We start from the raw sequence: 139,435 nt of genomic DNA on the forward strand, positions 1-139,435 counted from the left end.
CAGGGTCTCTGTGTGAGTAGCCTTGGCTTTCTTAGAACTAGTTCTGTAGACCATGCTGGCCTCGAACTCACAGAGATCCCCCTGCCTCTGTCTTTCAAGCCCTGGGATCAAAGGTGTGCGCCACCACAGTGTGCTCACGCCTGGTTTTAAGGTGGCATTAGCTCCGCAAACAAACATTCCGACAGTCCTTTGTTTTGTTGCTGGGGATTAAAGCTAAAGCCTCCTACATGCTAAACTGTGTGATTAGTTTGTTTTTCTGGTGAGGATACCGAGGCAGGGTGGGACCGTGAGTGTCTTCGGGAGTGGCTGGCTTCAAACTGTCCTTTCAACTTGTGTCCCAGAGCTGTTCCCTGGCTGGGATTAACTGGGTTTGTCTCTTCTCTTATAGACGGAGTCCATAGCTGGCGAGGCCGGTGAGCAGGGCGAGGCCAGGCCCTGCCCGAAAGGACCCCAGAGTCCTTCACCGGCCCCCGAGCTCCAGAGCCCATCAGGCTCTCCTGCTGGCTCCACCATGACATCAGAGTCTACATTACCGCCAGTGGTGCCACCCCTCCACTCCCCCAAATCCCCCGTCTGGCCCACGTTCCCCTTCCACAGGGAGGGCAGTAGGATCTGGGAACGTGGTGGTGGCATTGCTCCTCGGGACCTGCCCAGCCCTCTGCCTACCAAGCGGACCAGGACATACTCAGCGTGAGTCCCTTCCCCTCCCCTAGGTCCCAGCCTGTGCATCCTCCCAGGAAGCTGTGTGGCCTTCCAGTGACATCAGTGGTCACCCACTCAGTCCTTCAACCCACAAAGACTTAGTGTTCAATAGGCACCTTGGCCATTTGTCCCTGGCTTTGAGACTTAACACTTCCTGAGCTCTTGACTGTAGCTGCAATTCACAGGTGTTTTATTTTATTTATTTATTTATTCTTTTTAGATTTATTTATTTTACTTAGATGAGTACAAGTGGCTGTCTTCAGACACACCTGAAGAAGGCATCGGATCTCTGTGAGCCACCATGTGGTCGCTAGGATTTGAACTCAGGACCTTTGGAGGAACAGTCAGTGCTCTTAACGGCTGAGCCATCTCTCCAGCCCTCCCAGGTGTTTTGAATACTAGGGAAGGAAGGACAGCCTGGGGTGCAGTAAATTAGGATATCCTACCTGAGTCTGAAGATGCTCCAGATGAAGGAGCTGGAGAGAGTGGGTGAGAGCACTGACTGCTCTTCCAGAGGTCCTGAGTTCAGTTCCCAGCACCCACATGGTGGCTCACAACCATCTATAATGGCATCCGATGCCCTCTTCTGGTGTATCTGGATAGCTACAGTGTACTCATATAAAATAAATAAATCTTTAAAAAAAGAAGAAGAAGAAGAAGATGCACCAGATGAAGAAGGGACTTGGAGCCCAGAGATACATAGTGAGACCATCTTAAAATAACAAAAAGAGTGTGGGATGTGGAACGAGAGTTAACCTTCAAGGCAGCCTGGTGGACTCTGGCTCCTTGGGCCTCTGGGGAGGTGCCTGAGGTCAGATGGGATGGATTTGTGGGAGCCAAAAGGTCTTACATTTATTATTGACATTATTGATGGTGTGTGTGTGTGTGTGTGTGTGTGTGTGTGTATGTGTGTACATGCCACAGTCTGTGTGTGGAGGTCAGGGAACAACTTCTGAGGAGTGGGTTCTGGGCTTCAAGCTCAGGTGTTCAGGTTTGGCAATAAGTGCATTTTAAGCCTACCCCTAGCCCCTGAGCCAGCTCATCACCTCTGTGTTTTACAGAGCTAGGGTTTTGCTCTGTAGGCCAGGCTGACCTTGAGTTGCAGGTGATTCTGCTGGGGTTTGCAGGCAGGCACAGTCGTGCCCGGCTAAGAGGCTTCTGTTACTACTACGAATCTGGATAGCAAGTGTACAATGACCCCTGTCTGAGAGACAAGGCTGGAGCAGATGCTTAGTAAGCAGTCCCTGGGGACAGTGGCCTGTGGTGCTTGGAGCTGCCATGGGAGATGGCGAGGTGCCTCTTGGTTTTTGTTGAGGTTTTTGGTGCTGAGGATGGAGCCCGAGCCTTACACGTGGCAGGCCAGCCGTCCACCACTGGGCTACACCCCTAGTCCCACTCAGAAGTCTTCCAAGTGGAATCCATTTAAGCTAAACATCTGGATGGAGGGTGCTATTTAGGGGGACACGGACAAGGAACCAGGGGATACCTTTGTACCACGCTGAGAGACACTGGGCAGGATGTCGTCCCTCTTTGGGCCCCACTCTTTGTTATCTATCCAATGGCAGTATTGTTGGGGGCCTGGGAATGGCTTTGGAGGCCCCAGCTCCAATCCGTCCTCCCTATCCCCAGGACAGCTCGAGCCTCGGCCGGCCCCGTGTTCAAGGGCGTCTGTAAGCAGTTCTCCCGCTCCCAGGGCCACGGCTTCATCACGCCTGAGAATGGCTCCGAGGACATCTTCGTGCATGTTTCTGAGTGAGTTCCCTCTACTTCCCTGTTTTGGGCCAGGCCCTGCCCAGTGTTCCGTCTCCCTTGGCCCTCCCCTAACTGCTGAGGTGCTGGTTCCTGCTGACTATCCCTGCGGAGGGATGCTGGGAGCAGTGAGCTGGGGTCAGGCAGGGATCAGCTGATAACCATTATCACAGAACCCTGATGATCACTGCTGTGGCTCTGGGGCTCTAGGCTAAGGCCACAGGAAGTCCTGAAAGAGCCAGCCCTGCTTCTCTGTCCCCTCAGAGGGAAGGACTATCCAGATTCCCCTTTCGTGGCCTAGAAAAACCACAGCTGAGTAGAGAGGTGGTGGAGGGTCTCTGGGCTAGCAAGGCTGGAAGCTACCTGGGGCCTGGTCTGATGTCAAACTGACTCTTCCTGTTCTGTCCACCAGCATCGAGGGGGAGTACGTGCCTGTGGAAGGAGACGAGGTGACCTACAAGATTTGTCCCATCCCCCCCAAGAACCAGAAGTTTCAGGCTGTGGAGGTGGTGCTCACCCAGTTGGCTCCCCACACCCCCCACGAGACATGGTCTGGCCAGGTTGTGGGATCCTAGGCAGGTGGGGGTATCCCCACGAGGAGGCAGGCAGCAGCCAGCCTGTGCCCCCACTGTGCTGCTGACCCAGCCCTTGGGTGTGCTTGTTTGTCCGCCTGTCTGTCTGTGCTTGTGGCTGTGAATGTGTGCTTCCACCTGTGACCCGTGACTTGTATGATCCGGCCTAGGGTTGGACGGAGTGCAGCTACCAAGGCGTGTTTCTCCTTCCTCCCAACTCTGCCACGTACACACACCTTCTCGCCCTCTTGCCCACTATCTATACACTGAGTCTCTGTGGGTCTGTGTCATGTTCTTGAGAACCCAGGGGGACCCCTCTCCTGTGAGCCTGTTCCTTACTGCTGTCTCCGGTACCCAGGCCTGTCTGCTTGTGTTCCTGTCTCCTGTGCTGGACCTGGGTTATGTACCACAGCCTGGGCCCTTCCTCTCACAAGCCAGGCCTCTGAGTACTTTGTAGGGGTCTCCTTTAGGGAGGAAGAGGGCAAAACGTGGAGGTTCCTGGCCAATCCCTGCCATAACCTGCCCAGTTCATCTTCCTGTCCCCGCCTGTTTGGTGCCCTGAGAACATGGCTGCAAGCAGGAGGGAACTTTAGCACTCCTGTTATGTAGGCCAGTCCTCTCTCCTCAGCTGTCAGATGATCTTTGAACCCCACGGAGCTGAGGAAGCCAAGCTCACTCACTCCCTGAGGTGAGGCGGGGATAGGGTTTCCCTCCAGCTTGCTCTTCTACCCGGGATGCTCAAACCTCACGAATGCTCTGGCCCATTGCTGGCCATGACAGCAGCTGAGGATGCAGCGATGGACTGACATGTCACCTCAGGCAAGGCCAGGTCCAGGCACCCAAAGGATCGGTCCTCAGCCAGGGAGACCACTGGCTTTGCCCCTCCCACCCCCCATGAGATCCTCTTCCCAGAGCTATGCAATGGCTCTCATAAGCCCCTGACAGGTCAGCAGCTGAGGTGGCTCTTATCTCTCTTGTCCCCAAGTGTGACTGTCCCTCTTCCCTGGAGTCCCTTTGGAGCTGTGTCCCTTCTAGAGAGCCAGTTACTTAACCAGAGGATAAGTGAGGTCACAGGCTCAGGAAGGGCCTGGCACAATAGTGACCTTTATGAGACCCAGCCCAGAAGTAAAATGTGAGCACAGATAGCCAGGGTGAAGGGGTCAGTGGTTGCGAGGTAGCCTTGTAGGCATTCCAGGACCACAGGGTAGTCATTTGGGGCATTTGCACCCCAACTTGTCCTAGTACCCTTTGCACACGGCCCAGCAGCCTAGAGCTGCTAACAAGTGCTGGCCAGTCCTCCATCCTGGGAAGGACCTGTCTGATACCCCACTGTGAGCTAGGCTTCTCCAGCAAAGCCTATCCCTGGAGACCAGTCCTCAGCAACCTTGAGGACCAGAGTTCAAATCTCCAGCAAGCCTGTAACCCAGAACTGTGTTAATAAAGACACAGGCGGATCCTTTGACAAGGAACCCCAGGGCCATCAGCCCTCTGTTGTGAGCAGGTCCTTAGCAGTCATCACCTTGAGGCTCCCCGAATGATAGGGACAACAGACCTCCTCCCTACTCTTGGGCCCTGCAGCGCCAAGTCAGAAACTTCCCCACTCAGACCCCAGCCACGGATTCCCCATCCCTCCTGACACTGGCAATAAACTCAACTGTGACCCACCCTGCCCCTGAGCTGCCTGTCTTGAGTGTTCTTGTGGAAGGGGCTGAGGAAGGACACAACATATGGTCCATGTCTGGTGGTTCAGTGAATCATAGATGTCCTGGGGCAAGCCTCAAAGCGGGGGCCTTAACATGTGACAGGAACCATCCTGTCTTCAGACAGAGCAAACACCACACCTTGTCTTGGGAACTTTAATATCTGTGACAGAGTCCTTTAAGTAATGCCCCTTCTCTGCCATTCTGTCCCTTGTCAGTCTGTGGCCAGCAGGCTCCATAGCACAACTCCCATGCCACCCTGTGGTGAGACCTGTTCTGTCCCCAAAACCAGCAGCATCAGAGGCCAGGACCATCAGGGTAGAGAGCAGGTATGCGTCTCGTCAGGAGCCACCTGGCTGGGGACAGTTCCCACACAGACGTTGGTCCTGTGTGGGTGACCCTGCAGTGCCCCCACAGGATGCTACGTGTTGGGCCAGTGGGATGGGAACCGTGGCACCCAATGGTTCTATCTTCAGGCCTGGTCAGAGCTCTTTGAAGGTCCCAGTGCTCAGCTGTGGGCCCAGTCACGCCTCGTGGGCTGTCTCTGGGAAGAAGAGCTCACGGCATCGCTGTACAGTGTCCTGAGGGGAGACCACGCTATGGCCGACAGTCCGGGGGTCCGCATAGATCTCAAAGTCATTCCCGCCCTGCACTCAGAGGAAAAAAAGAGAAGATGTGGAAGATCTTAGGTGATGTCTACAAGGCAGGAGCCCAGGCCTGGGGGGCCCAAGAGCCACCCTTTCCATACGGGCTCCTACAAACCCTCTCCTTAGACCTGCCAGGATGACTTGTCAGACCTGTCCTGACTTGCTGTATGATACGGTATAAGTGTCTGGCCTTCTTTGAGCCCCAATCTTCCTAACTGTAGAGTGGGAACGGTGACTGTTTTCTGTTGCCATGTGTCCTGGCCTAGACCTCAGGTGTTGGGTTGAGGGGGACGGGGCAGGGCCACACTCACAGGACTGGTCTCATTTCCAAAGAAGTGGATGATGTCAAAGCTGTCTTCATCCAGGCTGTCCAGGCAGTAGCGCTTATCCCAGCCCTCGGGGAAGACATCGAAGCTTATCATGCCTCCTGTGGAAGGTGAGGGTTGTGACAAAGACCTGGGAGGGACAGGCAAGGCTGGCAGCAGGAAGGCTCACCGGGCTAACCTGGGAAAAGCACTCTCTATTTTTGAGACAGGGTTTCCTGTATCCAGTTTGGCTTTGGACTTCTAATGAAACCAAGGATAGCCCTGAATTCCTGTCCTGCTTCCCCCTAACTGCCTGTCAGCTCTCAAGTGCTGGGATTATAGACGTGGTACCACGGCCATCTCTAAGGTACTCTGTTCATTATACAATCCCGAGAGCCACTGAGGACTGACCTGTACTGTCTCACGCAGGCAGGAAACAGGCAAGAGCAAGCAAAGGTAGAAAGGTAGACATGGCCAGGGAGACCCACAATGACACTGAGGGGGGGACACAAGCCACAGTGGAACTACACAGGGGGCTGTGAGCAGCAGGTGACACACTGTAGGCTCTAAGTGACCATGGCATCTGTCCTCCCCTCTGGCTACTGGGGAACAAGCCGAGATGGCAGCTGGGATACCAGATGCCCCAGGAGCCTCAGAGCCTTTGAGTTTCACCTGGCCAGTTGGACTGGGCTCAGGGAGAGTGGGGACAATTCACCACTAGGGGCCTCACTGAACAAGGTGGGCAAAGCAGGCACGGATAAATCGTGTCCCCTGCCTATGCCTGAGCCCACCGCAGGAAAGGCGTACCTCGGGAGAACCGCAGCCCCTTGCCAGCAAACTCTGTCTTCAAGGCTTCCACAAACTTCTCCCGGATCTTCTCCTTCTGGAAAGGGAAGGGAGCACACTGGATCAGAGGGCCTTCTATTGGTACACCAGGCCCGTAACCCCTCAGCCCCCTGGGCTTCTGGGTAAACATGGCCCCAACGTTTCAGATGAGGAAACAGGAGTTCACCTCGCCTCAGCAGCAGTGCTGAAGCCTAGATCCAGAAATCAGTGACCCTGGTCAGTGGGGTTTGGAGGCAAAGAAAAGGTGGGAGGGCATGGGAGTCAGGTCAGGCAGGACCCGCGCCGAGATAAATCTACAGGCTAACTGGGTTCTAGGCCTGCTGAGGATACTGTTTAACTGTGTGGCCCTAGGCAAGTTACCTGAACTCTCTGAGCCCAGTGTCAAAACTACATGATAGAGAAGTGGTTAGCGGTCACTGTCTGCTTCTCCCTCAAGGAAAAACCGGAGCTGAGAGACGCGAGCTCCTTGCTGGCCTCGATCTTGCCTTCCTAGCAGGTGGGTACCTCGGGGAGAGCACTGTGGGTGCTCAAGAGCCCAGGGCTGGGGGCTGCACCTCTCCCACTATCAGATTCTGGTGACTGGGCAGTGAATGCGTGACGTCCGGCCCTAACATGTCCATCATGTTGACCCTGAGCTGATCAAGACAGGGCCCTCATCTTGTTTGTTTGTTTTGTTTTTTGAGACAGGGTTTCTCTGTGTAGCCCTGGCTGTCCTGGAACTCACTCTATAGACCAGGCTGGCCTCGAACTCAGAAATCTACCTGCCTCTGCCTCCCAAGTGCTGGGATTAAAGGTGTGTGCCACCACTGCCCGGCTAGGGCCCTCATCTTAAGGAGGCGTCCTACCTATCCCCGGAGTCTGAAGGAGTTTAAGCACGCACAGGGTCACAGTTCACTGGTGCACCCACACATCTCAATCCCTGAAGGGGTGAGAGAGAACCAGAGACAAAGGAAGGAGCTGAGGCCAAGGCAAGGGTTAGGGGATGGCAGCCTCAGTTTCCCATCCTCCCTATCTCTGCCTCAGGCCAGCCTCATCTGATCTCCATCTGGTCAGTAAGGCTGCATTTCCGATCCCACTGGCTGAACAGGACGGAGAGCTGGGATCGGGAACCTAGGGACCTGAGAAGGGGACACCTGGCTGGGAGGTTGTCAATGACCAACTTTTTTTGTTTTTTTTTTGAGGCAGGGTTTCTCTGTGTATCCCTGGCTGTCCTGGAACTCACTCTGTAGACCAGGCTGGCCTGGAACTCAGAAATCCTCTTGCCTCTGCCTCCCAAGTGCTGGGATTAAAGGCATGCGCCACCACTGCCCGGCTCCAATGACCAACTTTAACTACAGCAGGAAAAGTCCCTTATTCCTGTGTCCACCGCCTACTACAGGCGTCTCTGTACACTGTGCAGGTGACATTATCATGGCCAGCCCACCTTCAGGGAAACCCCAGAGACCAGGCAGGCAGCCAAATCAAAGCTACATTTTGCAACCAGCCCAGTAAGTGATCCTGGATGAGTCACTTCTCTGAGCCTTGGTTTCCACATCAGTGGCATGAGAATAATACACCTGTTCATTCATCCGAAAGCATTTCATGGCAGGTAGGCACAGCGGGACACACCTATAAGAGCCGCAAACAGGAAGCTGGCACGGCGACACAGTGACGCTGAGGCCAGTCTGGGCTGCACACCAAGAAGACACTGTTTCAAAAAGAAAGGGTTTCTTGGGGTGGGCGGTGTTGTGGGTCGGCAATAAGGTACTTGCTGAGCATAGACAAGGGCACTGGATCCATCCCAGTGCCTTGGATCTCCGCACAGGACATTGAAGCCAGGGTGGAGAAGAGGGCAAGCCTGGTCTAGCGGTATGCTTCAGGCAGAGAGCCCAGTGCTGAAGTGGGAAACTGCCATCTGCAGAATGAGCAGAAGCCGTGGCTGCAATGGGGGGTAAGGAAAGAGCAACCAGCGGAGTCAGGGTGAGAACAGGGATGTACACACAGAAGTGTGGATGGAAGACCTCACCACCCCTGAAAGGGTGACGGTCAGGGGTGTGAGCTAAATGCAGGGCAATGTTCAGGGAGGGGCTGGGTAAGATGGATAAGGTGGCATACACTTGTGACCCCAGCATTTGAACTGCTGAGGGAGATCACAAGTTCAAGGGCAACCTGGGTGAACGCCAACAAGATGCAACAAAAGCCGGCGTTTAAGAGAACTTGGGGTCTGGAGAGATGGCTCAGCGGTTAAGAGCAATGACTGCTCTTCCAGGTCGTGAGTTCAATTCCCAGCAACCACATGGTAGCTCACAACCATCTGTAATGGGATCTGATGCCCTCTTCTGGTGTGTCTGAAGATAGCTTCAATGTACTCATATAAATAAAATAAATAATTCTAAAGAGATAGGAAAAAAAATTTGGTGTAGACAGAAGACTAGAGAGACTGGAGAGAGAATCGAAGAGAGCAGAGAGATGCCTCAGGGCTGATGGAGAGGCTGAGAGGCTCCAGCCAGCACTAGGAGCTGCAGAAGGACTGGATTTAGAAGGCAGATGTGTTTTAAACGTTCTCAAAGGCACACTGGAAGCAGAGGGGACATAGAACAAAGGAAGGGCCTTGGGTCATCTGAAGAAGAAAAGGTGTTCTGTGTAGATGGGCAGATGGGAGCCTAGAGTTGTTGGATCTGGTGTGAATAGCAATGTGCAATCGTAATATGACCATAGCTTGGGTCACCAGGGGCTGGTGGCACAGACACCAGGAAAGCAGATCAGCAGTGACAGAAAGAGAAATGACACACAGTAGGTGTCCAAGTCGGAACCAAAAACTCCTCCTCCAAACCCACTTTACTGACGAGAAAGCAAAGCTCAGAGTGGCCGAGTGACAGGGTCTACAGCTGCCCGGCAAACGGCACCTTGTCCAGTTCCGAGAACTCGATCCTCTCCTCCAGGGTGCAGCTGCGGCCAATGGGCGAGACGTTCAGCATGCCATTCCGGAACTCAATGAAGGTCCCACTACGGGTGACGAAGAAAAGGGGTGAGACAGCAAGAAGGCTCGGGGAGAAGACTTCAAAACCTGTCCTATATAGTCTCCCTAGACCTCACAGGGTATAAGAATCCACCTATTTGCTGGGTGGTGCTGGAACACTCCTTTAACCCCAGCACTCTGGAGGCAAGCAGATCTCCGAGTTCAAGGCCAACCAGGACAGTCAGGGCTACACAGAGAAACCCCATCTTGGGAAAAAAAAAAAAAAAAAAAAACACAAAAAAGAGAATCCACCCAGCCATGAGTTAGGGTCCTGGTGTAGGGGTGTGGCTCAGAGGCAGAAAACTTGCCTAGCATGGGTGAGGTCCTGACTTCTAAGCCCCAGTTGCAAAAATTAAAAATCCAAAACTTGCACTCTCTTCCCTCAAGCCCAGGTCTGGGGGCCTCACCGCTTCTTGGGCAGTCTGAGCAGGGCCATGTAGCTAAGGCAGAAGTTGATCAAGTCCTGCAGGAGCTCCTCCCCCAGGTGGTTCTGGATCGTCTGTTGTACAGAACACAAGGCTCGAACTGTGGCACACACAAGTCGGCAGGACCCCAGTGTGGAAAAGTGGGGCGCCCCAGCCAAGCCTTGGGGGCACTGACCTGTTTGGAGAGTAGCCGTCCGTGTTTATACTGCACTGTCCCATTCTCAGCAAACACGTAGTCAAACTTCTCAATGACTTGGGGCCCAGGAGAGAAAGAAAGAGCATGAGACAAGAAGCCACTGTCACCCCAGCACAAGCACTGCCATCTGTTCCGCTCTAAACCGGCTTTTCTGGCATCCTTTCCCTGTGCGCCTTTGCTTGCTCCCACATCAGCCAGCCATTCCTCTAGGCCATTGCTTAGGTAGACCTGGCTCCGGGGTCCCCTCTGCTCATCCTCCAAGATCCAGCGCCCCCTTCTGGAAGACTTCCCAGGAATGTCCAGAAGAGGGCGCCATTTCCACCCTGCACCCACAGCCCTCCTGCATGGAGACTCCAGGCTCCTTTCTCAGACTCTTTACCCACTGAGAGTGCACAGCAGTCTCTAGCTCTGGGTGCTACAAGAATCAGCTGGGAGTTAGGGAGCACAGTTTGGACGCCCTGCGGAATGTCTGGGTGACAGATGGTATCACTGGGGCTATGGTGTGTAGTAGAAAGGGAGGTGTGGGTAGATGGAAATAGAGAGAGGTAGGACTTGTAGCGACTAAACAAGGAGAGAAGGGAAAACTCAAGGAAGCTTCTAGCTTGAGGGGGCGCCTTCCTGACCCTGAGATGACACTAGGGTTTCCAGATTACTTTGATGTTCCATTTTCACCATTAAAATAAGTACTTGATGTGTCGGTGCATACGTATACCGTCAAGACTCAATAGGCTGAAGCAGGAGGATGGCTGTGAGCTCAAAGTCAGCCTCAGCTTGTAATACAATAATGCACAGCTCTGTCTCAAAACAAAAAGCTGAGCGTGGTGATCATGCCTATACTCGGAAGACAAAGGCAGGAGGAGCGCTGTCCATCCAAAACCAACAGAGTCTACATACGGAGCGCCAGGCCAGCCAAGGCTCCACAGTGGGACTCTGTCTCCAAAACCAATAAACAGAGCTGGTGAGATGGCTCAGAGGATAAAGGCGCTTGCCACCAAGACCGAAAACATGAGTTTGATCCTTGGGGCCCATATGGAAGGAGAAAACTGATTCTTGCAAGCTTTCCTCTGACCTCCAAATGTAGGCACATACACACACATGAGTCAATCATGTCTCCCCTAAAGACCATAGGACTGATACATGGCCATTCTCAACAAGCCACAGACACTGTTAACCATGCGGTCAGTAACGACAAAGAAACTAAAATAACAGATACATAAATGGAGGCCAGTCGAGTCTCAGCAGGGAGATATTAAAATGTGCATCGTCTAATGGCAGGATGCTAACTGCTCCACTTCTAGCTGTTTCTCCAGAATCTAGCAAGGTCCCTGGCTACTGTCAGGGACTCAGTAACTGTTCAGGGTGGAGCCACCCCACCCCAACTCCAACAGGAAAAGACGTTGCCATGCCTACCTTCATCCCCCTCTCCCAGCTGCTCGGCGATCTTAGAGTAGTCAGAGCCACCCACCACGCCGATCTGTACCCTGCTTCGTAGCTTCTGCAGGAAGGCCGATACCTCAGGGTCAATTTTCTGTGGTGAGGCAGGAAGGACAGAAGGGCCCGGTTATCAAAAAGTCGGAGACCTCTATTTGACTTAGTGCTCAGAATTAGGGAGCCCTCCTACCTGAATCTGAGCACCCCCTAATTAAAACATCAGAAATGCAAAATGCACAACTGTTTGAGCACAAAAGTAATGCCCAAGATAGAGAATTCACAGGTGACCTCAAGTGATGTGTCTGTCGTAGAAACCCAGAAATGCGCTAAATAGGGTTGGGCACATGTCTAAAGTGCCTGTGGTCTTGGGTTGGAAACAAAAGGTATGTAAACAACATAAAAAACACATATGAGGTTCAATGAGCGGGCTTGGTGAGTGGAGGAACCTGCCTTGAGGTTTAACAACCTGACTTCAGGGCTGGAGAGATGGCTCAGTGGTTAAGAGCCCTGACTGCTCTTCCAGAGGTCCTGAGTTCAATTCCCAGCAACCACATAGTGATTCACAACCATCTGTAATGGGGTCTGATGCCCTCTTCTGTCTGGTGTGTCTGAAGACAGCAATAGTGTACTTATAATCATAAAATAAATAAATACATCATTTTTTTAAAAAAAGAGATTTAAAACACAAACAGATTTTGTGTGTCCGGGTGGCTCCTGATGCCTAATAACAACTCATTACGCACATGCTCAGTATGTGAAAAACATCCAAACCTGCAAACATCTCTGGTAGCAAATCTTTCAAATAAAAGATTCTTCACTTGCCCAAGGCAAAGAGACCTCAGAAGTTCTACCTGCTTAGCTCTGGCTCATGTATCTGAGCAAGAGGCCTTAAGCAGAGGGCTCTGCCTTTCTGTGCCCCATTTCCCGTTTTACAACATGTCTGCCACACCAGGAGCCACTTTAAGGGGACCACAGTAGCCATTAAATGAAATAACGTGCCCAAAGTATAAAAGGATTCTCCACCAAGGAAATTTGAACAAGTGAATCGGAATTCAAACTTCCATATATTCAGATATCAGAGACTCTAGCTAGCTAGCGACAAGGGGAGAGAAGAAACGGGAACTCTGGCCCCCACAAAAACATAAGTTGGTGCAACTGTTTTGAAAGTATTTGGCAACATCTACTGACACCTCTCATGTCCATCCCCTGTCCACTAGCATTTCAGCTTCTCTGCTCCTTGGGGTATGGTTTGTAATAGTGAAATACTGGCTGCAAGCAACTCTTATGCTTATCTGCCAGACAGTGACACATACTTCCTTGGAAACATTACCAGACCAGGGCACAGATAAAGCCAGATCTGTGCTTCCAACGGGGCAAGGTCTTAAAGCATGCTGTTTATGGTCTAAAGGAACTTGCAGGATACCATAAGCAGGATAATGCCAAGTCAGAAACAGAGCCTCACAAAATCATGTCTAGTATGTGCTGTGGGCAAAGCAATTGAGATAAAGGGGCTCCAGTATACTACCTCGAGGATGGGGGCTGGGCCTGGGATACTGGCGAGGTTCGAAGTGGTCTTTAGCCTTTAAAGTTTTCATTACTTACATGTATAATTAAAAATTAGCTTTGGAAAGCATTAAACTGCAGGGCAGTGGTGGCGGATGCTTTTAATCCCAGCACTTGGGAGGCAGAGGCAGGCAGATTTCTGAGTTCGAGGCCAGCCTGGTCTACAGAGTGAGTTCCAGGGCAGCCAGGGCTATACAGAGAAACCCTGTCTCAAAAAAACCAAAACAAGAAAAAAGAAGAAGAAAAAAAAAAGCATTAAGCTTTTCTAGTAAGCATTAAGTCTGTCTAGTAGTAGACAAATTGACAGGCGGTTCTTGTTCAGGCCTTGCCAAGTCAGTGCAGCACAAGGATCAGGCATGCCTAGGCTAGACCACCTCCTTTCCAATCCTGCATCTTCCTGATCCACCTCTGCTGGATGGAAAGAAAGATGCCCGATTCCTTCTGGAGAGTGGAAGGCCTACCAGGAAGCTAAGACTTAGGTTCACACGGGCTTCTGCCCAGTAGCTCGGCCCCCCACCCCCATTTCTGCTCTGATCATCCCGGTGATCCCAAAGGTAGAAGGATGGGTGAGAACGACCCAGGATGACTCGAAGGGAGAAAAACTAGGTATGGCTAAAGACTGGAGGGTGAACTATAAAGTGCAGACAGGAGAATGCACTCCCATTTTTTACAGTGCTTCTATTGTAAACAGACTAGCCCTGGGGCCTTTCACCTTCACATGGGTGGAACCAAAAGGATACCAATAACAAAAACCAAAACTCATCAGAAAAGCAGCTCTCTTTCCCTCCAACTCCAGGTGGAAGGTAAACAAACATCCTAAGAGGCTTAAGGAGCTAAACCCAGTTTTAGGCCTATGGACGCCAGAGTGCAAAGACTCAGAGATCTTCCTTGCCCTCAGTAGAGGGCGACCGTGGGCTTAGAAGCGCACGGAGCTCTGCCTGGAACGCCGCGTTCTCACGCTAGCTTGAGGACGGACTAGTTGTGCATCCTAGGGCTAAAATGGGGTAAGACCACCCCAGAGCCCAGCCTGGGCCTGTGCAAGCCTGGAACTGGGGATACCCGCCCTATCGCCCATAGACGCTCCTCCCGGAGGCTGGATACAGCATCTGCGCTCCCGGCAGGAACGTGGATGCCAACCCGCGCGGGGAGCGCTGAGGCCTGGAAGGCCGAGAGGGCCTGGGTCCCATCTCCTCGGTGACAGGAGCCGGTACCACTGCACTCCACGTTTCCGACAGGGTCGCGCAGGTGTCTGCGTTGACATGGCAGTGACGGCTTCACGCTGGGTCACGGATGCCGGCGTGACTCTGGGCGGGAGCTTTGGAACCTCGAGGCCCTTACCTGGCGAGCTGGCGTGAGGGTCCCGTCCACGTCAAACAGGCAGAGGATGCGCTCTTTCCTGCGGGCGCCCTCGACGGCGACTGCCATGGCTGTAGCTCCGCGCGCCAAGCGCTGTCGCTGCAGCCACCGCCAGGGTCGCGTGCGACAGAGGCCGGGCGGGGCCGGGGCGGGGCCAGCTGCGCAGCACGGGGAGGAGCAGTGGCCATCGGCCCTCCCGCGAGGGGGCGGGGCCTGCGGCGCCGAAAGAAGAGTACAGGCACCTAGGATTGAGGGGCGTGGCAGTAGGCGGGGTCAGAGTCCTCGTACCCGACGGAGATAGGAACCGGCGGGAAAAGGGGTTGAACCGGAAGACAGTGTCGGGCCAGCGGGTTGAGGTTGATCTCAGGGCGCTCCCTACGGTGGGGGGGGGGGGGGGTTGGGGGGCAAGGGCGGGACTCAGAGCCTTCTGCTTGTGATTCCCAAGGTTAGTAGGACGAAGGTATTGCCTTGTCATCTTGAGCTTGAAGTCTCAGGGAGAACCCGGCGTGCTGGCTCACCTGTGATCCAGCCCTTCTGAGGCAGAGGCCCTTATCTACAAAACAAGTTCCGGGCCAGCCAGGGCTACATACTCTGTTTTGTTTTGTTTTTTCAAAACAAGAGTTTCCCTTTGTAGCCTTGACAGCCTTGGATAAGACCCTATTTTTTAAAACAAAACAAACAACAAAAAAAGGGAGGGGGAGAGAGAGAAGGAAGAAAAGAGAAAAATATCCCATGATGGCTTTTACCTACTGTGAGAAATGTTTGTTGCTTTTTTTTTTTTTCCAATCAAAAGTAACCTACTAAGGGCCAATATGCCATAAATCTCTAACTTGTAAGCTTTTATGCGAGTCTTTTTTGTTGTGTTATTTTGTCGTGTGTGCCTGGGGTGATGTGCACTAAGTACATGCAGGAGCCCACCTAAGTCAGGATGGAAGTGAGTGTCAGATCCTCTGGACCTGGAATTACCCACAGTTGTGAGCTTCCTTGTAGGTGCTGGGTGTCAAATCCCTGATCCTCTGCAGGAGGCCAGAAGAAAGCTTCAGATTCCTAGTTCTGGAGGTACAAGCAGTTGTAAGCTGCCCAGTATGGGTGCTGAGAATTGAACTCAGGTCCTCAGTAAGAGTAATAAGTGGAGCACGCCTTTAATATCAGCACTCAGGAGGCAGAGGCAGGCGGATTTCTGATTTCGAGGCCAGCCTGGTCTACAAAGTGAGTTCCAGGACAGCCAGGACTACACAGAGAAACCCTGTCTCTAAAAAACCAAAACCAAAAAAAAAAAAAAAAAGACATCATGCCAGGAACAGATCTAGGGCAAGGTTTATTGGGGAAATGGAGTGGGAACATGAGAGGGAGAGAGAAATAAAGACAGACAGACAGACAGAATAAGCAAGTGAGAGAGAATCATGGTGTTCAGAGATGTTCAGAAGTACCTTTTTTAAAAAAGGTTTATTTACTTATATGAGTACACTGTAGCTGTCTTCAGACATACCAGAAATGGTCATCAGATGGTTGTGAGCCACCATGTGGTTGCTGGGATTTGAACTCAGGACCTTCGGAAGAGCAGCAGTGCTCTTAACCGCTGAGCCATCTCTCCAGCCCCTTTCTATATCTTTTTGTCATTTTTAAAAAGATTTATTTATTGATTATATGTAAGTACACTGTAGCTGCCCCCTTTCTGTCATTCTTTCTTTTTTTTTTTTTTTTTTTTTTTTGAGACAGAGACAGAGTTTCTCTGTATAGCCCTGGCTGTCCTAGAACTCACTTTTTAGACCAGGCTGGCCTTGAACTCAAAAATCTGCCTGCCTCTGCCTCCCAAGTGCTGGGATTACAGGCATGTGCCACCACTGTCTGGCATTGACTTTTTAAATTTTTTTTGTTTGTTTGTTTTTGTTTTTTTGAAACAGGGTTTCTCTGTATAGTCCTGGCTGTCCTGGAACTCACTTTGTAGACCAGGCTGGCCTTGAAATCAGAAATCCGCCTGCCTCTGCCTCCTGAGTGCTGAGATCAAAGGCGTGCACCACCACACCCAGGTTCTTTCTGTCATTCTTAATTACATTTTTACTTATTTATGTGTTTCTGTGTGGGCATGTGCATGAAACACCTCATGTGTGTGTGTGTATGTGGGGGGGGTTAGAGGGCAATTTTAAAGAGCCGCTTTTCTCTCTCCACCATGCAGAGACTTGAACTCAGGTTAATAGATTTGCCACTGGCACCCTTTTCCATCTCAGTGGACAATGCACATTAAGTGTTTTTGACCTGGTCTTGAGCATAAGGGGTAAGAAAAAGAGAAGAGGGGCTGGAGAGATTGCTCAGTGGTTAAGAGAGCACTGGATGCTCTTCCAGAGGACCCAGGTTCAAATCCCAGAACCCACATGGCAGCACACAGCTCTCTGTAACCCCAGTTCTAGGGGATTGGATAATCTTGTCTGCTTCACAGTATCTTCCAAGCATGGGGTGGGAGTACAGAGCCTCATACAGCCACACAGCAACACACATACACACACACAGAAAACAAGAGAAAAGAAAAGAAAAGAAAAGAAAAGAAAAGAAAAGAAAAGAAAAGAAAAGAAAAGAAAAGAAAAAAGGAAGCCAGGCAGTGGTGGTACATGCCTTCACACCTTTAATGCCAGCACTTGAGAGGCAGAGGCAGACAGATCTCTTGAGTTTGAGTTCGAAGCCTGGTCTACAGAATGAGTTCCAGGAGAACCAAGGCTAGGCAGAGAAATCAGGTCTCTGAAAACCAACCAACCACAAACAAATAGTGACTCCTTCCCATGTGTGTGTACAGATACTTGTGTTCCTTTGCTTGATTTCCTTATCATGTAATGTAGTACCAATTAAGAGAATATCAGTGGTTATCTTATTTGAGATACCAAAGCCTGTCCCTCGAGGGACATTTCTTACCTGTTTTGAATTTGTAATGTGTAGGCGGTTGTATGAGGGATGGTTGTTATTAGGCCCAAAGGAGACTACAACTCCCCAGACTCCAATAGAACAGTGACTAGAAAAGAAAGGAAATAATTTAGACAGGAGGGACTTAACTTTCTGTTTTTGTTTCAACTTTCCTTAGATCTTTTCTCTCTATAAAAAACAAACTTGGGCTGGTGAGATGGCTCAGTGGGTAAGAGCACCCGACTGCTCTTCCGAAGGTCCAGAGTTCAAATCCCAGCAACCACATGGTGGCTCACAACCATCCGTAATGAGATCTCCCTCTTCTGGAGTGTCTGAAGACAGCTACAATGTACTTACATATAATAAATAAATAAATCTTTAAAAAAAAAAAAAAAAAAAAAAAACAAACTTCAGCAGGGCATGGTGGCACACACTTTTAATCCCAGCACTCACTCGGCAGAGGCAGGCAGATTTCTGAGTTCAAGGCCGGCCTGGTCTACAGAGTGAGTTCCAGGACAGCCAGGGCTATATAAAGAAACCCTGTCTCGAAAAAACAAAAAAACAAAACCAAAAAAAAAAAAAAAAAAAAAAAAAACCAAACTTCTAGCCAGTGATGGGGGGTGGTCATGTCTATAATCCCCAAGAAGGTTCTAGAGCTCAGAGCCATCTTAAGCTACATAGTGGATTCAAGGACATCCAGGCATGCCATGCAATAAGAACCTTGTAGAAGGCAAGGTGGCATGTACCATGTACCTGTGATTGCAGGGGGAAGCTGAAGAAAGCAGATTGCCTGAAGGTCAGTGTGAAGAGCTTTTGCTGCCAGATTCTAGAAATTTGGCAAGAATTTGACATTGGACTAGGAAAGGTTAGTAGGCACAGATAAGAATATTTGCATTAGAGCTAATACAAAGCTCAAGGTAAACTCAGCTCAAGGTAAACTAATGAAAGTGGGACTTTCCTTTTATCTTGGTTATTCTGATAAGCCCCCAGAAATCTTGACCTCGAGCTTTATTTATTGCCTTGTTTGATCTTTTTATTACCTTTTTGATTACTTTGTCTTTGATTTAAGAACTGACCCTGCCAGGCTTGGTGGCCCACGTCTTTAATCCCAGCACTCGGGAGGCAGAGGCAGGTGGATTTCTGAGTTTGAGGCCAGCCCGGTCTACAAAGTGAGTTCCAGGACAGCCGCCAGGGCTATACAGAGAAACCCTGTCTTGAAAAACCGAAACAAACAAACAAACAAACAAACAAACAAAAACCAAAAAGAACTGACCCTATTCTCTGCAAGTACCTAGAATGGTATAAAAGCTGACTGGAACAAAAATAAACCTGGGTCAGCCACAGTGCTGACTGGAGTCATGTTATAATGTTTCTAATTGTTTCTTTCTTTAATCCTCACTCCCTCCCTTGGGACCCTGTTGACTGACTGAGCTGGCTTGGGTCAGGCGGGTGTGACTAATCCTGTAAAGGTGGTGGGACCTGGGAGGATGGGACTGATAAATGAAGCTGACTAAAGTCTCCTGCAATAGCTGACATTACTCAGAGCAACCAGGACCAATCACACTTGGCAAAAACGTTTTTCCATAGAAGCCTAAGAATAACAGCTAAAGTGAGCTCACTCCTATCTGCTCCACCTGGGAGGAGCCAGCTCCAAGAATGACTCTGTGTTTTGGAGAAACTAAGGTCAGGGGGTTGTTGTTACACAGAGAAACCCTGTGTCCGCTGGGATACAGAGTTGGGAACAGGACTGGACTGGATGGGATCAACAGCAAACAAAACCTGTGGGAGGGAAGAAAGGAGGGGGCTGTGGGGAGTGGCGGGGGAGGGTTGGTGAGATGGCTCAGTGGTTAAGCACACTGACTGCTCTTCTGAAGGTCTTGAGTTCAAATCCCAACAACCACATGGTGGCTCACAACCTTGTGTTATGGGATCTGATGCCCTCTTCTGGTGCATCTGAAGGCAGCAACAGTGTACTTATATATAATAATAAATAAATCTTTGGACTGGAGCGGGCAGGGTTGACAGGAGGGTGCAGAAGTCCTAAATTCAATTCCCAACAACCACATCAACCGCATGAAGGCTCACAACCATCTGTACAACTACAGTGTACCCATATACATAAATAAATCTTAAAAAAAAAAAAAGAAAAAAGAAACAAAACCTGCGGTTGTAAGAGCCCCTGTCTGGCTTTCCTTGGTGTTCTGACAGACTACAGTATTGAATTTGTATCCCAGGACAACCCAGGATACAAAGCAAGATCCTGTCTTAAACAAACAAACAAACAGAAAACCCAAACCACCAAAAACCTAAAACCAAACCAAATCTCAACTTCCTGCTTGGCTCAGGGAAAACTTAGCTCTGTTTTATGGAATGAAATGTTGTCCAGTTCTATCTAGAATCAAACAGCCAACGATGCTCACCTTTGATCCCAGCACTCGGGAGGCAGAGGCAGGTGGATCTCTGTGAGTTTGAGTCCAGCCTGGTCTACAGAGCAAGTTCCACAACAGCCAGGGCTACACAGAGAAACCCTCTGTGTCTCAAAAGATCAAGCCCAGAAAAAAATAAAGAAAAAAGTGATCCAACCTCAAGGACTCTCAGCCGCTGTTGACAGTTTCTCAGCTTTCTCAGATCTGACTAAAGAAGTTTCCAGGTTCTGAGTCAGGCCTTCCGGATCAACTCAGCAACCTCAGAACACAGCACAAGAAAGACTCCAGGGGCTGCAGCTGCCCCCTCCCCCCCCCCCCCCCGCCCCACTGCCTCTCACTCCCACCAGCTCTTTAAGTGTACTCCTTGGGGACAGCCACACGATGTGACCTGCTGTACCAGTCAGCCCTTTATGTCTTGCCAATCAGCCACTTTCTCTCATCTCTTCTCTGTCGGAGGGAATGTCCTCACGCCCCCCCCCCCCCCAGACTTCTCCCTGCATTGCATAATCTGTTGACTGACTTTTCTACACCTTGTGATCACGTGCCTTGGAGCAGTTCGTGGTCATCTGCCCACCATGCTCACCCAACAGGAGCACCGTGTGCACAGCTCCGGTGGAACTCAATTCCCAGGTCCTGCCCGCCCCTCCCCACCAACACACTGAATAAGCACCTGGGAAGGAAAGGACCTCTGACGCTGACCTATCTTGCTTGTTCTGGCTCTTCTACAGCCTCTCTCTAACTGAGGAGTAAACACAACTTAGCCCAAGGCAGCGGACACGGGGCAAGCTTGCCTCCTTTGTAAGAACCCAAGTGCCCAGGCTGTGTGTGCAAACAGTGTCTTTCCTGATCTCAGCTGGCTTGAGTGTGAGGGTCCTGAGGCTTTTCCCCCCACAAAAATCAGAGAAGCAGTAAGGCAGCCATGGGGCTGCTGACTAGCTATTGTCTGTGGCCATATTTGCGGCCATTTTCCTGCTCTTAGTGGACATAATGCAACGGTGCCAGTGCTGGGCTACCTGCTACCTGCTGCTGCTGGACTTCCAGAATATGCCATACAGCTTGTACAAGGTGAGGGGGAATGACAGTGGAGAGGGACAGAGGCATGGCGCTCCTAGTGGCACATGGAGAGAGGACACTGCAGGCCTGATGGAGAGAGGACACTGCAGGCCTGCGGATGCTCAACTTTTCAAAGGCAAAGACATGGGAGCGCAGTGGCCAGGGTGTGGGGTCAAGATGTGACAGCACGTTTGGGCTTAGTTGGATAGAGCAGAAGTCACAGCGGCCCCAAGTCCCTGTGACCCTCAGTGAATGAAGAGTCGCGGTGTGGGGGAGAGATCAGGGTCTAGTGGAGCTTGTCAGCCAAGAGACCAAGTGGAGAGGGGTGCTGTGGACATGTATGGCCTCAGGTCTCACTGCTGAGGAATTTGACACTCCTCTTGTAGGTGGGATGCTATGGGGCCCAGTGGCAGTTTTCTGGCTCTGGTAAGGTCACAGCAGGGTGATCTCTTAGGTGCTATGAGTACTTTGCTGCTAGATGGGACACTCTAGTCACAAAGGGCCAAATCTCTCTCTCTCTCTCTCTCTCTCTCTCTCTCTCTCTCTCTCTCTCTCACACACACACACACACACACACACACACACACACACACACACAGAGGAGACTGTCTGGGAGAAGCCCCTCCGCTTCCATCCTGAACTCTTCCTGGATGCCCAGGGCCACTTTGTGAAGCCTGAGGCCTTCATGCCATTCTCAGCTGTAGCCTCCCTCAGCCTTGAAGCAGGCTGATTCAGACTTTGCTGCCACTGAATATGAGATCACCTGAGGTGTAGCCTTCTGTCTTAGACGGCTATATTGTTATGTCAACTACCGCTGTTCTTCTCCAAGACTCTGCTACCTGTTGAGATACCCATGAGACATTCCAGAGACACATCCTATCCTGCACGTCGCCTACTGGCTGGCTCCAAGCACCAAGAATGGACTGGTGTGTGTGTGGGGGAGGTATGGGGGGGAGGGGAGGGAAGGATTGGGCCTTCCCCCTTATAAGCACAGTCTCTTAGTAAATTCACAGGCCTTGATCAGAGAAAATTTGCCTTGGCCTCATTATTTCTCCTGCCGTCTAGTCTCTCTTTCAGCCCCAACCTGCTTTCCAGGAGTACCTGATTCATGTAGGCCGGGCTGGCCTACAGCAACACTCAGCAGGTGCCTGGGGGGGGGGGGGATGCCTGGCTGCCTGTCTCTCCCAAGGGTGCCTTACAGGGTGGAGCACCAATGAGGTCCCAGATTAACTGAGCCCTCTTCCACACACAGGCCACAGATCATGCCTGGGGGAGCCCCTGGCCTGCATGAAGCTCTTCCTCTTCTTCACCTGCCTCCTGCAGCGCTTTAGCTTCTCAGTGCCTGATGGACAGCCCCAGCCCAGCAACTGTGGTGTCTTTCCTTTTCTGGTTGCCCCCTCCCTCTACCAGCTCTGTGCTGTGCTGCTCAAGCAAGGACACTACATTATTGTGCTGAGCCACACACAATAAACCAGTCTTGTGGCTGCTGCTGTTTCCTGCTTCAACCCCATCCCTGTCTCTGCTGTGTCCTCTGAGGAAGGGGTGTCTGGGAGTGGCAAAAAAAAAAAAACCTAGAAGTCAAATCGTGGGCCCAAGCTGAGATGGCTTTGCTCTGCTGAGATGGCTTTCCAGATTGCTCTCTCTCTCTCTCTCTCTCTCTGTGTGTGTGTGTGTGTGTGTGTGTTCTGCTCTGCTCTAGACAGCGTTTTCTTGCTATTCTAAAAACTGGTTGAGACTGCTCTCTCTGCTACTAAAAATCATAAAAACTATCTGAAAAGCTCATGGATTTTTCTGACCAAAGTCAGAAAAGCTGCTATAAAAATTCTTGGATCTTCCAACCAAGTCAGAAGCCATGTTAGAAAAAGATCCTTGAAGAGCTGTTTTTGTTCTCCAGAGATCTCCAAACAGCTCAGCTCTCACTAGAGAAAAATTCTAAAGAACGGCTATCATGTTCTGCTAGCTCATCTCCTACAGACCTAAAGAGTTGCAGCCAGCCAGCGGCTCACACGTCTGGGTTCTAGTCTGGAAAGGCATCTTGGAATCTGGAAGAGAAGACCGGGCTAGGCGGCATGATAGAGATGGAACCAAGACAATGGTCTGATCAAGGTTCGATTGATTTTACTATTCCCGACACTGGGTTATGAAGCAGGGGAAGGGACCTGTTCCCGCCAAATCATCCTGGGAGTCCAGTTGCAGGTGACCATGTGTTTGGCTTCTGAACAGTAAGGCGGCCGGCTCCAGCAGTGGGTGTGGCAGAATGATAGGGTGGCAAGCTCCACCCCAATGCTCTCTTCTTACTAACAGTGAAACCTGAGCTGAGTGGGGGAAGGTTACATCTCCTCCCTGTGGTTAATATAAAAAAGAAAAGGCTGGGCCGAGGCATAAAATTTATTCATGCCCTATAGTTCTGCCTGAATTCTTAGAGCCTAATGAAGAAACCCGTCTCAGTAGGATTTCCTAACTTTTCTATGGTAAACCTATCTGGATAAGACTATCCTTTCTGTCCTAGTAAACATCTAGCAGACTAGCCCTGAGCTGTTGGCTCCATCTTTTATAATGCTAATTAGTACTGAATAGGTAACTTCCTTGTTGAAATTTTTATTGAATACCAAGTAGTCAGCTGAAAGGTCTTTCTAGGGCGTTGGGACACTGGAGAGGACTGACTGTTCGAATATGAAAGGCATTTTATTATGATAACACTGAAGGAGAGTACGTGGATTTTCCTCCGCAGCCTTGGATGACAGGCAGGGAACAGGGAGGAGGGGGTGATGACCGGCTCCATAGTACAAGGCCAATTAGCTTGTTAGGGTGGGAGGCTGTGAAGGGCTTGCCCTTCTAACAGTACTGTCTCTAACCTCTCTTCCCCCTATGAATTAAGCTTAATAAGGCCACGCTTAACTGAGGTGATTGAATGATTTTCTCATCCAAGGATGAGTGGGTATTAACCATGGCTGGGGGGATATTGACCCGATTCCTCCCGTGGGTGCTGTCACGACCCACAATCATGGCTCTTGGTATCTTTTGGGTTGGGGAGGCAGAGCCTTAGAAAGATATTCTTGGTTGTAACTGGAAATAGATACCAACCTCCATCCAAACCGGATGTATCTCACAGGGAACTCAGAAATGGTCAAGCTGGACCTTCCCCTGCAGTAAATTTCTGCACCCAAGCTGATGCCCATACTGTATTCGTATGATTACAAATCAGTATGCACAGTTCTGAGTACTGTGCAGCTCCTAAAGGAGAACTGTCAACCTCAGATTCAGCAAGGCCTCAACAAAAATTATGTCACTAGTAACACCACAATCTGTGGCTCTAGGTTATATTAGGAGCTGGAGGTCACCGTCCTCATTTCTGTTATTTCCACAGGGGACCTTGCAATAATAGCAAGGGTGGAAAACCAGAGACCAGCTAAGGGACTAAGCCCGTCTATAAGAATAAAAACCAGTTTCTTCTAATATTTGAAATTTCCGCCTTTCTAGCCCTAGTAGCAAACCTAAATCTCAAATCAGACCGAAAGCCACAATATGTGCTGGAAAATAGTAGCTGCCACCTGCACAGTCTTGGGAGCGGGATGCAAGCATGTGGCAGTCAGCCTGAAGGTGTTGATTGACCTGCTTGAAAACAAGATCCAGACAATGAGAAAGTAACAATGCAAAGCTTCTTTTGAGGAAGTCCAGATACTTTATTCAGTTGCAAATTAGCAAGGCTCAAGCTCAGTCTCCTTGTGGGGGAGCTGGTTTTTAGAATTAGTAAAAAGGCCAGAAATTCTCTGGAAGTGGGGGCTGTGCTCAGAATTAACTTTGCTAGGTAATTAAGAATCTTAGTTTTCTACAATAGGAATCTCTAACATTGGACTAAATATTAGACCAGTCTAAGATTGAGTTAGAATAACTGGTCACATTGAAGAAAAGAGAAAAATCGTTATGACTCTATTAAATGACTAATATTATTAAGTCAGAATATACAGTCTCTGATGTTCTTTTGCCATAAAGTTAAAAGGCTTGAAGCTAGTCCAAACTGGAAAAATTGGCGAGCAAGGATGGATCTAAAACATGTAACCAATTTAGTTTCCTAGTCACTTTAATCAGGGCACTGAGTCAACTCACCTGCCAGCTTGTAACACGATTTAACCATCATGCTTCTGCAGCATTCTGTGGAGAGAACCTGTTTTTCCCTTTCCTAATAAGGTAGCTGTTTAGGATCAATCTATAAGCCAATAAGTAGATCCTTTTAAGATACTATAAAGCATTTATTAAATTCTTTGACATCTAATTTTCAAAATTTGAAAATAAAAGTATGATTTAAATAGTGTGCACGGGAATGCACTAATTAGTATGCATGAGGATATAATTTCCCCCTTCTTTATCTTTAAGAAGTTAAAGTATTAGAGTTTTACAATATCTAATCCTTAGAATTAATAACTAGTTGACAAAACATTTGAAATACTTGACTGTAAAGGGGCAATGAGTAATTGCACTTTCAATCGTTTCTCTTAAGGAGCAGTTGTAACTAGAAAGCTTGAAAAGTTATTAATAGTCACATGTGTATAATTTATTTATTTATTAACTAGAAATAAGAGCATTTATTTGTAGCAAATTATTAAGTAAAAGTCCTCAAGAATTAACACTATTATGTGGAAACAAGTAGTAACTGGGGACACTAAAAGGAAAGAATTATACATGCACAATTTTCAAGAATACTAAAATATTATCTTAAACTATAACTGTTATGAATATACAAAGAATGAGGTTATATATCCATTCTATCTTATATGTACGACCTATAGACTGCCTGAGATATAAACCTAGCCTGGCATTGTTTTAAGATGTCCAGGCAATTTAGAACAATTTAATAAATGTCTAAAGACTGCCTTCTTAAGAGGACAGCATTTTTTCTATGAGTTGTATACACATAAGCAATTGCAAATTTGAGAATTAATAGCATCGGAAGGACGAACAATCTTAAGCAATTGTGAGCTTTGAGATATAACATTGACTATTAGTATACAAATTAAGGTTTGATTGTTTAGCATATTAAAACACCATCTACAGCACACAACTAGATTATTTGTGTTGAAACAGGGGGAAATTTAAGAGAATAAGCATGTGATCTAATTCACATGTACTAATGTCTCATATAGGGGTTGTTATTAAACACAATAATCGGGATGTATGCGTGCATGAAATTATAGAAGATATAAAAGCATGCATAAAAACAATTTTTAACTCATCTTTGGGATATTGTCAATCTATTTAAAATGGTGCTATGGGAGACGACAATCAGAAATGGCGCCTCGCAAGGGGAAGGAAAAGAAGGAAGAGCAGGTCATCAGCCTGGGACCTCAGGTGGCTGAGGGAGAGAATGTGTTTGGTGTCTGCCACATCTTTGCATCCTTCAATGACACCTTTGTCCATGTTACCGATCTTTCTGGCAAGAAAACCATCTGCCGAGTGACTGGCAGAATGAAGGTAAAGGCTGACAGAGATGAGTCCTCTCTGTATGCAGCCATGTTGGCTGCCCAGGATGTGGCCCAGAGGTGCAAGGAGCTGGGCATCACCGCCGTGCACATCAAACTCCGGGCCACAGGAGGAAACAGGACCAAGACCCCTGGACCTGGAGCCCAGTCAGCCCTCAGAGCTCTTGCTTGCTCTGGGATGAAGATTGGGCGGATTGAGGATGTCACCCCCATTCCCTCTGATAGCACTCGAAGAAAGGGGGGTCGTCGTGGTCGCCGTCTGTGAACAGGACTTCTCATTATTTTCTGTTAATAAATTGCTTTGTGTAAGCTAAAAATAAAAAATAAAAAATAAATAAAATGATGGTATGTAATAGGTCAATTATCAATATTTGGTAATAACCAAATAAATTGCTGTATTGAACAAGGAACATACACTTAGTCAGGTTTTTAAGACACAATTTTTGTTATAGGTTTTCTAAAAATATACGAATATATTTTACAATTCTTTATTAATACCACAGTGGTTCTAATAGGACATTGAAACTGTGTTTTGAGGTGAAAGCCACCTCAACCTTGGCCGTCTACCCTCGGCTTTTCTCTCAGGTAGAAGAGGCTGAAGGCAGCCCAATTTATTGTAGGCCAGAAAACCTACTCCGGGTCTTAGTGAGAACAATATGGCTACTCTGGTCGGGACATGTGGAGGCTCATGGGGCAAAGGTGAACGCGGCCCTCTCCTGAGTTTGCTGTAAAGCTGCCCGCCTTTTGGTGGCTTCTTGTACCACTATAGCTCAGGGAAACTGTGTGTCTCAAGGCCCCGCCCCACAGCAGCCAGCAGCTAGCTGGGTCCATGTGGGCCAATGATCGGCTGGGAGGATGAGAAAAATGACTTTACAATAATGTTTTTTCTTGCCAAAGAATTGTTTTGGGCACAGCTAATATTTAATTACCAATGATTATAATTAATAACAATTGTAAAAGCTTTCTTTATTTTCTGCAAAACCTTCTGTAGTAAACTAAAACCCTAAGTAATAAAAAGATATTGTCTCTGAATCTTTTAGGTGAGAGCAAGGATTTAAAGTAAACTTCCCTTGAGAAGCATTAGCTAATAAAATATTTTCCACTTAGGAAACAATATACACCGAAAGATTAAAACGCTTGGCTTCTTGTACATAATGTAGATCAATATTTAGCCATATTAGAGGCAAAATATTCTAGTTATTACAAACTCACTAGAAGCAAAACCTTTACAATCATCAAGATGCAAAGGAGAGAGAAAAAGAAACAAACTTTCGGATCTATGATAACTATATAAAAGGTAGGTAAACTAGATTGTAATGCCTTGATAAATTTTACAGTCTGATTGACTTTTTATAAACTATGAATTTGAACTTCATTAAAACAGCATCTGGCTACATCTGTAAAGAATTAGTAAGTTTCTTTGCAACATTAACTTTGGGAAAGTAAAACCCAATTTTAAAACAATTATTACTTATAGAATTAATATTAGAAGCATTACTATCATATTATGAAGTTTGGCTGCCAATTAATACCTATGAATACATGTAAGCTTTAATGTTTTATTAAAGAGACATTGTTTTAAATCTTATCTTTAATTTTACTTTCTAGGATAGGACCACATTAATTATTATCTCAACTAGAAATATCCTTATAGACCCAGCCTCTTGGCTTGCCTTATGCCACGTGTTGGAAGGACTTTAAACTTGAGTTATCAATTTTAAGGCTAACCATCTGTTACCAATGTAACAATTATTACTTTTAACTAATAACTTATGAGCTGATTGTGAAAACATGCAGAGCATATTACCAATAAAAAAACCAAATGAAGCAGTTACATTTAGACCAATCAGAGAATATTAATTTTTCTAGCTACAATCATAGAATAAAAAGCAGTTTATCATTTGCCAAACACATTAATCATGATTGTAGAGACCCCTCCAGGAAAAAACCATTTATCAGCTTTTTTACCCCGAAACTAAGAGGCTGTAGATGCTCCTTTTTTCTTATAACGATCAGTTTTTCCAGCAGGGGGCCTCTGCTGTGTGCCTGTTTCCTAGTTGAAGCGTGTAGCAGCTCTCGGCTTTGATGAAGTACCAGATAAAGTTTTTGATTTTTTTTGTCATCTTTATTATCCAACATAAAACATAGAGCATTCATTCATACAGACTGGACATGAACATACATGAATTGAACACGTGAACGGATTGGTGGTGCACCAGACTTTAGACAAAGACACAAAAAGGGCAGAGCACTTCTGCTGTAAAGCCCAGAAAGAACAAAGCATGGCACCCCTGAAATTTTTCTCCGCCTTTTGGGACATTTTCCTCCCGCATGATGCAGTTTTTAACTGCAGCCATCTGCCTGATTATTAATTTCCTTTTAATAAACCCTTTCTTTTCTCATGCCTAAAAATGTAGCTTCTGGGAGCTACAGCTAACTGCCTGTTATGTTCCTAGTCCCTGATAAACCTTACTGCTGAACCTAAGTGAATTAGCACGCAGGTTTAACGCTGTTTCAACTTAGCCCATACCGACCTTCTCTGGATGAATTTCCTTTAATTATTTTCTTTTTCCATGGAGCTCCAAACTGTGAGCACCTGACTCGCCAGCAAGAAAGACGCCACAACAGGATCCTTCTGCACACGTTTATTGAGAGAGCTTGATTGCAGAGGTGAAAAGACCCCGAGCCCCAGAACTGGCACTGCTTATATAGACCTAGGAGAGGCGTGTGTACACCCGATTGGTTATGCTTTCAGTACCTCATTTACATACCTGGGCCAGGCAGTGACTCAGCAAAAAACTCTACTACACATGCAGACATTGGTTGTTTACCCAAACTTATGGGTGGTGGCCAGCAGTAGCCAACCCTACCTTGTAATGGCATATGTGGCTTTTCACACCAAACCAGCAGTGTTTCTTCCAAATGTCCTCTGCTGTTTCTCAGTCCCGAGTTGGGTCGCCAGATCTGTTGTGGCCAGCGGCTCACATGTCTGGGTTCTAGTTTGGAAAGGCATCTTGGAATCTGAAAGAGAAGAGGGGGCTAGGCAGGTGGCTCGATAGAGATGGAACCAAGACAACGGTCTGATCAAGGTTCGATTTTACTATTCCCGACACTGGGTTATGAAGCAGGGGAAGGGACCCATTCCCGCCAAATCATCCTGGGAGTCCAGTTGCAGGTGACCACGTGTTTGGCTCCGGAACAGGAAGGTGGCAGGCTCTAGCAATGAGAGTGGCAGAACGATAGGGCGGCAAGCTCCACCCCAATGCTCTCTTCTTGCTAACAGTGAAACCTGAGCTGAGTGGGGGAAGGTTACACCAAAGCCCAGTTTTTTACTTTACATATTAATCCTGGTATCCTATGAATCACCATCCTGTGCAGCCCCTTAATTTTTAGGAAATAGCAAGTACACATTTTTCTTTTAACTTTGTAAAAGAATTTAGAGAACTGCCTAGACTGGCTGTGTTTTGGCTGACCTTGGATTTAGGAATCTCCCTGCCTTTGTATCTTTTTGAGAAGCTGGCTCGGAGTGGGACTGCCTCTGTTCCTTTAGCTTCATGAAGCACCTATACAATTCATATTGCATCTTTAGGTTTTCAGGGGGGGGGTTGTTTGGTTGTTTGGTTTTTGGTTTTTCAAGACAGGGTCTCTTTGTGTAGCCCTGGCTGTCCTGAAACTCACTTTGTAGACCAGGCTGGCCTCGAACTCAGAAAACCACCTGTCTCTGCCTCCCGAGTGCTGGGATTAAAGGTGTGCGCCACCACTGCCAGGTGCATCCTTAGTTTTTGCATAGTTGGGAAATTATATATTTTTAAGCTCATGTTTTTAGAGGTCTTTTCCACAGTCTTTTTTTTTTAATGTTTTTTTATCTTTTTATTTACTTATTATATGTAAGTACACTAGCTGTCTTCAGGCACTCCAGAAGAGGGCATCAGATCTCATTACGGATGGTTGTAAGCCACCATGTGGTTGCTGGGATTTGAACTCAGGACCTTCAGAAGAGTACTCAGAGTTCCCAACCACTGAGCCATCTCTCCAGCCCCCCTTTTCCACAGTCTTAAGGGCTGTCCTGAAGGTACCAGCATTTACTATTTTGTCACACGTTTGCCTCCTCGACTTGTGTGGTCTGATTACTTGTGGAGTCATTAACATTAACAGGAGGACAGTCCTTAAAGGAGAAATATAAAATTTGTACATTATTGTTTAAATATTCTTTATGGCCAGGAGAGCCATGACACTCTCCACCTGTCCCCACCAAGCCATGCTGGACTCAGGAAGCCTTCCTTTTCCCCTGCCTCATCTCTCCCCAGGAGACAACTTGACTTCTGCGATTAAAGGATGTGCTGGCACAGGGCTACAGTTTCAGCACTTGGGAGACTGAAAAAAGAGGATTGCAAGAGTAAGGCTACCCTGCCCCTACCCAGCTAGGTCAACCTGGACTACAAAATGATAACTTGTACCATGAACTGAAGAGAAGAGAGGGGAGAGTTGTGTTGGCCTTTAGGAGTGACTGTAAAAGTAATTTTTATTATTTATTTATATGAGTACACTGTGGCTGTCTTCAGACACACTGGAAGAGGACATCAGATCCCATTACAGAAGATTGTGAGCCACCATGTGGTTGCTGGGAATTGAACTCATGACCTCTGGAAGAGCAGTTAGTGCTTTTAACTGCTGAGACATCTAAAAGGCCATCAGCCTAAAAGTAGTTTTTATTCTCCTGTAGTAATTGTTGTTTCAAAGGCTTACTGCCTCCATCTGCTAATCTAGGCCTAGTCCTGGAAGCTTCTAGTCTCCACACAATCTTTTTTTTTTTTTTTTAAGATTTATTTATTATACATAAGTACACTGTAGCTGACTTCAGACGCACCAGAAGAGGGCATCAGATCTCATTACAGGTGGTTGTGAACCAACATGTGGTTGCTGGGATTTGAACTCAGGACCTATGGAAGAGCAATCAGTGCTCTTACCCGCTGAGCCGTCTCCCCAGCCCCATCTGCACACAACCTTATCTAAGCCTACAATGTTTTCAGCCTGCTGATTAAGCTCATCCTTCTCTGTTCCTTCTGATCTCCTGCTGGCTCAACTCTGGTATTCTGGCTCAAAGTCCTCTCCAAGCTGACTGATTCAATCTGGCCTCTCCCTGCTTCCAACTTTTTGCTCTGATTGGCCTCGGACTTATCTGTTTTATTCTTCTGGCTCCTTTTCGTTCTGCCTTTACCTGTATCTAGCTTGTTCTCTCTTCAACCTGTCTCTGTAAAACCCTCTCAGTAAAACTGTCTCCTCTCCTTTTTCTGTCTGTGATACTCTTTTTTTTTTTTCTTTTTTTGTGTCTTTGTTTTGTTTTGTTTTGTTTTTCGAGACAGGATTTCTCTGTATAGCCTTGGCTGTTCTGTATCTCACTTAATAGACCAGGCTGGCCTCGAACTCAGAAATCCGCCTGCCTCTGCCTCCGGAGTGCTGGGATTAAAGGCGTGCACCACCATGCCCGGCTCTGTGATGCTGTCTTAAGTAGCTTCCCCTTCCTCTCTCTTCTCGTTGACAGTTGGGCGTATCCTATTCTGTCAAATCTTTCTCTGATTCATCACTTGGCCTGCAACCCAATTAGACATCACTTTCAATTATGGGGTGCTTCCTTCTACAAACTAACTTCATTGTTTTGGATTAAAGGTATGTACTAAGGGCTGAGCCACACAATAACTAGAAACTTTTTTTTTCAATAAATAATATAATCTCAGGGTTCACCATGTGATCAAATATCCTGCAACAAGCAAGAGATGACCCCTATATCATCCATAAAGGGCTATCAATGGTGACTAAGTTTGTGACGACAAACTGTAGGTAGATGTCAGGACTCCATGGGTCTCAGGGACAGATGTAATTAGATTTCTGCTAAGAGTCAGCACTTCTCCTGTTTGGGTGACAGAAGATAGCACTGGTCAGGACTTCCATCTACCAAGTGTGACTCAGGTTGAGGACATTCCTCACAGAGAAGCTCAAGTAGCCTCATTGACAAGGGACTTGGTGGGTGCCAGAGAGATGGAGCACCCACATGACTGACAGGTCTCCACACACTCCAAGTCACACTCAGGTAACCAGGGACCACTTGCCTAAATCCCTGTTGCTGGTGTCAGTGATGCCACATGGCCCTCAGCCCCAGCTGTAAGGAGACACTGCTGTCAGCATGTCCCAGGTTCTCAGTCAAGGTCTCACAGCCTGACAGGACTCAAGCACCATGTCCTGGACTGTACAGGCCAGAACTCCCCAAGCTGAGGTTGCTTCTCAGCCCTGGCCACACTCCTTGCCATACCAGACAGATTGATGAGTTTGTCTGAGCATCGTTTTTGTTTTATTTTGGTCAGCATCACTAATATTCACCAGCATTACATTTGATTTCTCCTGGTGTTGGGGATCCCTAGGCCTATGCTCAGGCAACGAGCTCCAGTGAGCCACTCCCAGGTCATCCTCTCTTACAGCTTGGGGCTGCAAGTCATTCCCAGTGTGCAGCCACTACCGAAACCCCTCCCCAGGTCACTTCACCTAGTAAATGGAGCTCTGTACCCCAGGACAGTAACCCCAGCACACATCATTCTGTCTTCTGCTTCTGTGACTTGACAAAGCACAATCACACACCATCTTTCTGTGAGTAATCACTCAATCACCTCAAGGCTCCTTCACATTCAGGCCTCGCACCAGCTCTTTATAGTCGAAATGTAGGAATGAACGCTGCTCATCCCGAAGTCACTGGTTTTTCTGTGGTTTCAATTACAGTAGATAATCATGGTCCAGAAACTTTACATGGGAAAATTCCAGACATGAGTAATTTGTAGCTTTTGAACTCTTCCATTCGGAAGAGTCTCACTAAATCTCTTGTATTCTTCCCCATCCAGCTCATGTTGGGGACAATAGGGGGTTCTATGTCCCAAATGTTTGTTATTAGAGACATTTTAAGAGTCTATGATGGGACTGGAGAGAGGGCTCAGTGGTTAAGAGCACTGACTGCTCTTCCAGAGGTCCTGAGTTCAATTCCCAACAGCCACATGGTGGCTTGCAACCATCTGTAATAGAATCTGATTCCCTAGTCTGGTATGCATAAAAACAGAGCACCTGTATATATTAAATAAATAAATCTCTTTTTCCCCCCTTGGGTTTTTTCCCCCCTTCTTCTTGCTCCGTTTCCTCTCCCCACCCCCTTCGGCCCTACTTGCTCTGGCCCAAATATTTATTTATTTTATATATGTTAGTACCCTATAGCTGTCTTCAGACACCCCAGAAGAGGGCATCAGATCTCATTACAGATGGTTGTGAGCCACCATGTGTTTGTTGGGAATTGAACTCAGGACCTCTGGAATAGCAGTCAGAGTCAGTGCTCTTAACCGCTGAGCCATCTCTCCAGCCTCCCCCCCCCCCACCTTTTTTAAATAAAAGATTTATTTATTTAGGGACTCTATAGTATCACAGTCCCTGTGTCCAAGGAGGAAGATGGTGGTGCCCCATGTCCCAGTGCCCACATTTTCCTCAGTCCAGCTCCTCTTCAGACCTGCATCATCCCGCGGCATCACGTGTAGCATTATGTGGTACAGTGAGAATCCGAGAGGATTCCACATTCCAAGAATTTTCAAGGAAGCGTTGTTACAATCGTTATGAGTTATTACTAATTATTACTGTGCTTGATTTATAAAATAAACATTGTAGGTGCTGGAGAGATGGCTCAGAGGTTAAGCACTCTTATTATAGCTCTTCCAGAGGACCCGACTTCCATCTCTTACATCTCTGCTGGTTGACTGTCAGCATTAGGTGTGTCATCTAATGCTCCCATAATCTCGGAGGATGTCAGTGCTCTGTAGATATCAGTTAAGGGAAGCTATTCTCCACACACCACCGAAATACATGCCCCGCCCCCAGAAACGGAAGTTGCGTCAGGCCATCCGTTATCTTCTCCTCCGGCCCCCGCCTATCCAACCCCCACTACTGCAGCTGTCATGGCGGCCTGGCGGTTAAGTTTGTGCGCTCGCAGCCTTTCCGCAATTCGACGGCTCCAGGCTGCCCCACTTTGCTGGAAATCCAGCTCCTCCAGGGCTGTGGTCGCCCGGTCCGCTGCGGCCCGAAAGGAGCAGGAAGAACCGACCGTGCAGTGGATGGAGGACCCAGATCCCGAGGACGAAAACGTGTACTTGAAGAACCCACACTTCCATGGTTACGACGACGACCCGAAGGTGGATGCCTTGAATATGCACGCCGTCTTCTTCTTTGGTTTTTCCATCGCCCTGGTCCTTGGCACTACCTTTGTGGCTTATGTGCCAAACTATAAGATGATCGAGTGGGCCCGCCGGGAAGCTGCGATGCTGGTGAAACACCGAGAGGCCAGTGGCCTCCCCATCATGGAGTCCAACTATTTTGACCCCACCAAGATCAACCTGCTGGAGGACGACTGAGTGGGGCTTAAGCAGCGCTACCCTGCTCACTCCCCAGAGAATCTACCCAAGGGATTGAAAGAAGAAAAGAGTGTTACTCCAGCTAGGCCTGTCAATTTTTTTGGCCAAGGGCCCACACCTCAGTAACACTGATTGACCTAAATATGCTAAAGAGATGGGAGGAACAATTATCTCCTTAATGAGAGAATGTATTTTCCTTGGCCGAAACTCTGTGGGCTCTAGTCACCTGTGGGGCCTTCACCTTGTGGTCTGCTTACTTCCTGGAGTTCTAAGTTCCAAAACGCATCTGTTTCTTTTCCCCATCTTTTGAATACTTGCCAATGTCTGGGCTCCCTCCCCCCACCATTGATGTACTGGGCTCTCTTGCTTTATTTGTATCCCCCTCTTCTGCTTCTGCCATGGGGCTGCTTGGGAGCCTCCATTACTAAACTTCATATGTAACCCAAGAAGGCGTGGCTTTCTCCGTATTTCTTCTGGAATCGGCCTGGATTTTCAGATTGCCTGCCCCGCTATGTTTCTTTTAAACTATAATAAAATGGTTCTTAAGCCTCCCTCTGAGTGCATTCTTAAATTATCTTAAATTATTTTTGTTTGGTTTACTATAAGTTATGTATATACTTGTGTCTGTGTGTGGGTATATGTGAGTGCAGATGGGGGTGGGGAGAGGGGCAGAGGCCTCAGATCCTCTGCAGCCGAGTTGAAAATAGAACTTGGGTCTTCTACAAGAGAGCTGTATGCTCTTGCATTGAGCCATCTATCCAGCCATGCTCTTTTTTTTTTTTTTTTTTTTTTTTTAGTAAGATTTATTTTATATGAGTACACTGTAGACACACCAGAAGAGGGCATAGGATCCCATCACAGATGGTTTTGAGCCACCATGTGGTTGCTGGGAATTGAACTCTGGACCTCTGGAAGGGCAGTTAGTACTCTTTTTTTTTTTTTTTTTAAAGATTTATTTATTATATGTAAGCACACTGTAGCTGTCTTCAGACACTCCAGAAGAGGGTGTCAGATCTCACTACAGATGGCTGTGAGCCACCATGTGGTTGCTGGGAATTGAACTCAGGACCTCTGGGAGAGCAGTCAGTGCTCCTAACCGCTGAGCCATCTCTCCAGCCCACAGTTAGTACTCTTAACCATTGAACCATCTCTCTAGCTTTGTTTTGTTTTGTTTGCTTTTTAAATTTATTTTGCTTTTTGTGACATGGAGATTATTCTTTCTGTTTTTCCAACCTAGGAAACAGGTTGAAACAATTAGGTCCTGATAACAGAGCTGGGAGATGAGTTTTGCCTTCCTTGAACTAGAAATGGATAACTGTAAGATCCAAAGTTAACCTGTAAGGCCGGCCTACCCAAAGAATTCCTGGAATGCTGGGAGTTGTAGTTTTTGAAAAAATAGGGCCACATGGGAAAGTAGAGTGTGAGGATCACTCTCTGGAATTTTCAGCTGAGTGGCAACAAAGCATGGGTTGTAGGGGCTTTTAAGGACAAAACCACATGGACACTCCATCCTGGTCAGTATTTAATTAAAGCTTGTTTCAAATTTGGCTCAAAATTTTTTATTTTCTAATCTCAAGATTAATATTTGGAGGCCCCAGTGAGATCAGAAAGACCATTCCACACTCAAATTCTGGAGGCCTGCTTTTTGGTGAGTCATTGAATCCTTTTTTTTTTCCTTTCTCTGCCACTTTGTCTGCTTTCTGGATTCTGGTTATGGAGTACTTTCCTGGGGAGTGGTAAGGACCTGATGAGGTTTATGGACCGCTGCTCAGGACAATATCCCTTGGCCCACAGGTTCACTGGTTACTCCTGGGGAGTTCAGCCAGAGTCACAACTTTTTTTTCTTCTGATTTGCCCAAGACTGCTCTAGTGACACCAGGGGCCAATAAATAAATACACTCAGCATATCAAAGAGGCACTCCACATTCACCTTCTTCAGCAGTGTTCTAACGCCTAACCTGCACGACAGAGCTAATGAACCCTAGGAGCATTTCATTTTTTTTAGAGATTTATTTATGTATACAAGTACACTGTAGCTGTACAGATGGCTATGAGCCTTCATCTGGTTGTTGGGAATTTAGGACTTCTGCTTGCTCTAGTCAACCCTGCTTTGCTCCAGTCGGCCCTGCTTGCTCTGGCCCATTATATATTATAATAAGTACACTGTAGATGTCTTCAGACACTAGTGGTGGGCATCAGATCTCATTACAGGTGGTTGTGAGCCACCATGTGGTTGCTAGGATTTGAACTCAGGACCTTTGGAAGAGCAGTCAGTGCTCTTAATCGCTGAGTCATCTCTCCAGCCCAAAAGTAAACCTGTGACAAGAGCTGGGTTTTGTTTGTTTGTTTTGGTTGGTTTGGTTTTTTGGCTTTTTCAAGATAGGGTTTCTGTGTATAGCACTGGCTGTCCTGGAATTCACTCTGTAGACCAGGCTGGCCTTGAACTCAGAAATTGAAAGAACCTAGTGGGGAAACCCCCACTCAATTCCCGATTCGGCGTGCACACAAAGAATCACAAAAAGACCGTTGTCTTGATGTAAATACAAGAGGTAGTATAATGGCGGAGCTCTGGGTGGAAACATATCTCACGCAGGAGACAGTGGATTCGATCACGAGGCTTGAAAGCTAGGGTTTTTAGAAAAGGGTCTGGGGCTGGGGGAGGAATTGGAGCAGTTTCACATGATTTGTTCATGTAAACATCAGCAGACTGTACATGCAGATCGAGGTAACAGCAGAGCATCTGGTTAACATTTAACTTAGGTCAGAAGGGTGAGAGATAGGGAGGCACCGGGCCAGTCTGGACATTCTTGTATGTCTTCCCTATCTTTATGGCTAGTTGGTTCCTGGGATGACTTTATAGCCTTTGTTCTTTGCTCTAAGCCCAAAAAGCCCTCCTAACTAGCAAGCCGCATGAATCATGGACCTTGAATAAACTTTCTGGCTAGGGCTTTGAAGTCTTGAATTTAGTTTTCTTTCTTTCAAAATCTGTCTGCCTCTGCTCCCAAGTCCTGAGTTCAATTCCCAGCAACCACATGGTGACTAACAACCATCTGTATTGGGAATCTGATACCCTCTTCTGTGCTCATATACATAAAATAAATAATTTTTTTTTTGTTTTTTTCGAGACAGGGTTTCTCTGTGTAGCCTTGGCTGTCCTGGAACTCACTCTGTAGACCAGGCTGGCCTCAAACTCAGAAATCTGCCTGCCTCTGCCTCCTGAGTACTGGGTTTAAAGGCATGCATCACAACGCCTGCCTTTCATGAAAAGATTTTTATTAAACTGCTAAAGATGATTAAGCTTTAATATATTCAGAACTGCCAGGCATGGTGATGACACATGCCTTTAATCCCAGCACTTGGGAGGCAGAGGCAGGTGAATTTCTGAGTTCGAGGCCAGCCTGGTCTATAGAGTGAGTTCCAGGACATCCAGGGCTAGAGAGAAACCTCATGTATATGATTTCAAGGTATAGTCTAAAGCAAGTAACAACAACAAAAACCCCAAGCTAGTGTTACTTAGCTCAGATATGCTTAATAGTGTCCTCAAACTTAGTGACACTAACCACTGGGCAGAACTGCTGTTACAATGTGGATTTCAATCTAGTGATGTTTTAGTTAGGGTTTCCATTGCTGTGGAAAGACATCACGACCAAAGAAACTTTTATAAAGGACAACATTTAATTGGGGCTGGCTTACAGGTTCAGAGGGTCAGTCCATTATCATCAAGGTGGGAGCATGGCAGCATCCAGGCAGGCATGGTGTGGGAGGAGCTAAGAGTTCTACACCTTGATCTGAAGGTGGCCAGGAGAAGACTGGTGTCTGCAGGCAGCTAGGAGGAAGCTCTCTCAAAGTCCAACCCCCCCCCCCCAACAGTGGCATATTTCCTCAGCTCCTCAGCGAGGCCACACCTACTCCCCAAAAGGCCACACCTATTAATAAGTATTGAAACTACCACAAGTGATAATGCTAATATATCTAGAAACTTTTATCTCTTCTCGTAAACTAAAAATTCACATAAGCTTCAGGGAGTCGTAAGACTTGGCTCTACCTGTCACAGGTCAAATGGACTCCAGATAAGTGTAGCCAAGTTTCCCACCTGTCTAGTTCTGAGGGTGGGATCTCCCCACTTGTCTTGAGACTCCTCCCTTTTGTCAATTACTGGGACTATGGGCCTGAAAGTTCCAAATGTAAGGCTTCCTTTTAAGTTCCTACATTTTAACTTCTGTCCCTAGTCTATACTGTCTCAGTAGATTTCCATTTGGCTGAGACCATTTGGGGATCACTTGTGGACTACAAACTGCTGAGCTCTGAACTTTGCTGAAAGTCTAGGTAAATCAGCCTAGTTTATGTGATTGCTTCCTGCCTCCTCAGCCTGGTTAGCTAACCAGATTCTTCTGATGAATGCCCCATTGTCTGAAACCCTTCTCAGCCTTTGACAGCCTTTCAGCTTTCCCTGGTCCTGACAGCTCTGCCCTAGTTTCAGTGGGAAGTAGTTACAAAGGAGAATAAGTCTTGCCCCACCTCCCTCCTGCAGGCTGAAATGCTAAGTCCAAAGGAAACTCCCTAGCATAGTCAAAAAGCCAACTGACATACCAAGAAAGTGGGCCCCAATATATCAACTGGTAGATTCATTAATTGAAATATTTCTACAATCTGATACAGCACTTGGCCTGGTTTATGTAGAATGAAGTGGTAGTATATAGCTTTAAGGGAAAATAGTTATTACTACTGTACAAGTCTGTAGTAGGTTGTACAGGGTTATCCCTGATTGGATAATAAATATGCCTGCTGTTGTGTTAGAAGCATGGCTCCAGACAGACCATACCAGGCCAAACACGTGAGGTTTACTGTAGGAGAACAGGGCAGAGGTGGCTGCTAAGGAGAAAGGGTGGGGGGAAGAGAGGTTAGAGGGCTCTGGGAGGTGAGCCAAGTGGATTCTGGGAATATGGTGTCAGTTGCCTTGGCAACAGATGTGCAGGTCCCTGTTGCCTAGGTGTGATGTCACTGGTTTCAGAGCCGATCCTGATACTAACACCTGCAGCCTATAACTGGGCAGAATTGAGATAGGCAGGGTCTAGGGTTTTGGGGCTTGGGTTCTGGGGAGAAACACAAGGAGGAGAGAAAGGAAGGTAGAGATAGAAGATACCATGGGTAAGAATATTGAAATTATAGCCACCAAAACTGGCCAGTTGGAGCTAAGAGCAACCCAGATGGAACATGGCCGGTCATATTGTGGAGTTATTGGCAGGGAAATCGACATAATAGCATAGAAGATGGATATCTGCCCAGCTGTGGTGCTCACTGAGGCTTATTATAAATACCAAGGTCGCATGTTGTCTTTTATCTGGGAACTGAATGGCCAAAGGCAGGGTAGAAACTACAGATTGAGATTAAATATTTTCTACAACACAATCCATTTGGGATTGTAATCTGGCATACAAAAAACTATTATAGAAAGGGGTCCTGAGATAAAGTAAATGACTGGTGCCCCATCCATTCCAGGCTCCTTCTGGGTAGTAACTCTGTCGTCAGCCATCATAGAGCCTTTGGCCGTTCTGCTTCTCCTAATTACTGTTGGCTCTTACATCATTGATACAATAACCAAATGATAATTCATGTCTGGGTACCATGAAACTGATGGTTATTAGATCCCAGTATAAATAAGTACCCCTCCTTCAGTCAAGGATTTGACCTAGGGAGGGAGGGCCAGCCTGGTCTACAGAGTGAGTTCCAGGACAGCCAGGGCTACACAGAGAAACCCTGTCTCAAAAGCAAAAACAGAAACACAACACCTTAGGGAGGAGGGAATATAAGACCTAAAGTTAAACTGTGAGTCCCACTTGCCAAAGGACCCAATAATTTCCTGGAATGCTGGGAGTTGCAATTCCTGAAAGATAAAGTCACATGGGAAAATACAAAGGCCATATGATTTTGCCCTTAAAATTCCTTACAACATTGTCTCCACTTAGCTGGGAATTCTAGAGAGTGGTCTTGACCAAAGCCCATCCTAGACATTATTTAATTAAAGCTTGCTTCAAATTTGGTTCAAAATTGTGGTTTTTCTCTTGTGAGTTTCAAGGTTAACATAACTTCCTAAAGACAAAGAATTGGTCTCCTTCTCTAAACAGCATGCATATCCCTCTGGTTTAGATTTTCAGTGAATTGTCCTTTTTAGACTTCAGTAGAGGGCTCTGAAAGGCCTCTGCTTCCCTATGCACTCCCGATTCTTTTTTTTGTTTGTTTGTTTTTTGTTTTTTTGTTTTTTTGTTTTTCGAGACAGGGTTTCTCTGTATAGCCCTGGCTGTCCTAGAACTCATTCTGTAGACCAGGCTGGCCTCTCACCAGAAATCCACCTGCCTCTGCCTCCGGAGTGCTGGGATTAAAGGTGTGCACCACCACTGCCCACTGTACTCCCGAATCTTATGCCTTCTCTGCTAAGAGCTGCAATTACAAACTTGTGCCACCAACCTGGCCTTCTTTCTTTTCTTTCTGGATGGGATCTTGCTACACACTCTTGGCTGACCTAAACTCCCCCTTCCCCTGCTCCTGAAGCAATGAGATTATTAGTCTGTGCCACTGTGGCCATAAGGTCGCTTTTCCCATTGCAGTCCAACCATATATAATCCTTCAGGAATCAAGCAATTGAAACACAGATGTGGTGAAACCCAGATGTACAAGGACTTGCCCTGAGGCACAGACCTGAGCTAGAGCAATCCCTGAGGCTTCCAGTGTGTCCCTTTAAGAGAAAGGTTTGTCCTTGGCAACTGGTACTTAGATAGGGCCCTGGGGAAGCCCTGGGGAAAGAAAGGAACAAGACTGCAGAAGACTGGCCAGTGGGTGACTTTGACAACCAGAGCAAGGCAGGACTATAGGCCAAGGACCTGTAACTTCAGCTTGACAAGATGGGCTCTTCTGGGTCAAGATACAAGACTGAGGGTCCACAGTAAGTGCTGTCCATATTTGGTCTGCGTGGCATGGCTCCTTCGTGGAGGCTTTCTTCCAGTCGTTTCTGTTCCTTTAAATGCCCTGCTTTCTCCTGGCTGCTCGCTGTTATTAAAAGGCAAGAGGCTTGGCATGATTGCATACTCCTTGGGTTCCGGCACTTATGAGACAGAGGCAATTAAATCACTATGAGTTCAAAGCCAGCCTGGTCTACAGAGAGTGTTCCAGGACAGGACAGCCAAAGTTTACATAGTGAGACCCTGTCTCAAAAAAACCCAAAAAGATAAAACTAGTTTAAAATCATTTTTTATATATTTTTTTTTTTTTTTTTTTGCTTGATTGAATGTGTGTCATGTGTGCGCCTGGCGCCTGTGGAAGTCAGGTGGCAGCTTTGGGTCCCCTGGAACTGGAAGTCACTGTAAGCCACCATATGAAAGCTTGATTCTGGGTCCTCTGCAAAAGCAACGAGTGCTCTTAACCCCTGAGCCACCCCTCTAGCCCTAAGATAATTAAAAAAATAATTTAGGGACCACCAGCCTCCTTTTTGAGACCTGGATTGTGACTTTTATTTTTTATTTATTTTTTTCATTTGTTGAGACAGGGTTTCTGTGTAGCTCTGCCTATCTTGGAACTCCCTCTGTAGACCAGGCTGGCCTCGAACTCAGAAATCCACCTGCCTCTGCCTCCCAAGTGCTGGGATTAAAGGTATGTGCCACACCACTGTCCAGCTGAGACTGACATGACAGTTCGTGAGTCTGCTCTTTCTGGTGACCTTGGACAGGTGGATCTTTTCAGTCACTTCCTCTTATTAGGGTTAACAGGGTTAGCCTAGGAAGAGTGGGGAGCAAGGAAGCCATGGACTTGCAAAGGCCTTTGCAAGGCCATCTGCCCATCAGTGGAGTGGGTCTATTGGGTTATTTTTTTCTTTTACAATGTATGGTGTTTCCCACTAGGGCAGTCTACTGAAGTTAAACAAGGGCTAAGTGCGCATGCTCAGGTGCTGTTTGCTGGAGTGGAGGCTGTTGCTGGGTTGTCTCTGATCTCCTTGGGACTTCTTCAGCCAGTGGGGACAGAACAGATCTCTATGGATCAAAGAGCAGCCCCGGAGTACTGGATGGTGCATGAGACCAAGCCACAGCTCAGGCTAGGTGTGGACAACCGTTAGACGGGTCAGATCTTAGAGACCACAGATACATTTGTCTGCCACAGATGAACATGAGGCATAGAGAGGGGAAGGCCTTAACCAAGGGCTCAATGTCAAAGGTTCAAATCCAGAGGAGTTCCAGAGGGTTTGCTTTTGCATTTACTTATGTACTTATTATTGTTGTATACACTACAGAAGGCACTGCATGTGTAGTAACAGGGCCCACGCACGTATGGGGGTCCTAGGACAACTGTGTGGAAATGGAATCATCATTGCAGATGTAAAGAAGGTTCTAGGGTCTCAGGGTTATCAGCAAGAACCCTGTGGCAGGGCCTCTCTCTGGGCACTCAGTGACCCCAGTGGGTGTTTGTCTGTTTACATGACCTACCCGATCGAACCTTAGTCCTTGTTGATACCCAGGGAGGTGCTGGTGGAACTGTAGGAGAAATGCGCCCTCAGCAGGGGGTGGGCTTCCCTGGGGAGAGGAGGAAGGTCTTGGGGAGGCCTCACTGATGCTGGCCTTTACTGCTGGGTGAGGAGCGAGCAAGGGGATCCAGCCTGGAGTAGATGTGAACCGAGAAACGGAGATGGAAAAGGGTCCGAGTAACAGACAGGGTCCAGTGTGATTGGTTAGTGTCCTGGGACAAGTTTCAGTTGGGCCTTTCTAAAATGGGGACAAAGAGCTTGGCTGTTAGCCACTGAGGCCCTTGAAAGTCAAGAGCAGCCTGGCTCACAGGAGTCTGGCAAGCCTTGGGAATTTGGCTGAGGCCTGGGGTATCATGAAGGTCCACAGTGCCCCCTGGCGTTCATACTTCTCACCGCATACAAACATTTCACAAGAAAAAGGGCAACACTGGACACCAGGACGTGTCCCCAGGCTCCTCAGGGCACTCCTTTCAGTGGTGTGACAGGTCCCTGCTGGGTTCTTGGCCTGTTCTATCCAGCACGTTTGTACTTTCTTTTTCTGGGCGTTACTGCCGTTATACCCTATTACAATTTTTTTTTTTAATGCCCTTGTTCTGTAGTTCAGCCAAGTCCATACTTTGTGACAAGTTTTTCTGCCTTAGCCTCCCAAGTGTTGGGATTATGGGCAAGGCATGTGCCTGACAGGACAGATTCCATGTGAAGAGCAACCTGGCACAAATTTTGTTTTGAAAGAAAAAAAACCCTGAGAAGTCAAAGCATACCTCTTAAATCAAACTTGGGTTTCTGGAGGCAGGCTTAGTGGAGCTGGTAAGAGGCAGCATAAAATGGCTCTGTGGTCCCAGAGCTGCTCATTGTCGCTGTGGTCAGACACATCAGAAGAGAGCATCGGATTCCAGTACAGATGGTTGTGAGCCACCATGCAGTTGCTGGGAATTGAACTTGGGACCTCTGGAAGAGCAGTGAGTGCTCTTAACTGCTGAGCCATCTCTCCAGCCTCTGGTCTTTGTTTTATAGAGGCTCTTCTGAGTCCTTGTACTCAGTGTTTCTCTATAGACCGAGGCACGGGACACAGACTTCCTCACCCAAATTCCTGTTACCCTGTGGCGGCGGCATCACCTCCCATCAGTCCCCAGAGCAACTCCTCAGCGCTTATCTCCCTGATTCCCACACCCCTGGGTGGCCCTGCCCCCACACAGCTGTTCAGTCCTCTGCTCAGCCACTGTGCTGTCATCTGGTGTTATCATTTAAGGCTCTCCTGTCGCCTGGGTGTGTCCCACAGTATGATTCCTAACTGGACAAGGCCTTGCCTTCTCTACTGGGTGCTGTCCTTGAGCAGAGTCCAGTTCCGCTCTGCAGTGGCTTTCAGGGAAATGGCTAGGGGGTGAAGGGTCCTGGGTCTGGAGTTCAAAGGGGACACTGAGGTCAAATGAACTTACCCCAGATTTGGCTCGTCATTTGTCTCAAAACCTAAGGGTGTAAACACCTGTTGTTTGTTTTTGTTTATTTGTTTTTTTTTTCGAGACAGGGTTTCTCTGTATAGCCCTGGCTGTTCTGGAACTCACTTTGTAGACCAGGCTGGCTTCGAACTCAGAAATCTGCCTGCCAAGTGCTGGGATCAAAGGCGTGCGACACCACTGCCCGGCAACACATTTTCTGTCATTTTTTTTTTCCCTCCAGAAGCAGGTAGTGCTACACCTCGGCACAGGACTGGCCTGTGCACGGCACTGATTTAAGGAAACCCACAGCCAATGGCTGTGGAGGGCTTACTTTAGTAACCTGAAGTTTACTGAGCATGCAGTCTGTGCCAAGCACTGGCTACAGTGGCAACACCCTGCAAGGCGGGTAGCCTGGGTGGCTGGCTATCAGTAGGGATCTCAAAAATATCCGCCTAGTGTGTTCTTAGGAAGCAGGTATGTCAGGCAAAAACCATCCGTACTCTGCCTTATAGAAACCAGCACACTGGAAAGGCTCCATGCCTCAGTGATGACGTCTGAGACTATGGCCCAGATTCAAAGATGGCGTGGCCACCTGGATGCTTCTCTGCCTTAGTTTCCTCTTGTGTAATGGGTCCAATCCCTACCCTTGAGCTGTTGTTGGGAAAGAATCAACACAGGCTTGGCCTACTGGATTTTGTATACAGCTGGCTAGGCTGCACACCTGGAGATACCAGGGAAGCCTCCAGAAAACTGACTGGCAACCACAGTGCTTACTCAGGACAGGGAGGAAACCAGCACACACAGTTGCTACTTCATGAAATCAGACCCCCCTCATAGGAGGACTATCCCTGGAGATCAGCTGCGGCTTGCTGACTTTATACTCCCTCCTACGAGGGCTGGGGAGGGGCCACTGGACGCTCTCCAGAGTATTCACTTTTCCTAGTTAGCTGCATGGAATTCCGCTCTCGTTGCATGTGACCCTGGAGTCTTGAGAGTCTGCAGTCTGGGAAGGATGAAAAGGGGGCTCCCTGTTTATGCTGTGAGGGGAAAGCATCCTGGGAGGTGTGGCTGCTTAGAGCTATTGCACTCCTTTCTGTAACACTGAAGGCTCTAGGAGCAGCCTAATAATGAACTCAATCTCCAGGGTAACCTTTGGTAGAATGGAATTTTGGTTTGTCATTGGGACCTTATAAGGAGGGGTCTAGACATTGCTTGGTCTCCCTCAGGATGAAAATTCTTGCAGCATCTCCTATTGTTCCTAATGATCCTGGAGGACCATCTTAGAATATGAAGCTATTCTATTACCAGTTGCAAGCCAAAATGGGGCAACACGTACGCATGCCTAATGGTGATCCTCCTGCCTTCTGCCCAGTATAGCAGTATTCCTGCTGGGTCCTCTCTCTATCTTTACAGACCAATGGTGAAAACCACACACCTTTCTTTACCACCCTCACTCATCCACAAGCTTTTCAACTAAGCAAAGGCAGCACGGTTAACCTCAGAGGGAAACAAATGGGGAAGCCAGGGGCTGCGTCCTACCAAGATTCAAGCAACTTACCACAGCAGCAGGCAGACATGAGTTTATTGCATTAGAAAAAACACCAATGAAAAGCAGCAAACACCTCCGTATTAGACATTAGTTTGACTTCAAGGAAGTCATGAAGGAATCTCAAAGAAACCCTTCAGTCTAGGAGCGGACAAGGGTCTCATGCCTCCACCTCCCTTGTCCCTTGACCAACTGACCAATGGACAGGGCTGTCCACTATGTGGCATGAACCACGTGACTCCTTTTCCTCTCAGCTTGCTTGTACATGCCCAGGGGGAGTCACCTGCTCATGAACAGTATGCTCCTGAGGTACTGGGACAGAGAAATGTAAAGGTGGGATGTGGGGTTCCTGGCCTGGGATTCTGGTGACAACGGAACTTGCATAGGGAAAGGAGACCAGAGAGACTGTCCAGTCTTCCCATCTCTCTGCTAGCCATGGCCACAGACGTTGGCATGGATGGCTGCTAGACATGACAGGAGATAATTCAAGCAATTAAGTGACTAAAATCCTCAGGCAAATGTCTCAGAATACCATGGTTACTGCTGAGGAGAAAAACAGAGAATGGCCATGTGAGAGCACCCTAAGGACAGAGCTCTGGGCAGAGATGCTACCAGCTGGGGCCAGGCAAAGGAAAAAGTGATGGCTTCCAGCAACCTCTGCCTTCCCAGATACCAAGCTTTAAACACTGAACCTTCTAAGCCCTATTCTGCCAAAGAGACCAACACTAAACAGTCTCTGTTGGTTTCCACTCTACGTTGTGACAGCCACATACACCTGTACACTGTTGAGTCCTGAGACCTTTCTGACTGTGACCTTCAAGTTCCCAAACACCACTCGACACCCTAGGTGGACATAGCTCTCTCTGGTCAGACAACAGGTCAGCTCTGAGGCAGAGATCTCCATGATGCCACTGCTATGGCTAGTGGCAAAGCCTGCAGGGTAGGGGCAAGGGAGCCAATAGGGGCTTTTCAGGGAGGAAAGGCCTACCCCAAAAGGAACAAGTGGGCTCAAGTTTCAGAAGTGGCAGGAAGCCACGGTGGGGGGCTCCCCATGGGTGTGGAGCTGAGTCTCAGGTGCCTGCTCTGAGCTCCCTTCTCCATATCCAGTTTCCCATATTAGCTAGTAGAAGACTGACACCACAGAAGGGAACCTTAAGGTCCCTCTGGAATCTGGAGTCTAGATCATAGACTTCTAGGCTATTGCTGCCCATGAAATCCTAGCAGCATATCATTAAGAAAACGCCCACTCACACCCCAACCACACCCCATAAGGTCAGAATGACAATGGAGACGTATTAAGGATAATGTGAAAGTCCCTACTGGAGACAACTCCAAATTTTCTTCCCACCATGAATCTACATCATTATGGTATTTTCTACATCAGAGACTTGTTTTGGGAGAACAATCATGTCCCCCTAGTCCCTAGCTGACAAACCCATAAGGGTGTGAGTGGCTGGCTCTATTGACTATAAATAACTAATTCTCAGACAGAAGGCCTGTGTCTCTGCTGCTGCAGCCTAGACCTTTATTAAAGGTGACAGGTCAAGCTACGCTGAGGAAGAGCAGCTTAGGGGTGGGCATCGAGGGTTGGCACTCAGATAGGAGGAGGAGGAGGAATGGCTTTCTCCTGTTTTCTCTGGCCTCACACCTGCTGCCAGTCTCCTTTGATCCTGACGCTGCGGCTGCTCCGGCTGGGCTGTGATGAGTGGCCTTGTCTCGGGAGGAGGGTAAACTTGTGGTTAAAGAGGTCACTTAGCTTGAGTGAGGAGCCTCCAGCTGCCCCATGTACTCCAAGTCCTTTGCTTCAGTTACTGCTAGAAGGTGACTGCTCCAGGGGAATGGACAGTATAAAACTCACCTGGGTCCCACAGGGTGGCAACCTGGGTGGAATGTGGGTGTTCTCTGGAAAGAGGGTCCGAGATGGGGTTCTCCCAGACTGTGACTCTTGCTTTCTCTTTAAACAAGCACCCTCTCTCTCCAGTGTGGAGGACGCTTAGGCAACAGCGTCAAAAGTGAACTCACAGACAAGACAGCCTTAATAAATTAGTATAATACTATTAGAAGGGATGGCATTCGATCTTTCTCAGGAGCATTGTCCTACATGCAGCCTGAAGAACTCCTTCCCTGGGAAATTTAAAAAGCCGTCCCTGTTAGCTCTGATGTAAAATTATAAAATAGAAATCTGGTAGGGTTTGTTTTGTTTAAAAAGGAAAAGCCCTGGCGAGGTGGGTGGTCCCGTGCAGTCCTGTTAGCTTTGGCCATTGGGTCTGCCCACAGAGTTCCCTCCTGGAGGCTGGATCTGAATGGAGTCCAGGAAGGGCCGAAGTGCTTGTCCAAAGGGCCTGTGGAGAAACAGACATGAGCTGGGAGGGGTCCACAGAGGAGTGCACCACAGATAGAATGGAGTCACTGATGGTGGTCACAGCAGGACCACCCATACTGGCTTTCTTTTATCTTTTGAGAGTCTACCTTCACACAGTCTTGTTATGTAGACCAGGCTGGACTCAAACTCACAGAAATCTGCCAACCTCTCTGCCTTCCAAGTGCTGGAATTAAAGGCTCGGACCACCACAGTATATATAACAAATATAAGGTCTTTGAGTATTTCATACAATGTGTTTTGATCCTATTAATCCTCTCTCTCAAAGTCTTCAGAGATTCCCCCCACCTCCCTACCTTTGTGTGTCTGCCTTTCCCCTCCATCAAGACCATTCTGTGCTGCCCACACATTCTTTCCACTATTAGGAGGGACAGTCCTGGGGAAGACTGACCTTTCCTCTCCCAGCAGCTCCTTAAGGAGGGGTGGGGTTTCAGGTCCAACTCCTCTGTCCACACTGGGCTTGGGTCTGCACAAGTCCGGTGCATGCAGTCACAACTCCTATGCGTGCCTATGCTCTGTTGCCTTGCTGTACCCAGAAGACACTGCTTCCTTGTAAGCTGTCCACTGCCTCTGGCTCTTCAACTCTTTCTATCCCGTCTTCTGCAATGGCTCCTGTTCCATTTAGGGCTGAGGTCCCCAGTTTCTTACTTGGCCTGTTGTGAGTTTCCTCGTGCTAATCAGCATCTACTACCACAGTTCAGATGGTTTTCGTAAGAGGGTTATGATTTGGTAAGTGTTCCCTAGCCAAGGTCCATGTGTTAAATACTGGTTCTCTGCCTGTGAAACATTTTAAGGGGTGGGGCCTGTTGTGTCACTGACTACATGCCCTTGAAGGAAACAATGGAAACTTAGTCCTTTTTCCTCCTCTTTGCAGCTCTACTCTACCATGTGCTCCCACCATGATGAGTTTCTTTATCACAGGTTCAAAGGTGACAGTGTTAGGTGACCATGGACTGCCAATGTAAAGTCTTCCTCTTTATGAGCTGAGTATCCCAGGTTTGTGCTCCAGGAGCAGAAAGCTCACTAACCATCTTCCAAGTAGCTCGCCCTATGGATTTACTCCCAGGCCCCCTTCTCTGTGTGGCCCTACCATCTTCTTACTGACCCTGCAAGGCCTGCTGAGTTGCCGTTGAACAGGCTGGCCGCCCAGAGGGGACTAGAGCTTTCTGTACAGACTGCTGTATTTGTATCCTTAGATGAAGGGATAGCTTTAAGACACGTCTCATGTAGTCGAGGCTGGCCCTGAATTCCTGATCCTCTGGTCTCTACTTCCCAAGTGCTGGGATTTCAGGCATGTACCAAAACACCCAGCTTCTTTCTAACAATTCTTTTGAAGAAGATACAAGCTGAGGAGAGAGGAGGAAGCTAGGCATAAAGCCGAAGGAATCAGGATGATAAGCTGGGAGTGGGCATATTTCAAAATTAAGATTCTTCCAGTAGCCAGACGTGGTGGCGCACGCCTTTAGTCCCAGCACTTGGGAGGCAGAGGCAGACGGATTTCTGAGTTCGAGGCCAGCCTGGTCTACAGAGTGAGTTCCAGGACAGCCAGGACTACACAGAAAAACCGTGTCTCAAAAAACAAAAACAAAAAAACAAGCAAACAAACAAAGATTCTTCCAGAAAACATACTCTTCTATTCAGAGTAACTGGTCATGCGAAGTTGCCAAGTGTTGATGTCATTTTCTAGAGGGCACGTGGTTTGTCCCTGTAACAATAACCAGCTGAAAATCACTGTAAAGATGGAGTTTGGAGAGTTCAAGATTACTGTGCCTTAGGTCCTAATCCCGGCACTCAGGAGGCTGTGCATGCTGATATCTGTGCGTCTGAGGTCAGGATAGTCTATGAAATGAGCTCTAGGCTAGTCTAGCTACATAGTGAGATCCTGTCTTAAAAAGTAAGTGCCCACAAAAGATAGTGGCTCATGACACACTCTGGGAACAGGCTTTATGCTCAGCGCACCCCAGCACCCCTTTCCTTACTGAATATGTACCCCACCCCCTTTTCCTTACTATGTAGCCTAGCCCCCCTTTCCTTACTGAATATGTAGCCTAGCCTAGCCTCAAACTCACTGTGTAGCTCAGACTGATGCTGTCTCAAGTCACTGTCACGCTGTTTGCCTCGGCCTCACAAGTGCTAGGACTCTACGCGCACACCACTGTGCGAAGCTGGTACTGCCGTATTTAAATCACCCCTAAAATCAAGGAAATAAAATTCCTCGTAAACTGCTCCAAGGGTTAAATCAACTCCCACTCAGACAAGCTCAGAGACTCCACCCACTAACAGGAAAAGCCTTTGGCTACTCCATCGTGCTCAGAGTCTCATGACCTAGATCTGGAGGCAGGGTTTTGAACATCTATTAGGTAGAAGACAGTCTGAGGCCTAGGAGACCCAGCTCTTGAGCAGCCCTGTTTTCTACGTAGTTTTTTTTGTTTTGTTTTGAAATGAGGCGTTTATCTGTCAGGACCCCTGTTGGTCAGGACCCCACCCGATTCAGTTGAAGCCAGAGGTGTTACGAGTGTTACATTTCCTAGAGTGAGCAGAGGCAGCTTGATAGAATCAGAAAAGGGAGTATGTGTCCTTTCTTGAGATGTCATCTGGGAGATGGCCCACAGGCCCTTCCCAAGGTTGGACCCATCAGGGGCAGAGGAAACCTCTGTTGAGGGCTTTCCTTGAACTGTGAATTCAAGGACACGCAGAATCTGGTCTTTTGAGGGCATCAGAGCTCAGGGTGTGGATGACTGAGACAAGTCACAGTTTGGAACTGGGTTGTCCTGTTACTCTGGATTCTGCCACCTCCCCAAGCCTAAACTATAGATAAGCACTTTTGGGAAGTGGCTTTGTGTATTAGATACTGGGGTTTTATGTAAATATCAAAACTAGTGTCAAGTAGGTTTCTAAATTCTGTGGTGGCACTAAAACCCAGCTCCAAGGAGGCCGAAGGTCAGACTAGTGCACACTGGTAGTTGGGAACAATGGTGGCCTTCTGTGGTGGAATCTGCCACCAGACAGGTCCTACTGGATGTGAGGATTCGGTTGCCCTAGGGAAGGGGCACTAAGTTTGAGGGTTTCCTGTCTTTCCTTTTATTTCTGAGACAGGGTCCCACAGAGCCCAGGCTCTTCTCAGGAAGTCCATTAGGGAGCTGAGGCTGGTCTGAATCTCCTGACTGCCTCAGATGGGGATTTTTTTCAGAGTTCGCAGGGGTAGAAACAGAGTAGTCACACTCACGTGGAAAGAACTTCTGAGGGCAGGTCGGTGATGTAAGAAGGGATCTTTCGCCCAGTCAGGAACTGCGCCACTTCATTGCTAAAGGTGTTACAGTTGTGTTCAAAGAGGTTGTAGGCTTCTCCTCTGTACATGGAGAGAGGTTTGAAGAGCAGATGAGAGGGCCAGCAGCATCTATGTGGCGTGACTGTGACTGTTGAGTGGGAAGGTGGGCAGAGTCTAATGTTAGGACTATGACCAGTCCTCTCACACCCTCCAGAAGGACTGCTGTCTGCAGATCTGGACCTCTGAGCAGTGACTTACAAGGGAAAGATGAAGCAGAAACACATGGTTTCTATATAATTCCAGAATCTACACTCACATCGGGACTAGGATCAGAGGTGAACACTTAATAAAGCTATCTAGTTTTTAAAAAAATATTTACTTATTTTATGCAGATGAGCATGTATAAATGTATGTGTACCATGTTTGTGCCTATAGACTGTGAAGGCCAGAAGACTGTAACTCCTGTTACTGGAGTTATAGGCTGTTGTGTGTCTCCATGTGAGTCCAGGGAACTGATCCCCAAGCCTTATCCTCTAAGAATCTCTCAACAAATATCCTTATTCTCTAAGCCATCCCTCAAGCCCCTCCTTGATCTTTTTTTTTTAAAACATTCATTTTGTGTGTATGTGTGTGGGGACAATGTTTGAGAGCAGGTCCTCTCTTTCCATAGTGTGGGCCTTGGGGTTCACACTCAGGCTGGCTGTTGCACCCTATGGCAAATACCTGTGCTGATGAGTCATCTTACCAGGCTTTGACTTTTTTTTTTCTTTTGAGACAGAGTCTCTATAGCGCAGGTAGGCCTTTCATTCCAAATGTAGGCGGGAATGACTTCAAACTTCTAATGTTCCTGCCTCCACTTCTGGAGTGTTGGGATTAAAAGCATGTGCCAACATATCAGTTTAGGTTTCTGTGGTGTGGGGGGATTGAACCCGAAGCTTTGTGTATGATGGGAAAAGTACTCTGCCAAATAAAACTGCATCCTCAGCCTGACTTAAGCATCTCAAGATCTATTAATTCAAGTTGGTATTTCATCTCTCTCCTACCACAAACCCTGTTTTCCAGTAGGAAAAACACTTGCCTGAGGCGGAGGAAGACACACTCACTGATTCTAATCAATCAGCAGGAGTGAGAAGCCTCGCTTCTTTTGAGGCTTCAGCAGAAAGCATGCTGGGATGCAATGCTGGCTGTTGGCGAGACTCAGGCTCTTTCTATAGCATAGTAACTTTCTCTTCATGATGAGAGGAGACCGATCTGGCTGGAGCTGAGGGACAGGGATGGCCAAGTTGGCCCTGCCTTCCAGGGTTCGGCTGCCTAGTGGAGCACACAAGCAGCCACCACCCTGTCCGTACTCACCGGAACAGAGACTCCCCCAGGGAGGACAGGTATTCCAGAAAGATTTCTTCTGTGACTTCTGTGTTTCCCACATCAACCACAGAGTCTGGGGGCCCAAGCAATGTCCCTCCCTGAAAGAGTCAACCCAAGAAAATCACTAAGTCACCATCTTGATCATTTGTTTGTTTGTTTGTTTTGCTTTTTTGCTTTTTCTTGGCTGTCCAGGGGATGAAACCCAGGGCCTTAAGCACGCTAGGCAAGTGCTCTAGTGCTGAGACCCCAACATCTTGTTAACATTTTAACAGTTTGCAGAGGGATCTTGTGAACTGCAGGCTACATTCCCCATCTGTTAAATTATTTTTAGTTAAGTTTTCACTGTGCAGCCCTGGCTGGCCTCGGACTCACAGATCCTAAGTGTTCGGATTAGAGATATGTACCACTGTGACAGGCTTGAAAACAATTATTTTATTGTGACTTCCTTCATAAAACTACACTGTCCCATCAGCTTCATCTTTAACTGCTGGGACACTCCTGTCACAGGTAGAGGCTATCTCCTGTTTGTATCAAGGTAAGAGTGAAAACTTGGGCTTCCAGTTGCTTGTGGGGCCTGGAAGCTGATCCAGTGCAGGTCTCCTGCACTGTGTGTTCACTGTCTTGTTAAAATGACAGAAACCTAGCTGAGTGTGCTGGCGCAGGCCTTTAATCCTAGCACTCGGGAAGCAGAGGCAGGCTGATCTCTGTGAGTTTGAGGCCAGCCTTGTTTACATTGTAAGCTCTATGACAGCCAGGGCTACACAGAGAAACCCTGTCTCGAAAAATACAAACAACAAAAAGAGAGAAATCTGGAACCTTTGGTCTCCCTTTGTCCCCAGTAGATGACCACAAGGGCAGAACATGGCAGCTGGGCTGTGACAGGAGAGCAAAGCAGTGGGAACAGGAGCCAAAGGGCAAGCAATTGGCCATCAAGGAGGGCAGACCTGGGAAAGCCATGGACTGACAGCCCTGAGCACTTTCCTTGAGGCTGACATTGCTCTCAGAATTGGGGAAGGCCTGGTGAGCAGGAGCAGTAATTATGATAACTGTGACAGCCAGAGGAAAATTATCTAATGTTCCAAAGAACAAGAGGGCACTATTGCAACTCCTGTTGTTCACCCACATGACAAATACGTAGAGAACTTATACGCTACGTCTAAGCTGGACAATGGGAGTACAATGTATACAAAACACAAGATTTCTGTCCTCATGAAACTTAAGTTTATTAGGGAAGGTAGGTAAAAATTGTATACTCCTGTGGATCATGACAAGCAGAGATAAGGGCCATGCTGGAAAAAACACAGAATGCCATTTGTTGGTCCCTGTGGCAGGGCAGGGCCAGGCTGAGATCTGTCTGAGAGAACTGACACACACTCAGACCTGAAGGACAGAGAGGCACATTCAGTTGATGGATCAGAGAGCTATCCTGAGGCTGGAGTCTTGGATTAAATGGCCAAGCAGGAAAAGGGCAGAGGTCAGAAGATACAACCTGAAGAGGATGGCTAAAGAGGGATCCAGAGACAAGATCAGAGGGGTCATGGGAGGCCTTTGCTGAACCTTCTGGCTAAGCTGGGGGCACTGTGAAAACTGAAATTCCCTAAAAACAAAACAAAACAAAACAAAACAACAACAAAAAACCAAGCATCTAAAACTCATCATGTAGGGAACAGTGGTACACTAGTCCCAGCACTCAGGAGACAGAGGCTGGTGGATCTTTGTGAGTTCAAGGCCAGCCTGGTCTACTAGAGTTTTAGGATAGCCAGGGCTACATAGTCCCAGCACTATGGTGATGAAGAGGGGACGATCAGAAGTTCACAGTCACCCATGGCTACATGGTGAGTTGAATGTAGTGCGGTGGTGCGGTATCTTTAATTGGGAGTCAGAGGCAAGAGGATCTCAAGAGATTACATCCTAAAAAAAATTCTGTCTTCAACATGGAAGACAGAGGAAGAACAGGCTAGTTTCATAGGTCCGGTCCAGACAGGAAGTGCTCAGGACTGCAGTGAAAGCTCTTGGAAAATGGGAAGAGATGAAGAGAGACAGACTGATTGACTTAAGAACTGACCAGGCTTTTGGGGGTGCAAACACATCTGTGACCCTAGAACCTGGGAGGTAAAGACAATGGGCATCAGGAGGCTCCAGGTTCTCTTCAGCTGCACAGTGGCTTTGAGACCAGCCTCAACCATGAGACCTTTTAATTTCAAAAAGTGGACAAAAAAAGAAGTGACGTGGCTTAATGAAAGACTTTTAGAGTGGTCAGTGAAAAAATTAAGAACGACTTTCTACTTATGATATTAAAATGAACCGACAATCCTGAGGCGGCTCTGAGAGAAATGCTCTGAAAAGGGCACCGATATTAGAATCAGAAAAGTCATGTGGGAAGAGGACGGGCATAAACATGAGCATCAGTCAGAGGAGGAGCTAGTAAGGGAAGGTTCTCTCCTGCTGCTGTCTATGTTCTAGAGAGTGAGCTTGGTAGTCAGGCTCGGTGACAAGTGCCCCGCCCTGCCCGGCCGCCTCTGAGCCATAGCAGTACTCCTTTTTAGAGAGGATCTCAGGTAACTCAGGTTAGCCTTGAACTCAATAAGTAGCCAAGAAAGTTGAACTCCCAATCTTCCTACCTCTTTCCACAACCACTAGGATTATAAAACTACTTAGCTTAAGTCTTTTATTTTTTTCTCTCACTTTCTTTTCCTTTCTTTTCCTTTCTTTTCTTTTCTTTTCTTTTCTTTTCTTTCCTTTCTTCCTTCCTTCCTTTCTTTTTTTTTTTTTTTGAGAAAGTGTCTTTCATTATGTAGCTCTGGCTGTTCTGGAACATTCTGAGTAGATCAGGCTAGCCTTCAACTCACAGATTCATCTGTTGCTTCCCAAGTGCTGGGATTCAAGACATGTGTAGTGTACCAACATACCTGGCTTAAATGCTAACACGAGGAACTGCCACAGGCCAGAGGTACATGCTAGAAGCTGAACTTCTCAGGCAATAGCCCTCCCTCCCACATCTGCAGGTCAGGGGAAGCCACTCACCGGGGTACAGCTGGAAATACCGCTGCTGCCGAAGAAGAACTCATCCTTGTGTACAACTATAGAGGTGTGCCTGCCACAGAGAGGACAGTGAGCCAGGGACTTACAGCCTCTCCAAGAAAAGCAAGTACCATACTGCAGAGAGAGCATCTGCCCCAAGATGGCAGGCATCACGGTAGACAATTTTATATTAGTCAGATGAAGACATGAGCAAGACATTCTCAGTGTGGGCTGGCTGATCTAGGACTGTTCCCACCCTCGTACCAAAGCCACAGATGCACTTGTCTAAAATGGAATTTAGGCCATACATGGAACTCACATAGACCTTTTAAGTATCTTTAAAGATGACATACAATATCTAACATGATGTAAATGCCATTGCGCTCCACCGTTCAGGGAATAGTGATAGGGAATATGTATGCTCAGGACAAGCACTTTTCTAAACATTGTCCTTCCTTCTTTTCTTTTTTCTCTCTTTCTCAGAGTCTGAGAAAGCCCTGGCAGGACCGGAGCTCCCTGTGTAGAAAAGAATGGCCTTGGGGCTAGAGAGATTGTAACTTGAGTATCAGGGGATCTGATATTCTCTTCTGACCTCCTGAGCACTAAGCACATATAGAGTAAAGGCATACATACATACACATAAAAGTAAAACTTGGGGTGCCGATAGTGGCATATACCTTTAATCCCAGCATTCAGAACTCAGTATTTGGGGCTGGAGAGATGGCTCAGCAGTTAAGAGTACTGGCTGCTCTTCTAGAGGTCCTGAGTTCGATTCCCAGCAACCACATAGTGGCTCACAACCATCTGTAATGGGATCTGATTCCCTCTTCTGCTGTGTCTGAAGACAGCTACAGGGTACTCATATAAATAAAAACAAATAAATCTTAAAAAATAAAAACAACAAAAAAAAACCCTTTCTTTAAGAAAAAAAAAAAGAAGAAGAATTCAGTACTCAGGAGGCAGAGGCAAGCAGATCTCTTTAAGTTTGAGGCTAGCCTGGTCTAACAGACTTGAGTTCCAGGATAGTCAGGGCTACACAGAGAAACCCTACTTGAAAACTAACTACCCCACCCCCTCCCAAGAAAAAACCTTAAAAAAAACAGGCTATGGGAAATTGTGAACAAAGAGCCAGGCATTGAGCCTGGAGCTGCAGAGCCAATGAACTGGGGAGTGAGCGGCTTTGCTCCCAGAGCAGTCAATGAGGAGCGCACCACACTTACCAGATGCCTTCCAGTTGTTTCCCTGTGGAGAAAAGAAGAGAGTTAGCCATTCAGGACAAGACCGAGTGCCTTCTCAGGCTGAGTAAATGTAGAACTCACTCACACCAGGAGGCAACTGTGAAAACCTCCTGGAAGACTTTCTAGAATTCAGCTCTCCTCTATGGCAGCCAGGCAGTCAGTCCTCGGGGTGACACTGTGGTCAGGAAGCTCAGAAGCCACTCTGCTTCATCAGAGAGCAACACGAACACACTGTCCTGCTTGTCTGTTCTTGCTTCCCATCGGGGGCTAAGTCAACGCTGCCTTTTCAACCTCTCTGTGTCATCTACAGCAAACCCAGAGTAAATCTGGAAGATGGTCCCCACTTCTTCACTAAGGTGCAATTCTTCAGAAAGAATGGAGCCAAGCTAAATGCTCTGCCTTTTCCAAAGGCAATGCATGCGTATTTGGTGCCAGGGGAATGGATCCGGGTATATAAACATGGCTAACCATGTGCTCCCCCACTGCCTATCTATTCCTTTACCTACCAGCAACGTTAGGTGTCAAAATGCAAACACAGGCTATCCTACCTTCAGAAGCTCAAAGTCAAGTGGAAAGAGACACACATAAATAATTAACTAAAACACTGTGCTGATAAGCACTGGAACAATGGTAAAGACAGGGTGCTATGTTAATAAAGATAAAGAACTACCTTCATGAGCCTGAATTCAACCAATGAAGGAGCGTGCAGGGGCAAAGCTGGGCGTATCTGCCAGAGAGAAGAGTCTGCTCAAAAGCGTGAAGACTGCGGTTCTGCAGGGCAGAGGGCAGGCGTGCTGACGAACAACGAGCAGCCAGCAGGCCTGGGGCAGGCAGGGTGGCCTGGCCTTGGTAGGAGAGTACTCTAGTCAGACCCACTTTTTAAAAACAATAAAATTTTAAAAATTATTTTTTATGTACATTGGTGTTCTACCTGCACATATGCCTGTATGAGGGCATCAGATCCCCTGGAACTGGAATTACAGACAGTTGTGAGCTGCCATGTGGGTGCTGGGAATTGAACTTGGGTACTTTGGAAGAATAATCAGTTCTAAACAATAAACCTCTCTCCAGCCCTTACAAATTGTACAAATATGTACAATTCCACGGTGTACATATGGAGGTCAGAGGACAGTTTGCAGGAGCCAATTCTCTGCTTTCACCATAAGCTCTGGACATCAAATTCAGGTTACCAAGCTTGCCACCAGTTACCTCTACCCACTGAGCTGCCTTTTGGCTCAAACAAATGACTAGCATTCTATTTTACCAGACTGTAATGCTGGAGATCAAGCCTAGGGCCCTGTGCATGCTGGCAAGCAAGCACTCTAGCACGGAGCCACATCATTACATTCTGCGCCCTGTATAGCTCAGGCTGGCCTTAACACAAAGCAATCCTCCTAGCTCAGATTCTCCATGTACCACCTAACCTACACTTCCACATGTGTGTGCATGTGTGGAGGCCAGAGGTTGACATTAGGTATCTTTCTGAATCATCCTCCCTCTTGTTTTTGGCACCACATATCGTACTGAGCCTGGCATCCCTGATTCAGATAGGCTGGCTAGTCAGAAAGCCCCAGGAATCTTTCTGGCTCCACTTCTCCAATGCTGGGGTTATAAGTGTGTACCACACTTGGCACTTGCTGCTCTTCCAGAGGAATTTTGTTTCCCAGCACTGACACGGGGGTGGGTGGAGTGGGGTGGGCTCAGAATCACCTGTTACTCTAGCTCAAGGGGACCAAATGCCCTTTTCTGGTCTCTAAGCACCTGTACATACCCACAACACAGATGTACCACTTACATATAAGTAAACATACATTTAAAAAAAGATGCTGTGGTAAGGGTCAGCAATATGACTCAGTAGGTAAAAGCAGGTGACAGACACATGCCTGATGATGACCCGGACTCAATTCTTGGGTCCCATATGGTAGAAGAACCAACTCCTGAAAGTTGTCTTCTGACCCTTCACATGCATGCATAGTACTTACATGCACACTAAACTTACAGAAGAAAAAAAGGCTGGGCGGTGGTGGCGCACGCCTTTAGTCCCAGCACTCGGGAGGCAGAGGCAGAGGTAGGCGGATTTCTGAGTTCCAGGCCAGCCTGGTCTACAAAGTGAGTTCCAGGACAGCCAGAGCTACACAGAGAAACACTGTCTTGAAAAACCAAAATAAATAAATAAATAAATGAACGAATAAATAAAATAAAAAAGAAGAAGAAAAAAGATGTGTGGTAATAGGGGTATAGTGTAGTGGCCCCATGCTTATAATCCAGCATTTGGAGGGCAGAGGCAGGAAGATCAAAAGTTCAAAGCCATCCTCATCTACATAGTGACTTTGAGGCCAGCCTGGGCTGTAAAATGCTGTGAGAGAGGATGAATTGGAGAGAAGAGTTAAAGAGCAGATTAGAGGTCAAGGTTAACCCTACAGCAGATAATATACACACAGCACACAGAAGGAGACAAGGAGACAATTCACACACAACACACAGGACAGGCAAAGAGACAATACACACAGCACACAGGACAGGCAAGGAGACAATTCACACATAACATGAAGACAGACAGGCAAGGAGACAATACACACAGCACACAGAAGGACAGGCAAGGAGACAATTCACACATAACATGAAGACAGACAGGCAAGGAGACAATACACACAGCACACAGAAGGATGAGCAAGGCAATGAAGGAGGTAGGAACACAGGTGACCTCACCCACTCACCGGAGCAGTCAATTCCAAGGTTCACAAATTGCTAAGTGTCACCCTCATCTGTTCTAGGTCTTGCTCAGTGTTGCATGGAAGGAGAGCAGCATGCTTGTACTTCCTGTGTTATATACCTCTCTGTTTCTCTCTCTCTCTTTTTAAAGATTTATTGATTGATTATATGTAAGTAGACTGTAGCTGTCTTCAGACACACCAGAAGAGGGAGTCAGATCTTGTTACGGATGGTTGTGAGCCACCATGTGGTTTCTGGGATTTGAACTCAGGACCTCTGGAAGAGCAGTCGGGTGCTCTTACCTACTGAGCCATCTCACCAGGCCCTCTGTTTCTCTTTTAAAGACAGAGTGTTTCTATGTGGCCCCGGCTGTCCTGGAACTCACAGAACTCTGCCTGCCTCTGCCTCCTATGTGCTGGGATTAAAGGCTGCGCCGCCATGCCCGTTCACCCTTTACATCTAAACATTTTCATTTGTACTGGGGTATGAGCAGAGACTTGTACATGCTAAGCGGGTACTCTATCACTGAACTATACTCAAAGGTCTAGATCTTTTTTTTTTTTCCTTTTCTGAGAAAAGGTCATGCATTCTAGGCTGGCCTCTAACTTACTACGCAGCAAAGGCTGACCTTGAATTCAGATCTTCTTGCCTCTCACTTCCACCTGTTGGGATTAAAGACATCTATCACCATGCTTGGTTTAGATGATGCTAGGGATCAAGCCCACTAGATTAGTGTGGGGTTTGTGCACACTAGATAAGCACTCTGCCAATGGAGCCACATCCTGGGCCCATTCTCACATATTTTAAATGTTAAATAGATCACATTTATTATCATTTTATGAAGATGATGAAGACCTGTATTTTGTCTAGTATAAAAAGACAAGGCAAGATGTGAAGATGGGTTCACTGGAGATGCCCAGGTAGAGATGTGAAGTTTGCTGTGTTGGAGCCTCCTCTTGGGGAGGTAAGGAGTAAGACTATGGCCTTGGCAAGATGAAAGGCATGGGAGGGCAGGCTTAACTGCATCTTAATTTTGGGTGCAAGATTAGGATGGCAAGAGATGAGGTGGGGGTGGTAATAGGAGCTATGAAAGTAGGGCACAAAGCCATTTGGGGACATGAATTAGACCCAATGGATATTAGCACAGCATAGAGCGGATTATTTCCTACTGGGATTTAGTCAGCAAGATGGAGGGAGAGTGGGTAGTCATATGGCAGTGTGTCTCTAAACCTATTGGCACACCCAATGCATTCATTCTGAGGTCTATGGATTATGGATACAGAAAACAAGCAGGAGGTGTGGATATCAGCTCTATTATGGAAGTGCAGGACAAGGTATGCTACTATCCGCCTTCGTTGCACAGAGTTACGAGGCACATAAAAGTCTTGGAGTGAGCACCTGCCTGCTCCTTATCCACAGAGCTGGATAAACACACAGGCTCCATCAGCTCTGGTACGCTATACTAACGCCTGTTACTAAGAAATAAGTGGTTGGCAGTGATGGGACTCCAGAGACACCTCTTTGCAGGTGGCATTTGGTCTCCCTTTGGCAGGGAGAAGAAACACATTAGTTCTTTGGTATAGATCAAGTACGGCCCTGGTTCACTCCACACAACCCTCCCCTAGCAGCAAAGTAGTGTAACTGGCACTTCACCAACAGTAAGCGAGGCTTAAGTGTTACCTGGAAGCATCTGTTTATTCTCTGGGAAAAGTAGAAGCAGCATTTGTGTAATGTACGTAGCCCTCTGCAGTCAATAGTATAAGATGCCCACCAGCAGAAGGCCTTCCCCTTATTGTCTGTGGGGAGAGAAGAGGTGCCAGAAACCATGAAGAAGCTGGGAGTGAAGCTCAGCGGTAGAGTGTTTGCCTTAGACCATGCACAAGAAACTGAATTCTAACCCAAGCACAAAGTCATAAAAACAATTTAAAGGCAGGCTTAAAAATATTTAAGCATGCAGTATTCTTTAGAGTCAGTACAGGATTGTTTTTTTCCCTAGTGTAAAAATAACTATAGTCAGATGTGGTAATACTTGTTTGTAATCCTAGTACATGGAGGGTTGAGGCAGGAGAATTGCTGTGGACCAGCCTGAGGTACAGAGTGAGATTTTGTAGTGGGATGGTGGAGGAACACAAACAAGAATAAGAGGATGGTGGCACATACCTATAGTCTCTGCACCAACAGACAGAGGCTGAAAACCAGCCCAAACCCATAAAACTCTGCCTCAGACAACAACAACAACAACAACAACAACAACAACAACAACAACAACAGCAACAGCAACAGCAGCAGCAGCAGCAGCAGCAGCAGCAGCAGCAGCAGCAAAACCTTAGGGGCTGAAGAGATAGCTCAGTGGTTAAGGGCGCTGGCTGCTTTTCCAGAGCACCCACGTGGTGGCTCACAACCACTTGTCACTCCAGTTCTAATGCCCCTTTCTAGCCTCTGAAGCATGCACACAGTGCACAAAACCTCCCACAGACACACCTGCATCCACACTAGAAAAAGTGCAATTACAAACAGGATAATAAACACTTCCAGGAGGATACAGGATGGTATTAGTACAGAAGAGGGGCATGTGAGCAAGACCTGGAGGCAGGGTTTAGGAAAAGGTCTGTAGGAGAACTGACATCAGAACTGAGATATCAAGGATGGGCAGAAGTTAGGCAGGGCAAGAACTGGACAGAGAAAGTTCCTGGGGTGGTAATAGGGCCCACAGGCTGTGAAGAGAGACCTGAAGGCACTTTGTGCTGCTGGGATACCAGGCAGCCTTTCCCCCTCTGAGGCTCTGCAAGAGGAAAGCCCTAATGGTGCTTGTGCTGGCTAGTTTTATGTCAACTTGACGCAAGCTAGAATCACTGGAGCCTCGATTGAGAAAATGCCTACATAAGATCTGGTTGTCGGAAAACCTGTAAGGTACTTTCTTAATTAGTGATTGATGGGAAAGGGCACAGGCCATTGTGGGTGGGGCCATCCCTGGACTGGTGGTCCTGGGTTCCATAAGAAAGCAGGCTGAGCAAGTCAAGTGGGGTAAGCCAGTAGCAGCCCCTTTATGTCCTTACATCAGCTCCTCCTCCAGGTTCCTGCTTAGTCTGAGTTCCTGCCTTGGCTTTCCTCAATGGATATGTAAGCCAAATAAATCCTTTTCTCCCCAAGCTGCCTTGGTCATGGCAATAGTAACTCTAATTTGAACAGGGCTGCTGCTTCTTTTAAATAATAAAAGTGGGTTTTGTTGTAGAATCTAATGTAGTAAACCTGGTGTCAAGAGTGCTGTGTTAAGCCAGGCATGGTGGCACATGCCTTTAATCCCAGTACTTGGGAGGCAGAGGCAGGCGGATTTCTGAGTTTGAGGCCAGCCTGGTCTACAAAGTCAGTTCCAGGACAGCTAGGGCTACACAGAGAAACCCTGTCTCGAAAAACAAACAAACAAACAAACAAACAAACAAACAAAAAGAGTGCTGTGTTAAACACGAGGGGGCAAGATGAGGCTACAGACATTAAGCAGGAGTTCTCAGAGCCCTGCAAGCCACATTCATTTACATTTTGCAGAAAGATGCAGGGTTACTATTCCTCCATTTCTTCAGTGGATATCAGACAGTTGAGCACACAATGAACAATAAAAACGAAAACAAAGAACAATAGATTACATAAAACATATAAAAAACACCCTCTCTCAGATTTGAATAAATTCTATTTAATTTGCAAGTCTGAGTCATTCCTATGATCAATACTGGGAAGGAGGGTATAGTGTGGTGAGGGCCTGGTTCCAGCCCCGCATCACCCATGGGTGCTCACACCCCTTAAGGAGCACTGGCTCTCGACTATCCTGGGGGTGCTCTGAGGAGCGAGGTTCTCTGCCTCCAGAAGCTCCAGCCTCCTGCTGGAAAGGCTCAAGTAAGCTGCTGCTTTTATCTTGGTATGCAACTCTTTTATATGGTTATCTAATTTTATACATACATACACATTACTTTTTAAGAAATTAACACCGGGCTGGAGAGATGGCTCGGCGGTTAAGAGCACTGACTGCTCTTCCAAAGGTTCTGAGTTCAAATCCCAGCAACCACATGGTGGCTTACAACCACCCTTAATGACATCTGACTCCCTCTCCCGGTGTGTCTGAAGACAGCTACAATGTACTTACATATAAAATAAACAATAAATAAATCTTAAAAAAAAAAAAGAAATTAACACCTAAGAGTAGAGTCCCTGGTGCTACTGTTGTAAGAGCTAAGTATAAAGACCCAAATATTCACTAGATTGCATTCTGTCAATATGTACACAGATGTGGGGATTCTTTTTTCCCAAACCCAGGGCCTCACAAAAGCGAGGCAAGCACTCTCCCACAGTTTCCCAAAAACTTTATCCTGAGAACAATGGGATGTGCTTCTAGGGGAAAATAACCATTACACATGCATAGAAAACCTCAAGTCAGAAACGAAACACGAAACCCGAGTTAGCCTAGTTCAGGGCTGGGGCGATGGCTCGGTGGGAAAGGTGCTTGTCCTGCAAGCCTGAGGCCCCGAGGCCACAGGACAGGAGGTAGAAGCATCGAGAGCTGCGTCATGAGCCCCATCTTTCCCTCACTCCTCCCAAGCCTCCGCTTTTACCTCTACACGCCTTTTCACGAAAAGAGGCCACGAAGTTTAAAGAGCAGCTAAAATTATTAAGAGGAAGAGCTGAAGGACAGTTTTAATAGCTAATTATATTAGCCACACAGTGACATGGGGGAAAAGGTGCAATTAGGCTGTCCACGCGATTAGAATGCTAAGAGCAATCGTGGCTGGTGAGGTACTGCACAACAGAGTGTCGTGGGAGGCACATGTCCTCAAAATAGGACAGGATGGGGCTGGAGGGATGGCTCAGTGGTTAGGAGTTTAAAGGACCCAAGTCTGGTTCCGAGCCCATGTTCTGTGGTTAACAACTGACTGTAACTCTAGCCCAGTGCCCTCTTCTGGCCTCCATGGGCACCAGCAGACATTGCATACACTCAAACTCAGATTCTCATGTCCACTAAACTATCTCCCCAGACCTGAAATGTGTTTGCTGTTTGTTAAAATGTTATTTATTGCTATAGTATGCTCTCACAGGTAGCATACAGGCACACACAAGTAAAACTAAACCATCACCCCATCATCATTATCACCATCATCGTGACAGGATAATTTGGTGAAATCTGTGTTATTTAAGTCAATCATGAACCCTAGCAGAATTGGATAAGATTTTTAAGTTATTATCTTTTTTTTTTTTTTAAAGATTTATTTATTATATGTAAGTACACTGTAGCTGTCTTCAGACACTCCAGAAGAGGGTGTCAGATCTTGTTACAGATGGTTGTGAGCCACCATGTGGTTGCTGGGATTTGAACTTCAGACCTTTGGAAGAGCAGTCGGGTGCTCTTACCCACTGAGCCATCTCACCAGCCCTTAAGTTATTATCTTAAAAAGTAACTTTATTATTATTTGCCCATGTGTACAAGTGTGCACCCGGGGAGGTCAGAGGGGTGTCGTGTCCCCTGGAGCTGAAGTTACAGGCACTTGAGTTTGCTGATGTGGGTGCTGAGGGCAGGTACTCTGCAAAAACACAGCCATCTCTCCAGCCCCGTGGTTAAGATCTTACATAGGGGAATGTACATGAGTAAAGGAACAGGAATTCGCTTTGGGAAAAGCAGGGTGACGGGGGATGGTCACTGTGCTAGAAAAGTAGCTCAGACCATCTGGCCCAGGGCTTTTCCAGTAAACCTTGAGACGTCTGTCTAAGGACAAGGACCCTACTTTAGTCACAAGGGAACACATTATCTTGGACTGTTGGTATTAGCAAAGAGATGGTGAAATAAGTTCTGTGTCCATAACCCAGCTCTGCAACCTGTGTGCGGTGTGACTTGGGGCAGATCAGGCGACCTATTTCACATGGGTGTGGTAAGGATTCTAGTGGATGCAACTCAGGAAAAGGGGGTTGGGTGGCTGGCTTGTGACAAGTACTCAATTATTATGTTATATACTTCTAGAAATCCTTACAAAAATAAGTAAACACATTAATCATATTTACTCTGTGTGTGTGTGTGTGTGTGTGTGTATGTGTGTATGTGCGTGTACATTTGTGCACTCACTTTGCACATGGGATGGTGGGAAGACAACTTTTGGGAGTCAATTTTCTCCTTAGGTTCTTGGAATCAGATTTAGTTGTCAGGCTTGGTGACAAGTGTCCCACGATGAGCTGTCTTGCTGGCCCATACAGATTAATTTTTGAAAAAGTTCAAATATAGGTGGTGTGATGGTGCACACCTTTTAATGTCAGTACTGGAAAGGCAGGGGCACGTGGATCTCTGTGAGCTCAATGCTAACCTGCTCTACAAAGCAAGTCCAGGACAGCCAGGGCTACACAGAGAAACCATCTTGAAAAACAAATGAACAAATAAACAGTCAAATACATTTAGGAATGAGAAATCACTATATGGAAACTAACTGAATTAGAGCAACTTTAAGGTCAGTGGTGAAAGGGAAGAACAGAAAGGCGATGCCTATTTTCTACTTTCTTTGGTTTTAATACTTTAGCGCGCGCGTGCGCGTGTGCGTGTGCGCACTCATATGTATCTTTAGCTTTACAAAGTAATGACTATGACTTTCCCTAACTCTTTGTTTTACAAAGTGAATAAAAACACTACAGGAAAAAGGAGAATTAAGTTTGTAGGTGAGGCTGTGATCTCTGATAGGCCAAATTCGTGAAGTTTCGTGTTTGGCTGGTGCCTTTTGGAGCCATCACATCTATTTAAAGGGACAGAGGGGCTAGCCATGGAGCTCAGCGGTAGACTGCTTGCCTAGAGTACTCGAAGCACCTGGGTTCAAGGCCCAAACGCTAGGGTGGCGAGTCTAATACATCACCTGCCTGCCTTACTTCTTTCTTTACTACCACCCTGCACATAGGCAAATTTCAGCCCCAACAGCCAGGCTTTCCGGCTCCAGATCTTGGCTGGTCAACCCTTTTATCTACAACACTAACTCCCTCATCACTCTTATGGAGGGCTGCTTCTTCCTCATCCTGTATTTCCAGCCTAAAAGCCACAGCTTCTGAAACTCAAAATGAGTCTCTCATATTATTTCCTACCTTGCATTCAACACAGATCACGTTTGTTATTTTACACACACACACACACACACACACACACACACAATTTCCTACACTAGCTAGCTCCATGTCTGCAAACATCTTTTCCCAGTCTACCCAGCTTTGTTAAACATTAACACACTAAACATCAGCACTTGCCTAAGCACTTATTTGTTTAATGAAACAACAATATCTAGTGTCTCTTTCAGCTAAAAACATAATTATTAGGTTTTAGGACCAATATAAAAATCAGCCTGGGGGTGGGGTAGCAAGGTGGCACTGACTGTTCTTCTGAAGGTCCTGAGTTCAAATCCCAGCAACCACATGGTAGCACATAACCACCCATAATGAGATCTGACGACCTCTTCTGGTGCTTCTGAAGACAGCTACAGTGTACTTATGTATAATAATAAAAAATACCTTTTTGAAAAAAAAAATCAGTCTGGAGGGCGCTTTATGGGTCAAGGAAACAAACGATGCCTCTCTGTGATAAAACTGAAGACATGGCTGCATTCCAAGGAACTTAGCTGGAACCTGACTGATATAATCTACCAATGGCTCAAACGTTCCCCAAACAAACAACAAGAAGAATGCTTGCAGGTTTTGCTTTCAGATTTGCCTTCCTTTCTTCTCAGGTGTGCGGGAGACTGAGCTCGGGCCTTGTTAAGCAAGGCCTCTACCACCGAGTCATGACCGGACCCTAACCCCCGCCAACAACCCATGACTTAGGTCCAAATCTCTCTCTAAGGATAATGGGCTGGCTACATAAAGAATGATCCAAAACACTCATTAAAAATAACATATTTCCAAAGACTCTGGCTTAGTATCTGTGAAGCATGGTTCCACAATTCGCACATGTAAGACTCACAAAATGTGCACACATTTAGTACAAAGTAGTTTAGGGCAAAGTTTCCTTCCACTCTGTCTGCTACCAGTTTCTTTGGTAGAGGAACCGTTTTGACCTGAGCTTTTTCTCTCTCTCTTCACTTCCTTTCTTCTTCTTTTATTCCCTCAGGTGTGTGTGTAGCCCAGCTTGTTGGTCTTGAACCCACAGCCCTCTTGCCTCAGCCTCCTTAGTACTAGGATCATCGGAGTGTTTCACCCAGTTGGTTCTAATACAGTTTTTTCAGCTCCCCCCACCCCATCCCATCTGACAATGTATGTTGGAAATGAATGCACTTGTTTTTTGTTTCCATGTTAGAGATCAAACCCCAGGGCTTGGAGCATGCCAAGCAGGAACTCTACCAGTGAGTGAGCAACAGCCTCAGTCAGGTATTTGTGTTTTTAACGAACATCCTAGATGATTCTGATGGGAAACCACATTTAGAAACCACTCGCTGCCCCAGGGTTAAAGGATTAGTAAGTTCAACTCAGTGACACATCACAAATGGATGTCCTCAAAACTTGCCTTGCTTCCTTGATCCCTGCCCCTTGTGTTCCTTAAGAAATAGGCCTTCCTCCAATGTCTCCAGGAAACACTATAGCTATTTATTGAATGATGCAAAACTATGTCAGTTTCAATCCCTGAAATCCATTCCTGTCCACCATTACCTGAAATGACAAGCCTGACAAATCCTATATGACAGACATTTTGGTATTTGACTTGAAGTGAAGTTGGACCTACACTGAAGGGCTCTTTTTCTCTCTCAGCATGAAACCATTTGAACTGAGCACAACCGATATCCTCACCGATACAGCATCCGGTCCTCCCCCAGAACTGCTTTCTTACCATCTGGTCAAAAGCAATTAACTGTTGAGCGAAAATTGCATCGTCGGACAGAACGTAATTAGTTCCAAGATCTGGCTCAGGGTGACCTGACTTGACCTAACCTGGAGCCGGCAAGGGCTCAAGCCTTCCACCGCTCTAGCGCTCTCTTCCCATCCACTCCAAGGACTGCAGAGGGAATTTCCTTTTGGCGCGGAGGGCAGTCGCTCCGAGGGACACCAGAGGATCTCGTCTGCAGTGTTGCTTCCACCACCAGGGACACGAGCTGGAGGTATCCTCACTTTCTCTACTTTGAGCTAAAGAAGCAGGGTTCCCTGGCTTCTTGGGGAATCCACCAAGATCAGTCGGCTAGCCCCAGTCTCTAGCTGAAGAGGAGCTTGCTCTCAGCCGGAGCGTGTGTCTCCTTGGCTTAGATCATGAAGCTGGACAGGGGTTCAGGGAATCCCACCTCACTGTCCTTGCCCTAGTGGATCTTTCCTACCACCCATGGGCCCGTCTTCCCCCACCCCCCTCGGTGGATCGCTTCCAGCGGCCACCTGCCTTCTTCCCACTGACCCCGGTCCCCTCACCCAGCATGATGGGGCTGAGCCGGCGGGCCAGGCCCTTGGACAGGTCGTACACGTAGAGCTTCACCGGATAGAGATTTGGCGGCTCCATCAGGACCCGTGGCGGCGGCCACGATGGCCCTCGGGCACCCGGCAGCGGCTTGGACCTTCCGGTACCCGACCGGGGTGGGGAGAAGAGGGAGCGGGGGACCGAGCCGGGGCCCGGCCTGAGGGCGGGGGAGAGGCGGCCCTGCGCTGCTCGCGCCCGGACACCCGCGACCGGCAACGACTACTGTGAGGTGACAGAGAGAGAGATCCCAGAGACTCCGCACGGAACAGGGGGCAGGGGCGGGGACGCACTTTCACGCATGTGCGTTCGGTGCTGACGGGTTTCGGGGGCGGAGCTTCAAGCGAGGGGCGGGGCTTTCTCTGGCCGCAAGCGTTCCAGTTTAGGGAACAGGGGGTGGAAGCGGGAAATGCGAGTGGGCGTGCCCGCTTGAAGGGTCGAAGGGCGTGTTGTGCGTGATGACGCAACGTCGCTGATTGGGCGAGAGACAAGGAGCCCGCGTGGACGTGGTGCCCACCTTCTGCTGTCCCAGTGGCTTGCCCGCCTGCGGTTAAGGTAGGTTCGCCGCACCACATGTGTTGGATGAGGCCTGCCTTGGTGGCTTGCTTGCACGCTTAGTGTCGCGCGACCCCTGGCCTCACCACGGAGCAGCGCTGTCGACCTGCAGGACCTGGGTCATGCTCCTTTCTCCCCAGAAGGCGGAACAGGACTGGTGGTTGAGCCAATCTCTAGCTGAAGGTTGGGGGAGAAATGAAGACGAATGTTTCAGCCAGAGCACCAAGTACCGTCCCAGTCCAGTTGGAGCTCGAGATAGGACCTTCAGTGCTGAGCCGCTATGTTATACCTCGCCCTCACCCCTAGCCATTTTGGTCCTGCAGCATCCTTAAGGGATAGCCAAGGGGAGGTTGTTGCAGCAATGACCCCATGCACATTTCTCTTGCCTCTCCAATGATATGGAGAGCTTTGGAGGAAGCAGGAGCCATCATTCACATTCTTTATTAGTGACCCGAGCATTTAGAACAGATCTAAAGAGAACCCAGAAGTCTGTCTGTCTGTCTCTCTTTTTTTTTCTGGTGTGTGTGGCATAGGTCCGGGTACACTGTAGGAAAGCGCATTACCACAGAGCTACCTGCCTTGGTTTTTTTTTTTTTTTTTTTTTTCATTTAAATTCATAACTTCTCTCACCTAGTGAGCAAACCAACATGTCAGAGTGGGAGTCCTACTACAAAACTGAGGGCGAGGAAGAGGAAGAGGAGGAGGAGAGCCCCGACACAGGTGGTAAGTGGCCTGTGTGGAAGATTTTCGCTGTGTACTTTTTTTTTTGCTGGGAGCACTTTATGTTGTCTGATATCCCTCCCTTTTCTCCTCAGATAATCTAAAATATTTTTTCTCCCTTTGAGTTTTACAGTTATTATTTAGATCCTATTTCACTCTATGAACATTCCTAACCCTATTTTCCTTTTTTTTTTTTTACTAACCACGATAGAGAATTTATTAATCTTCAATAAATGACTCTGTCCATGGTAATATTTGTCACTTTATTTTTTACATATTTTTGATTGTTTAAAAAAATCTACTTATTTTTATTTTATGTATGTGTGTACACCTCTGTACATGTCTGGTGCAAAAGGGAGCCAGAAGAGGGAGTCGGATCTCCTGCTACTAAAGTTATAGGTGGTTGTGAGCCTCCATGTGCATTCTGTGAAGTGAAGCTGGATCGTGTGTGAGAGAGCGTCAAGTATTCTTAACCATTGCTTTAACCACTGAGCAGCCTCCCCAGCTCCTGTTTGTTTCTGAGGCAAGGTCTTATGTAGACCAGGCTGACTTCAAACTCACTCTGTAACTGATGTAGACTTTGAGCTTCTTTTTTTTTTTTTTTTTTTTTTGACTTTGAGCTTCTAATGACTCCTGGGAATCGAGTTAACATAAAAGTGGGTGCATTGGTGGCTATACATCCTGGTCTCTAACTTGCCTCCTGCCTCTTGCCTGGAATCAGCCCAGCTCCAGGCTTGCACTAGGAAACCTCCCTCATGGTGTAAGAGACTCCCAGGGGCTGGAGAGATGGCTCAGTGGTTGAGAGCACTGGCTGTTCTTCTAGAGGACCTGGGTTCTAATTCTAGCATCCCCATGGTGGTTCACAACCATCTATAGCTCTATTTCCAGGGGACCTAATGCACTTTTCTGATCTCTGAGAGTAACAAGCACACACATGGTTTTACATTCATATATATGCAAGCAAAACTTTCACACACAAAATAAAATGAATACATTAATAATTTTTTTTCCAGACAGGGTTTCTCTTTGTAGCCCTAGCTGTCCTAGAACTCACTCTGTAGACTAGCCTGGCCTCGAAGTAAGTTCTTCTAGAGGACCTGGGTTCTAATTCTAGCATCCCCATGGTGGTTCACAACCATCTATAGCTCTATTTCCAGGGGACCTAATGCACTTTTCTGATCTCTGAGAGTAACAAGCACACACATGGTTTTACATTCATATATATGCAAGCAAAACTTTCACACACAAAATAAAATGAATACATTAATAATTTTTTTTCCAGACAGGGTTTCTCTTTGTAGCCCTAGCTGTCCTAGAACTCACTCTGTAGACTAGCCTGGCCTCGAAGTAAAGAGATTTGCCAGCCAATGCCTCCTGAGTGCTAGGATTAAAGATACTCACTACCACACCCAGCTGAAATTTTTTTTTCGAGACAGGGTTTCTCTGTGTAGCCCTGGCTGTCCTGGAACTAACTCTGTAGACCAGGCTAGCCTCGAACTCAGAAATCCGCCTGCTTCCGCCTCCCGAGTGCTGGGATTAAAGGCGTGCGCCACCACCGCCCAGCAAAAATTTTTAAAGGAAATAAAAATAAGTCAAAACTAACGATTTGAGAGATATACATAGGACTCAGGGTCCTGACAGGAGTGGAGGCTTTAAGTGGGTTCATCTTATAATTTGTCAAGTTCTACTTGTAACTCTATGGGCTTGTCTCTGTTTTGTGTGATTGGTAAACATAATAAATACAATGCAAAAGGCAAACATTGTTTTCCATTTATTTTTCCATAGGAGAATATAAATATTCAGGAAGAGATAGCTTGATTTTTCTGGTTGATGCCTCCAGGGCTATGTTCGAATCTCAGGGTGAAGATGAACTCACACCTTTTGATATGAGCATCCAGGTAAGACATTATTCAACCCCAAACATTGAATGGGTGTGGTGGCTCATGTCTCTTATCTCAGCACTCAGGAGGCAGAGGCAGAGAGATCTCTTGAGTAGAGGCCTACCTGGTCTACATGGTGAGTTCCAGGACAGACAAGGGCTACATAGGGAGACCCTGTCTCAAGACACAAAGCTAAAAAATAGGAAGAAGACTGTGGAGCAGAACGTGTGTGGGTAATGAGGTCAGGACGGCAGGGATAGCCTGTGTCTCCTGACTGACTTGCTTAAGCCTGCAGTGCAACACTGGTTCCAAGGCTGTCAGACTGTTTCTTATCCACAGGCCTCATGTGGCCTCCAGAATTTCCCTTTGGTGTCAATCAGACTTAATTTGTAGCTGTCCCCTCCCACTTCTAAAGATGCTCTGGGAATGATGTCATATGCCTGTAATCTGCACCTTGGAGGCTAAAGTAGAAAGAGTGTAACGCCATAGTGAGAGTCTGCCAAGAAGGAAATTAGTGCCACTTTAAATTGTTTTCTTTGTTTTTTGAGATAAGGTTTTGTACCTTGCCTTTTGCTATTTTGTGGGTTCTTGTTTCTTTTTCCCTTCCCCACCCTTTTTCTTCTGCCCTGTCAACCTCTAACACTAGATAGGAGGGAAGAAAGAATGGAGAGGAAAGGAAAGAGATCCCTGAATAGAGTCAGGGGTTGGAAAGAGGGTGACATTATTTTTAGACTACTCTGTGCTGATTGGGGCAAGTTTGACCTTCGTCATCAGGATACCCAATTTCTTCCTGTTGTTTCTTTGTGCAAACCATTTCTTCTTTAACAAACCATGACCAGCAGCAACCAACAACCCACCCTGTCTCTTGGAGCCCTAGCATTTATATACTCTCCCAAAAGCCTTCAGAATGCCAAGCATCACACAATTGCAGGAACTATCTGCAGCTGAAAAAAGTCACAGCACCGCTTGAGCACGAGACAAATCACAGTCACCTGCGGAGGACAGTCCCGAGCAGCTCCACATCCCACACCTGGCATCTAAGTGAAAACACATTTTTACAGTATTTCTGTGTTTTTTTCAAAGAAACTGAAACTCCAAAATTGTCACTACAGGGTTTCTCTGTGTGGCCCTGGCTGTTCTGCAGCTCACTGTAGAGAGTGAGTTCCTACAGATTTGCCTGCCTCTGCCTCCTGACGGCTGAGACTAAAGGTGTGTACTACTATCACCTGGCTATTTTAAATTTTAATCAGAGTGTGTGTGTGTGTGTGTGTGTGTGTGTGTGTGTGTGTGTGTAGGTGTGTGTGTGTGTGTGTGTGTGTGTGTGTGTGTGTGTGTGTGTGTGTGTGTAGGTAGGGTCAGAGGGGTATTAGATCATTGGGAGCTGGAGTTACAGATAGTTGTGAGCTGCCTGGTGTGACTTGCTGGGAATTGAACCTGGGTCTTCTGCAAGCACAGTACGTGCTCAGATGGTTACTGAGCCATCTCCCCAGCCCTCTCATTACTTTTTTTTTTTTTTTAATAGATGTATTTGTTTTATGTATGTGAGTACACTGTAGCCATCTTCAGACACACCAGAAGAGGGCATCAGATCCCATTACAGATGGTTGTGAGCCACCATGTGGTTGCTGGGAATTGAACTCAGGACAACCTCTAGAAGAGCAGTCAGCCATCTTAACTACTTAACTACTGAGCCATCTCTCTAACCGCCATCATTACTTTTTTTTTTTTAATCACTGTTTTTTTGTTTGTTTGTTTGTTTGTTTTGTTTTGAGACAGGGTTTCTCTGTATAGCTCTGGCTGTCCTGGAACTCACTTTGTAGACCACGCTGGCCTTGAACTCAGAAAACTGCCTATCTCTGCCTCCCAAGTGCTGGGATTGAAGGCGTGCGTCATCACTGCCCGGCTAATCATTATTTTTTAAGTTGAGTGTCTCATATAGCCTAGGCTGGCTTCAGAATTTACTTTGTACCCAAGGATGACCATAAATTTCTCATCTTCTTGTCTCCCATCTCCCATGTACTGATATTATAAATTATACTGGTATAATACCATGTGCTAGTATTATAAATGGGTACTATCACACCCAGAAAATGCCACTTTTATTTAATTTAAAATATATTTAACTGAAATTTTACATATTTTTTAAGTTATTTTGTGTATATGGGTGTTCTTTCTGTAGGTATGTCTGTGTACCACTTTTATAGTTGATACCAGTGGATGTCAAAAAAGGGCATCAGATGTCTAGACCTGGAGTTATATACAATTGTAAGGCTCCATGTGGGTGCTGGGAATTGAACCTGAGTCCTCTGGAAGAGAAAAGTTAGTGCTCTTAACTGATGAGCCATCTTTCCAGCTCCTTTAAATACCACTTTTAAAAATGTGGACTCCTTAGAAAATTTCTGTTAATGATGCTTAAATCCCCCACTACACACACACACAAGTACACAAGTCTTTTTGCAAGTGAATCCTGAGAATTGAATATTACTATTAATAAACAATTGCAACACAGCTTTAAAATGGGCAGAAGAGAACTAAGGATTTAGAGGAGTTGGTAGAGCGCTTGCCTCACGTGTGGAGACCCTGGGCTGGCGATACACAGTAGTATTTACAGCACTTGAGAGGTGGGAATGGAAGGGTCAGAGGTTCAAGGTCATGCTTGGCTACATATTTAAGTTTGAGGCCAGCCTGGGCTTCATGAGACCCTGTCTCAAAATAGGGACAGGGGGACAAAGGATTTGAGTAGCCATTTCTTGAGAGATAACAAACAGAAGCCACTGTTATGAATGCTCAAAGAGGCAGTGGTGGCGCACGCCTTTAATCTCAGTGCTGGGGAGGCAGAGGCAGGCAAATCTGTGTGACTTCAAAGCCAGCTTGGTCTACAGAGAGGTTCCAGGACAGCAGAGCTATGTAGAGAGACCCTGTCTCAAAAAACAAAGTAAAATCTTAAAAATGAAACAAAACCAAGCCAACATGAAGGCATGCAGCTGGTATGGCAAGTGACTTAGCAGTTCCTCACTGCTAAGTTAATAGAGTGAGACTTGTCATGTGGCCCAGGCAGTCGACTCTTAATGTGTATGACATGTAGAATGAAAAACAGATACCCAGGCCTGAGGATCAGCTCAGTTGGTAGAGGACGTGCCTACCATGCGTAAAGTCATGAGTTCATTCCCCAGCATTATACAAACCCAGCATGATGGTAACAGGCTTATAGCCTCCTGCCTCCTCCTTCCCAGTGCTGGGACTACGGTCATGTGCCGCCATGCCAGACTTAACGCAGCATCCAGACTGAACAGGGCTCTGTGCCACACCAGATACTTATAGAGACTTAGTGTTAAGCTAACACTCAGGGAGTTTTATTTTTTTTTACAGTGTATCCAGAGTGTGTACACCAGTAAGATCATAAGCAGCGATCGGGATCTCCTGGCAGTGGTGTTCTATGGAACCGAGAAAGATAAAAATTCAGTGAATTTCAAAAATATTTATGTCTTACAAGATTTGGACAACCCAGGTCAGTAATAGTCAAAGAACACGGCTTCCTTAATGTGAGAATATCACTAAGGTGAACAAAAGAGGGCCCTGGAGGAGGAAGCAGCTTTGACCTTGGCTAGGGCCTTGGTTTCCTGCACAGAAGGTCCCTCCACTCTAGTTAGGCAGGGCTGAGTGAGCAGGGCCCCTGGCCTGTTAGCCTGTGGTGAAGTTGGCTGACTCTTGTTTGCCCTGCCTCTCACCAGGCGCTAAGCGAGTGCTAGAGCTCGACCAGTTTAAGGGACAACAGGGGAAGAAGCACTTCCGAGACACGGTTGGCCATGGGTCTGACTACTCTTTGAGTGAAGTGCTCTGGGTCTGTGCCAACCTCTTCAGCGACGTCCAGCTCAAGATGAGTCACAAGAGGATCATGCTGTTCACCAATGAAGACGACCCCCATGGCCGTGACAGTGCTAAAGCCAGCCGGGCCAGGACCAAAGCCAGCGACCTCCGGGACACTGGTGGGCACTTCCCTTGTTCTTCTATCATTGCTTTAAAAATAGTGTGTATGTGTGTGTGTGCTTGTATGTAGTTATGTCCCCGTGTGCATCCAGGAGCCTGTGGAGTCAGAAGAGGCATCCCGTGCCCAAGTGCTGGAATTACAGATGGTTGTGTGTGGCCATGTGGTTGCTGGAAACTGAACCCAGGTCCTCTGGAAGAGCAGTCAGTGCTCTTAATTGCTGAGCCATCTCTCCAGCCTTATTTTCTTAGTTGCTTTTTTCCCTTTAACTTTATTTACTTTATGCATTTGGGGGTTTTAAATGCACGTCTGTGCATTTATCCAGCTCCAAATGAACGTATGTTTTAATTTTTAAAAAATTACTTAATAGCCAGGCAATGATGTCGCACACCTTTAATCCTAGCACTTGGAAGGCAGAGGCAGGTGGATTTTTGAGTTCGAGGCCAGCCTGGTCTACAGAGTGAGTTCCAGGACAGCCAGGGCTACGCAGAGAAATCTGTCTTGAAGACACAAACAAACAAAAATTAGTTAATTAAAAATGTTATATATATATGGATGTTTTATCCGCGTAGATGTGTGTGCACCACTTTTGTGCAAGGTGCCTGTACAGGCCTGAAGAGGTCGTTAAGTCATCATCATATCTCCTGGAACTGGCATTCGACAACGGTGAACTGCCACGTGGGTGCTGAGAATCAAATCCAGGGTCTCTGGAAGAGCAGCCAGTGCTCTTAACTATTGAGCCCACCCGTGCTTCTTTTTTTTTCTGTTTTGTTTTGCTTTTTTTTCCATTTTTGTTTTCAAGATAGGGTTTCTCTCTGTAGTCTTTGCTGTCCTGGAGTTTGACCTGTAGGCTCACTGGCCACAAATTCACAGAGATCCATTTCCTCAGCCTCTGAGTGCTGGGATTGAAGGTCTGTGCCATCACTGTCCAGCCCTTCTTATTCTTTTTAGTTGCTCCTAACTTACTTTCTTTATAGCTCAAGCATTGCTTTTGCCACCAAGAGACAAAGGAAAGATGAAGCAGAGCCAAGGGGGAGACACTAGTGTGGCCTGTCGCCTTCCATCTGGCTACAGTCTCCACCACAGCTTACTTGTTCTGACCTCAGTGATGCAATGGATGGTGGCTGTTTGAAAGTTGTTGGAAGTACTTGTAACAGCTGAATGGCATAGGCACTTCTGTAGGTCCTGGAAACGTTAATAGTCTATCTAGATTCTGTGGGAGCTTTGTTTGTTTTTGAGGTGGCTTTGTTATATAAGCCGTGCTGGTCTGGAAGTGCTCTGTAGCCAGGCAGGCCTCAAGCAGGCCATCTTCCCTTTTTAACCTCCCTGGTGATGGGGTTAATGCTGCGCACTGTCATGCCTAGTCTAGAGAAGGAGGCATCTGAAGCCGATTCCTCCCCCTCTTCTGGCCTCTGTGGGCACTGCATTCATGAAGTACAGACATACATGCAAACAAAACACTGGTATAACAGGTAAATACAGCTTTAAAACAGAGAATAAAGGATGTTTGCCCGCACCTGGTGATGCCTACCTCAAATCCCAGCACTTTGGAGACTGAGGCAAGAAGAATATGGGTCCAGCCTGGGCTACCAGCAAATGCGATCCATTTCTATTTAACTGAAAGCAAATGCTAGAGTTGGGCAGTGTTTTGTTTCATAGCTTTAGATATATGGGAGACTGAGGCAGGAGGATTGCTTAGTCTACGACCTTCAGTCTAGGTCACATAGCAAGACACTGAGCACTGCCTGTCGGTTTGGTAGATTCAGATTCTCTTGTCACCCAAGCTGCTCTGGAGGTTGCTGTGCAACTTGGGTAACCTTGCTTTCCTGGTCCTAACCCTGACCTGCCTCCTGGGTGCTGGGATTATGGGCATGTTGCACCACCTCACGGGACTGCTTTGCTCCATCTTTGAGACCAAAATAAATAAACAAACAACAAATAAATAGGCCACAATGTAACTCATGATGGCCCAAAACTCAAATGTGGCCCAACATAGCCTCAAACTCACAGCAGTCCTACTGCCTCAGCCTCTCTGGTATAGATATGATCTCTCAAATCTTTTCTTTATGGAAATAAAGTCACACCTGGTATCTCTGGCTGGCCCCAAACTTGCCGTGTAGACCTATGGACTTGTTACATTCCTCCTTCCTTTGCTTCCCAAGAATTAGTAATACCAATATAATATACAATATAATATACATCCCCACATCTGGCCTGGCACCATCTCTGTTTAAACAAAAACTTAAAAAACTTAAGGCCCCGCCCCCCATAAAAATAAACAAACTTAGCCTGGTATGGTAGCATACTCCTTTGATCAGAGGCAGATATATTTCTGAATTCCAGGCCACCCTGGCCTACAAAGTGAGTTCTGTCTCAAAAGAAAAAACAGTAATTCCCATTTGCTGTCCTTCGCTATCCCTGGTTTTAATCTTTCTTCACACCAGGGATCTTCCTTGACTTGATGCATCTGAAGAAGCCAGGAGGCTTTGATGTATCCGTGTTCTACAGGGACATCATCACCACCGCTGAGGACGAGGACCTTGGGGTTCACTTCGAGGAGTCAAGCAAGCTGGAAGACCTGCTAAGGAAGGTTCGAGCCAAGGAGACCAAAAAGCGAGTTCTGTCCAGGTGGGCACCCAGCCTGGGCTAGCCTGCTCATACCTCCCTTAACAAATCGCAGGCAAGGCATAGATTTGACTTCCCCACACTGTTCTCCCACTGGCCTCCTCGGGATAGCATGAACTGTCAGTTCTTCCCCAGCAGGGTATGTCTCCACAGTCACGCAGCAGCCTTCTGTGTCCTTGAGCGCTAAGTACTCTGAGCATCCCTTGATACCTCCTCCCCTCTCTGTCCATGGCAGATGGTAGTGACCTCTGCACCATTAGGTTATTTATCGTAAGGAGTGAGTCAGAGACATCTAACATACAAGTACGCTTAACAGATGCTATGTATTGATAAGTTATATATATGTATGGGTGCCTATGTATGAAACAGGGGAACAGGCATTGGCTTCCTTAGAACTGGAATTATAGATGGTTGTGAGGCACCTGATGTGGATGCTGGGAATTGAACTCAGGACCTCTGGAAGAGCAGTAAGTGCTCTTAACCACTGCACCATCTCTCCAGCTGCCAGGTGTTAGTTATCGTCATTAAAATTATATTATCATTCAGCTAATAAGCTGGCTCTCTAGGTAAAGGTGCATGCTGCCAAGCCTGACGGCCTGAGTTCTCCTCCTGGGACCCCTGTAGTGGAGGGAAAGGGCCAACTTCTCAAGCTGCCCTCTGCCCTCCCACACCCGCGCTGTGGATGTGCACCCTCCCCCCAGATAAATAAGTGCTTTTGTTTTTCCAGACAGGGTTTCTCTGTGTAGCTCCGGGTGTCCTGGAACTTGCTCTGTAGAACAGGCTGGCCCTGAAATCAGACCTGCCTCTGCCTCCACCCAAGTGCTGGGATTAAAGGCGTAGACTACCATGCCTAGCTTTAATTGATTTTTTTAATAGCATGAGGTGAATAATAATAATAATAATAATAGATTTTTTTTTAAGATTTGTTTATTATATGTAAGTACACTGTAGCTGTCTTCAAACGCACCAGAAGAGGGCATCAGATTTCATTACAAATGGTTGTGAGCCACCATGTGGTTGCTGGGATTTGAACCCAGGATCTTCGGAAGAACAGTCAGTGCTCTTAACCCCCGAGCCATCTTGCCAGCCCTGTTAGATTTTATTTATTTATTTATTTATTTATTTATTAAAGACAGGGTCTTGCTGTGTATTCTAAGCTGGGTTTTCAGATGTCTACTATCATGCTTGACCACGTTTTACCTTTTCTCCACCTCTCCACTTGTTTGTTCTTATTACTGTTTGGGACAGAGTCTTGTGTGTAGACCTGCGTACCTGGTACTTGGTCATATTTGTTCCCCGTGCTGGCCTTGAATTCAGGGCGTCTTACTGTCTTAGTCCCTCACCTGCTGGGATTGGCCATGTGCCCCCATGCCCAGTGCTGAACTCTGTTTGCAGCCCATTCACTATTTGTGTTTTGACTAAGGTTATTGGACAGAGTAACGCAGACTGGAACTTGGATGCTGTGAAAACCTTTTACATAGGAAAGTACAGTCTGCTCGCTCATACTTGCTTTGTTTCTCTTTCCCTTTCCTCCCCCAGGTTAAAGTTTAAGCTCGGTGAAGACGTAGTACTCATGGTGGGCATTTATAACTTGGTCCAGAAAGCTAACAAGCCTTTTCCAGTGAGACTCTATCGGGAAACAAATGAACCAGTGAAAACCAAGACAAGGACTTTTAATGTAAACACCGGCAGTCTACTCCTGCCTAGTGACACCAAGCGGTCTCTGGTAGGTGGCTAACCTTTCCTACCGAATCTTGTTTAAGAACTGACAGAGAGGTGGGGCTGTAGAGGTGGCTCAGCAGTTAAGAGAACATATCCTGTCCATGCATCGTACCCAGGTTCTGGTCCCAGCATCCACATGGTGGCTCACAGCCAACCATACTTTGGTTTCAGGAGACTAGACCCCTTCTGACCTCTGCATGCATGAGGCATGCACGAGGCGTGCACATGCTGCACATACATACATGCAGATAAATAAATCTTTAAACAACAGGAGCTGGACATGATGGCACATGACTTTAATCTCAGAACTCAGGAGACAAAAGCAGGCAGATCTCTGGGGACAGTCTGGGTTACAAGAGTTCGTTCCAGGACAGACAGGACTGTGTAGAGACCATGTCTGGGCGAAAGAAAACCAGACAGACACACTGAGCAAGCTAGCCAGTGAAGTAAGTCACTGTAAACTGCGTCTTTCTGGATAAACGGTCAGGACAGGAAGCAGCTGGCCTTGCAGCTATGGCATATGTCAAGGAACAGGCCAGGTGTTGGTGGCTTGCTTAGCACACACTACTGTAACCGTTTAAGTAGAGCGACAACAAGAGCTTTGTGGTTACCCCAGGTGGTGAGGAGTTAGAGTTTATACATGCAGTGGGCTATTCGTTTGTGAGAAATTCTCCTTGCTGAACTAGTCAGATTTTTTTCCCCTTCCTTTGAAATGACCACATCTGTTTTTCTGAGCATGAGAAGAAGGTACAGTACATTCTCTCTCTCTCTCTCTCCCTCTCCGTCTCCCTCTCCCTCTCTCTCTCTCGTCCTCTCTCTGCTGTACATTCTTTACCAGGATGTGATATTGAAAAGCAAGCATGACCTTTTGTTATTTTGAGATGGGTTCTCACTCTGTAGACCAGACTGGCCTTGGATTCAGAGATCCACTTGCCTGTCTCCCTACTGCTATGATTAAACGCATGCCCCACCATGCCTGGCTGAACACATCCTTTTTAATTACGTAAAATGTGGGAGAGGATCACATTTTTATATACGTTCAGGACCCAACTGAATAAAAGAAATATTTTTATTCAATCTATGAGGGTTTTTTTTTTTTTTGTCTTTCTGTTTGAGTATAAATTTCATACCAGATGGTTTCTCCTGCTGCTTGAAGGATATGAGGTATAAGGCATGTTCTTCTATTTGTAAGGGACTAGATTGTCAGATGGACTTATGGGGCAGCCACTCTCTGACCACTGAGTTTCTTTATTAACCCACTCGCCTGAATAAATCTGAAGGGCCTTTTGTTGTTGTTATAAACTCAAATTTGACTCTGCCACTATGTGTGCTATCCACTTGCCTGTAGAGGCCAGAGGAGGACATTGTGTCTGCTCTGTTCCCCTCCTCCTCGGTTCTTTGAGACAGGACCTCTCACGGAACCAAAGCTTATGGTTTTCTTAGCCAGATTGGCTGGCCAGCAAGCCTCGCGATCCTTCTGTGTCCTCTCAAACCAACATCGGAATTGTGGGCACATCGAGTGGTACATGGCTGCCAGGGATCTAAACACATCCTCACAGTTGGGTAGCAAGTGCGTTTCCCACTCTGCCTTCTCCCTGCCCCCCCCCCCCCCCCCCCCCAGAGCTAATTCTAAGTTGCTGATGTTTGGTGGCCGCAGATTCATCTCCACACAGCCCTTTTGTGGCCCTTACTATGCCGGCCCGTTCTCCTTTAGACTTATGGGACACGTCAGATTGTGCTGGAGAAAGAGGAGACAGAGGAGCTGAAGCGGTTTGATGAGCCAGGTTTGATCCTCATGGGCTTTAAGCCCACGGTGATGCTGAAGAAGCAGCACTACCTGAGGCCCTCTCTGTTCGTGTACCCGGAGGAGTCCCTGGTCAGTGGTGAGTGCCGAGACTCCCTGCTCAGATCCCTGGGAAAGGGTCAAAGTGTAGACACCCTATTTTGGGGGACGTCCCTGGTAAATGGTTGTTCAAGGGACAGCCAGCGCCTGTCACTGGGTTTGTTGGGCTGTGTTTCCTAAATGGCTGAGATACCTACAAGAGATGCAGCTGGAGTAAAAAGAAGGAGGAGGAAAAAAGAAAGAAAACCTGTAAGACTGTGCTGGGCGTGAGGGGAGAAGGAGATGCAGGCCACTGAGACAGTTGTGTTTTAGGGAGCTCAACCTTGTTCAGCGCTCTGCTCACCAAGTGTGTGGAGAAGGAGGTCATAGCAGTGTGTAGATACACACCCCGGAAGAACGTCTCCCCGTATTTTGTGGCTTTGGTGCCCCAGGAAGAGGAGCTGGATGATCAGAACATTCAGGTGACTCCAGGAGGTATGTGGCAGAGAGGTCCCTTGGGGGTCCTGAAGCACCTGAGTCCCCTAGCATCAATTAGGCCACGGAAATGTGTGTTTAAAAGCCTTAAAAGGTTTTGCAGGTCCACTCGACAAGGCCACCAAGATGGTTGTGTGGAGAGAGAACATAGTCAGGCTTCAAGATTGTCTCCATCCTGACTATTTGCACATAGTCAGGCTTCAGGATTGTCTCCATTCTGACTATTTGCACATTTCTGCTGCAAGTGGCAGGGCTTCTCGCTGATATTTTTCTTTATTGAAAGTGTCTCATCACCCTTCATGGTTGGTTTTTGTCCTGTAAGTGCCAAGGTTATGTGGTGTAATGTAAACTGCTTAGCTATTTGAAGTCAGTCTTGCTTTAGTCTCTTCTTAGCCCCTCCATACATGGTCTCACTATGCAGCCCAGGCTAGGATTTGTGTTCCTCCTGCCCAAGCCGTCTGAGTGCTGGGATTACAGGTATGCACTGACACACACAGCTGTGACACACACAGCTGTGACACACACAGCTATGACTGTCCCATGGGATATGTCCCGGAGCTTACTCTCTTTTGTTTTAGACCCTCTCTGACACTTATTAGCCAGCCAACTCGGGCACACAAGTTAAACCTCCATTCTCACTGGGAAGCTGTTCTATATTTGAGATAATTCAGTGTTCATGCCTCCCACAAGGTGTCCCTGATGGTCCTGCCTAAATGCAGTCCTCTCATTGGAATAAGCGCTTGCTTAACCTCCCAGCTGCAGTTCCCCGTTTCAAGCTGTGTGCTGTGCAGGCTGACCCCCTAAACCCAGCAGCCCAGTCAAAGTCCTTATCAATAGTAGACAGCAGGGGGAGGCTAGGGAGCAGAGGGGAGAACTGGCCTGATGGCTCCCTCTTACTTGCTCACCACCTCCAGTGCTGTCATCAAGGGCCCCTCACCTGGCAGCAGCCTTGGTTGAAGTGCCTGGAATTTTCCTTCTTGAGTCCGAAAGGAACTGGACTAGAATCCACATAACTCCTTCCTCTTTAATGTATGCTGGAAGCTAGAATGAAAATGGAAAGCTGGAGCTCAGAGGAGAGCCCAGTGAGGCTGGAACTTAGCCCCCCAAGGATGGTACTGTCCAGCTGGCTCTGGATTATCTAAAATGAAGAGGAGGAGGAAGAGGAAGAGGAGGATAAATAGTGGCTGGGACCAACCGCTGTTGCCTGGTTGTGGCTCCTTGTTGGGGCATCCCTTCTCTGTCAGGCTTCATGTGCATCCCCGGAGAGTCTGTTAGTCTGACTTTCACGCGTGGCCCCTGGTAAAGGAGAAATTGGATTTGTGACCCTCAGCCCCAGCACCACAGTATACAGAGGGACAAACAGCAGAATCGTAAGTGAAATCTCAGAAGACCTGTCTCCCCACTTCAGGCTTCCAGCTTGTCTTCCTCCCTTATGCCGATGACAAGCGGAAGGTGCCCTTTACTGAGAAGGTGACGGCCAACCAGGAGCAGATAGACAAGATGAAGGCCATTGTTCAAAAGCTCCGCTTCACATACAGGTGAGCGCTGGGTCACCCTTGAGCATTTTTTGGAGCCTTCTCCAGAGTTGAGCCTTATCAGAAATTCAAGTTAGACATAGACTAAGAGGGCATATTCTCTTCTGTTCAGTTTGCCAAAACCAGGGAATCATTCATTAGCACCAAGAACTCCAAAAGTACATAAGATCCTCTGCTTAGCTTTTTTTTGGGGGGGGCGGGGATTCGAGTCAGGGTTTCTCTGTGTAGCCCTGGCTGTCTTTGGAACTCACTCTGTAGATTCTGTAGACCAGGCTGGCCTCGAACTCAGAAATCTGCCTTCCTCTGCCTCCCAAGTGCTGGGATTAAAGGCATGCGCCTCCACTGCGTGGCAACTCTGCTTACCTTGTAGAGTCTCAGCCTGTGCTGGTAGAAGCCATGTGTGGTGGTATGTACCTGTAACCCCAGCCTTTTCTAATTGATACTGGAGCATTACATATTTGAGGCAAGCCTGGGCTTTCTTCAGAAAAGAAAGGCTAGTTGTTTAACAAGTTCAAAAAGACACATGCTTATTTAGTTTCTTGTTTGGTTAGATGGGATCTTACTCCATAAATTAGGCTAGCCTAGAACTCACTGTATAGCTAGGCTAGACTCAAATTTGCAGTATTCCATCTGCCCCAGTGTTCTGAATGCTGGGATTGCAGGTTTGTGGCACGACGCCCCCCTACCTTTGTAAGACTTATTTATTTTTATTTTGTGTGTGTGTGGAGGGGTAAGCATGCATGTGGATATATGCACCACTGTCTATGACTAGTGTTCAAGGAGTTGCATCCTCTAGGACTGGAGTGAAAGCTGGCTTGAACTGCCACATAGGTGCTGGGAACTGAACCCACGTCCTCTACAAGGGCAGCAAGTGCCCTTGATTGCTGTCTCTCCAGCCTTCGAGCTACATTCATTCATTCATTCATTCATTCATTCATTCATTTATTTGTTTATTTCGAGACAGGGTTTCTCTGTGTAGCTCTGGCTGTCCTGGAACTCACTCTATAGACCAGGCTAGCCTTGAACTCAAAGTTTTGCCTGCCTCTGCCTCCTGAGTGCTGGGACACGGGCCACTGCAGCAGGCTCTCAGGTCACTTTTTATTAATGGAAAACATCTCTTAAAGCCTGCATATGATTGCAGACACCTGTCACATGCCATGTTTTTCAGTTTGTATTTTCTGTATGATACCCACCTCCTTTAAGAGTTCACTGTAGAGAAACCACAGGGCAACGATGCTGTGCTGCCCTTTGTCCTCTTGCCCAGCTGCAGTGTGAGACCCGCTGGTTAGCTGCTGTCCCCTCCCAGCCCTCGGCCTCCGCCACTCTCTGTTCCTGAGAGTTGACTGTTGCAGATGTGCACATGAGAACTGAGTCTGTTCTCAGGGTAGTGTCATATAGACTCAGCAGTGCTGGTGTGCGCTGTCTGCATTTCCTCCTGTCATTAACCAAAACATCTTTTCGAAAAAGATTGGTTTTTTATTTGATTTATGTATATATGTTTGTGCATCATATTGTAGCATGCACGGGGTCAGAAGAGGGCATTGGATTCCTTGAAACTGGAGTTACAGATGGTGGTGAGCAGCTATGTGGGTGCTGGTCCTCTCGAAGACCAAGAGCCGTCTCTCTGGACCCTTCTTTTTGTTTTTTGTTTTTTTTTTTGTTTGTTTTGAAGGCTAATCTTCTAATATACTTAAATATATACCATACTATATTCTTAATATATATTTATATAACATATATAATATGCTATTTTGTTTAATTAAGTGGAAGGTTTCTATGTTTTGGCTGTTATAAGGAGGGTTCTAATGAAATGGTGGTGTTAATATACTGTTGTTATCCTAAGTTCAATTTTTGGATAGTTCTATTATTTTTTAAGATTTATTTATTGTTATATGTAAGTACACTGTAGTAGCTGTCTTCAGACACACCAGAAGAGGGTGTCAGATCCCATTACAGATGGTTGTGAGCCACCATGTGATTGCGGGATTTGAACTCAGGACCTTCAGAAGAGCAGTCACTGCTCTTAACCGCTGAGCCATCTCTCCAGCCCCAGATAGTTCTATTTTTATTTAAAAGACATATCTTTATTATTTATTTTGTGTTTGACCAATTCATGGTTAGAGAAGAACCTAAAGGAGTTTGCTCTCTCCTTCTGTCACGTGGGTTCTGGGGATTGAACTCAGGTACTCAGGCTTGGTAGCAAGTCCCTTTGTCTTACCAGCTCCTTATTTGAAAGGTTTTACAATTTTATGTATTATCTGTGTGTGTGTAAGTAATGTGTATACAACTCTCAGGAATTGGTTGTCTTCCACTGTGGGTTCTGAGATCAAACTCGAGTTGTCAGCCGGGCAGCAGCAAGCCCTGGAAGCAAGTGCTTCCACCTGCTGAGCCACCTCACTGGTGGCAGCTTTACTATTTGAGGACCCTCCATACAGTTTTCCATGGTTCCTTACCTGTTTTGCATCTTCACCAAAAGGTTTCCAGTTTCTCCCCATGCTGGCCACGCTCCTTGTCTTCATTTTTGTTTTTAGAGACAATATTTATTACTCATTGTGGTGGGCCATGCCAATAGCTCCCGGCTCGGAAGGTGGAGGCAGGAGCATTAGCAGTTGGAGGTCATCCTTGATTATAGTGAGTTCAGGGCTTGGTTTGGGATACATGACATCATTTCCAGGTGGGAGGACAGACAGAGGGAGGAAGGACAGACACTGACTCAGTGTGTAGTCCTGCTTGTCCTCATACTGGTCTGCTTACTACTGACTGTCTCCTGAGCGCTGGTCTAGAATTTGCTGTGTAGCCTAGGATGAACCTGAACTACTGATCTTGCCCTAACCTCTCCATGCTGGGATTCCAAGCAAGTGCCACCATGCCAGGTTTATTTGGTGTCAGGAGTTGAATCCAGGGCTTCGAGGCTGCTAGTCACTCTGAGACGTGAGGTGATAGCTCATCGTGGTTTCATTTATATTTCCCTAATGATAGCTAATGACAGTTGAACAACTCATATGTCTTGGCCATTTGTATATCTTCTCAGGACACATGGCGTGGCTTTTTGGTTTTTGTTTTGTTAACTTTCTAAGACATGGTCTTGCTCTCTAGCCCAGAGTTGCTTGGGTGCTGGAATTAGCAGCTTGCATCACCACGCTTCAGTTGTAGACTGTTTTAAAGTCAATTTTAAAAAGTCAGATTTTTTTCTTTATTTTCTCATCAAGTTAGAGCCCTTTTCACATTCCATCTTTGCTATCTGTTACTTCTAGTTCTGGGCAAATGATCCTTTTCATTGGGTGTGGCATCCACCTGTAATCCCTGCATGGTGAGCAGTGGAGGGACCAGGAATTCAGGGTCATCCGTGGCTACACAATAAGCTTGACGCCAGCTTGAATGTATGAAACCCTGTCTCCTCCCAACCCCCGCCACCCAAAGAAAAAAGAAAGGCTTTCCCCTTCAGCTCTAACTTCCTGCTCTACTCCTTCCCCTGAAAGTATGAGCGCTAAGACTCTACCATGGAGGGCTGGAGATGTACCTTCCTAGCATGTACAAGCTCTGGGTTTGATCTCAGGTGCATGTCTCACAAACATACACACCACCAACAAAAAACATTCCGTGTGTTAGACACTGTTCCGCATGCAATACTGTTGTGGGAAATATTTAAAAATAAACCTGCCTACTCTCCTCTACACACAGCCACACCGCAGTCCCGTCCTTTCATCCTCCTAAGAAATTGAAAAGGGGGCTGAGAGGTCTAATAGTTGCACCTATGTCAGGACACCTCTGACCTCTGCAGGCATGGTGCACACAGACACACTTTAAAAAAAAAAGAAAAAAAGAAAGAAAGAACCCTGAAAGGTTGGTTTTGTGCCCATTTTACAGATCAAACAGGCTTAGAGGACACAAGGACCCCCTGTCAGTTTCATCCAACTAGGAAAGCAGTAGAGTGGGACAGTGGTGGTGCATGCCTTTAATCCCAGCACTTGGGAAGGCAGAGGCAGGTGGATTTCTGAGTTCAAGGCCAGCCTGGTCTACAGAGTGAGCTCCAGGACAGCCAGGGCTACACAGAGAAACCCTTTTCGAAACCCCTCCCCCCCCCCAAAAAAAAGTAAAGCAGTAGAGAGCAGGCTTCAGCTCTACCTGTGTGACTCTGGCTTCAATCTCCTAACTCCCACGCTGCTCTGTGCACAGAAGACACAGTTGTCATTCTGCATCTTCTATTCTCCTCTCTGCCTAAGCTTCTAGTGACAAGCCAGGTTTGCTTTGTTCCAGCATCCACTGATAAATTAAAAGTTAGAGGGGGTCTGGGGGAGTTGATATGGAGGTCTCTGCTATTCACTTGTGGTCTTTTTCTCAACTGCTCTTGGACTGCCACTAGCTGGAGGTTCTGTTTTCTTACTGGAAGTTCTTATGTTTTGATGCTGTTTGACAGGAGCGACAGTTTTGAGAATCCAGTCCTGCAGCAGCACTTCCGCAACCTGGAGGCCCTAGCTTTGGACATGATGGAGTCGGAGCAAGTGGTAGATCTGACACGTAAGAGATGTGGATTGAGCCAGGGAGTCCTTTGTGTGTTGGTGCCGGGGATTGAACACATGGGTAGGAGCTCTTCCTCTTTGGTGAGCTACATCCTTAGTTGAGAACACTCTTTAAATTAAATCAGAGGCCTGGGCCTGTCTCAGCTCCAAGCAGTGCTGCTGTGAGTGTGTACTGGAGGAACCGCAATAGAAGACCGCTTGTTTGGCTGATGCTGCTCTGACCAGTAATCTGGATGTGTTTTGTTTTTTTTTAAACATTTTTTAAGATTTATTTATTTATTATATGTAAGTACACTCTAGCTGTCTTCAGACTCTCCAGAAGAGGGCGCCTGATCTCATTACAGATGATTGTGAGCCACCATGTGGTTGCTGGGGTTTGAACTCAAGACCTTTAGAAGAGCAGTCAGAGCCGGGCGTGGTGGCGCACACCTTTAATCCCAGCACTTGGGAGGCAGAGGCAGGGGGATTCCTGAGTTCAAGGCCAGCCTGGTCTACAAAGTGAGTTCCAGGACAGCCAGGGCTATACAGAGAAACCCTGTCTCGGAAAACAACAACAAAAAAAAACAAAAAACAAAACAAAAAAAAGAAGAGCAGTCAGTGCTCTTAACCACTGAGCCATCTCTCCAGCCCTGGATGCGGTTTTTTTTTTTTTTTTTTTTTTTTTTTTTTGTTTCTTGTTTTTTGTTTTTTAAATGTCTCCAAACCTCCTTGTCCAGACCGTCTCCGCCTGACAGGTTTTCTAGGTCACCTTAGACTGCCTTGAACAGATTGAGCTAGCTCTGCAGTGACAGGAGAGTGGCAGGCTCCCGAGACCTGACTCTGAACTAACTAGGTCACCCCATGTCTATGTGTGACTGCTGATAACGTTGACTAAGGCTGACAGTGGCAGGCACTGTTGTCCTGTGTGCTGATTCAGCTGACATAATTCCGAAGCAGGGGCTTTAAGAGAAGGAATGATTTCTCTAAGTTACAGGTGCGGAGCATTCAGAACTGGGTGCACGAGATATTACTGAGTCTGCCTGCGCCCGGAACCACTGTGCTTGCTCTGCCCTGTCAGGCCTGGGCTCCTGGCCTTCTTTCTAGACCTCTTCTTGATGGTGGTGCTCTCGCATGTTTATGAGACGTGGACTGTGACAGGGAAACGAGTAGTCCCTGGAAGCAGTCTGGACTTAATGAAGGTCCTTGTAACAGTTAATAGGACCAGAACAATTAGTCTCGCCTGCTTAGCTTCCCAGTTGTCCATGGCCTCTTAATACCAGACAAAATAGCTGTTGTTATAAGCAGTCATGGTGGTGGGGACTGTCTAGCTGAGTTTAGCAAAAGACAATCCTTAGGTTCAGCAGCCTGTGAGGAAGGACTACCTCCATGTTTGCTCTTGGTGACTTGAAGGATGCGAGAGTATGTGTGTGGGCTATATGTAAATACTGCACCATTTAAATAAGGGGGACTGGCACTTGCCAGGATTTGGGAATATACGGAGGTCCCTCACATAGCATGCCAGGCATGAAGAATGTCTGAAGGGTTTTGTTGCATGTTTTAATGGTCCAGTCAGCTGCCTTGTATCCAGCCCTTCCCTCAGCCCAATTCAGTGCTCTCTTGTTCCCCACAGAGCTGGAAGTGGCAGGTCTCTTGGATGTACATAACTCACCTGAATACTGTGTTGTTTTGATTTTCTAGTACCCAAGGTTGAAGCCATAAAGAAAAGACTGGGTTCCCTGGCAGATGAGTTTAAAGAACTTGTCTATCCTCCAGGTTATAATCCCGAGGGAAAAGTTGCCAAGAGAAAACAAGGTAAGGGCTGGGTGTGGATAGATGCATATGCTCCCTTTAAAGGTGCTTCATGGTCTTACCTCACGGTGATTTGTCTCCTTTCTCTTCATTTTGGGAATGGTGGTGGGTGTACTGTGGGGGTGAGGAGGTCAAAGTCAGGACTTCACACAAGCAAGCAAGCAGTGGTATCACTGAGCTGCAGCCGGGTCTTCTCAGAAATTTGTATATATGGCATACCGTGGCTCAGTGTTACAAATCCTTGCCTAGAAACTTCTACACAACTGCATTTTGGCACAAATGGAGTGCTTATATTGTTTCCTTGTGTGGGGGAGGGAGAGGTAGTATGGGCACATTTGTGCCATGGCACATGTGTGCAGCTTGAAGCACAACTCTGTGGAGTCAGTTTTCTTCCATCCTTATGTGGTTTATATGGCAAATACTTGGATCTGATGAACCATTCACTAGCCCACTATTTTACAAAATTTCTTTTAGATTTATCTTATTACTTTATGGGTGTTTTGCCTGTAGAGGTTAGAAGAGGGTATCAGATCTCTGGGAACTGGAGTTCCAGGTGGTCATGAGCTACCATGCAACTCTGGGTACCAAACTCATTTTGCAAGAGCACAAAATGTACTTAAACCTTAGGCCATCTCCAGTTTCTCTACCTCATCTTTAAAAATTAGGCTGCTGGGCTGGAGAAGATGGCTCAGTGGTTAAGAACACTGACTGCTCTTCCAGAGGTCCTGAGTTTAATTCCCAGCAACTACATGGTAGCTCACAATGGGATCTGATGCTCTCTTCTGACATGTCTGAAGCTACAATGTACTGTATTTTATATATATAAAATAAATGCTTTAAATAAATAAATCCTTTTAAAAAAATTAGGCTGCTGAGATGGCTCAGTAAGGCATTTGCCCTGTGCAAGTCTAGTAACCTGAGTTGCCTCCCTGGAACCCAAATAAAAGTGGGAGGAGAGAACTAATTCCACAAAGTTGTTCTCCTATGTCCACACACCCAAATACACAATAAAAATGTTTTTAAAGTTAGGTTGCAGTCTACTTAGGGTAGGTCAGTGGCTAGGAATCCCTGCTTCTTATTTAATGAGACCTCTTTTTAGGGCATATTCTACAGTGAACTAGTCAATGAGAGACCCGACATCAAGGGAGGAAGGTGGGGAGGCAGAGATGAGGACTCAACATCCTCCCCTCTGGCTTCTACAAAGACATGCACCTATACCCAAAGCAAGCCAGTAAGGAACATCTCTCCATGGCCTCTGCATCAGTAGGCTCCATGAGCCATCTTTCTAGCCCCTAATTATCTAAATTTCTATAAAAGGAAGTGACAGAGGGAATATATGCCCTGCTTTGATGTCTATGTAGTTCTCTAGTTGGGAGTGGAGTAGTTTCATTAGGCTTTTTTCTACCTGGTCTCTGATCCTGGCACTGACCACTTGCTATAGGACAGGGCTTATTACTGGTAGACCCCAAGCTTCCTCTACTATGAGGAAGAAGCACTTGTAAAGCAGCACTGGGCACAGTCACCATTTTGGAATGGTTCTGGATTGTTCTTTTGACTAAGTCAAGTCATATTTAAGCCTTGTTACCTAATACATCCATGAAGAAAGCCAGGTCAGACTGGGACCATCCTGCTTGTACCATTTTGCATCAGAACCAACTCTGTCATGTCCTGGAAGTTGTCATCAGACATTGTCTGTGGTTTTTTGCCCTGCTGGTTTTATTGCCTGGTGCCTCAGAACTTAACACAATGTTTCTCAATGTTTTTTCCCCTTACCCTTTGGATGTGCTGGAATTTAAAATGGGGTCTAGCAATGCTGTACTTCTAGTCCCTGTACATTTTTTTGGGGGAAAAGAAGCAGGGCAGTGGTGGCGCATGCCTTTAATCCCAGCACTTGGGAGGCAGAGGCAGGTGGATCTCTGAGTTCAAGGCCAGCCTGGTCTACAGAGTGAGTTCCAGGACAGCCAGGGCTATACAGAGAAACCCTGTCTTGAGAAAAACTAAAAAAAAAAAAAAAAAGGGGGGGGGGGATAGGCTTACAGAGAATGAGCAGCGGTTTTACATATGCAACACACACCATAAGAGTGCACAGTGCCATGTAGCTGGGCTATCACTGGAAGCATTTCCAGGTCTTTCCTTCCTGTCTCTTTTCTCTAGATGATGAAGGTTCTACGAGTAAAAAGCCCAAGGTAGAGTTATCAGAAGAAGAGCTGAAGGCCCATTTTCGTAAGGGCACACTGGGTAAGCTCACTGTACCTACACTGAAGGACATATGCAAGGCTCATGGGCTTAAGAGTGGGCCGAAGAAGCAGGAACTGCTAGATGCTCTTATCAGACACTTGGAGAAGAACTGACTAAAGCTCAGAAGCCCAGCCACTTTCTACACTGCAGCCAGGCCACCTGCTTGTGTTCTTACCAAGCTAGGTGGTAGCTACAAAGAGCTACTTAAGTGCAAAATCATGGAGATTACAGTCTCCCACCTCACTGTGCCTTACTCTGTGAATAAAGAGCTCTAACTTTATACTGTGCACTTTTCAGTATGAATGGGTAAATAGCTGCCTCGAAACTAGGCTACTGATAATTGGCTCTTAGCTTAATTTCTCCCCCATGGAAGTACATACAGATCACAGCAAAAACAAAACATCTTAGTGGAGGTAGGGAAACGACTCAAGGACAAGGTCGTGTGGTTACTTTTGGAGTGACAATCCTTAACAAGATTGTATTTCCATGTCTCCCCACCTGTTTTCTTTCCTGTATGATGCCAGGGCTGGAGAGATGGCGGCTCAGCAGTAAGAGCACTTGCTGCCCTTGCAGAGGACCCAGGTTTGTTTCCCAGCACCCTCACGGTGGTCCACAACATCCATAACCCCACTTGTAGGGAATCCAATGTTTTCTGACCTCCATGGCACTGAGCACACACATGGTAGACATACATGTTTAAAACAGGCAAAACCCAAAAATAAAAGTCAAATTCCTTTTAGATTAGCCAGAGAACGTATAGAGAGAACTACTTGAACCCCTAACACCCACAAACACCCAAACTGGCCAGGTAGGTAAGCAGGTTCTAACAGAACAGATGGGCCTCAGACGCCCTCATCTTCAAGGACACTTCCTGATGGAGTGGGAACTCTGGCCTGACTAAAAAGAAAAATGAACAGAATTTGTTCTACTGTGACTATTAAGGTAGTTATCTGAACACTGCAAGATTTTTCAAGCCAAAACTTTTAAGTTTGTGTGATGCAGGGGTAAAGCACAAGAGGCAGGGGAGGTGGCATGCTACTACTGCCATCTAGTGGGCAGAGGCCAGTGATGTCACCAAGCACACTTATACCAACATAGGGTGGTCTGTTTGAATTAGCCAACTTGTCAGTGTTAGGAAATCCTAGAATGATAACACTCCAGTGACAGTCTGCACAAGAGAATTTTAAACTACCAAGTCACTTATAGGTGACAACTTTACAAACTCTTAGTGAAGAGTTTAAGTGGGAGAGAGCTCTGTGGTAGGAATGTGCTTGCTACTTTAGCACACATAGGGGGCACAAAGTAAAACAGCTGGACTGGGGACAGAGCACTTCTGGAGCCCTCAGCTTGATTCCCAACACCAACACATCAAAACACAATGTTTTTAGTCTTGGAGAGAGGCAGAGTTCAGGCCAACCTGGTTTATATACCCAGAACATGTCTCAATTTCATCCCCAACCCGTGTTATCTAGAAATGCTAAGCATTTAAAATATTAGCTGATAAAACTGAAAATCAGGCACAGCTGCCATATTTCATTTAAAACGAAATATGAACATATTTATTAGGATGCTCAATAATGAACATGTTATCACTTTCTTCATGTGAGGGAGAATACACCTGACCCACGCTGTGGGAAGAACAGGATAAGGGCTCCCAACACGGCCATCAAATGGTTCCACAATAAGACATCCCCATTTACCAAGGAGAGGATGTTTCCTGCTAGCACTGTCTCTGCTGTAAGTTCCAGCAAATTGCCACGATCTCCACAGAATCCCTTTGTACTGATACTGCCCCAGATATGGGAGAATATCAGACTACATACATCAAAAACACACAGGACATTAATAAATGGCTCCCGGACATAGGCCCAACATCAAATTTCTTCAAATGATAAGGGGAGGGAGAGACTGCTACCCAAAGGAAGTTCCTCAGTGTCAGTAACATTTATGGAGCTCTTATATCAAAGGCACAAGGGACCAGGGTCACTGTCATCCTACCCTGCGCAGTGGAATAAGTTTGCAGATGAAAGTATACACTGTCCCTGGCTTAAGTTTCTCCTGGTTCTTCCTGTTGTTAAATGGTGACATTCTGCCTTTCACCTGTCCTAGCTATCATTTCATTTTTTATGGTAGAAGAGAATGAAGAGATGGTGAAAAATAACCTTATTAAGACAAAAATAAAAATATAAAACGCAGATGTAGTACAATATAATAGTAACTGGTTGAAAATAGTACATGCTAACAGACAATATGATACACAAACAGGGTGGCAGTAGACAGGAAAGGGCAGAGGCCACAGCCTACACCAAGAGCCTTTCAATAGACTGCTGAATGGACTGGATCTGCTGCTTTAGTTGAGAGCCTTCTTTGATGGTAACAGAACAGGCGATGACTGGCCTGGAGACGCCACACGCCCGTCCTAAAGCCTGCTTGGAGCGCACAAATACGTAGGGGACATTCTTGTCTTCGCACAGCAGAGGGAGGTGCAGGATGATCTCCAAGGGCTCAGCGTCTGCTGCCATCACAATGAACTCAGAGATGCCTCTGTTGAGGGTTTTGGTGGCTGTGGAGATAGGACATGTAGCCAGTAGATGACATGGGGTTTGGTGAAAGCAGTCACAACAAAGCAAGGAAAAGCTAACAGGTGTACTGAAATGGCAGTATATAAAAAGCCAGGTGAGGTGGCTTGAGTTAATCCTAGCAGCTTGAGACCAACATGGTCTAGATAGTGAATTCCAGGACAGCCAAAGCCAAAGAGTGAGACTGTCTCAAAAAACAAAAAGCTTAAGAACAGCAATTTTCTGCCTGAAGCAGCCCTGATATGTAAAATTAGGCACTCAAACACTGACCAATTACTTAACCCTCAATGTCTTTCCCAAACCTTAAACCCAATCTGGTCACTTCTTCCTCTGACACTACACTTCTCCAAATCCCCACCATCTTTCACCTTCTCAGCTCTAACAGTTTCTCCCTAAGGATCTGTCAGCACCAGGTAATCCTCCTGTAGTTTTAACCTGTCACCAGGGCCTCAGTTCTCTGTTCACATGTCACTTTCTCAGAAGATTCAATCCAAAAAGATCCCCAAACACCTCCATTCTCCTTGACAGCACACCTGACTTCGCTGTACTGTGAACTCCAAGAATGGAGGACAAAACAAAACAGAGCCATGGAAGTGCTTTGCTTTTGTCTTCTGCCAATGACAAAGGTAAACAATTTTCATTTTTTAGTCGTTTTCCTAAAATCTCAAAAATGGTAAACAATATTTCAATTAATATCTTCAAAACCAAAACAGCTCTTCTACAAAAAAATATTTGCTTTTCTTCTCTTGGTAGAAATATCATAGAACATACAATTACTTCACTGATAACTGTTCATTTAACAAACAAAACCGCCAGGCGTGGTAGTGCACGCCTTTAATCCCAGCACTTGGGAGGCAGAGGCAGGCAGATTTCTAAGTTCGAGGGCAGCCTGGTCTACGAAGTGAGTTCCAGGACAGCCAAGGCTTCACAGAGAAACCCTGTCTCAAAAAACCATATTAAAAAACAAAACAACAACAAAAAAACCCATAGCCAAACGTGGTAGTACACATCTGTAATGACAGAGATGGAGGATCAGGCTACCTAGTAAATTTGTAAGGCCAGCTTGGGTTCACAAAGCTTTCTCCAAACAAACCAACAAAACACGAAACCCCTCAGCCTGCTCCCACTCCGCACATAAGGGAGATATATCTAAGAACCACTGAAATTCATGAATCCCACAATGTCAGAGAATGAAAAGCATTAAAATGTCTTTGTTTTTGATGGTTCTGAAGAGCGGTACAATTTAATGACAATGTGTTTCATTGGTGGGTAAAAAAGTTCTTGGGATGCACAGGTACCCAACCACTTAGGTTTCGGTAGGAGGACTGCTTGGGTTGGGGAGTTTGAGGCCACCCTGGGAATACAGGAAGACCTGTCTCCACAAATGAAGACAGAAGAAAGTGAAAGAGAAAATAAAATATCCCCAAACCCAGTCCTTCTTCAAAACTAGATATTCAGAGACCGCTGAAAACGAACCTTCAGCACCCCATCATCACCCTGTGGATGTCTTACCTTCATTGGCTCCTTTCCGAAGCTGCTTGTAGTTACATGACTGTTGAACAAGGTCCAGCAGCTTCTTGGTGAGGTGGGCATCTGCGAGGGGATAGGCCTTCGGATTCACATCAGCCTCTGTCTATAGGGAAACACAAGAGTCAAATTGGACCAGAAGCTATTTCAGATAAATTACAAAATATCAACAACTGAGATAATGAACAGTTTGGTCACACACATAACCCTGCTACAGTCAGGAATAAATGAGACCCAATTTCAAATTACTCCCTAGACAGTTGGTGGTGATATACAACTTTAATCCTGGCAGATCTCCTTTGAGTTCAAGGTCAGCATGGGGTCTACAGAGTCAATTCCAGAAAAGTCAAGACTACACAAAGAACACAGTGTCAAGCAAACAAACATCCAAATCACCACACCCTAGCAATGCAACAAAGAAACCAACTAAGTACAGACAGAATGTGAGTATTAACATATGCCAAACTCTCTCCAATGCCCTCTTCTGGTCTCCAAGGGCACAGCAATCATGTATGATTGCTACCTATGTAACAAGGATTCCTACCATCTAGTTTTATTCTAGAAAACTAATAATCAACAAGCTCATGGAGACAACCATATCCACCACCAAACTCACCAGCTCAAGATTCCTTACCACAACGAACCAGTTCAGAGTGTCACACTCAAACTTATAATTATTTAAGATATCCTCTAATTTTATTTTTTTAAGCGCACGCGCGCACGCGTGTATATGTGTGTGTGTGTGTGAATGACAGCAGGGCAGTTGTGCATGCCCAACTTGTGTAATCCAAGCACTCAGGAGGCAGAGGCAGGTAGGGTTCTGAGTTTGAGGCCACTCTTACAGGCTAAGTTCCAGACCAGTAAGACCAACAAGACTGTTTCAAAACAAAAATCTAAAAAGCAAACAAAGGGTGTGTATGTTTTGACTCAGTGAGATTAGATTGTAAGAAAAGTTTCCCTATTATTATTAGCTACTGAATTTAACATTTGTTTCAAAAAATGAATGAAATAATGGCGTGCAACTGCACAGACAAACACTGGTGGGGTGGGATGGTACACCAGTGTACACCAGTGTAGTCCTAGCACTGGGGAGGAGGATCTATGCAAGTGTGAGGCCAGGCAGGAACACAATGAACCTGTCTCAAAATACGGTAAAAGAAAACTACTGGGGCTGGTGAGATGGCTCAGTGGGTAAGAGCACCCGACTGCTCTTCAGAAGGTCAGGAGTTCAAATCCCAGCAACCACATGGTGGCTCACAACCATCCGTAAAGAGATCTGACTCCCTCTTCTGGAGTGTCTGAGGACAGCTACAGTGTACTTACATATAATAAATAAATAAATAAATAAATAAATAAATAAAAAAGAAAACTACTGAATTATACTGGAAACAAAAGCCCTTTATGGCACCCAGAATGGAACATTTAAATTCTATTTTTATTTATGTATTAATGTACTGGGTTCAAATTTTCATGGTGTCTTCTAAGCCTTACTTATTCCATTTCTTTGGCTTTATCACTGGTTTTCACTATTTTCTCCCTCTACTGGTTTGAATTGACTTACTTCTCTATTCTTTTTTCCTCTACAGAAATTTGCTAGGTTGCCTGGGCTGGCTCTGAATTCCTGTGCTCGATCAAATAATTACTTTCAAGTAATCTGACCTGCAAATGCACGCCTAGCTTTACCTCTAAGGTCTCAAATGTTAAAAAGCAATTCAAGCTGGGCAGTGGTGACGAACGCCTTTAATCCCAGCACTCCGGAGGCAGAGGCAGGTGGATTTCTGAGTTTGAGGCCAGCCTGGTCTACAGAGTTCCAGGACAGCCAGGGCTACACAAAGAAATCCTGTCTGGGGGTGGGGAAGCAATTCAACAGACTACTGGATTAGTTTTGTAAATTTTTTTCTGGGATGTCAGAAATTGAATTCAAGGCCTTGATCATGCTAAACAAGCAATGACCTTTTGGAGACAAGGCTGGCTAAAAAGCCCAGGCTAGCAAACTTAAATCCCTAGGCTTAATCAATTTGGTCCCCGCATCTACCTGACAGTGAAACATACAAGATTTTTGATTTGACAAATAGTGCCTAAAAATGACTCTGTCAACAAGGGCATGTTTAACCTAAAATTCCAACAGAGCTGAAAAGAAGCCAGTGATACTAGCAGCCTTAAGTTCTAGCTAAACACCTTATTAATGTTGTAAACTCATCAACTGTAGGATAGTTGTAATCGGTGGTACATCGAATTATGTAGTGTTTGATGTTACTGCTCTGTTACTAGTCTATATTTCCTGGTTTTGTGTATTAGAGAAACGTTACTGCAAGCAGTACATCTGCTATGGCAGCAGCCTCCTGGTCTAATCAGGAGGATCCAAGAATGATGACTGACCAGCCTTGGTGTAGTGGCACACACCTGTAAGCCCAGCATTCTGGAGGCCGGCCAAGGCAGGGAGATCTCATGTCCAAAGCCAGAACTCGCCCGTCCTTAAGCGATGCATGTTTGTACTCCGCCTGCTACAAGCGACCCGTTGTCCCCACTTCCCAGCCTAGACAAACTGCTGCAGAGTTCACCAAGAGCACCGCACTTCAAAACTCTTCCCTGGTTCAACACTGGCTCAGCCACTCTCTCTCTCTCAAACTCTAGACTCGGTCAGTAGTTGCTAAACCTCAGGGGTGGGAGCACGAAAACAAAGCCGACCACCCAAGGGCTGGATGAAATCGCACCAGGCCTGAAAGGGCTCAGCCAAACGGAGCCCTGTACACCATCACAAAGTGGAGACGCTCAAACGCTATCATCCCACGTGGGGCTACCAGGACCACGGATTTCTGAAGGCGTCGGTCGCTCTCATGGTGGGAGCCTTTCCTGAGCTTCCTTCACATTCCATGTGACCCCAAATTTAAAAAAGGAGGCGAGGGTGGGGTGGTGGTGGTTACCTAGTCCGGAGGGCGCGATGGTACGCGCCTTTAATCCCAGCACTGGTGAGGCAGATCTCTTGAGAGCTCAAGGCCAGCTTAGTTTACAGAGTTCCAAGGCCAACCAGGGCTCCATGAGCCCCTAAAAACAAACTAAACCAAAAAGCGCCCCCGAATTCCCTAAGTCTTAGTTCCCGACAGACCCTGGCTGCGGACCCCACGGCGATCCCCTTCCTCAACCCCGGGAGTGGAGAAGACGTGGGTAGTGAGTGCCTCGCATCCCGGGATTTCACCTCATCCCCCAGTGTTTAAAAAGAAAAGAGAAAGAAAACGAGAAGGAGAACAGACGGGCTTCCACACGCGTTCACCATCCCACGTGGGGCGCTCATTTTCCCACGCTGCGCCATGCCTGTCCCCTCGCCGCGGCCTCTGGGCACGCCCACGGCTGCAAAGCCCACCGGGCCGCAGCGACCTGGGACCTCAGCTGCCCGGGATCTCCACTCCGCCGCCCCAGGAACGACCTCGCGGGCCGCCGGAGTTCCAGCCCCGGGCCTGGAGGTCGGCCATCTCGGGGCGGGCGACATGTCGCACGCGCTCCACCTCCCCCAAGACGCAGCGAACAGGGCCCGCGGCCCGCGCTCCCCGTGCTTGCGGCCCGCCGCGCTCACTCACCATGGCTGCGGTGCGCCGGTCTCGCCGCGACTCGACGACAGCCCAACTCAAGAGGGACTGAAACGCCGCGCAGGAAAAAGGAGCGGAAATCACTTCAGAAGCGGCAGGAAGCGGAAGTGACGCCACAGAGCGCGCGCAATGACGGCGTCCCGCCCCCTTCCCGGAAGAAGAGAGTGCTGAAGTCATCTTTGGATGTGGGAGATGCGTTTTTTCAGATTTTATTAGCGTTCTAGTTAGGATCGGCAAAAGATTGTGAATAAACCACTCGGGAAGTGGCACACTAGTACAACGGGTTGTGAGGGTTGCCATTTCATAACCAGGCTTTTTTTTTTTTTTCGAGACAGGGTTTCTCTGTGCAGCCCTGGCTGTCCTGGAACTCGCTTTGTAGACCAGGCTGCCCTCGAACTCAGAAATCCACCTGCCTCTGCCTCCCAAGTGCAGGGATTAAAGGCATGCGCCACCACGCCAGGCTTTTTTTTTTTTTTTTTTTTTTTTTTTTTTTCTGAGTACATAGTGTACCCTTTTCAAAACCATCCTCTCAGGCGGAGGTTGATTTCTACAATTAGCTGGAATAATGCAGTGGTTGTGAGTCTCTTGGGGAGTGTGTGTCAAAAGACCCTTTCCCAGGGGCCGCCGAAGACCATCGGAAGACACGATTCATAACAGTAGCAAGATTACAGTTATGAAGTAGCAACGAAAGTAATTTTATGGTTGGGGGTCACCACAACATGAACTGTATTAAAGAGCTGCAGCAATGGGTAGGTCAAGAGCCATTGGACTAGGGGGCTAGTTAGTGAATGACAGGGAGGTTGTGTTTGGAGTAATTATGTAGGACACCTGCTTCCTTCTTCTGAGCATCTTGCCCCTTTCTTAGTGATGCACCAAAACTTCGTTATGAAAGGATAAACTCAAGTCTAGCGCTCCCTCCCATGAGCTCTTCCGTGATCCTCGTGGCTTCTCAGTCTTTTCCAACATGATGCCAAACACATCTTGGGGCTATTTGGATCTAGCCCAGACCCCACCATTAGAGCCAATTTCAGCTCATTGTGTCACAACTGTAGAGCTGAGAACTGGGAGGACCTTTAAGAGCCTTACAAAATAGTTCCTCATTTTTACAGATGAGAACAAAGTGTAAAGAAGGGAAGCCTGCCCACTGTCAGGAATCAAACAGTGGCAAAGCTAAAACCGGACCTTGAGATTTTTAGCATTGGGGGTCAGGCAACCACATGGATTCAAACTGCCAACAGGAGGGAACATTTCTAGAGACTGGCGAGATGCCTCCCTGGTTCAGCACACTGGCTGCTCTTCTATAGGATATGGGTTCAATTCCCAACACCCACATGGCAACTGACAACACTTGTGACTCCAGTTACAGAAAGATTCAACTGCCTCTTCTAGCATCCATGGGCACTGTGATGCACAGACTTGCATGCAGGCAAACAATCACACATAAGAGACACTTTTTAAGAATATTGATCAGGGCAATGGTGGCGCATGCCTTTGATCCCAGCACTTGGGTGGCAGAGGCAGGCAGATCTCTGTGAGTTCAAGGCCAGCCTGGTCTACAGAGTAAGTTCCAGGACAGCCAGGGCTACACAGAGAAACCCTGTTTCCAAAATGTAGTGGGGTGTCAACACAAATTCACGGAAGAACATGAAAGAGCCCAGTTTCAAAAGGGAGTGAGTGGGATAAAAGAATTTCTGGGGACTGAGTAGATAATTTAGTTCGCCTGGCAGTGGTGACAGAAAAACCCTGTTTCAAAAGAAACCCCTCCTCTCCCCTCCCCTCCCCTCCTCTCCTCTCCTTTCTTTTTCTGAGACAGGATTTCTTTGTGTAGCCCTGATTGTCCTGGAACTCACTCTGTAGTCCAGGCTGGCCTTGAACTCAGAGATCCACCTGCCTCTGCCTCTGCTGCCTGAGTGCTGGGATTCCAGGCTTGTTCTACCATGCATGCTTTTCTTTATTATGACCCAATGGGTTTCATTAAGGGGTGCTTATGGTAGCATGGATACCTTACCAGTGGTTCCAATACCAAAGGAAGTCTCTCTCTCTCTCTCCCTCTGTCTCCGTCTCTGTCTCTCTCTCCTCTGTCTCTCTCTCCTCTCTCTCTAATTTAGGATGTTTTGCTTTAAGATGAGACTTATGTTTCCCAGGCTGCCCTTGAACTTGTTCTGAATAAGCTCCTGATTCTCTGTGAACTTGGAATCCCCTTGCCTCCACCTCTAAAGTGCTGGAATTCCAGGCCTTTGTGCCACTACTCCAGACAGGACATGCTGTTTTCACGATCATGGTAGTCTATCAACACCCCACCTAATTATCTAGTTAATTCTGTTCCCTGAGGGTTTTTTTTTTTCTTTTTCAGAATCATCCCGTCCTTTTCTAATTTGTTAGCAACTAAATAGCTGCTGACATATTCTGGAAACCAGTTTATTTTAGAAATGTGTCCTACATACTTGTTGTGACTTACTGGTTTCTCATCCATCCACATTCTGCACCCCCCCCCCCAGGTTTTAGTTCTTCCTTCCTTTTGCTTTACTGAGCACATGCCAGTTTGTTCACCATTTCTGCCAATCACTATCTTGTTAAGAATATGCTATGGCTTGAGTATGTCTTATATCCCTGAATTCATACAGAAATTTGATTCCTAAAATCATGCTGATAGTATTAAGAGGAGCCGGCGTGTTACACCTAGAACTCCATCGCTCAGGAGGGTCAGAAGTTTAAGGTCATCCTCATTACCCAACGAATAGAAGGTCAGTCTGGGCTACGTGAGACCTTGCCTCAGAAAAACAAAAAGTATAACTAAGAGGGTAGGTTACCATCTGATTTTAGGGCTTAAAGGTGGGGTCTTTGGGAAGTGATTAAGATCCTGCAGCCCATTAGGTCAGAGTAGAGCCCTTGTGATTGGATCCTGGTGGTTTAATTTATTCATTTTGTCTTTTTTGTTTTTGTTTTGTTTTGTTTTGTTTTCGAGACAGGGTTTCTCTGTGTAGCCCTGGCTGTCTTGGAACTCACTCTGTAGACCAGGCTGGCCTCGAACTCAGAAATCCGCCTGCCTCTGCCTCCCAAGTGCTGGGATTAAAGGCGTGCACCACCACCGCCCGGCTTTGTTGTTCATTTTTGAGACAGAGTCTCCCAGTGTAATCTTGCTGGCTTAGAACTCACTAGATGCCTAGGAGTCCTATGTAGACCAGGCTGACTGAACTCATAGAGATCCACCTGCCTCTGCCTCCTGAGTTCTGGGATTAAAGGTGTGTGGTGGTATGTGGTGCTGGGGACTGAACCCAGGTCCTGGTTAAGAGCAGCAAGTACTCTGAAATTCTGAGCCATCTCTCCACACCCTAGGGTTTTTGTTTGTTTGTTTTGTTTTGTTTTTCCCTGTTTTTGAGACAGGGTCTTATTCTAGAAAACATTGGCTTAGAACTTACTACGTAGCCCAGGCTGGCCACGGATTTACAGTGATTTTCCCTTGGCCTGCCAAGTGCTGGGATTATGAGCATAAGCTGTATTCTCATGGATGTATACAATGAGAAGACATTTGTACATATGTATTTCCACTGTCCCTTGCCGTATGGTGCTCTGTGCCATCTTGACACTCTGCCAGCCAGAAGGCCAGCACTATGAGCCAAAATATACTCTTTTCCAAAGAATCCTGTCTGGGGCTTTTTATTATAGAAATATAATACAAAGTGATTTATTCCGTTTAACTAATTCCTGTTTAGCACATGTCTTAGTTAGGGTTTGACTGCTGTGAACAGACACACCATGACCAAGGCAGTTCATAAAGGACAACACTTAATTGGGGCTGACTTACAGGTTTGGAGGTTCAGTCTAGTATCATATAGGTGGGAGAGTGAGACCAAAATTTTTGGGTTCAGACTCCATCTTAGAGAACCTGACCCCACCCCCAAGACCTGTGCCTAGCACCAGTCTCCAGATTATTCCCCCAATAGATCTGCACCCCCAAGTTACAAGCCCACCCCTGCCTAACAACCACCAATCAGGAGGAAAGCAGAAGTTATGCCAATTATGTTAAAGGCCTCAGTAGCCCTCCAATTCCATCCTTGCCAGGCTAGACACACCCTTCGCTTGCCATTTTCTGTAAAACCTTGTCCCAGTGAGTGTTCAGGGCTTTTCTCCACTGGAACTGTCTTGTGGGTTAAGCCCCAAGCTTGAGCTTGTGAATAAAGAGATCCTTGTGTGATTGCATTGGCCTTTCGAGGTTCATGAACACTTCCTGGTGAGAGACCAAATCTTTCAAGTTCAGACTGCATTTCAGAGAACTTAAATTCAGGTAAACTAGCAGGCCGGTACCTAACTTTGATTTCTAAGTTACCCCCCAACAAGACCAGTGTCTCCTCGATCTCCCCCAACAAAACCCGAGCCTAGCTCCAGTTTCTAGGCTAACCCCAACAAATCCAGAGTCTCCAAGTTAATTGCCAACAAGCCCACCTTATGACCACCAATGCAGAGGGAAGCAGAAATTAAGTTTAGGGTTTGACTCACAGCTAAAGGCCATAGTAGCTTTCCAATTAGATGCTTGCCAGGCTAGAACCCCACCCCCCAACCCACATAGGCTTGGAGCTTTCTAAAAAGCCTTACCCTGATAGATTTCTGGGGCTCTTCTCCATTAAAGCCATCCAGAACTGGCAGGCGTGGAGCCCACACTCATGAATAAAGCCTTGTTGTGATTTACATCTGATTGGTTCCTGTCTGGTTTTTTGGGTTCACTAACACTTCCCTGCCAGTACACTGGTATGACAGGAGCATCGCATTATCTAGGCAGGCATGGCAAGGGTGGCACTGAGAGTTCTACATCTTGACCTGAAGGCCGATAGGAGAAGACTGCTGTCTTCCAGGCAGCTAGGAGGAGGGCCTCAAAGCCCACCCCCAAAATGACACATGAAGTAGAAATTTAAGGGCTCTTTAGAAAGTCAGTTGTGTTGGATGGTGCTGGGGCGAACACATGAAGTAGTGTTTTCCTGAAGCAGATACGTGAATGAGTGTTTGGCTGAAGCAGACACAGGTAAAAGGATGTTTTGCTAAAGCAAGCGCGTAAAAGGATGATGAAGGATTTTTGCTAATGACACCCATGTATTGGTCTGCCTTGTTGAGCTCCATTTGCCATGATTCCATAGATAGAAATGCACCAAAAAACCCCTGGTGGTGTGTTGGCACTTCTTTGCCACTCAGGCCATTGGCAGAATGATGTCAGCTGATACAGACTCACACTGTTTTGTTAAGACAGATGTGCTGAGGGCAGACACATGCTGAGTCAAGCACCGTGGAGGACACGTGATGTCTGGAGGGCATAAATCGGCTCAACAGACTATGAGAGGGGCTTGTTCGTAGAACTAGCTCTGCTAAGCTTCTTGGTTTCCTGTCTTTGCTGATCTCTGCATCGTTTCTGTCATCCCTGATGGTTCTCTTCCTCCTGCTGACTTGTGCCAATCTGGCTGAGACCTGGCTATCTCTGTTAAGTCACCACTGTTGCTATCCCAACACGGTGGAACTGGATTGGTGGAAGTTCTGTGAAGTGTCTGCATTGCAAGTGGATCAAGCTACCACTGCTAACCTGCAAACTGCTTATTTCCTGACAATGCAGATGGGATTTGCTCCAAAGAACAATTTCTAAACAGATCCACTTTCCCCATATCCTAATAACCTTTCTTTTCCACTACCTCTGGTGGGTGGTGGGCTAGAAGGGAGGTTAAGGGGTTTAAGAACCGTGGTTAAAATTAGGGCTGAGAAAAATTTAAAGCAACAGAGACACTTCCTCCAACAAGGCCATACCTACTTCAACAAGGCTACACCTTCTAATAGTGCCACTCCCTAGACCAAACATGCACAAACTATCATGGTATCTCTTCATACAATCTTCCTCGATTACTTGACCAAGTCATTGTCCTTACTAGAAAGAGTCACAGCTTTCTTGCATTTGCTCTTTGGATCATTTGTTGACTCTGTATTCATTCAAGCACACAGGAACCCTCCCCTGCTCCCTCTTTTTAGTTCAAACTCATTTTCCTTTATTAAAGTCCAATTACTATGGCTTGATACTCAAAGGGAAGTTTGTTCAAAGGAAACATTTCCAGGTGACTGTTCCAGTCGAGCAGCGATTAGCAGTAAGGCCTTGCGAAGCCCATCAAGGGGAGTTCCCTTGGTCAAGGCCCAGTTCTTTCCTCTAGATTGGAGATTCCCAATTCATTTAAAGTTGGTCTAAGTTCCTGGATGACATAGGGGTGGATTTCCTTATGGAGTCCTGTTCTGTCCTTAACAACCTCCAAGGTGCGAATAGTACTAGCAGATTCACTTAACTGTCTACCTGCTCCTAAAGCAGCGATGATTTTGGGCTCAGGAGCCAGATCACAGCCAAGTATATTCATCCCTTTATGAAATTCCCAGGCATCAAGTCTGGCTTGTTGAAGTATGTCACCCGGTGAGCATCTAACTCCTCATCTGTCTCATGTGACCTGTGAGAATGGTGGTGGGGCTGGGAGCCAGGACAGGGTGCAGGAAGCCTCGGGCAGTCTCGAAGACAGGTTGAGTTTATTGGGTCAAACCTGCTTTCATAGGGGTTTGCTTTTTCTGTGTATAAATTGATTTGGGGGAGTCAGAATACACTTGAGATGAGAAGTATAGATAGTAAAATGCTAATAGCAATGATGATATAAGTAGGTTGTTTTTTTTTTTTTCTGGAGCTTACTGGAATTTACTAATTGGAAGTCAGTTGTGTTAGTTATACTAAAAAAGTAGATAGATACATTGTCGTCAATAGATAGGTACATATAGGAAAAGTCAGACTGCTGGGTCCAGCATGGCTGCATAAAGGGAGGTGTGACACAGGTCCTGCCCCTGGAGCACCGCCAGACCAATGAGCCCCACAATCTCCAGTTGTGCTGATGGCTGCCGTTGGCCTGGAACTGATCTCCTGTCTCTTCTGTTTTACTTTCAGTCTCTCTTTTGAGTGGAATATACTTACCCCCATTACTCAGAACTAATCACTCCATAATAAATGAAACAGATGGGGTTCTCGGGAATGAGGAATGGAGGTGGTCATGAGGCTGTGGGTGATGAGGAACAGACCTTCTGCTTGGCCTTTAGGACCATGGGAAAGGATCTAGAAAACAACCATGGAGGCCATAAAAGCCTACCTGATCCTTTGTAGAAATAGTTCATTGTCAGATTTGGCCTTGAATTTGAAATCATGAGGAGATACAGGTACCCTCTGGTCCAATGACTGCTGCATTAATTAGCCAAGGTGACCTTGGGAACATCGAGGATAGAAGGTTAAAGTGGTCTCAAGAAGAAAAGGCATGGATTGGGGGGGGGAATGAATCTATAAAATACAGCAAATGATAGATTTATTTTATCAGAGAAAGACTTGTATATGGTTTGGAAACAAATGGTATTGGAAGGAGAGCACAGGAGGGCCATGGAATTTATTGCTAAGAGAGGAAACAAAGATTAGAGACTTAGAAGGTAGCGAGTAAGTATATAAAAAGTTAGGACTCCATTCTCCTCGTTACTTGAAGGATTGGAGATGACAGTGCCTGGAGAGAGAGTGAGAGAGCCCTGCTTCACTTGCACACCTTTTAAACCCTTATAAGAAATCATTTTAACCCTAGTAGTCTGTCACCTTTCTTTTTTTACATGAAAGTAGTTACTAAAGACTGCTGTCTGCTGTACCAGGAAACCACAAGAGCTGTGCCCAGCTATCCATGAAGAACAGGCCGGGTAAAATCTATAAGGAAATGTGCTTTTGTGTTGCGTCTAGTTTTTGTTTGAAGGAAGCAGGGGTTGGAATTAATGATCCAGGACTCATAGGACTTATGTAAATTTAAGGATTCCTAAAATAATTATTATTAATAATAATCAAAGCTTTGAGGGTGTAACTTTAGTAAGTAAAAGACTGGGATCAGGGCCTCTGGTTGGATGACAGCAAAAGGAAGAAAGGAAAAGGAGGATGATGAGAATCCTTGAGCAAAAAGAGAACACTTGACCAGACAGCTTGCATCCACCCCTGACTCTGAGTCACTGTTAGATTAGCACTATTCCCATTCCTGCCTTCCTCAGGACCCTCCTCACGCTGAGGCTGGACCTCAGCATCAGACTATCTACAAAGTGTCAACATCACGCTGTGCTAAGTGAAATGAAATTCACTTGTAGCTGTTGAAGAAGGCAAACAATGAGGACTGTAGATCTGATGATTACATGAAGGTTGCAGAATCCTGATGCTACGAAGAATGTTGATCTATAAATTCTGTCTGAAATCGAGAATGATGCTTTGAAATATTCTGAGGCTTGAAGGACGGTTATTTAGAGTTCTAGTACGATTGTAATTAGCCTTTGTTGAAATGAGTATAAATGGTTGTTAATTAAACATTTTGAGGAAGGAAATAAAGTCGAGGGAAACATAATGATAACGCTATTGATAATCCTGTTACAGGGACAATGAAATAGGCAAATAGATTTTTGTTCAATTTTATTTTCAAGGATTTTCAGTTTTTAACGATTTTAAGGTTTTGGAAAGGGGATGTAGGGAACACTTGTAAGGAGACTCTCGATTGGAATAAAATAAATAATGTAATTGTTGAGGATGGGATGGTAGTAAATCGTGTGGCTGTATCTAATTGTGGCCTTTCACTGCAGAGGTTGTTAGTCTCTAACTTTAACCTAAACGGTTAATGCTCAAGCTTTGAAGTGAGTTTAGATTATAGAAATAGATCAACTTTCCAAATGTTTTAGTGGTTGCACTGGGTGGCTTTTATGTGTCAACTTGACACAAGCTGAAGTTATCACAGATAAAGGAGCCTCAATTTAGGAAATGCCGCCATGAGACTCAGGTGTAAGGCATTTTCTCAACTAGTGATCAAGGGTGGGAGGTTCCCTCATGGATGGTGCCATCTCTGGGCTAGGTAGTCCTGAGTTCTATAAGAGAACAAGCTGAGCAAGCCAGGGGAACCAAGCCAGTAAGTAACATCCCTCCATGGCCTCTGCATCAGCTCCTGCTTCCTGACCTGCTTGAGTTCCAGTCCTGACTTCCTTGGTGATGAACAGCAGTGTGGAAGTGTAAGCTGAATAAACCCTTTCCTCCCCTACTTGCTTCTTGGTCATGATGTTTGTGCAGGAATAGAAACCCTGACTAAGACAGTGGTACTATTTCAAGTACAGTGGGTGTGAAGCTGTGATTAAATCTGTATATTTCTGAGCAATGCCCATAGAATTCCCTTGGGAGATTTGATGTTACTGTGGCTTGGTTTAGGCATCCTGGAATTGCGTTGCTTTTTTATGCCTGGTGAGGGGAGAGCTCATGAGTGAAGTACATCTTCGGATGAGATTAATATCTTGTATCTTGGTAATACAACACAATTATCCACTGCTAATAAATGAAGTTCATCTGGGTTGTTTTGTTTTGTTTTGTTTTTCGAGACAGGGTTTCTCTGTGTAGCCCCTGTCTGTCCTGGAACTCACTCTGTAGACCAGGCTGGCCTCGAACTCAGAAATCCGCCTGCCTCTGCCTCCCAAGTGCTGGGATCAAAGGCATGCACCACCACGCCCAGCTTGTGGGTTTGTTTTACCTTCTCTGAAACGGAGACAGACAGACAATCTTGAAGGAGTCTTGTCTAGACAACAGTGAGGATGATGACGTCAGAATAGTCAAGAGAAAAAGTTATTTGGCTCTGAGGAGAGAGAACTCAGGTAAAGAAAGATGAAGTAAAATGCTGATCATCTCTGCAAACCTTTCTGTCTTTTGTTTTTGTTTTTTTTTTAAAGATTTATTTATTTTAGCTGGGCGGTGGTGGTGCATGCCTTTAATCCCAGCACTTGGGAGGCAGAGGCAGGTGGATTTCTGAGTTCGAGGCCAGCCTGGTCTACAAAGTGAGTTCCAGGACATCCAGGGCTATACAGAGAGACCCTGTCTCGAAAAACAAAACAAAACAAAACAAAACAAAACAAACAAACAAAAACCCAAACAACAACAACAACAAAACCAACCAACCAACCAAACAAACAAACAAACCAAACCCACAAAGCAAAGCAGAAGGGCTTACTGTAGTCATTAATTCTAGAAATGGAGTTTCTTTAACAAAGGCCTGGTAGCTTGTGCCTGTAATTCCAGTATTAAATGAGACAGAAAAACTAGGTGTTGGTGGCAGAGGCACATGCCTTTAATTCAGCACTCTGGAGGCAGAGGCAGGGGGATCTCCATGAGTTTGAAGCCAGCCTGGTCTACAGAGTGAATTCCAGGACAGACAGGGGCTACACAGAGAAACCCTGTCTCAGAAAACCAAAAACCAAAAACCAAACCAAAATGAAAGAAAGAAATAAAGAAATAAAGAAAGGAAGGAAAAAAGGAAGAAAGAAAGGCAAAACAAACAAACAAACAAAACCCAACAACAAAAATCCCAAGACAGCAGGATTGCTGAGTCAGCCTGGGCTATATCATGATTTCTCTAGAGATCTCAGAAAAGCGAAACTAGGGGAGGGGAGAGGAGAGTGAGTGATTCGGAGATACAGTTCTTCCGGAACCTCATGTGATGTGACAGAGCCTGGCCTCTGTAATTTTGCTCCCATGGTCCTCTTACTACCTTATTCAGACAGGATATGGTGTGCATGCCTTTCAGCCCCACACTCCAGAGGGAGGCAGATTGTTATGAGTTCAAGACCATTGTGTTTTACGTAGTGAGTTCTAGACCAGCTAGGGGTACAGAGAGATACCCTATCTCAAAAAAATTTTTTTTAAATTATTTAATCAGCTGTGTGGATAATGCCTATAAAAACTCAGGCTAAGATGGATCAATGTGAGTTTTAAGGTAGCCTGGGCTGCTGGGCAGTGGTGGCACATGCCTTTCTTTAATCCCAGCACTCAGGAGGCAAAGGCAGGCAGATTTCTGAGTCTGAGGCCAGCCTGGTCTGCAGAGTGAGTTCCAGGACAGCCAGGGATACACAGAGAAACCCTGTCTTGAAAAACAAACAAACAAAAAGATAACCTGGACTTTATTAAAAAAATCCTCTCTCAAAATCAAGTAATAGAAACAACAACAAAAAATTAATATAATTGTTGCCAATGATAGTACTCCTTTAATGACACAGAACGCTAGAAACTATTCCTACTTTCTTATATTTTTGGTTGTGAGCCTAGCCTTTAATGGCTGAGCCATCTCTCCAGCCCCTATTCCTACTTTCTACATGCACCCAACACCCCCCCCCCCAATGAGGTAGGCTTTCTAGAATCCCTTCTAGAAGCTTCTGAGCTCCTTTAGACTCAAAGTCTGGTATGTGTTCTTCGATTTCTTGAGGGGCCAAGAGACCATCCTAACCTATTTATCAGTCACTCCTTGGGCAGAGATTTCTGGCCCTGAGTCATGGATGAGACTTCCCTCACTGTCCTGGGAGTAAGTTTGAGCCAAGGTCAGGGCAAGCTGAACAGGCCTGGTTTGTATCCAACCTGCTATCTAGCCATTTGACCACATGGAGGCAAAACACACCAGGTTGGAGCTCCTGGAAGAGGCTTCCTCCACCAAGGGCCTGCTAGCTAGAGCTGCAAGGGCAACATCAGGCTCCTTTGTGAGATGACCTCAGTGACAGAGGCATTATGAAGTAAGGAGTACCCCACCCCAAACTTACTGAGCCAGCTACATCAGCCTGTGTTTCCTCTCCACTCCCCAAAACACCATCTACCTGACCTAAGCCTTGCCATGTTGTTACCACTTCTGGGAGCCTGTGCTGTGATAGGTCCATTCCAGGGCCCTGAATGGGAGCCAGTGAGGGGCCTCCTGTCCCAGGATCAAAGCTGCAAGGATCCCCGGTGCTGTGGCAATCTGCTTGTCTCCTGCCTCTTTCTGATCTGGCAGATCCAACAGTATTGGCACCAGTTCTCCAGGACCAGAAAGAGGAATGTCACCAAGGTAAAGGGGGGGGGGGCACCTCCTTAGCATCATGAACGTTAGCCACATGCTGCATGGACTGTGTTCTGTGTCTTGTGTATTAGAGGTGAACTAGAGAGCATGGACTGCTCTGTATAAGCACCGTCCAGGCCTTAAACCCAGGACTCACTCTAGAAGCATCTCTTCCTCACTCCATAAACTCAACCTGCTTGCAAGTTTTAGGAACCCTACTTGAAAACCATATCTCATATCTGATGGCTTCTGGAAACCTTACTCTACCACCTGGGCAGAGCCACCACCATGTAGCTCTGGATCGTGGTAACAGCTGTCTGCTTTTGCCTGGTATAACCTTCCTTTTTCCTTTTAAAAAGTATAAGATGTACACACAAATTTCAAGTGTATAAATCAGTGAACTTCTCTAAGCCAAGCACACCCATGTGGAGCACCCAGATTAAGAAACACCATCAGGGGCTCTCAAGATGGCTCAGTGGTTATGACTGACTGCTGCCAAGCCCGATGACCCGACTATCATCCCCCAAACCCATATGGTAGAAAGAAATTCCCACAAATTGTCTTGTGACCCCCCCACACACCTATGCCACAGTATGTACACACAAGCTTGTGGTGGTGTGTGCTCATTATGTATAGAAAAAGAAGCACAAGGATAGTGCAAGCTTCTAATCACAAACATTCAGGAAGCAGAGGCAGGGGGATTGTCCCTTGTTTGAAGCCATCCTGGTCTAGTTCCCAGCCAGCCAGGGCTAGATGACTGTTTCAAACAATATAAAAGGTAAGTTAAAGAAAAAACAGATCACCAAGTCAGAAGTTGCTTAATGATAGGATGTCTAATATGTATAAGGCCTTGGCTTTAAACACTAGCAATGAAAACTGGGCATAAGGCTGCGTGTGGGGTGCACCCCTTTAATTCCAACACTCAAGAGGCAGAGGCAGGCAGATCTCTGTGAATTTAAGGACAGCTTAGTCTATATAATGTATTCCAGGACAGCCAGGATGAAAAGATAAAGACAAAAGAAACCTGGGTATGTTGGCTTATGCCTGTAATCCCTGCAACCTGGGACTCAGAGCAGTGCTCAGGAGGAGCACTAGAATGAGACTGTCTCAAGGTTTGCCCCACAGCTTCATGCCAACCAACCACCCACCCAACCAACCAACTAACCAACCACCCACCCAACCTACCAACCAACCAACTAACCAACCACCCACCCAACCTACCAACCAACCAATCAACCAACCAACCAACCAACCAACCACCCAACCTACCAACCAACCAACCACCCACCCAACCTACCAACCAACTAGCCAACCACCCACCCAACCTACCAACCAACTAACCAACCACCCACCCACCCAACCAACTAACCAACCACCCACCCAACCAACCAACTAACCAACCACCCACCCAACCTACCAAACAAACAAACAAACAAACAAACGAACGAACCATCCCTCAAAACCCAAGCACTAGAACACTCTGGGTTCAAATTCCAGCAGTGAAAACAATTCCCCAAAGCCCCCAGATGTGCACTCATGACTGACTCCTAGATAAACACAGACCTATGTGAAATCATCTGGCAAGTATTCTACACAGAGCTTAAGTCAAACCGTGCATGTGAGCCAGGCAGACTTTAAGAACAGATTAAAGCTCTTTGCTACATTAGACCAGGTAGTGGCTTCTGGGAGTCCACTCCCTACCGAAACTCCTGCCTCAATTCCACAGCCTGATAGGATATAGCATGTACTTCTCTCAGACCTAGTCTTCCTCTCTTCTTGTTCCTGGCTCCATTCTGATCATATGAGCACTCCTCCTGCTCTTCCTTCTCCTCTTTTCTCTCACTTTCTTCCTTGTTTCTCTCCTCCTCCTCCTCTTACTCCTCCTCCTTCTGCTTCTCTTCCTCCTCTTTTCTCCTTTTTCCTTGTTCCCCTCGTCCTCTTCCCTGTTTTTTAAAGGTGGGAGTAGAACCCAGCGCCTCCTCACAAGCTAGACGTCTTGCTACTCATTGAACAATATCAAGCTCTCGCTGGGGCTTCCTTACTGTACCCGTGGACATGGTCTTGGTTGCTCTGTTCTTAGGGTTTTCATATTTAATGTCTCCTCTGTCTATACTACTCCTGTCACCTGGCCTCCCCTGTGTCAGTTTTCCAGACACACATCATCTCCTCTGATTTTCTTGACTCTTTTGTCCAGTGGAGTTAACTCCAGTTCTTCATTAGCATTTACTTCCATTCAAAGGCTTTTGGAGGTACTCACAGGATTTTCTTTTATTTAAGACAGGGTGTCATATAACCTAGGTTAGCCTCTAACTTGCTATGTAGCCAAAGATGACCTTGACCTTCCAACCCTCCTTGGTCTACTTTCTGAGCGCAGAGATGATTAGAGTAGATTGTTTCCATGCTGGGTGAATACTCTATGAATTAAGCTACATCCTTAGCCTGATTGATACACATTTGGTTATTATCTTTTCTATGTCTACAACATTGCTCCCAGCAGGGACTTTGTCTTGTTCACACTGGTCCCAGCACACAGAACAGTTCCGGGCTCAGCATCTCCTCAGTATTTCCCGGAGGGAATGAATGAGGTTGGCTTGCGGGGTGGTGACCCCTTTTCTTAGCACAGGTGCTAAGGGAGAGTGGGGGACATTTGGTCATATCTGTGGGGGAATGTAGGAGATAAATTGTGTGCAGAACTCTGCTTTTCAGCTCTTACTTACTTCACAGGTGCCACCACAGAGATGGACAGTGTTGTCTGCCCCCCAGGACACTTTTGTTGGGATGATTCCTGAATTCTTTACTCATGGAAAAAACAGGGGCCTGGATGTTCACATCCAACAGTGGATGCAGAAGCGGCGATGGGGATACCAGAAGACTGTCAGACAACAGTGGGACACTCAGTATCTGCTGTCTCTGCAGAAGCCATGTCAAGACCTGCCTTGGGATGTCCATACCTCTACTGAGCCCATTTTTTGTACCTCTTCCTTTTCAAACACTTGTCTTCTCCCTCAGGACAGTTCTTGGGAAGCATGGCAGTTACCCTGGTACCCCAGAGATAGCCAGGCCCACCCATCCCTGGCTATATGCCAAAGAACGGAGCAGCTGCTGGATCCTTCTCATACGTTGGTGCCAGCAGAGCCTGTTAGCCTGAGGTACACCTCCACAACTTTAGCCTTCTCTCTTCCAAACTTCCCTCCAGCTCAGAGTCCAAACGTCTGCCTCAGAGAGTTTCTACCCAGTCCTCTTAACCAACAATTGGAAATGTCCACCAAGGAGTGCTTGGAGCACCCACAAGGTCCCTTAGGACCATGGAGTCAAACCAAGACAGTAGGCAGAGAATGCAGTGAAGCTACTCTGCAATATCTAAACAAGAGAAAGAGCAGGAGGGAAGATGCTCAGGAGATACGAGCATCTAGAGCCTTCTGCCCAATAGACTCTGGAGTGGAGGAGGAGGAACAGGCTAAAGCCCTGGGGTACAGAGACCAGAGGCAAGAAAGAAGGGACACTGATGGCGAGATCTCAGTGTCAGAGTGGGAGAGGCAAACCCAGGTGAGGACTGCAGTGAGAGAACAAACTGAGAAACTACAGAGGAAAGCCCAGAGGGAGCCTGGAGAGGAGAGCTCTTCTCCCCAGTCTCACATAGGAGAGAACCAAGAAGAGTTCAGATGTAAAACTGACATAGCAACTCAGATACCAGCGTGGGTCGACCAGGAGGATGCTGTGGAGACTCCAACACTGGGGAAGAATGAGAAAGAAGCCAGAGGGAAGGAAGAGGCTGAGGTCGAGGCCCAAGGATTGGAAACTCAGGACTGGACGGGAAGTAAGGCTGCTGAGAATTCCCAAGGGCTAAAGTGGGGGACACGAGACCAGTTTGGAGGCAATACTGGTACAGAAACTGAGGTGGAGGAAGGAAGGAACAAGGATCAGATCGGAAGTGGAGATGGTGTGAAAATCGAGACATCTGGAAGGGAGAATCCAGGAGAATTCAAACAACAGGACAATGAAAAGACCCAGGCCCTGGGGTGGGAGAAACAGAGATGCATTAGAACTGAGAATGACGTCCAGACTCCAGCTGGGGAGCGTGGAGGACAGAGCAGCAGTGAGAACGACTGGAAGATCCAAGCATCTAAGGGAGAGAACCAGAATCTGTCAAGACAGGAAGTTGAACTGGGCTTGAAGAAGCTCAGAGAGGTAAGAGAAGAGGACTGGGTGGTGATCCAGGCGCCATGCTGGGGCAGCCAGAGTCTCAGGCTGATCGCAGTGAAAAGAGGACCATGCTGCAGAGACCAGAGCCAGGTCAGAGGAGAATATACTGTAGACATCTCGACACTGGAAAGTGACCAAAGAGAGGGTGGAGATGCTGATGCAGCAAACCAGGTGACACCCGAGGCAGAGGAGCAGGCTCGATCCAGTGAACCTGACATGGAGACTTGCATAGTACCGAGCCAGGATGAGGAAAAGACTGAAGAGGAAAATGGAATGTATGCTCTGGCACAAGGGAAGAGAAACCTGAGAGGGGCTAACGGCACAGATGGAGCACAGACCCAGAAACTTGGGGAAGAAAACCAGGGTCAGTTAGGAAATGAATCCCATAAAATGATTCACGGACCAAAACGGAAGAATCAGAAACAGGTTAGAGGCAACGATCATATAAATAACCAGACATCTGAGACAGGGAACTGGGCGGAGCTAACAAGCAAGAAAGGTGATATGACCCACGGGACAGGGTACGAGGAAGCTGAGGAGGCTGAGGGTGAGGACGGCACAGAAGGAATGAGAATCGTGAGAGGAGCCGGAGGGGAGGAAGGTACAGAGACCAAGGCAGCCGTGGAAGAAAGCCAGAGCCCGTTAGGTGATGTGGGTACAAACACCCATTCATCCGAATTAGAGAACCAGAAGGAGATGGGCAGCGAGGATGCAACAGAAGCTCGGGCCCCGGAGCAGAGAAACAAGACAGAACCCGGAAATAATGACATAAAGACCCAGAGACCTGAGAGCGAGAGCCAGGGACAGCTGGCTGAAGCTGGAGGGATCGGGGAACAGGCTAAAGGCGAGAGCACTTCAGGAAATGGGGCAGCGGAGAAGAAAAACTGGGGAGAGGGTGCAGGAGAGGATTGTAGAAAGCTGCAGCGGCCCAGGAGAAAGGATCAGAGACTAAGGTTAGGTGAAGTTGATGGAAAGACCTACCAGTTAGAGTGGAAGAATCAGGAGAACTTTAGAGATGGGAATGATGCCGACATTCAAAAACAAGGGAAGAGAAACCCACTATGTTTCACGGGAGACGATGGCTCAGACACCCGAGCCTCTGTGGGAGAGGACCAAAGACAGTCTGTGTGTGAAACGGATGAAAAGAGTCAGACACCGGGGCAAAGAAACCAGGGCAAGCGTAGAGACACTGCTACAGAAATCCAGGATGTCGGGGTCCAGAGAAAACGCAGAGCTGAGGGCTCTAAACTGTCTCATCCATCGGGGAGAGGAGACAAGGGCCGGGTTGGCAGGAAGGATGCTGTCAGGCCCAGTCCCCCAAATGACTCTTCTGGGAAAGTGGGGCCCACAAGGCAGAAGTGCAGCTCGGCTCAGCTGGCTTCTCTCACTTCCGGATATGGAACCCCCGGACACAAGCAACCAATGGCTGGAAATGGTGTCGACTCTGCTCCCGGTTCTGAAGAACATCTAAGTTGCCAGGGCAGAGCTGCTGCCTGGAAGCACAGGCGTGAAGTCAGTGAAAGAACCCAGAAGGCCCAACCTGGATCTCAAAGAAGACAAGAAAGGGACAAAAGGGTGGACCTAGGGAAGGCTTCCAGCCCGACCTGTCAGGACCCCTATCCACAGTCTCAGGCATCCTCTGTCTTTCCCTCTCTCCTCTGTCCCCAAGTCTCTCAAGCTGCCCCAGCTGTACCATGCGTACCAGTAGCTCTCAAAACCCTTCACAAATGGCCAGCTCTCAAGAAGAGCAAGCATCTGCTCCTGGAATCGCTCATGAAGAGGAGGATTGCACATCTGAGGTGGGGCCTCCCTCGACGCATCCTGGAGTCGTACTTGCTTTTTCACTTTTTAGAATCTTGCTCCTTGCCGCCGGCTGGAGGGAGGCTGCCTGGATCACGCACGAACCGGGAACGCCAAAGGCATCAGGAACGACATTGTGAGTCTCAGGCATCCCTGTTAGGTCTTGAGTCTCCAGTCGGGACTCAAAGCCGTCCAGTTCTTGAAAAAAAAAGTTCGAAACTTTGTACCCAAGTCCAGGCTGTAGAGAAGCGTAGACCAACCAAGCCTGAGCCAACGGGCAGCTCTATTCCACCTAAGAAACCCAGGAGAATAAGACCACCAGGGGGAGCAAGAGAACCACAGATCCAGGAAGAGGCCCCTAAGGCCAAGATCCCTGCTCCCAAGATTCCTAGGCCAGCGGTAGAGCCTAGGAGCTGGCACAACCCAGGAGGAGTCCCAGAGTTTTCCATTGAGAACAGCAGAAGCAGAGAAATGGTTAGGTCTGGAGTCTCCCATGTAGAAGAGAAGACTTCCAGCAGAGCGAAGGCCTCATCTAGTCCAGGAGGCTGCAACCACCTGAAAAAGGAACGCGTACCAAGGGAAGCCTCCGGGCTCCCCGCAAACAAGTATCTGCACCCCACGGGCGGAAAAAGTGGAAGTGTGAGACCCTCAGAGGACAGAAAACGAGCCAGCTCTGCACATACATCCAGCTTGAAAGGGAGTATCCACTCCGCGGCAGCCAGACTGAGCATGACCGTCTGGAGCAAGATGGCTTGGTCGACACAGCTGGCTAAGCCCCAGCACTCAACCCCCTTTCTCACCCCGAGGAATCCTACCCCACTTAACAAAGTGGGGGCTCCACATACAGACGTGAACTGCAGCCGATTCCCCACTGCTTTAGAGAAGGACCTGGGGCCACCAGGAGTAACTGTTTCTAGGATAGAGAGCTACCAGGAACATGAGACCCCTGGAAACTCAATGGGGACACCCCACAATCCAGCCATCTCACAAAAGTTTGGTTTTATGAGGCACTTGAGATATTTTCTCAGACAGTATGGCCTTAAAAAGTAGGCCACAGGCTCAGAGTCCTTAGGACACGTCAGAGAAGGCATGCGACGGACCTGCTTAGTCTCAGAGCCTCTAATAAAATTGGTTATTTGGATCCTGCAGGATTGCAGATTCCTTTGGTATGTTGTCTGATTGTTCTCTTTTGGGATTTGTGTCCTCTGTGGACAGCATAGCCACTTCTACACTGTAGTTTTGAAGGTTAACAGAATGTAGGGCGATCCAATCTCATCTACAACCAACCCTTACCTTCTCAGCCCCTTTCCCAGGCTCCCAACTCCTCTTGATAGATCACACTGCAGTTTGTTTTTTTTTTTTCCCATGCCTTTGTCTTGCGTGATTCCCAAACTAATCCTGATTGAACTAGGATACTCAGCTCCAGTTGTTTGGAGGGTTGGTTAGTGCTCTTCATGACACACTGTTTTAGAGTTTTACTGCTGGGAACAGACACCATGGCCAATGCAAATCTTATAAAGGACAACATTTAATTGGGGCTGGCTTACAGGTTCAGAGGTCCAGTCCATTATCATCAAGGTGGGAGCATGGCAGCATCCAGGCAGGCATGGTGCAGGAGGAGCTGAGAGTTCTACATCTTCATCTGAAGGCTGCTAGCAGAATACTGACTTCCAAGCAGCTGGGATGAGGGTCTTGAAGCCCACATCCACAGTGACACACCTACTCTAACAGGGCCACACCTTCTAATAGTGCCACTCCCTGGAGTGAGTTTATACACACCATCACATATACTATTATCCAGTCTCATTATTACAAAAAGGGAGGTTTTCAAAGGCTGAGAAACCATTGAGCAAGAGGAGACATAAAGATTGTAAGACCAAAAATTGAGGAGGACCAGAGAGAAAGGTGTTTTTCTGGACCCAACAGGATACTATACTCATAGACTCATAGCAGCTGTGGTTGCTTGTACAAGAGCTGTGCAAGATCAAGCCAGTCTACATTCTAGCATGGGATGGGAAGGCATTCCTGGATCCCTCTGTTCCTGAAGGGCTGTGGGTACTTGATGACTTCCATGGGAGGGGGCGAGTCAGTTTTCTTTAAGGTGTAGCTCCTGATAGGTCAGGCATTCTCTAGTGGATGTCCCCATACCATATATGGGCAGTATCAACTGGAATCAAGGATTTATTTAAAAGCAATAAATAAGTAATTAATTAATTAATTAAATTAAAAAAAATCACAGAGCCAGGAATGGTGGTGCATGTCTTTAATTTCAGCAGTGGGTACCCAGAGGCAAGTAGATCTTTGTGAGTTCGAGGCCAGCATAGTCTATATCAGGCAGCTCACAGCTGTCAGTAACTAGTTCTGGGGCACTTGATGCCTCTTCTGACCTCTATGGACTCCTATAAGCACATGGTACTACAGTAGAGAGTAAGAAAGGACCAATCCTGAGTGACTTGATGATTTATTGAGTGATTTAGTTAAAGCAGTTGCTTGTGCTGCCTGTTAGCTAAGCAAGACCTCACTTGCTACCTGGGACAGAATGACCTGTAGGAGTAGCTGAAACAGATCTCTGAGTTCCAGGCCAGCCTGACTTACATAGTGAATGCTAGGCCAGCCAGGACTACATAGTGAGACCCTGTCTTTGGAAAGTGGGGAAAGCAAGGGGTGTTCAGTTTTGGAGTTTTGCTGCCCATAAACCAACTTCATGGAAAATCCAATCCACACTGCCTCAGTTCTATAATATCACCCACCACAATTTGTTGTATTAGCTCACTATGGGCGCATTCTGGAGCTAATTAAGTGTTAATCTTCAGAGGAAATCTTATGGCGCTTCTGCCTTGTGAGTGCTAAGCGAGTGCTGTACCGCTGAGCTATCTTTAGCCTCTACTCGCTTGATTCCTTATAAAAGCCATATGTGTTGACCAAAGGTCACATAGAAAATGTAATTTCAGCTATTTGGGAGGTAGAGTCGTGAGGCTCAAGAATTCAAGGCCATTCTCAAGTGCACCGAGTCCTCTACCTGTGGGGCAAGTGGACAGCGCCACCAGACAGAAGAACTGGTAAGGATGAGTGAGCCCAAACCCCACAAATCTTGGAATTGAGAGCCAGAAGGATGAGGCCACTCATTGCCTGCTCTCTGCTCTGGAACAAGTAACCAAGACAGCCTATTGAATCCATGGCCATTAGTCTCTTAGCATAAAAACCTGGAGTGCTCCAAGCTTATAAGTCACCTGGATAGGTCCCTTCCTGGGCATTCCTTCCCAGAAAAGGGGTTTAATCCCTGGTTCACCTTGAATAGGGTGAACGCGTTCACATCCACCATTAAGGCAGTTTGAGCAAGGATGAAACAAACCATCTCTTCGTCAGGGATTGCTGTGGAAGGGAGGCCTTGTCATAAAGAGCCGAAATCTCCTGGAGATGGCCTTCTCTCTCCCAGCTCCTCCCAACTCTCCCTGAACTCACTTGGGGCCAAACCGAGTTCCACCCCGGACCTGGGCTCTGCCTTCCAGTTCCTGCCTGGCATGCCCTAAGGGAAGCATGAATAAGGGACCTCCATTCCCATCAGTATCCCAGTGGCGCCTAGGAACACAGGAGACTGGGAACCACAGATATCATCCTCCATCCCGCCGAGGACCGTCGTTACAGACTGCGGTATGCCTCCCCCGAGCAGGCATGCTGGCCATGTGCCAGGCACCCCAACAGGAAGGCAAGATGCACCCCAGTTTATCTGATAAAACCAAAAAACTCCCAAAATCCCGTCACCCAGTTAAGTTTTAATATGTGTTCTGTTTGTTTTTTCCACCATCGCCTGCAGAATGTTCCTATAATAACGCATCTCTCTACCTCTACACTGTGGTAAGCGTGTAAAACAGTTTCCAGTGATCTCTACCTTCTGGTGTTGGTGCCTGGTGTAACACGCCGGCTCCTTGAATGTGATTTGGGCACTATTGACTCCCAACAGTTGGGGTACAGTGGAAATGATGGAGCAGTCCTGTCTCAGTCTTGGGAGAATCAGGAATTTAAGTCATCCTCAGCGGCATATCTTGTTTGAGACCAGCCTGAACTACATCAGAATCTACCCCCCCCCTTTTTTTGAGACAGGGTTTCTCTGTGTAGCCCTGGCTGTCCTGGAACTCACTCTGTAGACCAGGCTGGCCTCAAACTCAGCCTCTTCCTCCCAAGTGCTGGGATTAAAGGCATGTGCCACCACGCCTAGCTAGAACCTAACTCAAAATAAACAGAAGGGAGAGATGGCTCAGAGGTTTGTTCTTGCAGAGGATTTGGTTTTAGTTCCCAGCACCCAAATGGTGACTCTAAGCCTCCCCAACGCTAGCTCCAGGGGATCTGACTCCCTCTTCTGACCTCTGCAGACACCAGGCACTCACGTGGTGTACATACATACACACAGGTTAACACTCATACATAAAAAATTTAGTGAAAACAAAAAAGCAAATAATAGCAACATTTATTTTTTTTCTTTATCAAATCTGACAACTACTTTATAAACGCTTTGAGCACACATTCCTGATGAGGTCCACGCACAGTCCTTTTGGGTTTAGTTGCACACAATCCACAGTTCTAGCCTCCAACACTTTGCCTTGCAGTGGCTGCTCGCCCGCGCGTCGTCGGGGCGCAGGAGGCTCGCGCTCCTCCACGTGCGCTCGGAGCGCTCTTCCGACTGCGCTTGCGCAGAAGCGGCGCGGGAAAACCTGCGCTGCAGAGCCGGGGAGGCGAGGAGGTGGCTGCGGGGCAGATGACGGCTGCTGACCATCCCGCGTTTGGGAGAGATGAAGAAGCGGCGCTGCTCCTGGAGAGGACCCATCACCGGCACGATCCGCGCTGGCTGCTGCCCGTGTCCCCTCACGTCTGCATGGCCTGCGCGTTGGAACTGCTGCCGGAGCCCGGAGTGTCGGTGCGACCTAAACCCTCCCTCCTCCTCAAGGACCTGGTGTGGCTATTTCCCTCACCCTCCTCAGCAAGCCAGCTTCTCTGAACCAGGCACTCTTTTCCTGAAATGAAGCCCAAACCCGACCCGCTTCCTCAGGCTCGCCCTTCTCCCAGCCGCTGAGGCCATTGCTGTCCCCACCTTCAGTCTCGCCTGAGGCCCTCCGCCCTATCCTCTTCGCCCTACCCTCCTGAGGGCTCTGCCTGTCGCCTGCTGAGTCTCTAGTGAGCCTGTCCCTAGGTGCAGAGTCTGGAGGAGCCCCTGGATACCTCCAGGGCTCAGAGCTGCACACTCCACTCTCTGTTCCCTGCTCCCCACCAACCCTTCTGTTTGCTCTCCTCCATCTCTAGGTATTGAGCCCCAGCTCAGCTCCTCTGCTCCACTCCCTTTTAGCTCTAGTGAGGAAAAAAAAAAAAAAAATGGAGGAGAGACTGTTTTTAATCTTTGTGATGTCGGGAATGACAGGCAGAGGTTCCTGGCAGGCAGAAGTGGGGTGCATGGGAAGTCATTTTTGAAAAACAGAATTCTCTACATTTGCCTTAGCAGAGTTGCTTGTTTGGAGATCTCACTAGATAATCTATCCCAGAGTAGCCTTGGCCTCACAGAGATCCACCTGCCTCCGCCTCCCGAATGCTGGGATTAGAGGCTCACATTACCATGCCTACTGGTCCCTTCTCTCTTATTTATTTATTTATTTATTTATTTATTTATTTTTCGAGACAGGGTTTCTTTGTGTAGCCCTGGCTGTCCTGGAACTCACTCTGTAAACCAGGCCTGCCTCTGCCTCCCAAGTGCTGGGATTAAAGGCTGTGCACCACCACTGCCCGGCCCCCTCTCTCCTTTTGATCTGGTTCTGTCTTGAACATTTTTGCAGAGACTGTACTGGAGACTGACCAGTGTGAGGGTCTATACTGAATGGAAGGCTGTGTGTTCTCTGCCTACGGCTGAGGCTCATGAAGGGTTCCCAAGATCATTTCCCTAGACTGTTGAAGTGGACGGAGCACTAACCTTAGGCCATGCCTGTTTAGAGACCTTGGATTTGAGACCTTGGGGAAGTCTCTGAGCCTGTTTTTCTCATCCATAAAATGGGGATAATTCCTGGTTTTGATTGTGTTGCCAGCTTCTTGGGCTGAAATGTGTTGGTGGCACACACTTCGGAGATAGAGGCAGGGTGATTAATTCAAAGCCAGCCTCAACTACATAGTGAGTTTGAGGCCAGCCTGGGCTACATGAGACAAAAAAAAAAAAAGAAAAAAAAAAAAAGAGTGTCCCTCCTCCAAACGTATAGGTGAAAAAAAAGTGATTTGTAAACACAGTGCTATGTAAATGTAAACTAGAAACGTCAGTTTCTGTATACGTCCGTACAAATGCACGAATCTCCTGGTGTAAACGGTGTCTATCCTCTCCGCACGGAGGATGGCTGGCTCACAGTTTTAAGTGACTGTGGTAGTACTCTTGTGGTTATATTTGGGAGCTACAGTTGTCCGGGTTCAGAGTGAGCCTGCCTTGGTCACTGTTGAAAGTTTCTCTCCATTCACTCAAAGCTGGTGCGCAAGAAACATGTGGTGTTCTGCTTCCAAGATGCCCTGGTGAGGCACACCTCCTTGGTCGCTCAGCTGGTAGCTCAGGACCAGAGAGTCTGCATCCATTTTGTACGCGTGCTTTTCGGTGAGATCCAAAGGGGGAACTGGCGTGAACTGTGCGCGCGCGCGCACGCGCTCGGCGGAGCGTAGGTTTTAACCCGGGAGGACTTGGAAAGATGACTTAGATGTCCTGTATCGTTGTGGCAGTTTACTAACAAGTTGTTTGGTTATAATCATGGCAATATGGGTCCCCTCCCCTTTCTAAGCTACATGAATCATTTTATGGTAACCGTCCTTATCAGCTCTAAGAGGCTAGTGAAAGTGGAAAGGAACAGATGGAAAGTGGGCGATTGCTGTTGTACAGTTGAGATTCGGCTCAGGATGAGAGGCCTGGAATGGAGTCGGCTCGCCTTGGTTGTGATACCAATCAAGTCATTGTCCCTCTCCTTCCTTAGTTTCTTCAGGTGTAAAGTGAGGTGGCTCCCTCTTTGATTGCAGTGTATAGTGGGCCTCGCCCTCGTGGGGAGGATGGATAACCTCTTAGGGAGGATGGATAACCTTGTGGGGAGGATGGATAACATGCTCTGAGTGCTTCCCCATGTGGAGGCGTTCCAGGTTTACCAACTGCTGACCAGTGGGAGCCAGGATGACCTCAGGAGAAAACCAAGACTGCCAAATGTATTGTTAACCCTAGATGGGTCACAGACTCCAGGGCATACAGTCTGCTTGCCGCGAACTCGGACTGTCATCATTTAAGAGTTAGACTGGACACTGAGGACTCTAGGTGTGGTTGAGATCAGAACTGAGCAAGGGCATTGTTTAAAACGGCTGGGCTTAGAATTATCATTGCCTTTGTAAAACTGTATGCACTGAGACCGCACTGCTAATCATCCTATTCTTGCCTCCCTCTGCTCCAAGGACTGTTAAACAGTGTGGAAGATGGGAGTATGGCAGACCTCTGTATTGAAGGTAAGGTGTTCCTCCTGAAGCTGTGTATACCTACCATTCAAACTGGGGACTATTAGCCTGAATTGTAGCCCTGGCTACTGAGTGGCTACTGAAATTGCTCACTTAGGAACGTAGGAGGGAACTCAATGAGTTGATAACTGATTCTGTTTTTTCTCAGGCATCACCTCTTTGCTAAGTACTGCATTAAGCATTAGAGGTATGTCGATGCTAGGATGTGGCCAGGCTCACTAAGAATTCACAGTCTGCAGAGGAGACTGGTTGGTAAATTAGTGAGGGTAGATGAGCGCTTTTACAGAGAAGTGGATGACGGGCTGGGCATAGAGGTGTGTGCCGTGAATCCCAGCATTCTGTTGCAGAGGCAGGAGGATGTCTGTGAGTTTGAGGCCAGCCTGGTCTACATATTGAGTTTCAGGACAGCCAGGAATACATAGAGAGACCCTGTCTTTAAAAAGGAAAAGAAAGGTGCCTGGAGAGATGGCTTAGTGATTAAGAACACTGACTGTTTTTCCAGAGGTCCTGAGTTCAATTCCCAGCACCCATGTGGTGGCTCACAACCATCAGTAATGGGATCCGATGTCCTCTTATGGTGTGTCTGAAGACAGCAACAGTGTGCTTATATACAATAAATAAATAAACAAATCTTTAGAAACAAACAAACAAGGCATTGTCAACAAACACTTTTTGTTTTTGAGCCATGTGTGGTGCTCACGGCTATAATCTCAGGATTTGGGAGGTGGAGGCAGAAGTATCAGGAGTTCAAGGCCAATCTTGGCTACCTACCAAGTCTGAAGCCAACAGATAAAGAAACTGGGCTGGAGCGATAGCTTAGGGATTAAGTGCACATATCGCCCATGCAGAGAATTTGGGATCAGTTCCAGCACCTAGTAATGATTCACAACCATTTAAAATTTTAGAAGAAGCTGGACGTGGTGGCTCATGCCTTTAATCCCAGCACTCGGGAGGCAGAGGCAGGCGGATTTCTGAGTTCGAGGCCAGCCTGGTCTACAAAGTGAATTCCAGGACAGCCAGGGCTATACAGAGAAACCCTTCTTTAAGATTTGTTATTATACATAAGTACACTGCAGCTGACTTCAGACACACCAGAAGAGGGCACCAGATCTCATTATGGGTGGTTGTGAGCCACCCTGTGATTGCTGGGACTTGAACTCAGGACCTTCGGAAGAGCAGTCAAGTACTCCTACCCACTGAGCCATCTCACCAGCCCCAAACCCTGGCTTCATAGTAGCTGTACTAAGAGAACTTCAGCAATATACTCACATCTTATATTAAGAAAAATGTTTTTTTTTGGGGGGAGGGGGGGCAGTGAGATGACCCAGAGAGTAAGGACAGGTGCTATCAAAGTCTAATACCCTGAGTTCAATTCCTAGGACTCACGTAATGGAGGAAGATAACTGACTCAAAGGTTACCCTACACGCATGCGCGCGCGCATACACACAAATATATATAAAATGTTTTAAAATGCAAACATATAAATTAGTACATATATATACATGTATAAGAAAATTTAAATAAAATATACTTTGATATACGTATATATGCCTACATTTTTCATATTTAAGAATTGTTCACATAAAGTATGTGGGCCCAGATGTGGTAATACATGCCTCTAATTCCAGAATATGAGGAGGTAGAACCAGGCAGACCAAGGGCTCAAGATCAAACTCGCCTACATAATGGGTTCAAGGCCAGCCTGGACTACATCAGACCTTGTCTCAAAGCAAACAATAAATAAATAAAAAATAAAGATACTCAGGCTTAGAGATGCTTATTTAATTGGTCTAGAATGGGACTTGAAATATTAACATTTTTCATCTCTCTTTCTTCCTTCTTTCTTTCCTTCCTTCCTTCCTTCCTCCCTCCCTCCCTCCCTCCCTCCCTCCCTCCCTCCCTCCCTCCCTCTCTTTCTTTTTTTCCTTCCTTCCTTCTTTTTCTGTGGCCTTGGGGGTTGAATCCAGGATATGAAGCATGATAAGCAGTCACTCCCCCGTAACTATGCCTCAGTCCCGTATTAGTATGTTTTTGAAGCTCTTTAAAGCCTCAGTGATTCCAGGGTGTAGCCTGAGATGCTAATATAAAACAATGAAGATGGGTACATGTACTTTAATGAGGGAGAGAGATTATTTGCAAGAAGCAAATTACTGCCATGCTGGTAGTTTGAGTAGGTGTGCGGTTGTCTTCCGGGTTGTAATGCTGTTGCATCTCTCAGTCCTTGTCCAGCTCACTACTCAGCCGAATATGGAACAGACCATCCGTTGCCTAATGAATGAGTGCCACAGAGAGGTGAGCGTATAGCTGAGGGGTTCCGAGACCCCTCAGAACCCCCCGATTCTGTCAGAGCTAAGCTGGTCCTCTTTGCATAGATGGAAAATTAAACTCTAGAGAGTTGCTGAAGGTCCCACCGTTGGTGACAGAATCTGTACGGTTCTGAGGTTCTAGCACACTGTACACTGTACAATGTCCACTTTCAGAGACCCGAGTTCTGCTTCTGTGCACAAAGCCTCATCTTCCCGGTGTAACCATCCCATGGCCCATTCTCGGGGACTTCCTATTTACACGGCTCTTTCTTTCTCTCTCTTTCTTTCTTTCTTTCTTTCTTTCTTTCTTTCTTTCTTTCTTTCTTTCTTTCTTTCTTCCTTTCAAGATTTATTTATTTGTTATATGTAAGTAGCTGACTTCAGACACTCCAGAAGAGGGCGTCAGATCTCATTACGGATGACTGTGAGCCACCATGTGGTTGCTGGGATTTGAACTCAGGACCTTCAGAAGAGCAGTCAGTGCTCTTAACCGCTGAGCCATCTCGCCAGCCCCAGAGCATATTTCTTTGATGAATTTATAAAGGAAAAAGATTCCTGTCTGGATTTGGTATTTTTGCTTGGTTCTGAGTTGTGTGTATGACTTGGTATTAGTATCTGAAGTCAATGGTGTACAGTGTGTATAACATGCTCTCTTTATTATGTTAAAAGCCAGTTAAACCATCTTTTGTATTATGCCTAAGATTGAGGAATAATATCAGAACCACTTTTTGTTTTGGAGATGTAGCTTGACTGGCCTAGAACTCATGGAGATCTGCCCACCTCTGCCTCTTGAATGTGGGATCAAAGGTGCATGTCCCCATGCCCAGCTTAGGATCATTTTTTATTTATTTTAATTTATTTTATAATATTTATTTAGGAAGACACATGTTCACATTAATCTAATTAAGAGCAATATTTATACATTGTATTTAAATTATCATATAATTATTTTATATGTGATTAATAGATTAAATTTCTGATTATATTAGCTATCCACAACGATGCTGCCATTAACCTTTTCGATCACTTGCTCGATATTACAGGCTGTGAGGTGATTTGCATGCAACATCTTTTTCTTTTTCTTTTTTTCTTTTTGAGATAGGGTCTCCATACATAGTCCAGGCACTAAGCTTTTGATTCTCTTGCCTCAACGTTTCAAAGACTAGCATTATACCCAGCTTATATGAAACATCTCTTTACATTTAAATTAAAATTTTATTTTATGCATATGGGTTTTTTTTTTTGTCTGCATGCATGTCTGTGTAGCGCATGCATGCCTGCTGCCCTCAGAGGACAGTGTTGGATCCCCTGGAGCTAGAGCTCTAGATGGTTGTGAGCTGCCATGTGGGTGCTGAGAAACAAACATGGGTCTCTTGAAAGAGCAGCCAGTGCTCATTACCACTGAGCCATCTCTCAGCCCCCCCCTTTTTTATAGTTTAATATATTTTAATAGCAAACTTACAGGAACAGCACAGAAGACTGACAACATTAAAAACTGCCTCCTGAGTGTTGGGATCAAAGGCGTGCAGTGCCAAGTCTGGCTGATGTACAATACCTTATCCAGGCTCATCAACAAACGTAAGGGAGTGGTGTTCTTATTTTCCACCGGAAGAGTCTATGCAGTAGAGAAGGCCACTCTTCCTGTAAATCACAAAACATAGTTCTTGTCCCACGGAGAGTGTAACAATAAGAGCTGAGCATGGTGGTGCAACCTATAGTCCCCAGCCTCAGCTATGTAGAGAATTTAGGCTAGCCTGGGCAAGATGAGATCTCAAAAAACCAGTGAAAAGATTCACATTTAACATAATCAGCAAAATTATGTTTATTCAAACCATGTGACATTCACCCATCAGGCTGAGGGTGCAGTTCAGAGACAGAGGGAGGCCTTGTGTTCAAACCCAAGCACTCCATCCACACAAAGTTAATATTCAATAGTGGTAGCTAAAATATATATGTATATACATTTAGAATCAGTAGTTTATCTTTGTGAGGGTTCCAACTTTTATCCTCCAGTGTCTAGTTCTTAGAGAGGCAACACATGCTGTGTGTGTGTGTGTGTGTGTGTGTGTGTGTGTGTGTGTGTGTGTGTAGGTTGAACATAGGATCTCAAACATGCTAGGCACATGCTCAACCATCAAGCTACGCCCCAATCACAATATGCTACTATGAACACCGTGTAACAGCCATGTACTAAGCTAGGACCTGAGGCCATAGAGAGGAAGCTGGCTTGCTCCCTTACCCCAGCAGTTCCCAGGTGAATGGAGGAGAGGGCGACTTAGTTAAGGCTACCTGCGGTGACAGACATGCATAACAGGTGCTACCTGGGTAGGGCGAGATCTGCACGGGAGAGAGGGCAGCTGTGATCCTGACTGGGCACATGTTCACTTCCTGTAGCTGTGTAACCTGCGCTCCATGGGAGGCAGCCTGGCCACCACGACTCTCCTGGGCAAGCTGGTGGACACCATTCCTGGTTTGGCGGACGAGCTTGTAATGGAGCACGGTGAGTTTCCTGTGGAGGGGGTGGCTCCTACCCTTTCCAGCTTTGGTCACATTGCCACCTGGGCGTCCTAGTCAATTTAACTCTTCTTCAGATTTGCAGAACGTGCCTCCAACCTACAAGCTGCCTCTGGTCTTGGGCTTTTCGTTGTCATTGTCATTGTCGTTGTTGTTTTGTTGAGACAGGGTCTCACTACATAGTCCAGCCTGGCCTGGAACTCACAGTTTTCCCTCAGTATACTGAGTACAGGAATTAGAGGCGTATACTGCCATGTGTGGCTCTTTCCTCCCCTTTAATATAAATGGGTTAAGGGCTTACCGCGGCCTTCCTTTTGGGTGAAAAGACGAATTAACTCTGGGACACAGAGCACCTTTGCATCTTATATATGTAATTTAGAGTGTTTGTATGTGTGCAGGTGTGTGGTGCAAGCCACAGAGAGTTTGTGGAGTTCAGAGAACAATCTCCTGCCACCTTGTGGGATCCAGAGATCAAACTCAGGTTGTTAGGTTTTCAGGCAAACTTCTTTCCTGGATCAGCAAGGTTTCACAAACCTCGAAGCACTTTAAAAAATAAAAAAATCGGGCTGGTGAGATGGCTCAGTGGGTAAGAGCACCCGACTGCTCTTCCAAAGGTCCAGTGTTCAAGTTCCAGCAACCACATGGTGGCTCACAACCATCTGTAACAAGATCTGAGGCTCTCTTCTGGTGTGTCTGAAGACAGCTACAGTGTACTTACATATAATAAATAAATAAATCTTTTAAAAAAAAAAGAAAAAAATCAAAAAAATCAGTGAAATGTAAATCCCAGAGGATTGACTGTTAACTTTTTTTTTGTTTTGTTTGTTTGTTTTGTTTTTTGTTTTTTGTTTCATACTTTTTTAAAAAAAGATTTATTTACTATTATAAGTACACTGTAGCTGTCTTCAGACATACCAGAAGAGGGCATCAGATCTCACTACAGATGGTTGTGAGCCACCATGTGGTTGCTGGGATTTGAACTCAGGACCTTTGGAAGAGCAGTCAGTGCTCTTAACCACTGAGCCATCTCTCCAGCCCTGTTTGTTTGTTTTTAAGACAGGGTTTCTCTCTGTAGCCCTGGCTAATCTGGAACTTTCTCTGTAGTCCAGGCTGGCCTCAAACTCAGAGATTTACCTGCCTCTGCCTCCCACGTGCTGGTATTAACAGTATACACTACCACTGCCTGTCTATCCTTTAAGTTTTGACTTTCTCTTTTGGTCTTTAGGAAACATTTCTTGTAGGTGATTTGGGAATTCACTACTATCTCACTGAGATGACAATTTGGATTTTTATTTTTCTAAAAGAAACGTATCTATGTAACGATTTGTTTATATACATGCCTGCATGAATATACAGGTGCTCAAAAAGGCCTGAGGGAGCGTCATATCCCTGGGAGCTGGAGTTATAAGGTGGTTGTGAGCACCTTGATATGTGTGCTGAGACCTGAACCCAGGTCTTCTGCAAGAGCAGTAAGTGCTCTTTGCACTGAGCCATTTCTCTAGGGCCAAGTTTGGAGTTTTATATGGTAACTCATGTAACATTTCTTGTTTGTTGCTGAGAGATGGTTTGATGGCTAAGAGGACTGACGTTCAGTTCCTAGTATCCACAACTGCCTGTGGCTCTGTATCTGGCACCCTCTTCTGTCCTTCATGGGCACCTGCCATCTGCATTCACACGCACAAACCCACCCACAGACACATTAAAAATAAAACTTAACTCGGGAAGCAGCGGCAGGTAGATTCTGTGTTTGAGAGAAACCCTGATTTGGGGGTGGGGGTGGGGGGCCAAGAAGACCAAAGCCAACCAACCAACCAACCAAACAAACAGTAAAAGACTTCTTGCTCCTCTCCTCTCCTCTCCTCTCCTCTCCTCTCCTCTCCTCTCCTCTCCTCTCCTCTCCTCTCCTCTCCTCTCCTCTCCTCTCCTCTCCTCTCCTCTCCTCTCCTCTCTTGCTCTCCTGTCCTCTCCTCTCCTCTCTTCCTCTCCTCTTCTCCCTCCCTCTCTTTCTTTCTTTCTTTCTTTCTTTCTTTCTTTTTTTTTTTTTTTTTTTTGAGACAGGGTTTCTCTGTGTAGCCCTGGCTGACCTGGAACTCACTTTGTAGACCAGGCTGGTCTCGAACTCAGAAATCTGCCTGCCTCTGCCTCCCGAGTGCTGGGATTAAAGGCGTGCGCCACCACGCCTGGCTTTGGTTGTTTTCTGAACAGGCAACTTGATGGAACATCTGTTGAGGGGCTTGGTTTACCCCAATGAGGGGGTACAGGCTTCCATCTGTTACCTCTATGGGAAGCTCTACTCCTCGCCCACGGCCGCTGAGATGCTTTCCGGCCATTTCCGGGAGAAGCTGTGTGCCCTCTTCCTTTCCACCTTGGACAGCGCCCAGACAAAGGACCTACAGATCAACTGCTTGGGTAAGACAGTGTGTTAGAGAGTAAAGGGACTGGCTGTTGCAGGCGGGGCAGAGGTTTGCTGCACTGGAGAGAGCCAAAGGCCCTCCTGTCATTGGGAGGAGAAGATGGAGGAAATAGAAGTCTTTTTGCTTTGGGTCTTTGCTGCCTGAATTTGCTGCCAATGTGAATTGTTTTCTCCTATAGAGTCTCTTCTCTAGTCAGAAAAATCTGACCTCTTCTGGCCTCCAGGGTAAAGTCTGGGTTCCCTGCTTGTGTGTGTGTGTGTGTGTGTGTGTGTGTGTGTGTGTGTGTGTGTGTCTCAGTATATAACCTAGGCTTGCCTTTAGCCCTGTCTTCCAGACCAGTGCCACCATGCCTGGCTGTTGAAGGATTTTAGGAGCTTCAGGTCTCTTGCTTTGCTCCTTACGTGAATGCTCACAGCATGGTGGAGGCTTCTGAGTCGTGAGCTGTATTTTATCATCTCTGTCGGTGCCTGTGATTGAGCTGTTCCCCCACTCCAGCTTTCATTTTTCAGACAGTGTGGTCTGACACTGTGAGAGGTGACTGAGAGGAGCCACGGGGAAACATGATCTACTGTGACAACAGCGTCTTTTCACAGTCTCGGCCAGTGGTCTCAACCGTCCCAACACCACGACCCTTTAATACAGTTCCTCATGTTGTGCTGACTCCCAACCATAAAATAATTTCATTGATACTTCAGAACTAATTATGAACCATAACATAAACATATGCTATGCAGATATATGTATGCAGATATATATCTGATATCTGACCCCTGTGAAAGGGTTGTTCGACCCCCAAAGGGGTCATGACTCGCAGGTTGAGAACTGCTGGTCTGTGCATACAGTCTAGCCACTCAGGGAGAACTAATTCTGAGCCAGGCTGTGTGCTGGACTCTTGAGTCAGCAACTCCTATCCTGTAGGAACTCACAGGCCACGTGGAGGACAGCCATGGCCAGCTAGAGAACAGTGTGGTGTCCTGACAGAGAGATGCAGGAGGGATGAGGGGACAGAGGACAAGAGAGGCTGCCTAGAGGAAAAGATGCTAAGACTGAGGCCTGAAGTGTGAGAGGGTGTTGGAGAGAGGAGGAGGGGCGGGGGAGGTAACATGGGCAAAAGCACCAGGAGTGAGGCAGCCTCAGAGTGTGGTACCCTGGGACAGGGCAGTGCCGGAGCGAGAGCACACTAGTGTAATGTGGGTGTTAGCCTTGGCTTGGTCCATGTATCACACCCATGAAGCTCCTGCAGAGGCCAGAAGAGGGCATCAGCTCCCCTCAAAATGCAGTTACAGATGGCCACTGTGAGAGGTACAGATGGCGACTGTGGGTGGTGGCGCCCCTGAGTCGGTGGACCTGGGCTGGTTGAGAAAGCCAGCTGAGCAAGCCAGGAAGCAGCTTTTCTACACGGTTCCCAGCCCTGTCTCTGCTTGAGTCCCTGCCCTGACTTTCCTCACTGGTGGACTCTGGCCTGGAAATATAAGACGAATAAGCCTTTCCTCGACAAGTTGCTTCTGTTCGTTGTTTCATCGCAGCAATAGGAAACTAGCCCAGGACACTACTGAATTCCTGGACTCCCGGGCCTTCTAGTTTGTAGGTTCTCCTCAGCCTTGTGGGAGGAAGGTGGGCTGCAGGAGGGAAACTGATGCCTGAGAGTTCTAACCACACTTCATGTTTACAGAGACTGACCAAGTCTCTCAGGGGATGTCTGACTGCCGACTGTCGAGAATGCTGGTGCCCTTCTGACTTCCCTCAACCCCTCTGCCTCCTAGGTTTACTAAGGCAGCTACTGAAGTACGATCTCTTCGTATCGCTGATCATGAACAAGTCTGTGCCGGTAGAAGGTGCTGAGAGTGTCGAGCGGCCATCGAGAGAGACCTCACTACCTTTGGTGCTCAAAAAGGTAGTGGTGGGCCAGGGCTTGTAGCTCAGCTGTAGAACCTGTGCTTAGCATGTGAGGCAGGAGGGTCAGGGATGCCAGGTTATCCGAGCCACGTGAAGTCCTGTCTCAAAACAACCATAGCAGTAAAGTAAAAAAGTAGGGAAAAAAATTAAAGCACAGAGCAAAACCAACCAACCAAGTTTTGACGGGACAGACATTTTGGTGGTGGGAAGACCTTTACATTTAGAGCGGTCTGACCTGCGTTCTTGCCTTGCTTTTCCCTCTTCTCGTCTGTCTGTGTGGCCTGGAGTTTGATGATCTGCTGAGCAGACTCACCTGACTGAGTGTTTCGTTATACAGTAGCGACTTCTTACAAGGAAAGACTACAAAACAAAAGTAAAAAGGGAAAAAGGGACACCGGACACAAGATTCTAGAACCCTCTCAAAGTGGGGTCGCATAGGGCGTTACAGCTCCTCCAACAGTCCACTGGGAAAACAGATGGAAAGTCTTTATGTTCTCCTCTGGAGTTTTGGCTAGAGCAGGGTGCTCAGGAAGGTACCCCTTGCCTCCCACATACTGAGGGTCCAGCTCCTGGAAGGAAAGCTACATTGTTAACGTAGTCTAGTTGTAGCTAATCTCATAGGTTTTGGCAGGTGTAGCGACCCTCCCCCCAAAAAACCAATTTCAGATCCAGCCACAGTTGAACTGTGTAGACAGCAATCTCTCCAAGAGCAAGAGCTTTAGGCTCGTTCTCGACACACTCAGAAAAGGGACAAGCAAAGGGATCTACTCTCCTGGTGTCATGTGACCGTGGCAGATGTTTTGTTACAGAATCCTGAATCCCTGTGTTCGAGCTGGGTGTCCCCGATGGATGCCACGGTGAGGCCTTCAGCCTGTTCTCACCTGTGCTGTTCAGAGACGGCTTTCCACAATCTATAGTTCTCCCCGTGCCTGGTACCATGAAGTATGGGATCTGGGATGATTTAGGCTTCTGCCCCGAGGCACGTAGGCTGGGTGCCCTGGTCTTCTCAGTGACGTGATTGGGAACTTCTTGCTGCTTCTGCAGTTTCTCCTGTCCAGAGATGAGATCCTGCAGGTGGCCAGCTCCCACTGTATAACGGCAGTGCTGGTCCATTCCCCGGCGAAGCATGCTGTTGCCTTCATTCACGCTGACATCCCAGGTATGGGAATCCTCTAACCTTCTTCTTTGGGGACTCCGGAGTTCTGCCCAGAGCCTTGAGGTTGTGGCGGTGGTGGCAGCAGTGGAGGCAGTGGTGGCAGCTTTATCAGTTATCTTTGATATCACACCAGAGGGTGGGATCAGCGGTACATAGAGTAGGCTCGCTAATGTCTGATGGACTTGAGCAGGTTGTTACTGACACTTGTCATAGACCTTTGGGGAGTGGCAGAAAGACCTGAGACAAGGAGGGCACACATACATTAAAAAAAACAAACAAACAAAAAAACCAAAAAACAAACAAAAAAAAACCAAAACCAAAACAAAAAAGCCGGGCAGTGGTGGTGTGTGCCTTTAATCCCAGCACTTGGGAGGCAGAGGCAGGTGGATTTCTGAGTTCGAGACCAGCCTGGTCTACAGAGTGAGTTCCAGGACAGCCAGAGCTACCCAGAGAAACCCTGCCTCGAAAAGCAAAACAAAACAAAACAAAACAAAACAAAACAGGAGTGCAAAGTTTTGTCTAGGAGCGTTGCGGAGCCTGAGGACATTAGCCTTGTGATGGATGTTGGTGTCACTCACGCCGGCCCTCCCTCTTCTTGTTAGTTTACCTTTCATGGTCTGCGTTGTAGAAATTACTTAAATCCCAGCCCCTGGTTTTTACCCCACCCTCGTTTCTAAGTTCCCGGATGAAAGACACATCACCTTTGTATTTTTAATAAACCTTAGTCAGCACACTAGCTGGGCCGTTGCCTACCCCTTCCCCTATACTGTTAGACTCTACTTTCCTATCGATGACCCCAAGTTATGAGTTACTATTTGCTACTAGTTGCTATTCCATCTGGACTATTTTTAACTCCAGTTGGGCAGCCGACAGGGCTATGCTGTCTTGATCCTTAACCCATGGCAGCTTTGCCTTTCTCCTCTCCTGCACTCTCTTCTTCCTCATGGTCAGGTCAGGGTCTCAGACCCAGGGCCTTGCAAGTGCCCAGCAGGCAGGCACTCTGTCATGGAGCTGTATCTCCAGCCCATCATTGGTTTATAGGTTAGGACATTGACTTTTTTTTTTTCCTAGAGAAAACACAAACGTATGTGCACGGAGACAGCTCCACGGTACTCAGCAGACCAGTGTGGGCATATACATCCTTTTGGTAGAGGAAGCAGGAGAATGTGGGATGTACACAGTTTTGAGGGGCTGTAGATGATGACTGAGGAGAATTAAGGTTCAGAGACGGGAGGGGATGTTCCAAAGCCACAGGGCTAGTCCTGCAGAGAGGTGCCGTGTGGCCAAGACTGAATCTCAGTGCTCTTTGTTCCTGAGTTGTGCTGAGGTGATGTCTGCCTGTCCCGAGAGTTTGAAAACCCAACGTTTCAGTCTCTGCCAAGCAGAAATGGCCTTCACTGTTACTGCGGCTTCTTCTGGTATTCCGTTTCCCTATCTCTTTAAAAAACGAAAAATACCTTTGTGGCCCTGAGGACACTTTGAAGGTTTATCTGAGTTGTCAGTTTCTGATGGAGAAGGGTGTGTGAACAGAGAAAAGGAGACAGAACTGATAGAGTGGAAGCCCTCGAGTCAGTAAACGGGCCATGATCTCCAGCCACCACTCACTGTTTTCTCCTCTCCCCGGCCAGAGTTCCTCTTTGAGCATCTTTCGTCCTCCAGCGAAATCCTTGTCTGGTCCAGCTACAACTGCCTGATACTCTTGGCAGAAGAACCGCTCTTCTTTTCAAAGTGTCACACAGTGTATGGTTGGTAGTATGGACAGAACTTTAAGGTTGGGTAGCAGCCTCAGAGGCTGTGGAGGGGTGGGCATGCACTTTCGTGGAGCTAGACTGATTCCATGTGTAAACATCTCTATCCTTGTGGTTCTGGTGAGACTCTTCATCAAGCAGGGCCATTCTCATTAGCCACTAAATGAATTCTAGCCTCTCATTAAGCAATTTCAAACAGATCCAGCCTTGGGTTCAGTCCTTTGTATGCCCTGGATATCTGCCTATCCTAGTTAGCCTCAAGGCTTTTCTAGTTCTTCCTTTCAATGTCTTGGAACAGTTCTTTTTCCTTCCATACCAATGGTCTTTATTTGGGATCCACAAAACTACATCTGGGTTTTTAGACTCAAAATAGTCAATATTTACCTCTGCCTTTGAGTGTTGGGATTAAAGGCTTGCACCCCCCCCCCCACTGCTCAGCTGTTGCTGTTTTTTGAGACAGGCTTTCTCTGTGTATCCCTGGCTGTCCTGGAACTCACTCTGTAGACCAGGCTGGCCTCCAACACAGAGATCCTTCTGCCTCAGCATATACCACCACCACCCATCTGATTTTTGTGTTGTATGCTTCTTGTCTGTGCTGGGTACCAAACTGGGACCAAGAAGCTAAATATATATATATCATGGTCTCTGATCCTAAGAAAGAGAAAAGAGAGAGAGATGTGAACAGGCAATTTTAATACAAGTTAATTCAAGATTTTCTAAACAGAAGCAAAAGGAGCTGAGCAG

At 46.9% G+C, this 139,435-nt stretch overlaps 8 protein-coding genes and 2 pseudogenes across 25 annotated transcripts in view; 7 read left to right on the forward strand and 3 right to left on the reverse strand.

Annotated features, from left to right (window-relative positions):
* The window catches only part of Csdc2 (cold shock domain containing C2, RNA binding), a 14,183-nt gene extending 9,484 nt beyond the window's left edge, over positions 1-4,699 (forward strand). Inside the window, exons 2-4 of the mRNA NM_145473.3 lie at positions 389-690; positions 2,332-2,454; positions 2,864-4,699. Of these exons, the coding sequence (NP_663448.2) occupies positions 512-690; positions 2,332-2,454; positions 2,864-3,026 (465 nt within the window). The 5' untranslated portion in view covers positions 389-511 and the 3' untranslated portion in view covers positions 3,027-4,699. The remainder of the gene's footprint in view (positions 1-388; positions 691-2,331; positions 2,455-2,863) is intronic.
* Positions 4,700-4,863: 164 nt separating this feature from the next.
* Pmm1 (phosphomannomutase 1) lies at positions 4,864-14,688 on the reverse strand. 4 transcript variants are annotated; one of them, XR_875301.3, is made up of 9 exons: positions 14,473-14,657; positions 11,551-11,668; positions 10,120-10,196; positions 9,927-10,018; positions 9,407-9,506; positions 8,130-8,208; positions 6,483-6,558; positions 5,682-5,797; positions 4,864-5,370 (listed from the first exon to the last, which is right to left on the reverse strand). XR_875301.3 is itself a non-coding variant. In NM_013872.4 (8 exons), the coding sequence occupies exons 1-8, from the start codon at positions 14,557-14,559 to the stop codon at positions 5,248-5,250; spliced, it is 789 nt and encodes a 262-aa protein (NP_038900.1). In that variant the 5' UTR covers positions 14,560-14,688; the 3' UTR covers positions 4,864-5,247. The 4 variants fall into 4 exon arrangements, 3 of the variants coding, with proteins under 3 accessions (NP_038900.1, NP_001268969.1, NP_001268970.1); NM_013872.4 differs by lacking the exon at positions 8,130-8,208 and having other exon boundaries at positions 14,473-14,688; NM_001282040.1 differs by lacking the exons at positions 8,130-8,208; positions 10,120-10,196 and having other exon boundaries at positions 11,654-11,668; positions 14,473-14,688.
* Positions 21,459-22,307, forward strand: Cyp2d67-ps (cytochrome P450, family 2, subfamily d, polypeptide 67, pseudogene; annotated as a pseudogene).
* On the forward strand, positions 26,131-26,655 carry Gm5805 (predicted gene 5805; annotated as a pseudogene).
* Positions 34,298-35,321, forward strand: 1700029P11Rik (RIKEN cDNA 1700029P11 gene). The gene has a single exon (NM_025503.4). It carries the CDS (start codon positions 34,318-34,320, stop codon positions 34,768-34,770), a length of 453 nt encoding a protein of 150 aa, NP_079779.2. The 5' UTR covers positions 34,298-34,317; the 3' UTR covers positions 34,771-35,321.
* Positions 35,322-41,590: 6,269 nt separating this feature from the next.
* On the forward strand, positions 41,591-93,843 carry Xrcc6 (X-ray repair complementing defective repair in Chinese hamster cells 6). Of its 7 annotated transcripts, XM_011245456.3 has the most exons (15): positions 41,591-41,710; positions 68,542-68,612; positions 68,991-69,337; positions 70,868-70,956; positions 72,739-72,851; positions 76,203-76,341; positions 76,565-76,819; positions 79,263-79,446; positions 80,983-81,169; positions 82,880-83,048; positions 83,321-83,482; positions 84,891-85,020; positions 89,435-89,535; positions 91,215-91,328; positions 93,480-93,843. In XM_011245456.3, exons 4-15 carry the CDS (start codon positions 70,881-70,883, stop codon positions 93,674-93,676), a joined length of 1,827 nt encoding a protein of 608 aa, XP_011243758.1. In that variant the 5' UTR covers positions 41,591-41,710; positions 68,542-68,612; positions 68,991-69,337; positions 70,868-70,880; the 3' UTR covers positions 93,677-93,843. The 7 variants fall into 7 exon arrangements, 6 of the variants coding, with proteins under 6 accessions (XP_011243758.1, XP_006520505.1, XP_006520508.1 ...); XM_006520442.4 differs by lacking the exon at positions 68,542-68,612; NM_010247.2 differs by lacking the exons at positions 41,591-41,710; positions 68,542-68,612; positions 68,991-69,337 and adding an exon at positions 70,127-70,233 and having other exon boundaries at positions 93,480-93,842.
* Positions 46,281-70,016, reverse strand: Desi1 (desumoylating isopeptidase 1). Of its 3 annotated transcripts, none has more exons than XR_384015.4 (6): positions 69,636-70,016; positions 57,516-57,537; positions 56,299-56,368; positions 53,263-53,372; positions 51,868-52,057; positions 46,281-48,603 (listed from the first exon to the last, which is right to left on the reverse strand). XR_384015.4 is itself a non-coding variant. In NM_134095.3 (6 exons), exons 1-6 carry the CDS (start codon positions 69,721-69,723, stop codon positions 48,510-48,512), a joined length of 507 nt encoding a protein of 168 aa, NP_598856.1. In that variant the 5' UTR covers positions 69,724-69,978; the 3' UTR covers positions 46,281-48,509. The 3 variants fall into 3 exon arrangements, 2 of the variants coding, with proteins under 2 accessions (NP_598856.1, NP_001343470.1); NM_134095.3 differs by having other exon boundaries at positions 51,868-51,990; positions 69,636-69,978; NM_001356541.1 differs by lacking the exon at positions 56,299-56,368 and having other exon boundaries at positions 69,636-69,978.
* Positions 93,844-95,102: 1,259 nt separating the features above from the next.
* Snu13 (SNU13 homolog, small nuclear ribonucleoprotein (U4/U6.U5)) lies at positions 95,103-101,356 on the reverse strand. The gene is made up of 3 exons (NM_011482.4): positions 101,245-101,356; positions 97,655-97,775; positions 95,103-96,126 (listed from the first exon to the last, which is right to left on the reverse strand). Exons 1-3 carry the CDS (start codon positions 101,245-101,247, stop codon positions 95,864-95,866), a joined length of 387 nt encoding a protein of 128 aa, NP_035612.2. The 5' UTR covers positions 101,248-101,356; the 3' UTR covers positions 95,103-95,863.
* Positions 101,357-112,908: 11,552 nt separating this feature from the next.
* On the forward strand, positions 112,909-120,296 carry 4930407I10Rik (RIKEN cDNA 4930407I10 gene). The gene is made up of 2 exons (NM_001166475.1): positions 112,909-113,156; positions 115,872-120,296. The coding sequence occupies exons 1-2, from the start codon at positions 112,947-112,949 to the stop codon at positions 120,198-120,200; spliced, it is 4,539 nt and encodes a 1,512-aa protein (NP_001159947.1). The 5' UTR covers positions 112,909-112,946; the 3' UTR covers positions 120,201-120,296.
* A 3,535-nt stretch (positions 120,297-123,831) lies between these two features.
* The window catches only part of Mei1 (meiotic double-stranded break formation protein 1), a 56,744-nt gene continuing 41,140 nt past the window's right edge, over positions 123,832-139,435 (forward strand). For 2 of the 7 annotated variants that reach the window (XM_006521494.4, XM_017316770.2), the window contains exons 1-10: positions 123,832-124,062; positions 125,640-125,763; positions 126,597-126,647; positions 128,876-128,949; positions 131,358-131,463; positions 133,683-133,886; positions 135,655-135,785; positions 136,597-136,644; positions 136,832-136,946; positions 138,572-138,688. In XM_006521494.4, the coding sequence (XP_006521557.1) occupies positions 123,904-124,062; positions 125,640-125,763; positions 126,597-126,647; positions 128,876-128,949; positions 131,358-131,463; positions 133,683-133,886; positions 135,655-135,785; positions 136,597-136,644; positions 136,832-136,946; positions 138,572-138,688 (1,129 nt within the window). In that variant the 5' untranslated portion in view covers positions 123,832-123,903. Of the gene's footprint in view, positions 124,063-125,639; positions 125,764-125,971; positions 126,463-126,596; positions 126,648-128,875; positions 128,950-131,357; positions 131,464-133,682; positions 133,887-135,654; positions 135,786-136,233; positions 136,321-136,596; positions 136,645-136,831; positions 136,947-138,571; positions 138,689-139,195 lie in introns of those variants that run through there. The other 5 variants (XM_006521495.4, NM_028897.3, XM_006521496.4 and 2 more) reach the window with 5 other exon arrangements.

This window comes from Mus musculus, chromosome 15, assembly GCF_000001635.26.
Source record: "Mus musculus strain C57BL/6J chromosome 15, GRCm38.p6 C57BL/6J".
Lineage (NCBI taxonomy): Eukaryota > Metazoa > Chordata > Mammalia > Rodentia > Muridae > Mus > Mus musculus.

Excerpts from the sequence above, each read along its gene's own strand:
- Pmm1 (NM_013872.4), bottom strand. The coding sequence starts at position 14,559 with ATGGCAGTCGCCGTCGAGGGCGCCCGCAGGAAAGAGCGCATCCTCTGC. Across the intron at positions 10,197-11,550 it reads GCTGGGAGAGGGGGATGAAG|TCATTGAGAAGTTTGACTAC; the intron begins GTAGGCATGGCA and ends CTGGGCCCCAAG. Across the intron at positions 6,559-9,406 it reads AGTTCTCGGAACTGGACAAG|AAGGAGAAGATCCGGGAGAA; the intron begins GTGCCGTTTGCC and ends TTCCCTTTCCAG.
- 1700029P11Rik (NM_025503.4), top strand. The coding sequence starts at position 34,318 with ATGGCGGCCTGGCGGTTAAGTTTGTGCGCTCGCAGCCTTTCCGCAATT.
- Desi1 (NM_134095.3), bottom strand. The coding sequence starts at position 69,723 with ATGGAGCCGCCAAATCTCTATCCGGTGAAGCTCTACGTGTACGACCTG. Across the intron at positions 53,373-56,298 it reads GTATTTCCAGCTGTACCCCG|GGAGGGACATTGCTTGGGCC; the intron begins GTGAGTGGCTTC and ends TGACTCTTTCAG. Across the intron at positions 51,991-53,262 it reads CTGGGGGAGTCTCTGTTCCG|AGGAGAAGCCTACAACCTCT; the intron begins GTGAGTACGGAC and ends CTCCATGTACAG.
- Xrcc6 (XM_011245456.3), top strand. The coding sequence starts at position 70,881 with ATGTCAGAGTGGGAGTCCTACTACAAAACTGAGGGCGAGGAAGAGGAA. Across the intron at positions 70,957-72,738 it reads GGAGAGCCCCGACACAGGTG|GAGAATATAAATATTCAGGA; the intron begins GTAAGTGGCCTG and ends ATTTTTCCATAG. Across the intron at positions 83,483-84,890 it reads CATTCAGGTGACTCCAGGAG|GCTTCCAGCTTGTCTTCCTC; the intron begins GTATGTGGCAGA and ends TCCCCACTTCAG.
- Snu13 (NM_011482.4), bottom strand. Across the intron at positions 96,127-97,654 it reads TCGGAAAGGAGCCAATGAAG|CCACCAAAACCCTCAACAGA; the intron begins GTAAGACATCCA and ends CTATCTCCACAG.
- 4930407I10Rik (NM_001166475.1), top strand. The coding sequence starts at position 112,947 with ATGTTGTTACCACTTCTGGGAGCCTGTGCTGTGATAGGTCCATTCCAG. Across the intron at positions 113,157-115,871 it reads GAAAGAGGAATGTCACCAAG|GTGCCACCACAGAGATGGAC; the intron begins GTAAAGGGGGGG and ends CTTACTTCACAG.